The 129,808-nt window shown below is 43.9% G+C and overlaps 3 protein-coding genes across 11 annotated transcripts; 1 reads left to right on the top strand and 2 right to left on the bottom strand.

The window, feature by feature from the left end:
- Window positions 1-43,732: 43,732 nt before the first annotated feature.
- On the top strand, window positions 43,733-56,490 carry LOC120029975 (syntaxin-4-like). The gene is made up of 11 exons (XM_038975289.1): window positions 43,733-43,949; window positions 44,320-44,424; window positions 44,795-44,894; window positions 48,412-48,486; window positions 48,614-48,684; window positions 48,793-48,901; window positions 49,072-49,145; window positions 54,467-54,604; window positions 54,888-54,998; window positions 55,093-55,179; window positions 55,303-56,490. The coding sequence occupies exons 1-10, from the start codon at window positions 43,920-43,922 to the stop codon at window positions 55,168-55,170; spliced, it is 891 nt and encodes a 296-aa protein (XP_038831217.1). The 5' UTR covers window positions 43,733-43,919; the 3' UTR covers window positions 55,171-55,179; window positions 55,303-56,490.
- A 1,066-nt stretch (window positions 56,491-57,556) lies between these two features.
- Window positions 57,557-86,684, bottom strand: LOC120029698 (helicase SRCAP-like). Its single transcript, XM_038974964.1, has 34 exons — window positions 86,654-86,684; window positions 86,055-86,129; window positions 85,658-85,913; window positions 84,409-84,544; window positions 82,750-83,553; window positions 80,465-80,719; window positions 80,118-80,303; window positions 79,622-79,961; window positions 77,459-77,643; window positions 77,221-77,299; window positions 77,008-77,097; window positions 76,636-76,812; window positions 76,189-76,400; window positions 74,547-74,724; window positions 74,306-74,442; window positions 73,738-73,907; window positions 73,238-73,430; window positions 72,884-73,020; window positions 72,431-72,617; window positions 71,998-72,325; window positions 71,536-71,757; window positions 71,223-71,387; window positions 70,864-71,013; window positions 70,294-70,734; window positions 70,069-70,211; window positions 68,426-68,736; window positions 68,014-68,216; window positions 65,735-65,904; window positions 65,293-65,489; window positions 65,056-65,170; window positions 64,834-64,959; window positions 63,942-64,124; window positions 63,760-63,843; window positions 57,557-63,626 (listed from the first exon to the last, which is right to left on the bottom strand). The coding sequence occupies exons 1-34, from the start codon at window positions 86,682-86,684 to the stop codon at window positions 59,073-59,075; spliced, it is 11,220 nt and encodes a 3,739-aa protein (XP_038830892.1). The 3' UTR covers window positions 57,557-59,072.
- A 2,401-nt stretch (window positions 86,685-89,085) lies between these two features.
- Window positions 89,086-110,032, bottom strand: LOC120029453 (autism susceptibility gene 2 protein homolog). 9 transcript variants are annotated; one of them, XM_038974660.1, is made up of 18 exons: window positions 109,445-110,032; window positions 108,185-108,610; window positions 104,519-104,683; window positions 96,986-97,021; window positions 96,832-96,861; window positions 96,670-96,718; window positions 96,119-96,497; window positions 95,694-95,914; window positions 95,136-95,455; window positions 94,983-95,024; window positions 94,738-94,836; window positions 94,568-94,651; window positions 94,298-94,336; window positions 93,777-93,848; window positions 93,410-93,563; window positions 92,843-92,926; window positions 92,539-92,743; window positions 89,086-92,346 (listed from the first exon to the last, which is right to left on the bottom strand). In XM_038974660.1, exons 2-18 carry the CDS (start codon window positions 108,491-108,493, stop codon window positions 90,759-90,761), a joined length of 3,876 nt encoding a protein of 1,291 aa, XP_038830588.1. In that variant the 5' UTR covers window positions 108,494-108,610; window positions 109,445-110,032; the 3' UTR covers window positions 89,086-90,758. The 9 variants fall into 9 exon arrangements, with proteins under 9 accessions (XP_038830588.1, XP_038830590.1, XP_038830589.1 ...); XM_038974662.1 differs by having other exon boundaries at window positions 94,568-94,636; window positions 108,185-110,032; XM_038974661.1 differs by having other exon boundaries at window positions 94,738-94,824; window positions 108,185-110,032.
- Window positions 110,033-129,808: the final 19,776 nt, after the last annotated feature.

The following is a 129,808-nucleotide window of genomic DNA, read 5'->3' as shown; positions in this document are numbered from 1 at the left end:
CCGGTCTTCCTATCAGACACAGCTTGGATCCTCATTGAGGTGGGGGGAATACCTCAAGGAGGGACGACACAGCCGGACTGACTGGGAGGTTCAGAGGAATGTGCACTCTGATTGTAAAATAGTAATAGAAAAAGCACTGGAACAAAACGTCAGCTGTTTACTTGTGGTTGACGTGAGACGCAGAGGATGTCTTTACTATGGTACTATGGGTCTTTGACGATAGATGTACAATACAATATAACATAGACAAAACCACACACATAGGGTATACAAGCATATATGAAGTGAGTGACAGAGCCTAACAGTGAATGTTAAGTGACAAGAGAACCAACCAGCGTCAAGGTCACAATAAAGTAACAACAACTCCTTGTACTCTTTACTATAGGTATGTCTGTTAACCAAGGCACTTTTCTACAGGTATTCCTTTAAAAAAAAGGACAATATTGTGACAGGTGAGAGTGACGCCCACTGTGAAAGCCCTCCAGAGAAACAACCAGGCAACATTCTCAGGAAGGGAATCCAGCCTTACATTCTGTGATAATACAGCCGGCACAGAGTTATAATAGCCGCCGTCGTACATGACAGCCAAGACAATGGCCACTAACACAGGTAAGACACATAAATGGGATGTATTAAGACTTAAAAAAATATGTGTGTTCAGCTAAGCCAAAATGTCTGTGTAAGCCATCTCCTGTCGAGTGAAAAATATCTTTGCTACATCTTCTTGTGTGCAGATCTATAATATTTTGTGCATAGCTTTTTTCCCTCTCTCATATCACAGTCTGCAGGGACCAGCATCACTGTTACTCCCCTGATACAGGTGTTGGTATAACACACTACCCACATGGGTCACAAACACAGAGCTGTTATCCCATAATCCTACATATGGATACAACACATACCTACATTACTCACTGAAAAAAGCACATTGCCTCATCATGCATATACTAGAGCAGGAGACTGACACACACAAACCACAAGTGCAGCGAAATGTGCCATTATGTACAAAGAACACTCTTTCTGTACATGTGCACAAGCAAACAAGCATACGCACGCACGCACGCACGCACGCACGCACGCACGCACGCACGCACGCACGCACACACACACACACACGCACCCTTCCCCTGCACACAGATTCCTTTATCAGTCAGCAACCCACAAAGCCTGAAGTAGAAGAATACAGGCATAGAGGAATTCCTTGTTGCTGCTGCACAGACTTGCAGATGAAGAGAGAGAAGGTCCCTCCAGGCAATGTGGAGGTCCTCTGGGTTTACTTGTACCCGTTATACCACGAGCCCCGCAGACACACACAGTTCTAATGAAGCACAGCAGAACCAGTTAAACAGTAGGGATATTTATGGCACACGGTCTCTGCTGCACTGCTCTGGCTGCCTGCAAGGCCTCTCCCTCATTCCGACCCACATTCCATCCTATCACGCTGAAATATTCATCGTATCACTGCTGATCATGATTCCTTTCTGCCTCGACAATAGCATGGGAAAGCAGTGTGCATTGTTACTGTGGTTGTGTTTGAAATGGCACCCTATTCCCTATATATGGTTCCATAATGTTCTGGTCAAACATAGTGCACTTTATAGGGAATAGGTGCCATTTCGGGACACACACTGTGTCTTTTTCGGATCAGATCACAGATCACAGTGAATTCATGGTTATCTCATCATATCCTTGCTTTGTGTGATGGAACTGAGTGAGGAAGGGTCTTGATAACTATAGACTAGCCAAGTGTCACTCTTCCTCCACCATTGTAAAAAATAATACTCCTGCATCTTGTCTTGAGAAAGGTCACCAACGTACCAAAACATCAACAGTAAACACGCAGAGGTAATCGTGTGTGCAGGAGTCATCTTTTACAATGACCCTCTCTTAGAGTCCCTATAGGGGTCCTTAAATATGTGACTTCATAGATTTTGTTCCTTGTCATTCCCTCTTCCAGAGCGCCACAATATGCCATTAACAATCTGGAAAGGTCAGCCAGCTCATCAAAGAAATGACAATGGCTTCATGCCACGATTGATCATTTCCAATTACACCTTGGGATATCATTCAGTCACATAAACACAGAGCCAGTAGAGGGATTGGGTAAAGCCGCAATATATATATATACATATATATTTTTATTTTACCAGGGAAGACATATTGAGACCAAGGTCTATTTTTCAAATGCGCCCTGCACAATACAACACAAATATACACATTATACACAAAATATACATACACACTACCATTCAAAAATTTGAGGTCACTTAGAAATGAACTTGTTTTTTAAAGAAAAGCACATTTTTTTGCCCATTAGAATAACATCAAATTCATCAGAAATACAGTGTAGACATTGTTAATGTTGTAAATGACTATTGTAGCTGGAAACGGCAGATTTTTTATGGAATATCTACATAGGCGTTCAGAGGCCCATTATCAACAACCATCACTCCTGTGTTCCAATGGCACGTTGTGTTGGCTAATCCAAGTTTATCATTTTAAAAGACTAATTCATCATTAGAAACCCTTTTGCAATTATGTTAGCACAGCTGAAAACTGTTGTTCTGATTAAAGAAGCAATAAAACTGGTCTTCTTTAGACTAGTTGAGTATCTGGAGCATCGGCATTTGTGGGTTCGATTACAGGCTCAAAATGGCCAGAAACAAAGAACTTTCATCTGAAACTTGTCAGTCTATTCTTGTTCTGAGAAATGAAGGCTATTCCATGCGAGAAATTGCCAAGAAACTGAAGATCTCGTACAACGCTGTGTACTACTCCCTTCACAGAACAGCGCAAACTGTCTCTAACCAGAATAGAAAGAGGAGTGGGAGGCCCTGGTGCACAACTGAGCAAAAGGACAAGTACATTAGAGTGTCTAGTTTGAGAAACAGACGAGTCCTTAACTGGAAGCTTCATTAAATAGTACCTGCAAAACACCAGTTATAGTACCCGCAAAACACTCAACGTCAACAGTGAAGAGGCGACTCCGGGACGCTGGCCTTCTAGGCAGAGTTGGAAAGAAAAAGCCATATCTCAGACTGGCCAATAAAAATAAAATATTAAGACGGGCAAAAGAACACAGACACTGGACAGAGGTACTGGTACTATATGTGGCAGAGACTACAGACAATCATGGATTACGAAGCTAAAACCAGCCACGTCGTGGACACAGACGTCTTGCTCCCGGACAAGCTAAACACCTTCTTTGCCCGCTTTGAGGATAACACAGTGCCACCGACACAGCCCGCTCCTAACGACTGTGGGCTCTCTTTCTCCGTGGCCGACATTTAAGAGTGTTATCCCTCATAAGGCTTCCGGCCCAGACGGCATCCCTAGCCGCGTCCTCAGAGCATGCGCAGACCAGCTGGCTGGAGTGTTTACGGACATATTCAATTTCTCCCTATCCCAGTCTGCTGTCCCCACTTGCTTCAAGATGTCCACCATTGTTCCTGTACCCAAGAAAGCAAAGGTAACTGAACTAAATGACTATCAGCACTTACTTCTGTCATCATGAAGTGCTTTGAGGCTAGTTAAGGATCATATCACTTCTACCGTACCTGACACCCTAGACCAGTGGTCACCAACCGCTTGATCGCGATCGACTTGTCGATCTCCAAGGCATTTCTAGTCGATCGCCAAACATTTCTGTAAAAAAAACAATGATAAAGGCTTGTGTTCCTATGTTTTTTTATTAGTCTCGAACTGTTGGTGGTAGGTGCAGCCAATTTAGCTGCCCTGTGCGTCGAGTAGGCAAACTGTTGCCATGTCATGTGTCTGAAGGTACAAACTCTGCCTTCCTGGTGGGCCTGGAGAGGAAATCAAGTGCACTATGCCACCGGTGGCCAATCAGATTGCTCCGATGACCGAGTCTGCAGTAACTTAGCAGGCATAAAAGAAAGCTACGTCAAAATTGATGCTGTGAGATTTCAAAACGTTTAAAACCGCAACTAGAGAGAGACTGTCATGAATACAGCAAAGAGCTGCTGTTTTTATGAGTGAGTATATGTTGAAGTTCTTACTCAGCACTGTCAACACTTTGTCTTCAACACTTTTTTGAACCCATAAAATGCACGTTCTTCCTATTTCCACGCAGTGCTACAACAAGCAGTGCAGCAGTAATGAATGAGTAGGAAAGTGTATCTATAGGCGTGCCTTGTTATTATTATTAGCGTCTTGGGTCTTTTTTAATACCAAGGAATATTTCACTTTCTCTGTTCATAGGAGTAACAACATGAATTTGTGCATGAAGCAGAAATAATGCGGTGCGACTCGAGTTTCGCCATCGGCTGGAAGACGGTGTCCCTTTTTGGTCAGTGTCAGTGGAGGAAAGGGAGAGCGGAGGGATGTTGAGAGTCGGACCCTCAGTCTGCTGCTCTCTCCCTCCGCTGAGACTGACCATCAGATGCAGGCACCATCAGCCCAGTAAAATAAAAAGCAAATTATTTAAATGTAAGCTCACTCACCTGTGCCTCACAAGTAATACAACAATGGATCTATTACGGGTGTGATCATATAGCCTACCTCAAATTTTGAAATATAATTTAAAAAAATGTCCCGAACAACAATGCATTGGCAGGTAAATTCAAGCAAGCCAGTATGCGGTGATAATGTATTGGGCCTATAACTTACTGCACAAACCTCATTGCTACAGTACTGTTTTAAATTGGTTATTGTTGCATGTTAAGTCATGTTAATAAAAAATCAGAGCGGTAGATCTGGGCATGCATTTTGACTCAGAAAGTGATCTTGACTCAGAAAAGGTCGGTGACCACTGCCCTAGACCCACTTCCATTTGCTTACCGCCCCAATTGATCTACAGACGATGCAATCGCCATCGCACTGCACACTGCCCTATCCCATTCGGCCAAGAGAAATACCTACGTAAGAATGCTGTTAATTGACTAGAGCTCAGCCTTCTACACCATAGTACCCTCCAAGCTTATCATTAAGCTTGGGGCCCTGGGTCTGAACCCTGCCCTGTGCAACTGGGTCCTGGACGTCCTGACGGGCCGCCCCCAGGTGGTGAAGGTAGGAAACAACACCTCCACTTCACTGATCCTCAACACAAGGGCCCCACAAGGGTGCGTGATCAGCTCCCTCCTGTACTCCCTGTTCAACCATGACTTCGTGGCCACGCACGCCTCCAACTCAATCATCAAGTTTGATGACAACACAACATTAGTAGGCCTCATTACCAACAATGACAAGACAGCCTACAGGGAGGAGGTGAGGGCCCTGGAGGAGTGGTGCCTGGAAAATAACCTGACCCTCAACGTCAACAAAATGAAGGAGCTGATCGTGGACTTCAGGAAACAGCAGAGGGAGCACGCGCCTATCCACATCGACGGGACCGCAGTTAAGAAGGTGGAAAGCTTCAAGTTCCTCGGCGTACACATCACTGTCAATCTGAAATGGTCCACCCACACAGACAGTGTGGTGAAGGCTGAAGGAATTTGGCTTGGCCCTTAAGACCCTCACAAACTTTTACAGATGCACAATTGAGAGCATCCTGTCAGGCTGTATCACGGCCTGGCATGGCAACTCCACCACCCGCAACCACAGGGCTCTCCAGAGGGCCCAACGCATCACCAGGGGCTACTGCCTGCCCTCCAGGACACCTACAGCACCCGATGTCACAGGAAGGCCAAAACGATCATCAAGGATATCAACCACCCAAGCCACAGCCTGTTCACCAGGTGCACCAGTACAGGTGCATCAAAGCTGGGACCGAGAGACTGAAAACAGCTTCTATCTCAAGGCCATCAGACTGTTAAATAGCCATCACTAGACGGGTACCACCCGGTTACTCCACCCTGTACCTTAGAGGCTGCTGCCCTATATACATAGACATGTAATCACTGGCCACATTAATAATGGAACACTAGTCACTAATAATGTTTACATAGTGCTTTACTTATCTCATATGTATATACTGTATTCTATTCCACTGTATTTTAGTCAATGTCACTCCGACATTGCTCGTCCTAATATTTATATATTTTTAAATTCCATTCCTTTTACTTTTAGATTTGTGTATTGTTGTGAAATGGTAGGTACTAATACACTGTTGGAGCTAGGAACACAAGCATTCCGCTACACCCGCAATAACATCTGCTAAATATGTGTATGTGACCAATAAAATTTGATTTGATTTGAAAAAAAAGATGTGGGAGGACAACATTTTTTTCATGAGCATGACCTTATTTCTAGTATAACATATTAGAAGTAATTCATATTCCATTCACCTAATTCAATTTAACATCGATAGGTTTAGGCTACTATATGATACTCTAATTTTCCCTATACCCATCATGAGGTTGCTACAACCTAGCCTATGTACGAAAGTGTCACGCCCTGACCTGAGATATCTCTGTTTTCTTTATATTTTGGTTAGGTCAGGGTATGACTAGGGTGGATACGCTAGTTTTTGTATTGTCTAGGGGTTTTGTATTGTCTAGGGGTTTTGTATTGTCTAGGGGTTTTGTATTGTCTAGGGTTTTTGTATGCCTAGGGTTTTGTAGGTCTAGATATTTGGATGTTTATGGTGGCCTGATATGGTTCCCAATCAGAGGCAGCTGTTTATCGTTGTCTCTGATTGGGGATCATATTTAGGTAGCCATTTCCCTTTGGTGTTTGTGGGTTCTTATTCTATGTTTAGTTGCCTGTCTGCACTATTCATATAGCGTCACGTTTCGTTCGTTTTGTTGTTTTGTTAGTTTGTTCAGTGTTCTTTCTTTAATTAAAAGAAGAATGTATGCATACCACGCTGCACCTTGGTCTCCTTCATATGACGAATGTGACAGAAAGTTTAAAACGTAGGTGCACACAGGTCGAGAGAAATTTGAGGTGACAGACAGTGTCACATTCAATACATTCAATTGCACACTCTTGCCTGCATCTAGCTAATCTAGACTGTAATCATTAGTCCAACAGTTGCAAACAAGTTTCTATTGGACAAATTCAGATATGTTTATCCCCGTTTCGTTCTGTTTTGATTCCGTTTAAGAAACGTTTCTCAACCGAATCGGCGGAATGAATACACCCCTGATCACGCGTATAGTTCACAGTTCACTTTCATAGCAGCCACGTTGTATTCTTACTCGCATCTATGCGGCCTCTCCTTCTCACCTTTTCCCTTCATTTGTGGACATCAATGCACAACACATCAGCTGTATGTGATAGGCAAAAAAAACTTTCCAAGCCAAACCATATCATAGATTCTCCCTACATCGTTATCACCATATTAGCTAAAGTAACGTTATAACCTAGTCAACATAGCTAATAGAACTAACGCGTTAGCAAACACGCTACAATCATGCAGTAACGTTACAGTGTATAATGTATAGTCAGTAAGCAGTTTAGCAGTTACAACGGAGGGCCCAGATGGCAATACATTTGTAAAACCAAACGCTTACCTTGAATTGGAAGAGTTCCAGTGTTGAGTTGGATAGTCATAGCCAGCTAGCTAACATAGCATCCATCTCTTTGAGCAGGATGTTTGAGTAAGCTAAAGGCTGCCTTTGCTAGCTAAGTGAAACTGAAAGTGGAAAAAAAGACAAACTCTTTGTCTCTCTCACTTGCTTCTCCTTCATTGTTGAGGAAATGTATTTGTTAAAAACTGTTCAACTATTGTCTACTCACCACATCTTATGCACTGTAGTGCTAGCTAGCTGTAGCTCATGCTTTCAGTACTAGATTCATTCTCTGATCCTTTGATTGGGTGGACAACATGTCAGGTCATGCTGCAAGAGTTCTGATAGGTTGGAAGACGTCCTCCGGAAGTTGTCATAATTACTGTGTAAAGTCTATGGAAGCGGGTGAGAACCATGAGCCTCCTAGTTTTGTATTGAAGTCAATGTACCCAGAGGTGGATGGAAGCTAGCTGTCCTCAGGCAACACCATATTATTTGGTGACGTGAATATATTTACAATAGTTTAATCTAAAAAGGATAACTTTTTAATGTTTAACCATTTTTATTTTTATGAAATTCACTGAGGGGGATCTTCCTCCTCTGAGGAGCCTCCAATTATGGGTATAGGGAAAATTCGAGTAGCCTAAACCAATCGATGTTACATTGAGCTGGGTGAATGGAATATGAATGACCGTCATCCAATATGCTGTAATAGAAATAAGCCCATGCTCATAAAAAAATTATTATCCTCCCTCATCTTAAATGGCACCAACTGCCACAACTGCTGCCAGCATAGACAACAGTAAGACGACAACGCTTAGAAAGGATGGGAGGTATTAACTGAGCGGGGCTTGGTCTGTCTCTGAGTCAATATCTTAATGCAGTCTTGAAATATGAAGAGAGCGTCCAGGCTCTTAGGAGTGATTTCGTCAATCTCGGCATCAGACCAAATGTATTCTACTATACAAATGTATTCTACTGCCTCATCTTATCTACTGTTCTGGATGCGTAGCGGGTTTTCAAAATGTCAGCGGTGACTTCATGCGCATACTAAGGCTCTCCGAATGGGCACCAGATGCTTGGGCTGAAAGGCAGCCCTCGGGGCCCACGAGTGAAGCCCAGCAAATCCCTATCCTCTCATCTGTCTTCAAACACGTACACATTCTCTACAGCTCTGAAATGACAGACCAGGAGAGAGACGCTGGGAATACAGGATGTCTCACATGTCTTGGAGATGGCTTAGCAATTCAGCACAAATTGACCACCGATAGTGAGGATTGTTGTTACAGATGGTAACCAACAGGGGAATGATAACCAACAATAATAACATCTAATTTTGTGATGATAAGAAGGTAAGAGAAAGATTGTCTACTTCAAGGAAGGACATTCAAGCACAGGCATGACATTGTAAGCAGCAGGCTTCTCTGTCTCAGTTTTGTAAGCTGCAGTTAGACTGCATGAGACTTCATATGAGCAAGTATACATGGAGCACAATATACATAAATATGCAAGTAGCTATCACACAGTCACACATATACATACACAGGTTTTTTCTTTTTTCAAGATAAAAAGAGGCTTAGGTGATGGTCGTGGCAGGGGGCGTGACAGGGGACGCAGTTGGCTTGTCTGCACGACTGAATTTGAGAGAAAACTTTAGATGCTCCATCTTGGTGGTGTAGAGAAATTCCTGAATTTTTAAGCAAATTTCTTGTAATTCCACAAATTTCTCCATGGGGCTGCGAGAAATTTTTGAAGTTTAAAAGCGAATTAGCTGCAATTCTATGCTAATGCTGTGTTCTTTTGCTCAAACATAATAACAAAATCTATACTGCTAAATTAATTGTTTTTGGAATTTAAAATTTACCCTGACTGTCTAGCTTTTATTTTTGTGGATGTTAGTTTTCAAAGATTATTAAATAATATTTAGGTCCATTATCTTTTCTACATACTTTATATATTGTTTAAGATGTTTAAGATACCACTGAAAGCATTTTTCCATCCTGAAAATAGATAATAATAATATATATTTTTTTTTACACTGCTAAGGCGGCACGCCAAAGGATTTCAATGGCAGGAGAATCCCTGCACACACACACGCTTGACATAAACTCAGTGGCCATTTTATTAGGTACACCCATCTAGTACTGGGTCGTACCCCACTTTGCCTCCAGAACAACCTGAATTCTTTGGGGCATTGAACCTACAAGGTGCGGCGTTCAAACGTTGCTCAATTGGTATCAAGGGACCTAACGTGTGCCAAGAAAACATTCCCCACACCATTACACCACCGCTACCAGCCTGTACCGTTAACACCAGGCAGGATGGGGCCATGGACTCTGCCATCAGCAACAGGAACTGTGATTAGTCGAACCAGGCAATGTTTTTCCACTCCTCAATTGTCCAGTGTTGGTGATCGCGTGCCCACTGGAGCCACTTCTTCTTGCTTTTAGCTGATAGGCGTGGGACCCGGTGTGGTCGTCTGCTGCAATAGCACATTCGTGACAAGGACCGACGAGTTGTGCGTTCTGAGATGCTGTTCTGCACACCACTGTTGTACTGCGCCGTTATTTTCCTGTTTGTGGCCCACCTGTTAGCCTGCACGATTCTTGCCATTTTCCTTCGTCCTCTCTCATCAACGAGCTGTTTTTGCTCACAGGGCAGCCGCTGACTGGATGTTTTTTGTTTGTCGCACCATTCTCAGGAAACCCGAGATACTGTTGTGCGTGAAAAGCCCAGGAGGCCGGCCGTTTCTGAGATACTGGAACCGGCACGATTGGTACCGACGATCATACCACGCTCAAAGTTTCTTAGGTCACTCATTTTGCCCATTCTAACATTCAATCGAACATTAACTGAATAGCTCTATGCCTTTCTGCCTGCTTTATTTAGCAAGCCACGGCCATTTGTCTGTAGGAGCGTGGTGTACCTAATAAACTGAGGCTATATGGATGTGTCAATTATTTACAATATAATTGAAATATATACAGTTGAAGTCGGAAGTTTACATACACTTAGGTTGGAGTCATAAAAACACATTTTTCAACCACTCCACAAATTTCTTGTTAACAAACTATAGTTTTGGCAAGTCGGTTAGGACGTCTACTTTGTGGATGACACAAGTCATTTTTCCAACAATTGTTTACAGACAGATTATTTCACTTATAATTCACTGTATCACAATTCCAATGGGTCAGAATGTAAAATACACTAAGTTGACTGTGCCTTTAAACAGCTTGGAAAATTCCAGAAAATGATGTCATGGCTTTAGAAGCTTCTGATAGGCTAATTGACATCATTTGAGTCAATTGGAGATGTACCTGTGGATGTATTTCAGGGCCTACCTTCAAACTCAGTGCCTCTTTGCTTGACATCATGGGAAAATCAAAAGAAATCAGCCAGAAAATTGTAGACCTCCACAAGTCTGGTTCATCCTTGGGAGCAATTTCCAAACGTCTGAAGGTACCACTTTCATCTGTACAAACAATAGTATGCAAGTATAAACACCATGGGACCACGCAGCCATCATACCGCCCAGGAAGGAGACGCGTTCTGTCTCCTAGAGATTAACGTACTTTGGTGCGCAAAGGGAAAACCAATACCAGAACAACAGCAAAGGACCTTGTGAAGATGCTGGAGGAAGCAGGTACAAAAGCATCTATATCCACAGTAAAACGAGTCCTATATCAACATAACTCCGCAAGGAAGAAGCCACTGCTCCAAAACCGCCATAAAAAAAACAGACTACGGTTTGCAACTGCATATGGGGACAAAGATTGTACTTTTTGGAGAAATGTCCTCTGGTCTGATGAAACAAAAATAGAACTCTTCGGCCATAATGACCATCGTTATGTTTGGAAGAAAAAGGGGGAGGCTTGCAAACTGAAGAACACCATCCCAAACGTGAAGCACAGGGGTAGCAGCACCATGTTGTGGGGGTGCTTTGCTGCAGGAGGGACTGGTGCACTTCACAAAATAGATGGCGTCATGAGAAAGGAAAATTATGTGGATATATTGAAGATATCAGTCAGGAAGTTAAAGCTTGGTCGCAAATGTGTCTTCCAAATGGACAATGACCCCAAGCATACTTCCAAAGTTGTGGCAAAATGGCTTAAGGACAACAAAGTCAAGGTATTGGAGTGGCCATCACAAAGCCCTGACCTCAATCCTATAGAAAAGTTGTGGACAAAACTGAAAATGTGTCTGCGACCAAGGTGGCCGACAAACCTGACTCAGTTACACCAGCTCTGTCAGGAGGAATGGGCCAAAATTCACCCAATTTATTGTGGGGGTAACGGCAGCCTTCCTCCTCTTCGTCTGAAGAGGAGGTGTAGCAGGGATCGGACCAAGACGCAGCGTAGTTCGTGCTCAACATATTTAATTAAGACGATAAACGTGAACACTTACAAATACAAAATAACAACTCCGATACAGTCCTATCTGGTGCAGAGAAAACACAAAGACAGGAAACAACCACCCACAAACCCCAACACAAAACAAGCCACCTAAATATGATTCCCAATCAGAGACAACACAAAACACCTGCCTCTGATTGAGAACCATATTAGGCCAAACATAGAAACAGACAAACTAGACACACAACATAGAATGCCCACCCAGCTCACGTCCTGACCAACACTAAAGCAAGTAAAACACACAAGAACTATGGTCAGAACGTGACAGTGGGAAGTTTGTGGAAGGCTACCTGAAATGTTTGTCCCAAGTTAAACCATTTTAAGGCAATGCTACCAAATACTAATTGAGTGTATTTAAACTTCTGACCCACTGGGAATGTGATGAAAGAAATAAAAGCTGATATAAATCCTTCTCTCTACTATTATTCTGACATTTCACATTCTTAAAATAAAGTGGTGTTCCCAACTGACCTAAGACAGGGAATTTGTATGTCAGGAATTGTGAAAAACTGAGTTTAAATGTATTCGGCTAAGGTGTATGTAAACTTCCGACTTCAACTGTAGGTCTATGTAGCCTATACTGTATTTATCTTTTAAGACAATCATCTTTATATCCTTCGCTTGTTTGTAACAATTGCAAAGGCATTGTATTTGTAGTCAGATTCGTTATGAAGTTATCGGTCGTACAGAAAGACAGAAACATCTTGAGTTTGTGTTTAGCGGAGATCTTCTGTATATAAAGTGACATGGTAGGGCAAAAAAGCATCTCACGATGCACTTAGCTGTTCTATGAGTGGTCTGAGGCTGTCGTTAAATAACAAGCCTTTTTAAGTGCAACTTTAGTAATGATGGTTTTGGGAAAGAGGTTGGAGGTTTGACAATGCTCTTATGAAGGTTATAACGATGAACTTAGCCTTAAAATATTTTTGGGAAACTGGGCCCAGGTTTCTTCAGTGGGACTAGAATGTCTGCATCACAAACCAAGGAAAGGCCTATCCTTAAATACCCTTAAATATTGTACCTACAACAGATTGAGACACACCACACAGGATACCTGTTGACAAACACTGGTATCCTCAATACTGACGATGGATCAGTTCCTATGAGATATTATCACCTATTGCTAAAAATATTGAGGCGGCTTATTATAACACTTACCCTATAATAATGCACTAAATCAATATTTGGCACATTATGCACACATGTAGGCTACATAAATACTGTATATTGAGGCAGAAATATACACCACACGGCATACCTGTTGACAAACACTGGGACATCTATTACAGTGTCATGTACAGTACCAGTCAAAAGTTTGGACACACCTACTCAGTCAAGGCTTTTTCTTAATTTTTACTATTTTCTACATTGTAGAATAATAGTGAAGACATCAAAACAATGAAATAACACATATGGAGTCATGTAGTAACCAAAAAAGTGTTAAACAAATCAGAAAATAGGAGAGTTGCGCTGTGATTGGCTCAGTGTTCTGTCACTCATGGGGAAACTACGTCACCAGTCCCTAGTAAGGGTTGACATCGAAAATTCTAGCCCTCTGGGTCCTGCCATATAGTTACATTAGTAGTGCCCTTCCAAGAAGGCTCAAGGTCATTAGCCACAGATACAATGACGTCAAATCACGTTATATGTACAGTAGCTTTGATTGGACTGATCATGTCAACATCTTACTTTCAAAATCTTAGCTAGCAGTCATCATCATGAATCAAGTCGACAATCTACTGGCAAATCATTTTTAATCCTTGTCATATGAAGAAAAATAATGAAGATTAATTATAGATTAATTAATAATTGAGCACGTATCGGTGCTCATCGGCCATTAGACATAAACATTACACAACAAGTTGGAAATCGCAAATTCAACAATGAGTGGTTTGGAAGGAATCGCTAACTGCAAGCATTGCAACTGGGAAGTCGGGAATAAACAAACTCAGACTGGGAATATAAATTTTGAACAGTCATCCAACTCGGAATTATAAATCTTTCTCTTTCTTTGATGACATAATTTGCCCACGAAGGACCGCCGCGCCACCTTCCTGTTCAAGTGAGCACATTACAACAAGGTGAGTCCAAGAATGTATTATATGCTGCTGCATAAATGATGTAATATGCCAGTATATGTATACTGTAGCTAAGAAAGTAATACTAAGTGTATGTTGTGTTAGTTAGCAGTTAGTAGCCCATGTGCCTTCCTTTGTCAGCCATATCAGCTATGTTTTTTTTTTAAAAGGCAGTAAATTAGGCTGAATGAATTGTTTCGCTGCCAGACAAGGCTCCGCTGATAGCCAGGTGTAGTGGTGGTAAGGATTCACTCCATTGTGCTGAAAAGAAAGCTCTGCTGTTGGGACAGCTTTATGTAGGCCCTAACAGTTTGTGGGCTACGCTTGTCGGCGTTATAGTGCAATTAATGTATTGTTTAGTGTAGTGTTGTGTAGTGGCTTTGCTGGCATGCATCTAAACATTTTGGGGGGAGTTTGCCCCACCAAGATTTACATGCTAAAATCGCCACTCTGTGACAAAGATATCCACTGCTATAAAACCAGTGTGCACACAGGGGTAACGGCCTGTATCAATTTCCAACCAGCTAGCTATCCAGAGATCAATGAACCAGGGATTTAGCTGGCAGAGATCATCACTGCAATTAGTTATTCACACACACGCACACGCACACCAGGTTCGTCATTCATTCGAGCCACTCTATATTATGTCTCATTTGACGCTTTGTTGTTGGTATGTTCCTGTTTGTTAACCTAGGGTGCAAAGACATCCTTTAACCCGTGACCCTGTCTATCACAGAGCGGTAACAGGTGGCTTTGTTAGTGCAAGAGTTAGATCTCCCCTTCAACCTCGATCTACCTCTATCTGATCTGAAAATGTTCGCAGTGGGAGGCAACAAAGACCCAAACTCCTTGTAAAAAGCTGTTGAGCGGGGTAGAAGACGGCTTTTAGAGCTTGAAAGAAGCCAGAATCTGGGCTAACATTGCTCCTGTTGTGCGCTGGCTCATTATAGAGACATATCATGTCATATCACTCCATGAGCAACATCTTTATGTTTCATCAAAGACTTTAATCTCTGAGTTGCAGGGATGATTGGTGCTGTGCGATGCTTGCAGACAAACTTTTGGAGAGAGAGAAAGAGGGCAACTGAAGTCCATGAGCTAAAATAAGCTCCACTGCCTTGCTGCCTTGTCGGTGCAGGGAACATCAACAATTCACAAACACAGAGGGTGCCTTTGAGGGTTTAGCCAAGTCATGTCGCTCTCTCTCTGGTTACCTGTAAGAGCACACCCGTTTACTTGTGATACTGTAAAAGGATGTGGGTGTTGTCACTTGTCACGGGTGTGTAGGTGTGTGTGTGCCACGCCCACTCCTGAACTGTCTGTCTGGCTGTCAGTGTCACCCACTGCATTTTTCCTCCAACACAATACAAGAGGTGGCAGTTTCTTATACAGGAAAGTCATTAACATGGTGCACACAGTGTCACAGACAATACGTAACTTAGTTCTTTAGCCTTTTACTGCAGTCGGCTAAATCAGGGTCACACAAAGTGTTTCTTGGTAGTCTTAAACAAATCTACTTTGAAACAAAAGTATACACCTCACACACATGGTTATGGGTTTTTTAAAACGAAGATACCTGTATCATGTCAGATATAGTGTTGAAATGTATCAAATTTAGAGTTTGCATCCCAATATTGCACTTTAAATACATCACAAAAGACTGAAATATAACAAAACTGTTTGACATAGAAACATCAGATTTTTAATGTTGATTAATTATGAAATTATGAAAAATACTAATAACATTCCACCCATGAGGCCACTAGAGGGCGCATTGGTCATAAGACTGAAGCAAATGGCCTAAAGTATTGCTATAATATGAACAATTAATCATCCTGTCTTGTTGCAGGATTTAGTGTGGAGTTAGCCACCATGTTGATTTAAAGACACTAATTGGAAGTTCACTTTGTGTGGGGCAATATACAATGCTGATGAGGATGTATAAAAAAAAGGACAAAACAAGAGCAGTTATTTTAGTATTCGAACCAGTCTTATTAAAAAGTGGAGGGAAGAGAAAGAAAAGAAAAGCTGAGACAGTGGAGTCTGACAGGGTGCCGGTGGCCTAGTTTACAGTGTCTCCGCGTCCAATCTAATAGCATTACAATCCAAAAAAGAAAAGAGTCGATTAGCATTTATTTTTTAAAGGGCACTTAGCTCTGCTCGCGCAGCGCTGTCCAATTATGTTAGTTTATTATGAAGAAGTACTTTGTGTTGCAGAACTGAGCTCAGTTAGCGCATTAGCTATGATGCTGTTCTTTACAAGGTGTGTGAGGCCCCTGTCGGGAAGGGAAGTCTCTGGTTAATTTCAGGAAGAGCTAGCTCGTAACAATGTTTTCTATCTCTGCACAGCAAGACACAGCTAGCACAGTCACTCGCAGGCCTGGAAAGACACAGTCCAGTCCTGCACATTGCTCCCCTCAACGCAATTCCAGCATTATTTAAATCAAATTCTGCATTGATTTAAATGATTAAATTATGGAATATAAAATAGAGGTATTCCAAGGTCCATAACAGCCTATTTCACACTACTTTGTTGTTCAAATGATATCCTACATTAAAGAACATAATCTGTTGTGGTAGGAAAGATGATAACATCTGCTATCTAAAAATGATTTAAAAAATCAGAAGTATGCTCATAGATGATGATTTCCCCCAGCTGATACTGTCGATAATGTTGTTCAAATAGGCGAAATATCGCATGAATGCAACATTTTTACATCACTACTGAGGCCTCCTATGCGAATTAATCAACTGTTGCCATGGAATTCCTGTCCGGAAATGAGAGCGTGTGGTCTGGGGCCTATTAAAGTGATATTCGACAGCAAAACCTAGCGACTCATTGAAGGGGTTAATTAATGCTGCACTGAGGGGAGACATACGCTCCGGAGAGGGAGGCAGGAAATGAAGGGGAGGATTTCTTTCAGCCAACTGCTGTTTCCCTTCAGGCATCCTCAGACGATCCTTCTCTCTCTCTCTATTTCCCATCCCTCTCTATCTCGCTCTCCTCTATTGCCCATCCCTAGTGTCGTTTTGTTCTTAACTGACTTAATTTGTTCTTAACTGACTTGCCTAGTTAAATAAAGGTTAAATAAAATAAATCAAAATAAAAGTGTTGTGATACTGTAACTCCCACCAGAGAGCCAAGGCTTCATACCCCTTAGCCAGCCTTTTGTAGTGGACTCCCCTTCCCAGAATGCCACTTTTCACACTGATATCTTTACTCTCCCTCTCTCTCTCGCTCTCCCTCCCACTTTCTCTGCCTTTCTATCTCTCTCTCTCTCTCCCTCTCTCTCTACAGGCCACTATCAAGACAGTCATTCCAGCCGCAAGGGAACAGTTCAGTAGCCCTTACCTTTGAGGCACTCTACACTGGGTCACTGACTGGCAGCAATTTAACACTCAAGAGTGATGTTGGTCTGAGATAGCCATAAGTAAAAGGCCTAAAGGAAGCCACTTCCAAAATACTGCAACTACCAGGCAGTGTTTATACCTACCTCAGGGTTCTCAGAGATAAAGCAGCAGTGTTGAATATAGAATGTCAACAAAATAGAGACAGGTTGACATATCATGGTTTTGTAATAGCAATCTACTGTCTCTGCATAATTGCTATATTTAAGTAAAGTAATTTTGATTCTGCCGCACATCCACTCACTGTATTACACAACCACTCATGGCTGACCTGGGTCACACTACAGTTCAGCTCCTCAAAGGCTGTGCCAGTTCTAGGCCTATGCCAGTCCTGTGCCTGCTCCAGTCCTCCTCTCCTCTCCTCCATAGACCTACCCAGTACCCCACAGCTCACCCCTGGCCCCTGTCTCACCCAGCGGCTGGCATGGGTGACACCTGAGCCACTGAGGTTTGACTTGCCATTAAAGTTTAACAGGCAGGTATAGTAGTGTAGGTTACATGGTCGCTGTGGCCACACCCTCTGACAGATGGGTGAGGAGAGGAGGTTTGGCATCCTGATCCCATATGGATCAAGTGACCTGGGGGAGTTGATAAAGCAAACTCCAGTCAAAGGTAGGAAGAATGGTGTTAGAGGTTATTTAGACATCTATAATACACACACACACACACACACACACACACACACACACACACACACACACACACACACACACACACACACACACACACACACACACACACACACACACACACACACACACACACACACACACACAATCATACAATACGTACTAAATCTAGACACACGTAGACATACAGTTAGACATGTGCACACGCCTGCACCTCAATTAGGCAGATTTTTAATTTAACCTTTATTTAACTAGGCAAGTCAGTTAAAGAACAAATTCTTATTTACAATGACGGCCTAGGAACAGTGGGTTAAGTGCCTTGTTCAGGGGCAGAACGACAGATTTTTACCTTGTCTGCTCGGGGATTCGATGTAGCAACCTTTCGGTTACTGGCCCAACGCTCTAACCACCTGCTGCCCCTGATAGAAATCCTCATTATTTAGTTTAATGATTTTCAATTTGAGTGTCATTATTTCTATTTAGCCTACACTTTCTCGTTCTGAAACATGAGTGGGACGAGGGTGGCTTCGTGACAATGACCACAAAAGTATCCACTCACCGATTTGACAGCTCTAATGCAGTTACACCTCTGACACTACCAAAAAACTGTGTCGGCTATCGCGGGTTAATGCTCGGACTGATTCAATGTAGGCCTTACTTTATCCTTTATACAGGTGACCCAATTGTACAATAGATATCGGTGACTCCCCAGAAATGTCTGTAACCCCCACCTATGTAATAGTCTCAAAACAATCAGTCACAGTCACATTCAGTCACAGTCACAATCAGTCACAATGGTCACAATCAGTCACAGTCACAATGGTCACAATCAGTCACAGTCACAATGGTCACAATCAGTCACAGTCACAATGGTCCCCATTTTCAAAAGCGGAGTGGCTGCGGATCCGACTTCCCAGGACATCTCTTCCCAACAGCTAGAGGTCCGAAACTTCTGCGCATATGCGGGATTCTCTGCTCTACTCATTTGGCTGCCCAGAGAACTAGCTACGCTGGAGAATGGTCCTCGTTTAATAAAGTTAAATCAAAGCTGAATCAATGTCAGGGGCGGTTACCTCCGGATCCGTAGCCTCAGTCTTCAAAAAAAGCCCTGTAAAAGGAAAAATAAACCAATGACTATCTACCCAGGCAGCCAACTCCACTGGCCAATTTCCCTGTTTCTGAGAAGATTAGGCTCAGTGAATGTCACTCCACGGGGGGTATAGTGTGTCAGGGCAAAGGCCACCATTACAGCGAATGAAAAAACGACCTTGGAGGATGGATATGTGGAGGGAAAGGAGCATGAAATAAGAAGAATCTTGCCCATTAGAACGTGGGGAATGATTTGAGCGCTCCCTGAGAGGAGCATAAAGCTAATGTGAATATAATGAGGAGGGCCTCTCTCTCCTACATCAGCCTAATTTATAATTCCATCCATTATTCCTCACTGTTACACTGCTGGATTGGAGAGGGCGGGAGAAGGAGATTCTTTTGACCATGCAAGCACAATTGCTTTATGAGAATGTTTATGAACTGCAATGAGATAAGAACAGAGGGAGTAGACACTGTTGATTACTCATAAAACCTCATCAATGTAATTGCTTTGTTATTGCATTGTATTGAGTGTTATTTTTTTTGTTATAACACAAAGTTGAATAAAGACCCCTCCTTCTATATTCTGTAGCAATGTAATATTACCATAGTAATAACAATGCTTCTGCATTACATTAAGAACATAATGTAAAGCGTTACCTTCGACTAATCTAATAACAGAAGAGAGTGAAAACACTACTAGGAACCAGAGATCCCATTAATGCATTTGAAATGTTTATGTTCCCATTTGAATGAGGTGATGACGACAGGAGGACCATGATGTGATGTATTTTCTTTTGGACTTTGTCTGACAGCTTTGGCAGCAGTCGAAACTCCAGTATAGCGTATGTGAAAACTCTGAGTTAGATGTCAACGTACTGGAAAGAGCATGTGGTCACAGAGTGGGATTCATATTTACTCCCAATCCCAACAGGCAACAATTAGCCTAGCGTCTATTTTTACAACAGGTCATTTCCATGAAAAAGGACCCATGAGCACCAACATGTGAAGTTTATAGGAGCATATAAAATGTGGTGTCAAACGAAAGCTAAGAGTCTATATTTTGTGGAAATGAAGGCATAGATACGTTTTCCTACCATTTTCCATCCTGGAATAAGCAAAGGCTTTGATTTCTGGTCACACAGATGGAAAGGGGGTCTTAAAAAACATCTACTAGAAAAAGTATTCAAAGGTAAAGGCCCCTGCCAACTAATATCAACATTTATATTTAGTTTTGCATAAATGACTTGCCTTCTGTAGGTTTAAAAGTCAACTGCCCCTCAGAACCAACTTCTCTGGTTTAAAACGGCCTACAGGTAAGTGATATCGATATGAGTCAGAAACATTAATTTGAGTGTCAAAATTGACTACAAAGTGTAAATAGGATAACTTTGGTTATAAAATCAGTCTCGTCCAAAACTGAGTTTTGTTAGTGAGTTCGTATGGATTACTTACATGCCCATGTTTGCCAATGATGCCAAATTGACCAGAGACTACACGCCCCCAGCTGCCATGTGGACATTTGTCACCAAGTCTGCATATGGGTGCAACGCACACACATTTCGCTCAGCAAATAGGAGTGAGAATGGGCATCCATAAAGTTGGTGAAAACTTCCAATGCATTTCAACAATATTGCCAGATGGCCAGGAATGGATTATATCCAACACGTACAACATTATTTGATCATGCTAGCGAGGCTAGCTATGATACCACTGATGAGGTGGAAAGTTAAGTTCCTTGGCGTACACATCACTGACAACCTGAAATGGTCCACCCACACAGACAGGGTGGTGAAGAAGGCGCAACAACGCCTCTACAACCTCAGGAGGCTGAAGAAATTTGGCTTGTCACCTAAAACCCTCACAAACGTTTACAGATGAACAATTGAGAGCATCCTGTCAGGCTGTATCACCGCCTTGTACGGCAACTGCACCGCCCCACAACCGCAGGGCTCTCCAGAGGGTGGTGCGGTCTACACGACGCATCACAGGGGGCAAACTACCTGCCCTCCAGGACACCTACAGCACCCGATGTCACAGGAAGGCCAAAAAGATCCTCAAGGACAACAACCACCCGAGCCATTGCCTGTTCACACAGCTATCATCCAGCAGGCGAGGTCAGTACAGGTGCATCAAAGCTGGGACCGAGAGACTGAAAAACAGCTTCTATCTCAAGGCCATCAGACTGTTAAACAGCCATCACTAGCACAGAGAGGCTGCTGCCTACATACAGACTTGAAATCATTGATTGGCCACTTTAATAAATGGAACACTAGTCACTTTAATAATGGCACTTTAATAATGTTTACATATCTTGCATTACTCATCTCATGTGTATATACTGTATTCTATACTATCTATTGCATCTTAGTCTATGACGCTCTGTCATTGCTCATCCATATATTTATATTTATTCCATTCCATATTCCATTAGGTATTTGTTGTGGAATTGTTAGATATTACCTGTTAGATATTGCTGCACTGTCGGAACTAGAAGCACAAACATTTCGCTACACTTGCAATAACATCTACTAACCATGTGTATGTTACCAATACAATTTGATTTGATTTGATTAAAGGGGAATGATACTGGAGCAAGTGAAATACATCTAGCTAACGTGTAATGTGATGTAGCATGTCAGAGAAAGATGTGCATATCGCACTTTAGCTAGCTAGCTACCAATAGGCTAACTGCAACCTATGGCATTTATGTTCAATACAGAGCTGGCACTTAATTGGATACTAGCTTGCTAGATAATCATAGGATGTAGCCAGCTTGGAGATGCATTATTTTAGTATGAATAATCATTATTTTAATATGTTGGTAACCTGCTGTATATAATAATATAATGCCCTTGAAACCGGTGTTTGGATGATATTGGTACTTCGTCTTGGGCCTAACAACGCCCATGCCAATATATCCTCCAAACACCGGCTTCGAGCGTATTATCACTTAATTATATTTTATTTCATTCACAGGCTATGTACAGAATCTGGTGGATTTGTTGTTCAGTAGCGTTGTGGGAACCCCATATCAGGAGCTGTTACAGAAGGCCGAGGCAGGGGCTTGACTCCAGTCTCGCTTCAGATTAATGGAGGACACTTGAATCAGGTTGGCCACATTTGATCTGGTCAATGGTAAAAATACTATCTGTCCTGGAATTCAACAAACCACTACTGATAATGTAATCAGTGCTGTGTGTACAGTGCCTTCGGAAAGTATTCAGACCCTTTGACTATTTCCACATTTTGTTAGGTTACAGCCTTATTCTAAAATTGATTCAATTGTTTTTTCCCTCATCAATCTACACACAATACCCTATAATGACAAAGCAAAAACTGTTTTTAGAATTTTTTGCTAATTTATGAGAAACAAAAACTGAAATACCACATTTACATAAGCATTCAGACCCTTTACTCAGTACTTTGTTGAAGCACCTTTGGCAGCGATTATCGCCTCAAGTCTTCCTGGGTATGACGCTACAAGCTTGGCACACCTGTATTTTGGGAGTTTCTCCCATTCCCCTCTGCAGATCCTCTCAAGCTCTGTCAGGTTGGATGGGGAGCGTTGCTGCACAGCTATTTTCAGGTCTCTCCAAAGATGTTCGATCGGGTTCAAGTCCGGGCTCTTGCTGGGCCACTCAAGTACATTCAGAGACTTCTCCCGAAGCCACTCCTGCATTGTCTTGGATGTGTACTTAGGGTCGTTGTCCAGTTGGAAGGTGAACCTTCACCCCCAGTCTGAGGTCCTGAGGAGCTCTGGAGCAGGTTTTCATCAAGCATCTCTCTGTACTTTGCTCCATTCATCTTTGCCTCGATCCTGACTAGTCTCCCAGTCCATGCCGCTGAAAAACATCCCCACAGCATGATTCTGCCAACACCATGCTTCACCGTAGGGATGGTGCCAGGTTTCCTACAGATGTGACTGTCACGTTCTGACCATAGTTCTTTTGTATTTTCTTTGTTTTAGTGTGGTCAGGGCATGAGTTGGGTGGGTAATCTATGTTTTCTATTTCTGTGTTGGTTTTCTGTGTTTGGCCTGATATGGTTCTCAATCAGAGGCAGCTGTCAATCGTTGTCCCTGATTGGGAACCATATTTAGGTAGCCTGTTTTGTAGTGTGTTTTGTGGGTGATTGTTCCTGTTCGTGTGTTCCTGGTTTTTCTGTGTTCACTAGTTCGGGACTGTAGCTTCGTTGGTTTTCGTCAGTTTATTGTTTTTGTTCATTCTTGAAAAGTATTCTAATAAATATGGATACGTACCACGCTGCGCATTGGTCTTCCGATCCTTCCTACTACTCCTCGTCAGAGGAGGAAGACGAAAGCCGTTACAGTGACGCAGGGCATTCATGCCAAAGAGTTCAATCTTGGTTTCATCAGACCAGAGAATCTTGTTTCTCATGGTCTGAGAGTCTTTAAGTGTCTTTTGGCAAACTCCAAGTGGGCTGTCATGTGCCTTTTACTGAGGAGTGGCTTCCATCTGGCCACTTTACCATAAAGGCCTGATTGGTGGAGTGCTGCAGAGATGGTTGTCCTTCTGGAAGGTTCTCCCATCTCCACAGAGGAACTCTAGAGCTCTGTCAGAGTAACCATAGAGTTCTTGGTCACCTCCCTGACCAAGGCCCTTCTCCCCCGATTGCTCAGTTTGGCCGGGTGGCCAGCTCTAGGAAGAGTCTTGGTGGTTCCAAACTTCTTCCATTTAAGAATGATGGAGGCCACTGTGTTCTTGTTGACCTTTAATGCTGCAGAAATGTTTTATTATCCTTCCACAGATCTGTGCCTCGACACAATCCTGTCTCGGAGCTCTACGGACAATTCCTTCGACCTCATGGCTTGGTTTTTGTTCTGACATGCACTGTTAACTGTGGGACCTTAAATAGACAGGTGTGTGCCTTTCCAAATCATGTCCAACCAATCAAGTTGTAGAAACATCTCAAGGATGATCCATGGAAACAGGATGCAGCTGAGCTCAATTTCGAGTCTCATAGCAAAGGGTCTTAATACGCATCTAAATAAGTTATTTCTGTTTTGAATCTTTATAAATGTGCAAACATTTCTAAAAACCTGTTTTCGCTTAGTCATTATGGGGTATTGCATGTAGATTGCTGAGGATTTCTTTTCTTTTTAAAAATTCATTTTAGAATAAGGCTGTAAAAGTCAAGGGGTCTGAATACCTTCCAAAGGCACTGTATATGTGTGTCTTGTACGTGGTAAGGAGGTGCACCCTTCCTTCCACTGTGCCATTAGACTACTGCTGGGGCCGAGTGAGTAATGCCAACCAGTCAGTGCCATGCTGGCATGTGTCCCTTGTGAATTAGCTGCGAATCAGGATCTCTGATTAGCTATGTTCAACCGTGTATTTACTATTGGCTTCCATGACTATATGGTGACAGTCTTTCTCTCTCTCCCTCCCTCTGTGATATAGGAGCTGGGTCGGATATAGGAGTATTCTTTATATAAGCAGAACACTGCTTCTACAGTATTATGTGAAGTATGGTTTATTCTGTTACACTTGAAAGTTATCAAAACACTTTGTTATTTACATAAGCTCAGCAATTGGTGCATCACTGTTATCGTCACTCTTTTCATATTACTCTGTAGGCTAGTGACCGATGCAAAGCTACTTCCTGCAGGAAGCTTTGAATTGGTCAGTAGACTACAGAGTGGTGTGAGAAGAGTGCCATCCTCCTGCATCTCACATCTGCCTGTAGTTATTGAACTCTGCCTGCTGGACGATCTGACAGCGGACATAAGGAGAGAGGAGACAAGGCAAAACTAGCCAGTTATAGAATATTGTGTTGTAGGACAGCTGAGCCGACTCAAGACCGGGCATTCAACTTGGAGTTGTTACTGTTTCCACGGTAACATGTATTTACAGGGCGTGATGAAACGTTGAAACTAAGTTGCAAGCTGCTTTCGTAGCAAGGTGTTTAAAACGAGTGTCTTATGAAACATATATATATATATATATATATAGGAATATATATATTCCAGACACTGGCTCTTGCAATCTTGCCATAACTGATTTTAGAGAGAAATATCAGCTAGATCGGATGGCCAGCTTCAGCTATCACCAAGCTATGCTTGCTAGCTGCAGTCAGCTTGGTTAAGGTCAGCGCAGGCTTTAGCCTACACATAGAACTGAATTAGCTGACCATCTTGAGATGGCGAATCAGTTAGGAGGGGAGAAGTCCTCAACTTCAAAACTTTGTTCTCTCTATAGCAAAGCCAACTTAGCTTACCTCGCTGTACTCACTACTGGCCTTGTTAGTTTTGATTGAATGGCAAAGACACATCCACGAAACACCCACATCAAACCACACCCTCAAGACAACCCTTGTTTGCCATCAGTCATGGCCGCTAGCATTTCTTTTTAAAGCACAGCATCTTGTCATTCTGTTACCAAAAACATATATATCTTTAAGACATTTTCTAATTTCTCTTCCTCATGAGGAGGGAGGGTTATGAAAGTTCACAAAAGTAACAGGTAAAGGTAGACCTACACTAGTTATAGTTTTTCTACTAATAGCAATTTTATTTACAGTACCAGTCAAAAGTTTGATTCCATATTCGTTATTTCATAGTTTTGAGGTCTTCACTATTATTCTACAATGTAGACAAACCCTGGAATGAGTAGGTGTGTCCAAACTTTTGACTGGTACTGTATGAATTATTAAGTGATTAAAACATGTCACTCTGTTACCAAACATTTCTGCTGCATTGAAGACCCCCAACAACGTAGTAGCCTCCATCATTCTTAAATGGAAGAAGTTTGGAACCACCAAGACTGTTCCAAGAGCTGGCCGCCCGGCCAAACTGAGAAATCAGGGGAGAAGGGTCTTGGTCAGGGAGGTGACCAAGAACTCGATGGTCACTCTGACAGACCTCCAGAGTTCCTCTGCGGAGATGGGAGAACCTTCCAGAAGGACAACCATCTCTGCAGCACTCCACCAATCAGGCGGTGGTAGAGTGGCCAGACGGAAACCACACCTCAGTAATAGGCACATCACAGTCCGCTTGGAGTTCTCTAGTCTGATGAAACCAAGATGGAACTCTTTGGCCTGAATGCCGAGCGTCACGTCTGGAGGAAACCAGGCACCACTCCATCTCCTGGCCAATACCATCCCTACGGTGAAGCATGGTGGTGGCAGCTTCATGCTGTGGGACGTTTTTCTGAGGCAGGGACTGGGGGACTAGTCAGGATCAAGGGAAAGATGAACGGAGCAAAGTACAGAGAGATCCTTGATGAAAACCTGCTCCAGAGTGCTCAGGACCTCAGACTGGGGCGAAGGTTCACCTTCCAACAGGACAATGACCCAAAGCACACATCCAAGACAATATAGGAGTAGCTTCAGGACAAGTCTCTGAATGTCCTTAAGTGGCCCAGCCAGAGCCCGGACTTAAACCTGATCGAACATCTCTGGAGAGACCTGAAAATAGCTGTGCAGTGTCGCTCCCCATCCAACCTGACAGAGCTTGAGAAGATCTGCAGAGAAGAATGGGAGAAAGTCACTAAATACAGGTGTGCCAAGCTTGTAGCGTCATACCCAAGAACATTTGAAGTTGTAATCGCTGCCAAAGGTGGATGGGTCTGAATACTTATGTAAATGTGATATTTCCGTTTATTGTTTTTATAAATGTGCACAAATTTCTAAAAACCTGTTTTTGCTTTGTCATTATAGGGTATTGTGTGTAGATTGATCAGGAAAAAATATATTTAATACATTTTAGAATAAGGCTGTAACATAACAAAATGTGTAAAAAGTCAAGGGGTCTGAATACTTTCCGAATGCACTGTAAAACCCTCTGACTCTGAAACATTAGTATTTCGTCAGCTTGTACGAAAAGACGTTGTGTGTAGAGTAAGTTTTATGTTTATTTAAGAGTGTGTCCAGAGAGAAAGTCATGCAAGTTGGGATTTTAATCAGTTTTTGCAGGGCTCTATGCTGATTTTTCAACTTAGGCGCAAGTGTGCGCCTAAGTTGAAAAATGTAGGCCAGTACAAAGAAATTTAAGAGCACAATTAAAAATATTTGAGATATTAAAGCTATAATCCTTACTTTTCTAGGCACACTGCGGGTAAAATTGTCGAGTCCTGTTTTGTAATGTTGAAATCCCAGAGTTTGGCAGGGGAGAGAGGCGGGCATGCAGGAAAGGTGTGGAGGGTTGTGAGGCCACTCACTGGCACTGCCAGAGTAAGGAATCCCTGGCTCAGCTTCACTCAATCACCCGAGTTGCCCTGGTAATGGAAGGATGTCATAGAATTTACCATGCTACAATGCCCATTGGCCACCTCTCTGACTTACTCCACATCATTGGTTCCTTTCCCTCCCTGCCCCCACCCTCTTCCAGCTCCTATGACAGATCACTCTTTGAGGATTTGCTGCATCATTATGACAAGCTCTATCTGTCTTTGGTCTTTCACGGAGAAAGACATGGCATCTAATCAAAGTATGAGCCAAAATGACTAAAAAGGCAGCCATTTTGAGGCTATCATTTCTGTCTGTCATCGTTGATAAACACAGGCCAAACAGCTAGGAGAAACACACTGTTCCAGACCATTGGCTTCCTCCAGTCCACCTCCCATCCTCTGATTTAGAAGATGCTGTCATCGGGAAGAGCAAAGAATGGTCGGGTGTGGCGTCTGCATGGTCCTAAGGGGCTCCGACTCATATCCCTCAGCAGCGCCTGCATGTCTCCCAGCATCCCACTACAGTGGTTGCAGCAACGCTCAGCTGCAGACAGCAACGTCTCTGACCGAGAGCCTCCACAGGTTACAGAGAGAACAGAGCTGATGACGTCCCACAGGAACACACTCAGAAGCCCTTACAATCGAACTGTCTCAGATTATTTTTGACTGAGACTACCGTCTAAAATTGCCCTATGCCATTTCAGTAGTATAGGTACTGGTAAGGCCCTGAGTTTTCCCTGACCACGTGACCTGACCAAGAACAACTCATGGCGCTAACCCTAACTACAAGATCTCATTATGGACCACTTGTAAGTTGCAAGTCCTGTTTGATCACGATCAGCACAGAAAACAAGATCATTTCATCTCTCTGAGAGGCACATTTCTGAACCATATCTCGAGAGGCAATACCATCCCCCTATCTTCTCTTCCTTAATTTCTTTCACTTTCCCGGCATGCATATAACAGCTCTAAAAGGCTGTGGCTTGTTTTCTGTGAAGCAATCAGGATCCACAAAAAGGGTCGACTGCAGGGGAAACGGAGTGATGTCAGAGTGATATGTAAAAATGGAGAGAATGAGGGAGAGAGGAACATGGAGAGAGATGCACTTCTATGGTAACAGAATGACGCTGAGACTTAAAAAATGTATCATCTTCAAATGTATGCCAAACAAAAACCATTGATTGCAAAGTTAACAAACTCTATGCACAAGGACAACTTTCAACAATTTCCACAGAAAATTGTACAAAAACACATTAACACTGAAAAAAATATAAACGCGACATGCACCTTTCATTTTCTCATAATTACAGTGGAGCCCAGAGATGGGGCCCGTCTCTAATTGCTTGTAGGAATCTATTACTGCCCTATCACCATGATTAACGAGGATGTACCCATACACACTCATCGTGTGTGAAGAAGGTGATGATGGCAGCGCCTTTCAACACCCCGGTGAGGTGCAACACTTCACACTATAAAAGGTAACGTCACCTCTGTCAGCTCCCATTAACTGGTCCACTACTGAACCCCCTGTAGCAATACACCCCTCACTGCATCTTGTTTGACCTCAGAACTCACATTAGCAACCCCCTGCTAATGCCTAGGCTTTAGCTCAGAGTGTTAACACAATAGTGTGCAAACAACCCCGGTTTAAAAACCCAGTCTGTCATACCTAAATGATTGAATTTGGGCATGCACAACAACATTTTGTCATTGCATTAGGCATCTGAGACACTACAGAATACTGATTATGTTCCAAGTAAAGGGCTATCAATTCATAAGCCCTGAAAATGACCATGCATTCACTGCACTGTAGAATTAAGTCGAGTATTCATACAATGTTTGACAAATGGGGTTCATTCACTTTTAACTGAATGGTCCAGCAGTCAGGGAGGAGGAAAAACAGATTAACGTAATTTATGTTCACCCGCTTATGGAGTAATTTGTCCTAACCCGAAAACATGTAGAAAGACACTACATTAAGACCCAGCAGTTGGGTGGCGGTGGTCTTCAAACCAAGACCAAGTTAATGGTATGGAGGGTTGACAGGGTCAAGAAAACAATGCCTCTCATATGTATACAAGGACACAGTAGTGCTTGCCACATGGGGACATCCACGCAGTGGTAAAAGAAGTCCGGGATTGACAGCGAATTCCAGAGTGGATTTAGAATCCCTGGTGAATTCTATACCCTGACAGACACAGACAAGTGCCACATGCCTGCCCTTGTATCAGCATTGATGAAACGCTGAAACAAAGCTAAGAAAACACTCAAACTCCGAGATGAACCACAATCGTTGCCCCTGGTGAGACATTAACTGGTTTGATAGCACATGCACAGAGCATTGTCACAGACACATAGGCTTACTGCAGCGGTCACCAACCTTTTCAAGTCAAAGATCACATCCCAAGTCCAAATGTAAACCAAGATCTACCACTTGCAAATAATGATGACAAAACAAGGCCACAATGTAGTTCCACTTTGACATTCTTTTATTTTGTTACCTGTCAGTCACAAGCAAAGTTTTCATTTAATTACACAAATAGTATAATCGGAAGTAAGTGCAACTATGATTCAACATTTTATAACAGTCATATTACATTTTTCAATATTTCCACAGGCCTACTACTCATTAACCATTCATATATAACCTCAATAATCAGTCAATTACAGGCCTAAGCCAATCATGTACAGTTTCACTTTCCCTTTTTAAACATCATATTTCAAGACACTTCAAAATGACAATACTCAAGTAAGTGCAACTAGCACTCAAAATATTATGACAACACTCACATCACTCAATTGTTCAAAAATATTTTCACACAAATCACAGTCCCTACTACCATTCATTACCTCAATAATCAGTCAATTACAGGCCTAAGACAATCATGTACAGTACTGTCTCACTTTCCCTTTTTGAACAACACACAACACAGATCACATCCTTTTGTAAACAATACAGCCGACAACAGATTTCAAACAGGCAATACTCACTCACTCTGAATGCTGTGGATCAGTCCCCACACACACACATTCAATGTGACGGCTGTGATTGCACACTATCAGCAAGTGCTCTGTAGTCTGGCTCATAGTTCGACACAGCAAGTCTAACACTGTCTGTAAGATGTCTACTAGTTAGACAAGACCTGTTCTTTGACTTGATTATTTTCATCTGTGAAAAGGCCATCTCACAGAGATATGCTGATACAAAGTAGGCCTTCATCTTAAGTGCGCAGGATGAGCTGTCGGTTTGGTAAAAAAGCGACTGCCGTGGTTTCAATACAGACTTGAGCTAGTCAACGTTCTTTGAACGAAGAGTGCTCTTTAGCGGGTAGGTTTCTTTGAACTTGGGGTGAATGGTGTTGTGGTGCCGCTCCACGTTACCCCTTTTTGCGAGCGCTACAGCCTGGTGACAAATCAGGCAAATCCTTTTGTCCTTAACTACGGTGAACAGAAAATCGCGTTTCCATCCTTACATGAAAATGTCATCGTTTAGTTAGATTGCGTATCGTTAGCTTGATAGCTCGTGAGCGTTACAACAAGTGCCTGAGCTAGTTAAGGCAGGAGTCAGGGACATAATTTGTCAGATATTAAACCTAGAAACTGTATTTGATTGGCCAGATTTACCCCTCCCCCGCCCCTCCACCCCCATCACTACACACAGGGCTCACACATGGCGCATTTCATTTGAAATTACATTTATAAATAATAATAAATAAATTAAAACATTTAGACGTTTATGATTTTTTTTCTATGATTTTGAAAACTCCTCGCGATCGACTTTGAATGCTTCCAAGATTGACTTGTCGACCGCGATCAACGGGTTGGTGACTCCTGGCTTACTGTAAGTACAGCAGCTCGAGAGAGAAACTCTGGATCTGTCTTCAATGAGACTTCAGGGATCCTGGGGATTCCACATGCAATGTTTGGCAGCCATGTCCCATCATTCTCTTGCCTGTCTTGTGGGACACTGCATACCCTGAGGTAGCAGGCAGTGCCAATGTCACCTATCCTCATACAAGGCCTTGAACAGGGTTTACCATCCCCAGTATGGCACTCAAACCTCCACAGCCAAGGTCCAAAGAAAAGCCATACACACTGCCCTAAGTTACAAGTATAGTTTGTTGTTTGTCATTGAACAAACCCGTTCATCAATCAAATAATGGTTCCAGGCACGGTTATACATCATTCCAACTTTGTTTTGACATGGAAAACAGTAAAAGCACAAGATGGATACCCCAAAATAATGAAGACATTAGTGGCGTGCCTGCTTTTTTCCCTGATAATAACATGCAATTTACGCCAACGTCTTCAATCATCAGCCATAACAGGGCAGAATGACAGTCAGTCAGTAATGGTGATGCCAGAAATGCAATGTATGAAGGCAAATAATGCCCCTTGGGTCTGATAGTCGAAACAAATCCTAAAGTGAAAAAAAATACAATTTCTCACTGTTGCTGAGGATTAGGAACCCATTTTCTGACATCCTCATTTCCTGGAAAACAGGGAATGGGGATAACATAACAGTTTCCCCCCATTTCCTTTTGCTCTTTTATCAGTGCCCACATTCTTTCACTTCCGCTGCTGACCCAGCAGCATGGCCGAAAGTTCCAAAACGCAAATCTCTTTTTCACATTTTTGAAATGAAAACATCCTTTCTTAAAGAGATCCCGCCACTTCCCGCTAACATAACAGTTTAACCCAATCAAGACCTGACCACTCACAGAAAGTCCAATCAACACAAAAACTGTGAATGAGAAGATAAAAAAAAAAACAGCCAGAGGAATTAAAGCAGTTGTCTTTGTGACTTGCCTATTGTCTTCCTCACCACAGCCCAGACAGTCACACATTTTCACACAGACACATTTTTATACAACACCATTACATAGGACCACACTAAAATAGTACAACATATAATTGAAAAAGCCTTTGCGGTAATGCATCATCTTCCCCATAGCTTACTGAGTGAGCCAGGCAGCTGCCAAGGTCACAGAGACATCCCCATTTACAATGATGCCCAGCAGTCAGGAGCCCTGCTGGTGCCTCCACCCTCTAAATATGACTAATTGCCCCTACAGTTCTGCTTCTTAGGGTACAGGTTATAACTCATTACCGGGGTGTTACGCCTCAGTGGGCTAGTGCTCCATGCATCAGCTTCAGCTTTCAAAGTAGACAGGTACACACGCACACATGGAGACACACACACAGCTGGATATGACAACATGTTGATGCGGTCACTAGAGTGTGGTGATATAAACACACCACACCTGGCCGCACCCACAGGGCAGAGGCACACGCACGCGTTGACTCTCTTACAAAGATACTAAATGAGATCGCAACAGGTGTGCCTTGTTAAAAGTTAATTTGTGGAATTTCTTTCCTTCTTAATGCATTTGAGCGAATCAGTTGTGTTGTGACAAGGTAGGGGTGGTATACAGAAGATAGCCCTATTTGGTAAAAGACCAAGTCCATATTATGGCAAGAACAGCTCAAATAAGCAGAGAGAAATGACAGTCCATCATTACTTTAAGACATGGAGGTCAGTCAATCTGGAAAATTTCCATAACTTTGAACGTTTCTTCAAGTGCAGTCGCAAAAACCATCAAGAGCTATGATGAAACTGTCTCTCATGAGGACCGCCACAGGAAAGGAAGACCCAGAGTTACCTCTGCTGCAGAAATTGCAGCCCAAATAAATGCTTCAGAGTTCAAGTAACAGACACATCTCAACATCAACTGTTCAGAGGAGACAGCGTGAATTAGGCCTTCATGGTCGAATTGCTGCAAATAAACCACTACTAAAGGACACAAATAATAAGAAGAGACTTGCTTGGTACATGAAACACGAGCAATGAACATTAGGTCGGTGGAAATCTGTCCTTTGGTCTGGAGTCCAAATTTGAGATTTTTGGTTCCAACCGCAGTGTCTTTGTGAGACGCAGAGTAGATGAACGGATGGTCTCTGCATGTGTAGTTCCCACCGCAAAGCATGGAGGAGTATATATAATATATAATATATTATATATATATATAATATATTCGTTGGTTACTACATGATTCCATATGTGTTATTTAATCGTTTTGATGTCTTCACTATTATTCTACAATGTAGAAAATAGTCAAAATAAAGAAAAATCCTTGAATGAGTAAGTGTGTCCAAACTTTTGACTGGTACTGTAGCTCCAGATTGCATTCAATGGTCACAAAGGAATCCTCCCAAGGCTTTTTTAATTGTGACTCATCCTTTCTAAATGCCCAGATGATAGTGGTTGGAGAATATGGTCTAAGACTCCTCCTTAGTTCCAGTACTGACTTACAACCAGGTAGTCTAGCAGTTAAGCACGTTGGACCAGTAACCAAAACGTTGCAGGTTCAAATCCTATAGCCGGCAAGGTGGAAAACTCTGCTGTTCTGCCCTTGAACAAGACAGTTAACCCCCAACAACTATCACGTTTTACGGTATGACCCAAGTGCAGACAGTGTTGAATAAACAAATGTTTATTCGTTAAGCAGGGGCAGGCAAACGATAGGTCAAGGCAGGCAGGGGTCAATAATCCAGAGGGGGTGAAAGGCACCAGAACAGCAGGCGGGCTCAGGGTCGGGTCAGGCAGAGGTCGGTAATCCAGAGTAGAGGCAAAGGTACAGGACAGCAGGCAGGCTCAGAGTCAGGGCAGGCAGGAAAGGTCAGAACCAGGAAACTAGAAAACAGGGACTATATCAAAGACAGGAGCAAGGTAAACCGTTGGTAGGTTTGAATGAACAAAACTAACTCGCACAGACAGACAGAAAACACAGGTATAAGTACCTAGGGGATAATGGGGAAGATGGGCGACACCTGGAGGGGGGTAGAGACAAGCACAAGGACAGGTGAAACAGATCAGGGCGTGACAACAACAACTGCTCCCCGGGTACCGATGATGTTGATCAAGCCAGCCCCCCGCACAGAAGATGCATTTCGGTTGAATGCATTCAGTTGTGGAACTGACTAGGTATCCCTTTTCCCTTAAACTGCTTCCATCACAGTTTCCTATTACCTCTGCCTGCCAAGTCCACTCTGTTGAGAGGTTATACCTTTTGCATTGATCAGCGTCTGTATCAGTGTCTGACTAACTGACTCAGCGAAGCCTTAAAGAGCAAGTCAGCAGGCAATGCTATAAGGATGTTATGACATAGAATATCCTGTAGGTGTGCCAGCGTCATCCGTTAACATTATCTCAGACTCAGGCAAGAAAAACAAAGTGGTTGTAACATACTTTTACCACCGCAGGGCTGTGTTAGAGTCAACACTGACAATACGGAAGTCATTAACCTGAGAACGAAAACGAGTTCATCTGGTTGTGGTGCATACATCATTGTCTTTGTGTTTGATCTGACTAGCAGGTCCTGTTTGGCAATTTTGATTACCTGAAGAATAATGATTCGAGTCGAAACAAACACAACATTGATTGTGCATTGGGTTATGCATCAGTGACAGAGAAAAGCTCTTCAGTCATGCGACAAAGACACAATGTTGACATAACTTTGACTGTTATACTAAACAAAAACATAAAACACAGCATGCAACAATTTCAAAGATTTTACTGAGTTACAGTTCATATAATGAAATCCGTCAATTGAAATAAGTTCATTAGGCCCTAATCTATGGATTTCACATGACTGGATGGATTTCACATCTGTTGATCACAGATACCTTAAAAAAAAGTAGGTAGGGGCATGGATCAGAAAACCAGCCAGTATCTGGTGCGACCACCATCTGCCTCATGCAGAGTGACACATCTCCTTCTCATAGAGTTGACCAGGCTGTTGATTTTGGCCTGTGGATTGTTGTCCCACTTCTCTTCAATGGCTGTGCGAAGTTGCTGGAAATTGTTGGGAACTGGAACACGCTGTAATACACGTCAATCTAGAGCATCCCAAACATGCTCAATGGGTGACATTTCTGGTGAGTATGCAAACCATGGAAGAACTGGGACATTTTCAGCTTCCAGGAATTGTGTACAGATCCTTGCAACATGGGGCCGTGCATTATCATGCTGAAACATGAGGTAATGGCGGCGGATGAATGGCACGGCAATGGGCCTCAGGATCTCGTCTCTGTATTTCTGTGCATTCTAATTGCCATCGATAAAATGCAATTGTGTTCATTGACAGTAGCTTATGCCTGCCAATACCCTAATCCCACCGCCAACATGGGGCACTCCGTTCAGCAAACCACTAGTCCACACAACGCTATACACATGGTTTGCGGTTGTGAGGCCGGTTGGACGTACTGCCAAATTCTCTAAAACAACGTTGGAGGCGGCTTATGGTATAGAAATGACTAACAGGGATGTAAACAAATTTGTGCACACAATATTAGAGAAATAAGCTTTTTGTGTGCATGTACAATTTCAGATCATGAAACATGGGACCTACACCTTACATGTTGTGTTTATATTTTTGGTTAGTGTATTTACCGTATAAGGTATGGGTGGGTCCCATTCTCTCTTACTGTATCCCTGTCTTTCACAACCCAATTTGGCCTCACTAATACCACTACCCCAGAGACATAAAAACCACTAGTGCTCTTGGCTCTGCTGTTACCGTAGTAACAGAGACACACAGATCTTGGATTTCATTTCACTGAATAGGGGGTACATTCTTGCCCCCATAAATATTCAAATTAGGAGAAAACACCAGTTCAGACTATCTGACTTTGCAGGCCTTCTGTCAAGACATAGTAGACAGAACAGACAAATGACATGCAACCTGTGTCTACATTCTACAGTGAGCCGTATGTTTTCAACTGCTATGCAATTTCGACATGTATTTTCTATTGTTGGATAGCACTCTTGAACGTAATGAATAAATGCGGTTAATACCCAGGAATTTTGGTACAACATAGTTTCAACATCAATGACTCTTCCTTTGATTAGCGAATAGGCTATATGAGATTTTGTTTGGACTTTACCTTTAAATTGCATACGCTATGCATTATGCTATTCCATTACAGTAAAGCATTGAATAATTTGCTTTTGCGATGTCCAGGTGTCCAACATCAGTTTGGCATAGTACCCAAGCAGAGAATGCCTCGCATTCGCGTCGTGTCACATTCGCACACTCCCCGATTGTGCGCGCGAACCATGGTCAACCGCGCGACCACTGTTACATCAATTAAGGCCTTATAAAGAAAACTTCTAAAACCAGCAGTGGTGCATACAGATGTCATCTGCAACATCAAAATGCAAACTTCACGTAAGATTCAATCATTTTCGACCGAGAAGTCGGATGGAGCATATAAAGGCAGCCTTTTCTGCCTCATCGAAGTACGTCCAAGATTGCACAACTAAATGGGTATCTTAATAAATGTGCCCTTACCTGCCCACTGTTTGGTTGGCGAGCTGTCGCATTCTATTGAATTGCTTCTTCATCTTCTATTTTTCTGCGTTAACACCGATGGATAGAGCGACTCCACATATCTCATTGACAAACAGTCCGGTTCTCCAACGAGAATTACAAGACAGCCCACCTTTTAACAATCCGTTTTTATCATAGCCATAAGGAACGCATCGCAAATAAAGAGTAATAGGGGAGACAATTTCAACGCATTTTATGGTCCCTGTCACGCAGTCCACTGCTCAGAGATGCTGAACCAATTTCTCCGGGCAGAGTGACAGCTCACGACACGACACTGCGCACTAGCGCAGTATGGGGAATGTAGTTCCACCGACCAAACGTTGAGCCTACAAAGAGACCATCATGAATTCTACATGATACAGTGTTTAAAACAAGGTGTATACACTTTTTTTTTCAACCTGACAAAAGATCTAGCTAACACCCTTGTTCAGTTTAAAAGCAATTCCATTGCTCTATAGGTAGGTTACATTGAAAAACAAGAATTGAGTGGGCATTCACTGTTCGTATGGGCCAAGGTCTACTTGCAGACCCCAAGTACCAAAATGTACTTTTTAGCATTTCAGTATATACAATTTAATCTACTTACAATATTAGATGAAATATACATCTAATACAACATGTTAGATAATGTCTGAGGAACCTGGTTTGATACCTGGTCGGTCACACACAGACCCTGGCACATGTCCCTAAAATTTCCTTTTGTTGAACAATTTGGTTTGTTGATAGTACAATAAAGCAGTCAGATAGTATAACTAGTTTAGGTAGGCCTAGTGTGCAGAAAAAAAATATTCTGTGGTTTACTAAGGAAAACAGCATCATCTTGTGGCTATTAAAGCAGAATACCACACAGATTCTTTACTCGTTTAATTGGCATAATTAGTGCTTAGCATTGGCTGCAAAAGTCTGTGATAGCTTTTTACAGCAACACATACACTTTCTGTTCTCAAGGAAAAATATCCAAAGGAATATGCTGTCATCGAAGAGAGAAATGACTTTGGGTGCTATGCAGTTATTTATTATTAGGCTACCATATCTGGGAACTTCCCAAGTATATGCATTGTAATGCAAAACATTACTACACTGAGAACATGCGTTTAAAGTGAAACAACACAGCATTTGTTTATTAAATTAATGAGAGTATCATACCTATACAAGGCATGTTGGGTTTTCTTACCCTAGATATCTTGATGTTGGTTTTGATTTAATCTGATCTGATGGGTGCATGCGTGCTTAGTCCCCTCCAGTACTCCCTGTTCACCCACGACTGCGTGGCCACGCACGACTCCAACACCATCATTAAGTTTGCCTACGACACGTCAGTGGTAAGCCTGATCACCGACGACGATGAGACAGCCTATAGGAAGGAGGTCAGAGACCTGGCAGTGTGGTGTCAGGACAACAACCTCTCCCTCAACGTGAGCAAGACAAAGGAGCTGTTCGTGGACTACAGGAAAAGGAGGGCCAAGCACACCTCCATTTACATCAACGAGACTGTAGTCGAGTGGGTCAAGAGTTTCAGATCTAATTGATTTATAAAGCCCTTTTTACATCAGTAGATGTCACAAAGTGCTTATACAGAAACTCAGACTAAAACCCAAAAGAGAAAGCAGATGTAGAAGCATGGTGGCTAGGAAAAACTACCTAGAAAGGCAGGAACCTAGGAAGAAACCTAGAGAGGAACCAGGCTCTGAGGGGTGGCCAGTCCTCTTCTGGCTGTGCCGGGTGGAGATTAAAAGAGTACATGGCCATTTAGACCAGATTGTTCTTCAAGTTCCTTGGTGTCCACATCACTAGGGACCTATCATGGTCCAAACACACCAACACAGTCGTAAAGAGGGCATGACAACAACGCCTATTCCCCCTCAGGAGGCTGAAAAGATTTAGCATAGGACCTCAGATCCTCAAAAAGTTCTACAGCTACACCATCGAGAGCATCCTGACTGGTTGCATCACCACTTGGTATGGGAACTGCTCGTCATCCGACTGCAAGGCGCTACAGAGGGTAGTGCGTACGGCCCAGTACAGAGCTTCCTACAATCCAGGACTTCTATACGAGGCAGCGTCAGAGGAACGCCCTAAAAATTCTCAAAGACTCCAGCCACCCAAGTCATAGACTGTTCTCTCTGCTACCGCACGCCACGGCAAGCACTAACGGAGCGCCAAGTCTGGGACCAAAAAGCTCCTTAACAGCTTCTACCCCCAAGCCATAAGACTGCTGAACAGTTAATGAAATGGCTACCAAGACTATTTGCATTGACCCCCTTATTTATTTTTGTATTTATCTCTTGCACAAGCTCAATGTACATTCACTGGATTCTAACCACACACACATACATACTACACACACACACATGCATATTGACCCCCCCCCCCCCACACACTCACATTCCTTCACACTCTTCACATATGCTGCTGCTACTCTCTGTTTACTATCTATGCATAGTCACTTTAGCCAAATACATTTCAACTCAGTTTTTCACAATTCCTGACATTTAATCCTAGTAAAAATTACCTGTCTTAGGTCAGTTAGGATCACCACTTTATTTTAAGAATGTGAAATGTCAGAATAATAGTATGATTTATTTCAGCTTTTGTTTCTTTCATCACATTCCCAGTGTGTCAGAAGTTTACATACACTCAATTAGTATTTGGTAGCATTGCCTTTCAATTGCTTAACTTGGTTCAAACGTTTCAGGTAGCTTCCCCAAGTTTCCCACAATAAGTTGGGTGAATTTTGGCCCATTCCTCCTGACGTAACTGAGTCAGGTTTGTAGGCCTCCTTGCTCACACACACGCATTTTCAGTTCTGCCCACAAATGTTCTATAGGGTTGAGCTCAGGGCTTTGTGATGGCCACTCCAATACTTTGACTTTGTTGTCCTTAAGCCATTTTGCCACAACTTTGGAAGTATGCTTGGGGTCATTATCCATTTGGAAGACCCATTTGCAACCAAGCTTTAACTTCCTGACTGACTGACTGACTAGTCTTGAGATTTTGCTTCAATATATCCACATAATTTTCCATCCACATAATTTTCCATCCTCATGATGACATCTATTTTGTGAAGTGCACCAGTCCCTCCTGCAGCAAAGCACCCCCACAACATGATGCTGCCACCCCCGTGCTTCACGGTTGGGATGATGTTCTTCGGCTTGCAATCCTCCCCCTTTTTCCTCTAAACATAACGATGGTCATTATGGACAAACAGTTCTATTTTTGTTTCATCAGACCAGAGGACATTTCTCCAAAAAGCACGATCTTTGTCCCCATGTGCAGTTGCAAACCGTAGTCTGGCTTTTTTATGGCAGTTTTGGAGCAGTGGCTTCTTCCTTGCTGAGCAGCCTTTCAGGTTATGTCGATATAGGACTCGTTTTACTGTGGATATAGATACTTTTGTACCGGTTTCCTCCAGCATCTTCTCAAGGTCCTTTGCTGTTGTTCTGGGATTGATTTGCACTTTTCGCACCAAAGTATGTTCATCTCTAGGAGACAGAACGCGTCTCCTTCCTGAGCGGTATGACGGCTGCGTGGTCCCATGGTGTTTATACTTGCGTACTATTGTTTGTACAGATCAACGTGGTACCTTCAGGCGTTTGGAAATTGCTCTCAAGGATGAACCAGAATTGTGGAGGTCTTTTTGGCTGATTTCTTTTGATTTTCCCATGATGTCAAGCAAAGAGGCACGGAGTTTGAAGGTAGGCCTTGAAATACATCCACAGGTACCCCTCCAATTGACTCAAATTATGTAAATTAGCCTATCAGAAGCTTCTAAAGCCATGACATCATTTTCTGGAATTTCTCAAGCTGTTTAAAGGCACAGTCAACTTAGTGTGTGTATACTTCTGACACACTGGAATTGTGATACAGTGAATTATAAGTGAAATAATCTGTCTGTAAACAATTGTTGGAAAAATTACTTGTGTCATGCACAAAGTAGATGTCCTAACCGACTTGCCAAAACTATAGTTTGTTAACAAGAAATTTGTGGAGTGGTTAAAAAACTAGTTTTAATGACTCCAACCTAAGTGTATGTAAACTTCCGACTTCAACTGTATATAGCATCCGTATTGTTATTTTATTGTGCTGCTATTTTACCTTTAGTTTATTTAGCTAACTTTTTTTACACATTAAGGTTGTGTTCAGCACATGTGACAAATGACATTTGATTTGACGTGGATGATCAGTGTCTTGTATCTATCCTTGCATTGAAAAATGATTGGGTTGTTTTCCCTTCTGCTAGGCTCAAGAGCTTTTATAGAGCGCACAACTTCCGATCCCCTCCGTTTGTGGATCTGGAGGCCTCTTCATAGATTTACCAGGCTCAAATAAATACAGTTTAGCACAAAGGCATTTCACTTGCTGTAAAGTCCGGAATGTGTTCCGAAGGACAGATTCCAGGTGAGGCCATTTTGAAAGATTGAAGTATCTGAAATTGATTTTGGGCTGCATGTTAGTCATGTTACAAACAGTAGGTAATGGACTTTCAGATTTTGTTGTGGGGTACAACAATTAACCCATTTAATCCCGAATTTTAGTAAGCCTTTGAAATAATCAAATCAATATTTTTTTTAACATTTTCATGGAAAAGTAGGTGAAAAAGTGTGTTTTATGGTCGGTCACAATTGTGACCGGTGGGATAATGTGATGTATACTGAATTAACATATTTCTCCTATGCAGTCATGAAAATTCTTATATATCCCAGCCCAGTTATTAACACATTTAAAACTCTGTCACTGGCAGTCCCCAGCATTGCTACTAGAATGCCCCATCACATTCTAGTGTGACTATTTTACATATCAAAAACCCCTATACAACACCGATATGAATACTGAGAGCAAAGACAAAAAAAAAAAAAACATCAACGTTTGTAACATTGTTACTTTAGTGCAACATGTATTGAAACATCAATATTGTAACTTTATTGTAACATTTGAACTTGTACTTTAGTGCAATATTCATTGTAACATTGTCATTGTGACATTTTAGTGCAACATTCAATAACAACTGTATAGCAGTCGTGTCATTCATTCACATTGAACATAAAGGTAACATTTAGGATAGAGGTAGCCTGTGGAACATGCATTCAAGTAGAAGCCTACAAAAATATATATATATATTATACACACAATACATACATTATAAAAGGTAGGCTTCAGAACCAAGTGCACGATTAGTTTGTGCATCACTATTTTGAACTGCAATCAGTCAGACCTACTGTCATACAGTATGTCTTGAATCAATTGATCCTCTTTTCCAAAAACATTTCAATCATTTTGATTGTCTTCTTCCATTTTTGTCGACTTTTCTTTTCTTCCTAGAGTCCGTTGTACTGCTTCTCCTCACCCTTTATTGACTTTTCAATTAGTCTTTTATTGGCTTTTTCAGACCTTTTTCATTCGGTCTTATCTCCTTTTCTACTGTCTGTGGTATATCTTGAAGCACTCAATGTGCAGTGGCGCTTTGCATTTCTCACATGCATAGGTAGTGCATTTGTCACAATGACAACATCTATGGAACCGGTGCATCGTGATGATTGGCCAGTGAGAAGCTATCTTGATATCAGTCATATCAGTCATATCTTGCCTGATCTTCAACAGTAGCAGCAGTAGAGATCTCCTTCCGTGGCTCAGTGGTTTCATGCCAAACTTTTGCATAAGAGACTGTGCCACTATCCATGAGAAGGTGAGCAGGTTGATGGTCCCTCCCATAACATCTCTGTAAAATAAATGGCTGTTTACAAGTGCACTGTTGAGAGACCATGAAAAGATGGGCCACCACCACTTCTTAGACCTTATGGAGATATGGTATCTTGAAACCTGTAGGTTGTGAAGTTCAACACCACCCATTTGCTCATTTTATCGGTTGATGCATTTTGGTTGTGGGACTTTGTCAAAAGGCACATTGCTCCTTGTTCATCTCTTGACAGAGGTCTCACTGTATTTCTCCTCCATGTTTGTTGCCACTGTGACAATGTTATTGTCTTTCTAACGGACAAGCAACCTGTCTCCTTGGGTCAGAACCTCAGAGGTTTCCCGGAGTAACTTCATGAAGTCCTTCTGTGGCTTGAATTGGACATCAAACAGACGATTTTGCCTCATCATTCCAGAGCTCCCATATCCTCTTTTTGTCATTTCATCGAGGAGTGCAAGCGAAGTGAAGAGGTTGTCATGAAGGAACTTGCAACCTTGAAGCACCTGAGATTGCTCTGCAACACCAAGAACGACACTGGGTCCATAACCCAACCCAGTCTCAGGAAGGAGAATGTAGGGTGGTGAGGGTAGGTCATAATCACTGATAACGTTGTTCCTGTCATGATCAGCTTGCATAGGTTCAGCATATACATTCAACAGCCTGGCTGGCAAATTACCTGTCTCCCCCTCATAGTCCATATCTGACCCATCGCTATCACAATCTCTGAGGGATAACTGCAATGTTGCACGCCTTGTCTGAGCAACATATCCAGAACTTGACTCAAAGTGAAAGACAGAGTAGAAAGAACAGAGTAGACAGTTAGTTAGAACAAGAACAATGTATGTGTATCAGTATGTGTATACCTAGATGCACTGTGTTATCCTGCCTGTCACTATTGTTGCCGTCAACATGTTTACTCATTCTATGACCACACTGAACAAAGTTGAGTAATTGCAAATGCATATATAAATACTAGACACCTTAAAGATGATGTGTACCAAAAATCTTTGTCCTATCATTATGTTAACATACTTTACTAACCTTTTTTTGGGGAGCTTTGATGCAGCCATCATCGTCTCATGGTGCAACCAGGAAGTAAACAGCTCTGGTCATGTGAAAATTGACCAAATTTACAAACATGTGGCACTGCACATATTTCATTGAGACCCTTTATTATTTCAATATTTGCTAGAAATGCATTGATATATCATTCAGTAAAAATTTTAGAGGCTTATAACTAGAAACGTTTTTTACGGTCACTATTGTGACTGATGGGATTAAATAGGTTAAAATTAAGCGCAACTGAATTATAAATATGATCATGTTTACAGCAGTGGCTTGTTTGAAAGTTTAAAAAATCCACGCATGCGCCGTCAATTACCTATATTAAACTACAGTACGATAGGTGGCGTGTGTTCTTATGTGGACTGTTTTTCTCTGAAATACTAGCTGAAGAGAAAGTAGCAGGAAATATGTTTTATATCTGTGGTAGCAGTTTACTTGTTGAATGACAAACTTTTTTGTGTTTTATTGCTCATTTGATTAAACAAATATTTACCTTGATATAGGATATCGTAATAATATCTTCGTTAATACATTGCATTTGGACTGAGAGGAAATGCGGGACCGAACTAAGGAACTTGGAAATGTGAGTGTAAAAAGAAAAACAGACTAGCTAATTTATACTAACCAATATCAATGAATATAGACGTGTATGCATGGTCAAATGCAGAATTTGTAGCTATTTCATAGGGTATCCAATGTATTCTTTATATATTTTAGCTATTAGTGCTAGCTACATTGATTTAAATTGGCGAACCTGGCTAGTTTTTTGTAAACCTCGGATATCTAGCTAAGTTAGCATAGTTAAGATAGTCTAGAACCAAGGATGGGCCAGTGGCTAAAAGTGTATTGAAAGTTCAATGCCGCACTCAATATGGGTTGCATGTTGGATTTACCTGTTAATGACGTGATGATTGTGTCCATTCTTTCCCTATTCTCTCTTCCTCACACACCAGACCGCAGAGGCGTCAGACGAGGAGGAAGAGGGCAGGGCCCTTATGGTCAAACCGGGGATTTCTACAGTGAAGGAAGAGAAGGAGAATGATGCTTTTTTCAAGAAGGTGAAATCATGCAAATGAATTCAAGAGTTGAGACATCTGTTTGCATTTTTATGGTGACTTGATGTCAGTTTCAATGTTATGCTACTCTGCAGTACTTTTATCTTGGCTTGTGGATGCCAAACACAGGAACAGTTTGTTGTGCCAACATAAACTATCATTCTAATGTGATCTGCCTGAAATAATGTCAAGTCAAAATCAGTAGCTTTTCTGTATGCCCAATGTACATGTTATGTGAATACAGTCAGCTCGTCAGTGACACACAGGGTGATGCGGAATTTGTCTCCTGGTCTTTTCTTTAGTGCCACTAAAAAAACTAGTTCACAGTTTAGCTTCTATTACATTTACCAGCCTGTTTATCCCTTCTCATCAGGTCCAAGAGATTCGAGGGGTAATGGAGATGCTTAAAAAGGTGGTCTCTGACCTTGAGAACAAACAGAAGACAGTGTTGGGTGTGGCACTGCCAGAGGACGGTCAGTAGAGCAACACTAACACACTAACATTAGTGATAATATGCTGTATGTAAATGTATGGCATGGTGGTAATGTATGTAGGAGTTATTATATGATATGCATAGAATATTGCATTTCCACAGTTACAGAATGACACTGAGACTCAGATCTTTTTACTTTAAATGTATACCAAACAAAAAACATTGTTTGCAAAGTTAAACAAACCATACAACTCAATGCACAAGGACTACTTTGAACTATTTCCCCTGGGAATTTAACAAAAACATATTTACTTGTTTGGTAACAGGTAGATCTGTGATGGAAACAGGAAGTTTTGGTGCAGTTTTATAAATGGCAACAGGTTATTTGTCCGTTCGACAAATGGATCTTTTTGTGTTGGTAAAATGAATTATGCGAGAAATGGCAGAAACTCCTTATGTGCAAAAATGGATATAATAACCATCCTATTGAAGTAAAATTGGAGTCACGTGATATGGTGCATGGTTCACCCACTATGACTTGGGAAAGCATGCAATTTATTAGGCTACAGGTGAAATAAATGATGATGAAATTCACAGAGTGGTGAAAGTGCACTGTGATTAGCTTGATGCTCTTTTCCAATAAATATTGAGGGTCTTATTCTGGTGACATGGTGATTTGATGCTTGACTGCCGTTTCAACAAAAATAATCTCATGTAGACTAACCTACCCGCACTGTATCTGCGAGCTGGCTAGAGCGCACGCGGCAAGACCGGAGTAGGCATATTTGCTTTTTGTGACACAACTATCGGTAGAATTGAAAATGTGATGGAAATACATTGAACTTTAGATTTTTATTCGGTACATGAAAACTTAAGTGAAAATGTACATTTTGTGTGTGCTATGTCATCACATACAGATTTTTATCCGCAACAAGTCAGTTTGGTGGAAACGCACCATTGGTGGGGAAATGCGCATATTTTATTTATGCTGATTTTAGAATATTCGCATGACAATCTGTCGCCAATTGGATAGAAACCTAGCTACTTTTAGAAAAAAGTTTGGTCCAAATCAGATGTTAGGTACTACTATATTTATTTAATATTATATGAATCCTATAAATTAAAATAGCCAATTTGGGTGCAATCAATTAGCTTAATTTAGCTTAAATTCAAATTATATTTCAATAAAATATTGTTGCAGGAATGCTAATCTTATCTGTTTTCTAACTACAGAAATGATATCAGAACAATCTGAGATGGTGGGTGTCATGGCTTGCTGAAATGACATGGAACAACCCTACCGAATGGCGCAGCGATCTAAGGCACTGCATCTCAGCGCTAGAAACGTCACTACAGACCCTGGTTCGATCCCGGGCTGTATCACAACCGGACGTAATTGGGAGTCCCATAGGGTGGCGCACAATTGGCCCAGCGTCGTCCAGGTTAGGGGATGGTTTGGCCGGGGTAGGCCGTCATTGTAAAATAAGAATTTGTTCGTAACTGACTTGCCTAGTTAAATAAAATAAAATACTATGAATTCTCATTGTAGCTAATTCAGTTGCAGTCATTGTTACAGATTTTTTTGGTCGATTTGGTAACAGAATGACACGTTTTTAATAACTTAATAAATCATAAACCAAATTCTTATCAGTTAAAACATTTTATGCAACGGGTGGTTTGAAATTCCCATTGTTAGTCTATCCTGCCCATGATATACTAAACAATATACACATGGCCACATTCATAAAAAGTGCCATCATTTGTCATTACCTAGCAACACACTACTATTACTTTTACAGATCCACTGTCTCATTTGCTCAGTCATGCAATTTAGAAACTTGATCTCCACTGTAAAAAGCATGATTCAGCATCATTTGTATGGATACACAAAGAAATGTAAATAAATTAACAAGTAAAACGAAACGCAACTAGTTTGCAGTCTTTCCAGCCGACATGCTGACCAGACCGGACACGAGCGTTGCAAAATAAATTTAGAAATCTATATTATTCAATTATTGCACCCACACTGCTCCAACAAGCGTTTGTGTTGCCACGGGCTGAAATAGAACTCCTTTCTATTTCTGATGCAGATCACACTGAAAGTCCCGCATCTCCCATCTCCTCATTGGTTTATAGAAGCAGGTACCCACGTGCCATCTCCTCATTGGTTATACCCACGTGGGTGATTGAAAGACTAAATGCTTTGCCGGTTGTCGTGGTAAAAGTGTAGATGCCAATCACCATATAAATTAAAATATGGAAAAGCCTGGAAGGAGGAGAGATGACTAGAAACTATTCGGTTGGCCGTTTTATGTGTGGATTAATTGTCGGAGTAGAAGACCTTGTGCATTTCAGGTAAAATAACAACTTAATGTTTATATCCCAGGACAAATTAGCTAGCAAGCTAACTAGCTAAATTGCCATACATGTTTAATGCTTTTCGACCTGTCCCCAAATTAATGTCATTGGTTCAGAGTTTGTTTTGATATTTTAACCTGCGTGTCGTGATCGCGTTTGGTGTAGGGGGACAAAATACATTTATGCACGATGGCGCACGCGTGCAGCCGGTTTGGGTTCCGCAGTCTGAAGTGATTGTGTTAGCTGTGTTGGCTAGCTAGCAACGGTAAGAGCCTCCATAGCAACCATTTTTGTTTGCCATAGCAACCTCCAAAGTTCTGGAACTATCAACCAGCACTTGGGTAGATTTGCGTTACATGGCAGTCAATACGAATCGAACTAACGACCAGAGAATGCCGCTAATTGCACTTTACAAGCAGTGTTAGTGAATGTAACCTCACGTTTTGTTGCAAAATGTATGGTTTGGGAAAGAATCTTGTTTGTTCATGCTGGTAAACTGTTGTATAACAGCAGACATACACTTGAGTAGCTTTGCCTCCCGATAAAAAATGTCATAAAACATGGCCTCATGTATTACTGCTTATAACTAATTGGTAGGTGTACCTTTTTACTTCTGTGAACTTTAATTTAATTAGAAAATATATCAAAGATCGATGGGTTTTTTGGTAATGGAAAGACAAGACACTAGGCAATATTTCTTAAACCTACAGAAGGCAGATCAGTTTGCAAAACTAAATATAAATGTTGATATTAGTTGGTAGGGGACTTCAACATTATTGTGCTTCTAATACCTTCTAAGACTTTCTCTGCTAAGACCCCTTTTCCATCTGTTTGACCAGAAATCAAAGCCTTTGCTTATTCAGCATTTTTAGGATGGGAAAATGATTGAAATATGTAGAAATGCATTAACTCAGAAATTTCTCAGAAATATAGAATCTTACCTTTCATTTTACACCAAATTTGATCTGCCACTATGAGCTTCAAATGCAATTGAACACTGGACCTCCATGTCTTGTCAGAAGGGACACATTGTACTAAAAAGTATCTCTGTTTGAAGGGCATTTTTCCTTTTTGGTGATAAAGCAGTTGTTGCTAAGCGTACTATTAGGTACCATTATTCCCTACAGGCTGAGGGATTAGTTACTCTGCCTGTTGACAGTAAATAAAAGGTGAGGTCGTAACGTTTCTTTGTCGTTCAGGTATGAAAAGGGAACTCCAAACCCTTCGGGAAGAAATCAAAACAATGGCAATGCAGATCCAGAAAAAACTGAACAGTGAGTATTCTAAACTGAAATTATATGGTGAGCTATTGACTAATGATCACAGGTGATTCGGTGCCCTCAGTGGATATACCTGAATACAAAAATATCCAACCGATTGTTATTTATTTATTTTTTACAGCCATTGAACCCAAAAAAGGAGATGATGATGGGAAATACGTTCCCATAAACCTAAGGATGCAGAGAGCACAAGTGAGGCTTCTATATAATGAATAAAATCTTGATTGTAATCCCATATACAGTAGGCTGACATTAATTTAACACTTCTTCCATCTCTCTGCCTCCTCTCTCTTTCTCTAGCATGGTGTCTTGTCTCGAGAGTTTGTGGAGTTGATGGGCCACTGTAACATCATCCAGGCTTCCTACAGAGATCGCAACGTGGAGAGGATACAGAGGCAGCTCAGAATCAGTAAGTCTGAATGTCATCTGTTACTGTTATCATACTGCTGATCAGAAAGGGATTTCAACACCATGGATTTTTATCTTCTGAATTCAAGACTACAATGTTCATCTACAATGGTGATTTCATGTGAAAAGGAAATATACCCAAAAGCAGCAACTGTTGTTATATCCCTCCAGCGGGCACCAATGTTACAGATGAGGAGTTGGACGGTATGCTTGAAAGTGGACAGACTGATGTTTTTACACAGAATGTGAGTATGACTGACTGACTTAAACTAACCACAATTCATGATTCATGATGAAACCACCTGCTGGCAATCCCACAACATTATTCTCTTTTTTTTGTTGGGTGATTTTCTGTTAACTATGACTTTTCAGGCTCTGTGTTTTTCTGATCTAGCAGAATGACAAAAAAAACATCGAAATTGCATTGTCTAGTTAAGCTCTTTCGTGTTAGGTTTGGGACAAAGACAAATGCATATACAGTGCCTTCAGAAAGTATTCAACCCCCTTTGTGTTTTTCCACATGTTACAGCTTGAATTTAAAATGGATTAAATTGAGATTTTGTATCACTGATATACACACAATTCCCCATAATGCCAGTGGAATTTTATTATTAGAAAAGTTTACAAATGAATCATTTTTTAAAACTGAAACGTCCTAAGTCAATAAGTATTCAGCCCCTTTGTTATGACAAGCTTAAATAATTTCAAGTGAAAATGTGCTTAACAAGTCACATAATAAGTTGCATGGACTTTTGAATGACTTGCCCATCTCTGTACCCTACACTTACAATTATCTGTAAGTTCACTCAGACACTGAATAATAACCCTTTGAGAATGGGGAAGTTATTAATTACGCTTTGGATAGTGATGAGAAGTTTGGCTGTTTTTACTGACTCGGATATTTTCAACTTGTTCAGTCAAAAGAACAAATCTTTAGACTGGTTATGTTCATTTGAGTCAGTATTGCCCAGAGCATGCAGAACCCCCTACTGGCAAACAATGGAACTGAAAACGTGAGTCTACAACCCTCTCGTTCACCATGGGGAGCTTATTGGTGCTGTCATTTGTGACAGACTTGTAAACGTGTGCTTTAAACAATGTAGCCTACATTTGTTTGATTGCTAGGCATACAAATAAGATGCATTGATACGTTTGTAACGAGGTCTAGTTGTGGCTGTAACCGGACGAGATTGTGAACGACTCTTGGCAGAATGCATTGCTTGACCTCCGTCCGTGAAGGTGATGAGCACAATGTCGTTCGCAAACTGCAGCCCTCCCCAAACTATTTATTCTAGAGGTTGAGTTTGTTGAGAAAAGGCTATGTATGTTTTGGTTCTACAAAGCTGTGTCCGTCGTAATATTCAATAATCAATTAATTGCGATCATTCTTGCACCATGTGATCAGTTATCAGTTTTAAACATGTATTTTTCTTCTCTATGCTCATGATCTATTCTGCTATACCAAGTGTTAGGTCCTGACAAACTAACGGACAACTAGTCAAAGCCCAAACCAAGTTTATTCATCCACCGAGTCAAACAGCTGAAAAGATAAAGACATGTTTACACAAGCACATACAGTACCAGTCAAACGTTTGGACACACCTACTCATTCAAGGGTTTTTATTTTTACTATTTTCTACGTTGTATAATTATAGGGAAGACATCAAAACTATAAAATAACACATGGAATCATGTAGTAACCAAAAAAGTGTTAAATGAATCAAAATATATTTTATATTCTTCAAAGTATCCACCCTTTGCCTTGATGACAGCTTTGCACACACTTTTCGGCTGCTTTTCCTTCACTCTGCAGTCCAACTCATCCCAAACCATCTCAATTGGGTTACGGTCGGGTGATTGTGGAGGCCATGTAATCTGATGCAGCACTCTATCACTCTTTGGTCAAATAGCCCTTACACAGCCTGGAGGTGTGTTTTGGGTCATTGCCCTGTTGAAAAACAAATGATAGTCCCATGTGCAAACTGGATGGGATGGTGTATTGCTGCAGAATGCTGTGATAGCCATGCTGGTTAAGTGTGCCTTGAATTCTAAATAAATCACAGATAGTGTCACCAGCAAAGCACCATCACACCTCCTCCTTCATGGTGAGAACCACACATGCAGAGATCATCTGTTCACCTACTCTGCGTCTCACAAAGACACGGCAGTTGGAACCAAAAATCTCAGAAGGACAGATTTCCACTGGTCTGATGTCCATTGCTCGTGTTTCTTGGCCCAAGCAAGTCTCTTCTTCTTATTGGTGTCCTTTTTGTAGTGGTTTCTTTGCAGCAATTCAACCATGAAAGCCTGATTTCACACAGTGTCCTCTGAAAAGTTGACATGTGTCTGTTACTTGAACTCTGTGAAGCATTTATTTGGGCTGCAATTTCTGAGGCTGGTAACTCTAATGAACTTATCCTCTGCAGCAGATGTAACTCTGGGTCTTCCTTTCCTGTGGCGGTCCTCATGAGAACCAGTTTCATCATAGCGCTTGATGGTTTTTGCGACTGCACTTGAAGAAACTTTCAAAGTTCTTGACATTTTCCGGATTGATTGACCTTCAGGTCTTAAAGTACTGATGGACTGTAATTTCTCTTTGCTTATTTGAGCTGTTCTTGCCATAATATGGACTGGGTCTTTTACCAAATAGGGCTATCTTCTGTATACCACCCCTACCTTATCACAACACAACTGATGAGCTCAAAGGCATTAAGAAGGAAAGAAATTCCACAAATGAACTTTTTAACAAGACACAGCTGTTAATTGAAATGCATTCCAGGTGACTACCTCATGAAGCTGGTTGAGAGGATGACAGCTTTGCACACTCTTGGCATTAAGGCAAAGGGTGGCTAAGAATCTCAAATATAAAATATATTTTAATTTAACACTTTTTTGGTTACTACATGATTCCATATGTGTTATTTAATAGTTTTGATGTCTTCACTATTATTCTACAATGTAGAAAATAGTAAAAAATAAAGAAAAACCCTTGAATGAGTAGCTGTGTCCAAACTTTTGACTGGTACTGTATATTTATACCCTCCTTCTAGGCTGTCTCTTCCTTGCACATTTAGACAGCCAATACATTTTTGTTGCTCGGCAGGAACTCGTGACGACTGTTCGTTCTCACTTCATCTGACCTGACCTCGTCCAAATTCCTCCCTAACTCACGGCTGTCCTACTTTATCTGTGACTGAAACCAAACCGTTGCCCTTCTCTCTATAGGATACATGAGATTTAACAATAACATGTTCTGACAGAATGTAATCTTTCTGCACTACCCTTTCTCACTCAGTAGATTTCCATACACTCAGTTATAATATGGTAACATGAATAAGGATATTTCAAGTTAGAAGTTAGAATCCAACACAAGTAAAAGAGCAGTAATGGCTCATAGAGTGGAACTCAGAAAAATGGCTTTATAGTTTAATTGTCCAGCCAAATGAGTTGTAGTCAGATCACTAGAGATGTGGTTATCTGTTGTCTTAACATGAGGACATTTTTATTCATATTGACCTTGACCTCTGACCCTAGATGGAAGTTACTGCCTTCTTGCTTGGTATACCCACTGGAATACACTGGTTTCCATAGTTTATTTTAATTTTATTGCACGCGACTGTCTGTTTCATATAGTTTGATACTTGTATCAGTAAAAAACAATCAATAATACCAAGGTAAACCATAAAAGCTGCAGCCCAAAGCTCAGTGAACTTTTTCCAGTTACTGCTTTTTGTCCCTGGTTTCACTGCTACTTTTTCCAGTTACTGCTTTTTGTCCCTGGTTTCACTGCTACTTTTTCCAGTTACTGCTTTTTGTCCCTGGTTTCACTGCCACTTTTTCCAGTTACTGCAGAAATGAGCCCCATTTTCTTACCACAGTGGAGGCAGGATATTTGTCCACCTGATAAAGCATGTATTTAATGTATCAAAAATGTCAAATTTTTGACCAAATGTGTAGTTACTGCTCTTTTGCTTGGTAGGGAAGTATTTCCCTGCGTGCTTATGACAGACAGTTGGTGGTCGGCGCATGTCTCTGGAGCTGCTGAGCCGGAGGAGCGTGTATTAATCCTGCTGTTGGACTCGTTGCGGCCAGCAATAGTAAGTTAGGTCAAACATCCATCTAAAATGAACAAATCACTCAGAAAAACGAATCATGACTCGAGTCAGTGAAGAGTCGTTCAAAAAGAACGAATCGTTAGCGAACTGCACATCACTAATAGTGTATCAATACACCCAGACTCTACAAATATACAGGCATACTTCCTAACTTAGTTGCTAGAGAGGAAGGAAACTGCTTAGGGATTTCACCATGAGGCCAACAGTGATTTATTTATTTTTTATTTTTAGGAGTAAACAGGATGGATCAACAACATTGTAGTTACTCTACAATATTAACCTAAATGACAATGAAAAGAAGGAATCCTGTACAGAATACAAATATTCAAAAACATTCATTCTGTTTGCAATAAAGAACTTAAGTAATATTGCAAAAAATGTGGCAAAGAAACAAAACAAAGCTTTTGTCTTTTATACATTTGCTAGGGGCAAATCCAACACAACACGGTCTACCACTCTTCATATTTTCATGCATGGTAATGGCTGCATGATGTTAGAGGTGTAATTGTCATCGATAAGGACTGTAGTTTTTCAGGATAAAAATAAAATGAATAGAGCTAAGCACAGGCAAAATCCTAGTGGACAACCTGATTGTCTACTTTCCAACAGAGACTGGGAGACAAATTCACCTTTCAGCAGGACAATAACCTAAAACAGACGGACAACTATACATACACTGGACTCGAGTTGCTTACCAAGACTGCATTGAATGTTTCTGAGTGGCCTAGTTAAAGTTTTGACTTCAATTGGCTTGAAAATATATGGCAAGACTTGAAAATGGCTGTCTAGCAATGATCAACAACCAACTTGACAGAGCGTAAAAAATGATTTTTTAAAAAGACTAATATTGTACGGTCCAGGTGTGCAAAGCTTTGAGACTAACCCAAAAAGACTCACAGCTGTAATTGCTGCCAAAGGTGATTCTAACATGTACTGACTCAGGGGTTGAATACTCATCTACTCAAGATATATTATTGTTTTCTTCCACTGAACAGAGTTTTGTGTAAATCTTTGACAAAAAAAATGACCGATCAATCCGACTTCGTAACAACACAATGTGTGAAAAAGTCAAGGGGGTTGAATACTTTCTGAAGGCACTACATGCTCCTGGAGTAAAATTATGACATTTGTTTTAAGACACTCTTGTTTGCTTGCATTGGACTACAGGTTTGGATTTGGTAAGCCCTCATTGCAATGCCTGTGTCTGGGGACATTCTTAGAAATCTGTATAGTCACCATAGTTGTGAAAGAGAACCCCATAGATTGAACCCTTTGGCCACCCCTGCTTTAGTGTGACTACAGCTGTTTCAGTTCAAGCGTAGGTGATGTTCTCTTGACTAGATGTGTTACGTTTTATGAGCAGTTAACTAGACACTTGTCATATCATTTCTCAGACATTTTGTCAGGCTCTAAAGAACCTGATTGTAACATTTACTCTCTCCCTCCTGTAGATCCTGATCGACGCTAAAGCCACTAAGCAGGCGCTGAATGAGATTGAGTCCCGGCATGACGAGATCCTTAAACTGGAAAGGAGCATTAGGGACCTGCATGACATGTTCCAGTACCTGGCCATGGAGGTGGAGGCTCAGGTAAGACTGTCACACCCCAGGAGGACAAACTGGAGCCCTATTACCTTTTCTTACCCAAGTGTGCACTTGTTAACTCCCTGTCAAAGGTTTAAAAGCTTTGGATTGGTGCAAGCATGGGCAGAATCCATTTTTCAAATTCTATTTCCCACACCAGTACAAGTGCACACACTTTGGGGAGAAAGGTGAAATGGGCTTTGGAGACTTGTTCCTGAGAAAGTTGGTTGGCAAAATACCTTTTAGTGAAGTGTTTGCTGAATTGACAAACTGTTGTTCTATTATGCAGGGGGAGATGGTCAACCACATTGAAGCCAACATCATCAATTCAACTAACTATGTGGAAAAGGCAGTGGCAGACACTGCGAAAGCTGTCACCTACCAAAACAGAGCACGCAAGGTAGGAGTTAATTTTAAGGTTGTTGTGCCAATTATTGGACAGGTTAGCTAATGAACATTGATACTACCTTTTCTATCGCTCTCTTCCTCTACAGAAGAAGATATGGATTGCGTTATGCTGTGCCATTCTCCTCCTCATTTTAGCCATCTCATTGGCTATCACCTTCTCCTGAGATCCTGATGTGAGTACTCTTGTAGTTAGCCAAAATGGCCATATTTAAACATAAATTTACTGCAAATACAAAACTATGAACTATTTATTGATTAGGTCAATGTATTCAATCAACTTATTTTGTACTTTTTAGAAATTCTTCCTTGCAGTGTCATCTTCCTCTAACCCACTTCTGCCCTGGGACCTTGAAAAGAAGAGAAGTCCTGTCTTATTGATATCACTGACCTCTTAACTATCGATACCCTGGCACAGACCGGGAGGCACACATACACAAACAGCCATTGTCTCTCATGCTCATACGTTAACTGCCCCACTTTCAGCAAAAAGCAATGCTGAAGTTGTTTTTGGCTCTCTCTGTGGTGCCCTTTTCTTCAATGGCACCCTAAATGAAAATGTGTGGACAACTTGTTACTTACTCAACTTGTTGGACCCCTACGTGTCCCCAAGGAAGAATGCAGTATTTGAACCGACACTGACAAGGTGCTGATCAGATTTGCTCAGGAAAACTAAAGTGCTAAAGTGATTCTTATTGTATTAGTCTTGTATTAGTACAAAGTGAAAGAAAACATTTTAAGCACTTAGGGCTTCTTGTTTTTAAATGCAGATCTAGAATAATATAATTGTATATTGCCAATTTATTATTTGGTGAGTAATTAAGACGTGCAGTTATCAAATTTGAAAGGTGTCTGAAATGGGTTCCATGTGACCCTTGTATATAGAGATCTTTTATAAAGAATTGGCACTTGAGATTTCTCTCCCATTAGGAGAATGTTGTCTAAGCACTGCCTCAAATGGCCCACTGCCTCCATGTTGTCCTATTCACTTCAGTATTTATTTATACTTTTAATATTATGGAAGCTGCTATGTTTAGTCTTGCCACAGTAATAGGAACCCTTATAGTTATGGTGCCTTTTTTCCTAATTAACATTTTCTTGTGTTTGCGGACATCTAAGGGCTCTGTCTGAGATCATGGAGTAGCTCACTACCTTATTTTAAAGAAGGGATGGAATCTGTGCTCTAATTATTCAATGCTCTTCTGCTTCAAGAACTCATTAACCATTTTATATCAATTTTTTTTCAAACCGTAAAGAGATCAGCCATGGTACTTTACCCTAGCCTTAATTCTCTGTGCTGACTAGCTCCTCCCTATGAAGTGACTAGAGGAGCTAAATACTTGTACAGTATTTGGCGAAGGGAGAAACGGGATGCGAGTGAGCAGTGAAGTACATTATGTGGCTGTTGAATTTTGTATCAAATGTTCAGCAATTTAAACAAATTAAATGGGTTTAACTGTTGCCCAGATTAAAGTTCGCAGAGAATGGTTTGTCTCTGTGCCTTTTTTTTCTGCTACTGCTGCATATTCCCTGAGGGAAACAGTCCTCAGAAATATTGCAGGAGGGACATCTTGCGCATTTAAAATGTAACACTTTCTAGTACTGTATATGTTCTCAATAGCCATCAGATTGATGTACTGAAGACATGGTGGCTACATAAGCAAATCCCTGACAGGCAAAGATTTGTTACACTGAACAAAAATATAAATTCAACATATAAAGTGTTGGTCCCATTACTGAAACAAAAAAATCCCAGAAATTTTCCATAACCACAAAAGCTTCTTAAATTGTGCACAATTTGTTTATACATCCCTCCTTTGCCAAGATAATTCATCCACCTGACAGGTGTGCATTTCAAGAAGCTAATTAAACAGCATGTTCAATTTAAGGTGCACCTTGTGCCGGGGCCAATTAAAGGCCACTCTAAAATGTACAGTTTTGTCACAACACGATGTCTCAAGTTGAGGGAGCGTGCAATTGGCATGCTGACAGCAGGAATGTCCACCAGATAATTCAAAGTTAATTTCCGTACGCTAAACTGCTTCCGTTGTTTTAGATAATTTGGCAGTACGTCCAACTGGCCTCACATCCGGCTTCTTCACCTGCAGGATCGTGTGTGGGTACTTCTGTCTGTAATAAAGCCCTTGTGGGGAAAAAACTCATTCTGATTGGCTGGGCCTGGCTCCTCAGTGGGTGGGCCTGGCTGCCAAGTGAGCACGCCTTTGCCCGCCGAGGCCCACCCATGGCTGCAACCCTGCAGTCATGTGAAATAAATTCATGGATTTCAATTGACTGATTTCCTTATGAGCTGTAACTCAGAAAAATCTTTGCAGGTTGCAATTACATTTTTGTTCAATACACATTTGCCCCATATGCCTACATTCCAACCAGCAATATTAATCTTACAACAAATCCTGCATGACACCTAATGAGATGTGTATAATACAAGCACCGTGCACAAACACATTTCCACTTTAGTCATTTAGCAGATGCTGTTTTCCATAAATTAGTCAGTTGATTCAACTAAGGTAGGTAAGACATCCAAACACCCAATACATTTTTGGTCTTTTTATTCAACTCAGTCTTTTAATCTTTCAAGTAAAACGATGTGGAATTACAAGGGAACAGAGGAATGTAACAAATGAAAGACATCAAGATAACAAAATAAGACCATTACCATATTCCACCCATTCACTCAAAACAGCACCCTGCCCAAAAATAGCTTTTCCAAATGCAAGTCCTCAAAGTAAATTGACAATATATAGAGCCACCTGGAACTGTACCAGTGTTTTATTCACATGTTTTGTCCAAGTACTTACATGAAAGAGGAGCAATGACAATAGTAAAAAATAATTATATAGAATTTGATAGCACTGATGCATAGGGTGATTTACAGGTGTTTTTTTTTTATTTTTATACTAATGACAACACCCCAACGTCAGGTACTTGACAAGGCAAACTGGGATTCTCCGTCCACCTGCTCGGCCTAATAGGCACTCATTTTATTCACAAGGATTCAATACCCTTTTAGATCAACTTCATGACGTTGACCATAATGTCTGACTGACTTTGGAAAGGTGAGGAGAATTAAATCAAAGTTCTGCTCCTGTTTCTGCATTGCCAGTAAGCAAAATAAGTACTATCTTCAAGAAAGACAGACATATTTAGAGCTTGAGATATGCATTGTGTGAGGTAACAGGAACATAGTAGTATTTTGATTGAAATGTATGTAAAAAATAAAATAAAAAAAATACTACACAACGATGCACTCAAATTATGCTGAGGACAACATGTCTGATGTGCAAATAAAAAATGCAGGCTGGATTTAAAAAGATGGGCAGAAAATCACAAGATAGGGAGGCCCAAGCAAAGACCAACTCCAGCATAGTGCAGCAAAGATCACATTTACAGATCTGCTCTCTTCCCATTTCCCTGGAAGAAGCCATAAAATACCCATCACTTATCAACTGACTGGAAACAGAACAGTTGACAATATGTCCAGAACCCAACTGTCTAAAACCTTCATCTTACGATACAACTGTCACTCACAAGCTTATTTTGAATCAATAACCCTGGCAGCGAATAAACTCTGTATATAGGGCACAATTTAAACCTCTCTCGGACACATATCTCTTAGTATTCCAGTCTTTTTAAATGTTTTACAGTACATAGTGTGAACTAACAATTTACTCACTCGCAACAAAGTCCCCGCAGCCCGCAGTCAAGCCACTGTCTGTATGAAGTGACACCTTCAGGACTACCAACACCTCACCTCTGGAATGGCACTACCATGGTGCCACCTTTCTCTTTGCAGACAGTCTGGCATCCCTGAGCCTTTCCCCCAGTTGATGATGGCTGAACTGGAGAGGAGACCAGCTTTAATGTGGGTTGGGGGGGGGAGAGGGGCCCAAGAGGGAGAGAGGTCACTGACCTGCACAACACTCATTGTTCTGCTCTGGTCTGTCAGTGTAGACAAAGCAGCAACTTTAGAGGTCATTTCCCCTCTGTTACAACCTACCCCTCTATTTTTCCAGTCAGAATCCCTCACTCCTCATCTCTAGTCCTCCCATCATGTCTTGCTGTGTTGGGCAGAGGAGGAGCGGGTGTTAGCGGCTGGTGTGCGGGCCTGAGCCGCTGCCATAGCCGCCACGCTGCGCAGCACCCTGTCCGGGGTGCCCTCTCCCGAGCCGGCGTTCCCTTCCTGGGAAAGCCTCTCCCGCTTCTGGGCGTGCCTCTCCTTTCTTTCCTTCCGGGTCTCCCTCCCCCGGCCCTCTCCTTCCTTCCTGTGGCTGCGCCTCCTGCCCCTCTCGGTGCTGCGTTCACGTTCACTGCCGGAGGAGGGTGCTCGTGAGTAGTTGCGCCTGGGCCCGGTGCTCTGGGAGCTGAGGCTACTGCTGCTGCTCTGGCTCCTGCTGCTGCCGCCACCATCGCTACTCATGCTGCTGCATGCACTGTGGCCCCTGGACGAGCGCGTCTCCCGCTCACTCTCCTCCTTTCCCTCGGAGGGCTTCTTCTTTTCCTTCTCCTCCTTTTTGCTCCCCCTCTTGCTGTTCGTCTCCAAGGCCGGGACGAGGGGACCAGGGCACTGGCGGGTGGAGCGTGCGGCGGTGCGGCTTGACTGGTTTGGGGTTGTCTTGCTGCTTCCTACTTTGTTGTTGCAGTTGGTTTGCGGAGTGGCTGGTGCACTTTTAGATTTGGACTTCTGGTTCTTATCAGAGGAAGCAGGAGAAGTGGCATTCTGCCCACTGGTCTTAGCCGCAGGGTCTTTCCTGCTGCCAGGGGTGTCGATTCTGCCTCGCATGGCAAGGAGTTTGGCTGCAGCGTTCAGGGCTGAACACCTCTTCCCTAGGACCTCTGGCTGGCTAGGGCTAGAGGGCACACTGTTGGACTGGGGTTTTCTCTCTGGGGTGGGCTGAGGAACAGAGGATTTCCGGGTGACTCTCACAGAGGATGTCTGGCTGCCAGACTCATCAGTACCGGTGTTGTTGGACACAGTCCTGCCCACACGTTCAGAGCTCCTGGCGGGTCTTCCAATCCGCCCGTTGCTCTCTCCATCCCCCTCGGTCTCCTGTCGGCTCTGGGCTGAGCGGGTGAGGAGGCGCTCCTTCCTGGTTTCAGAGGTGTCAGAGTCTGAAGAGGAGGACCTGGACTGCCTCCTCTGAGTAGCATTGGTGAAATCTTTCTCTGTCTTTCCCTCTCCCTTCTCTGGGTCAGAGCAAACCTCCCCTCGCATCCTCTTGGCAGGTGCCCTCTTCTCTGCACCCTTCTTGTGTTGGGCTGACCGTGTGGGAGTGGATGTGGAACACACTGAGGAGGGAGAGGAGGAGCGCACAGACTCCTGACTGCTCCCGCGACTGAGAGGCCTCTTCTTGCTGGTGGCTCTGTCGTCGCCGACGCTCTCCTCTACCTTCTGTTTATCAGTTGCTTCTGGCCGAGGAGCCACTGGGGCCTCTGGGACAGTGTCTTTGGCTTCAGGAGAATTCTCCACTTTCCTCTTTTTCGGTTGAGAGTCACTAATCTCCTCTTCTCCATCCTCTTCTACCTCCATGTCTGTTATCTTCTCTGAGTCTCTGTTATGGGCAGTCTCCACTGGAGCAGGCTCCAAAGCCTGGTTCTCGGTGGCAGCCACAGCAGTGGAGATGCTGGATGTAACAGGATTTTGGGCTAGGGGGGGTACTTGTGTTGAACTTGGAGTGGATATCTGGGTGTGGATTTTGGTGGTGGGTACTTGGGAAGGGGTGGGGTTTGGTGTTGTGGTAGTGGCTGCAGTAACAGTGGTGACCGTTCTGGTTGTGGCTGCTGCGGGGATGGTGTTGGGAATTGGAACAGAGGTTGTGGTGTACGCGGTAGGGACCGGTGTGTGGGTTGGTTTGACGGTTGTGGTAGGATCTGGTGTAGCAGTTGATGTGATGGTTGGTGTGGAGGTGATTTTGGTAGAAGTTGTTATGGAGGTTGTGGCAGGAGCTGCTGTAACGGTGGTGACAGTTCTGGTTGGGGCTGCTGCGGGGATGGTGTTGGGAATTGGAACAGAGGCTGTGGTGATCGCGGTAGGGACCGGTGTGTGGGTTGGTTTGACATGTGTGACAGTTGTGGTAGGGTCTGGTGTAGCAGTTGACGTGATGGTTGGCGTAGGGCCTGGTGTGGGGGTTGTGGTGGTGATTTTGGTAGAAGTTGGTATGGAGGTTGTGGCAGGAGCTGCTGTGGCGGCTGTGGTTGGGGCTGGTGTAACGGTGGTGACAATTCTGGGTGGGGCTGGTGTGGAAATTGTGGTTAGATTTGCGATTGAGGTTGTGGTGGGTTTACTAAGTGTTGGTAGATTGGTTGTGACAACTGCGGTAGGGACCGGAGTAAGGGTTGGTTTGACATGTGTGAATGTTGGTGTGGGGGTGCTGGTTGGAGTAGAGGCTGATGTGGCAATTTTGGGGATTTGGGCTGGAGTAGGGATAGTGATTTGGGCGAGGGGAGGAGTGGAAATCTTGTTGGGGGTAGGGGTGAAGATTTGTGTGGTAGTTGTTGTGGAGATTGATGGAGAAGTGGAGACTGGCGGTGAAGTGGTGACTCTAGGTCTTGAAGTGAGGAATTGGGCCAGTGTTGAGGTGAGGACTGCGGTTGGAATTCGGATGGGACCAGAGGTTGACCTTGAGGCATGACCAAAGGTCATCCTCGATGTGGATATTGTGTGTGAGCTTGGGGTGGAAACTGTGGGTGAGCTGGAGGCAGGAACAGAGGTTGAGTTTAAGGCGGGGACTGTGGGTGAGCTTGTGGAGGGGACTGCAACTGGAACAGAGGTGGAAATGGAAGATGAGCTTGAGGCAGGGACATCGGTTGAGTTTGAGGTGGAGACAGAGATTGGAATTGAGGTGGGAACTTGAGTTCGGCTTGGCGCAGGAATAGCAGTTGTGGTAAGGACTTGAGCTGGGCTTGACGCAAGGATAGCAGTTGGGGTTGTGGTAGGGAACTCGGTCTTAGTGTCTGCTTTTAATGTTGCGGTGGAGTCCTCAGCTTTGGTAGACGGAGAGGCTTGGCTGGTGCAGACAGCAGAGGTGGCCACAGTTTGAGGCTTAGTGGGGGCAGACGGGGCTAGTGGCTCTGTGTCCGCAGCAGCAGTGTCAGACAGGGTACCAGCTTGGCTGGTGGTGCTGGCAGTGGGGGCGTTTGAGTTCTTTCCTGCACCCACTGCATTCGTTACAGTAGTCAAGTTCTTACGGGGACGACCTCTCTTCCGTTTTGGGGAGAAGGGGGGCCTCCCCTCCTCACTTGGTAACTTAGGGTGGGGAGGGGATAGATGCTCTGGCTGGGGTTCCACCACCCTGAGGGGAGTCTTGGGTGGTCGGCCCCTCTTTCGTTTCAACGGCGGGGTCGAGTTAGCAACATTAGTGCCCGAGGAAGCGTTGCCTTCTTTTCCTGGCTGAGTGTCCATTTTCCTGTGGTAGTTCCCTCCTCTCCCTCGGCCCAGACCCTGCTCTCCTAACTGGGCCGCCACGCGAGACTCACTCTCAAGCCGCCGCCGCACCGGCAGGTTCCTCAGCACCGGCATGTCAGGGGAGTGGTGAGGTGGGGAGTAAGGAGGGTAGTTTCTGGCAGGATGGGTGTGTCTTAAAGGGTCCTCTGGGAGGTTGGTGATCTTTGAGGAGTATTTTGAGGCAGTCCCTTTCTCTTTCTCTTTGGGGGACTGGTTGGTTTTGTCAGGGGCCTGGGATGTAGCGTCTCTGCTTGGCACGTCTGAGCCTCGGCCCGACTCTGCGTGCTCCGTCTCCTCTGATGAGCCTCCTCCCGTTCCGGTGCCTCTCCTCCTCTTCCTGGGCTCCTTGTCCTCCACCACTGTCACCAGGCGACCAGGGAGCTTCCGCAGGACCTTGGCCGACGGGGAATGTTCCGGGAGGCCTAGCAGGACCTCCCCGTCGGCTGACTGGCGCTTGCGTGGCGACCGGGAGAGAGAGCACACCAAGGGGGGAGACAGGGACTTCTGGTCCCTGCTGTCATAATCCCTGGTCTGGGCAGAGTATGACTGGTGGTCCACCGGACACATGGAATCTGAGGAGACACACACTCCCTGCTCCCTCCTGGGTGACTCGGTGTCTGACTCCCCTGGTTGTGTCAGTGGTTTCCCAGCTGGAGGACTGATGGCAGTGGAAGGCACTGAACTGGAGTGGGACTGGGTCCGGAGAAGTGGCGCTGCCGACCCGGATATGAGACTGGAGTCTCTAGGAGAGGCCGGGGTTGTCGCTGCAGGTTTGGCAGATTCCTGGAGCCTTGATGAGGTGGTGTGGGCCCTTGGGTGCTCTGTGCGAGCCGGGGTGGTGGTGTCTTTGTTCCCCCCTCGTCCTCTCAGAGCAGAGCGGAGTCTTTCAGGCACTTCTCTTGGGGTGGTGGTTGGGGTGTCGGGCTCTGGCGAAGTGGGCGGTGGGGAGGCCGTGGTCCCTCGGAGCCTGCCGCTGGTCCTGGTGGAGGGGGCGCCTTTCTCTTTGTGTTTGCGTGGGCGGCGGCCCGACCCGGGAGTCGAGGGCTCCTCTGCTGGCTGTGATGAGAAGTCCTCGTCGTCGTTGTCTGAGGAGCCTGCTTGCAGCTTCAGGCCCTCCTCCTTTGCCTGGTCAAGCCCCTTCCTGGCAGCCTCCACCTGCTCCTGTAAACACAGAGTAGAGAGAAGGGCAGTTGCTAGTGCTTTTTATTTTAACTCAAGTATGTAATAGGGTGAACCAATTAAACATGGACACATGTCAAGCTCTCTTAAATGCACTGAGAAATAGCAATCTTACCTCGGCTTGCTTTAATTCCTCCTTGCACACATCCTCCAGTGAATCCTCTAGGAAGTTCATAGCATAGCGTTCTATAGGAGTTAGCTGAGACATGGGGGAAAAAGACAGGCGGTCAGATTTGCTCCACATCGTCAAATAACAGATAGGATAGGGCAAAAACAGGGATATTGAGCAACAATCACCTGCTCCACAAGAGCCGCTATCTCCTGCTCGGCCTTGGAGAGCTCCTCTTCTTCTGGGTCCCTCCCTTCACCAGCCTCGTCCAATGGGATGGCCTCGTTGAACTCTGCCAGTTCAGCTACCTGCTCTGCTTTGGCTTGGGAGGCGGCCACTATGTCCTCCTCATCCTCGGCACGACACAGGGCCTGTGGCAGAGAGAGAAAATTAGTTTATGGGAACAGTGACCCTACTGTCAATTCTTACCCCTAGTCCCTTACCTTGGTCCTCCGATCATACCCCTCTAATGGGGGCTAGCCCCACTTTTTTTTCTATAGCTATTGTTGCAACCTTTGACATAAAGACACGTCGGATGGAATTTGCAACCGACAGATTGGTGTTCTCTATGACAAATTTAACAATAGCTATTGTTGCAACCTTTGACATAAAGACACGTCGGATGGAATTTGCAACCGACAGATCGGTGTTCTCTATGACAAATTTAACAATAGCTATTGTTGCAACCTTTGACATAAAGACACGTCGGATGGAATTTGCAACCGACAGATCGGTGTTCTCTATGACAAATTTGACATTCTCATCCGTCAATTCTGTGATTTTCACGATTGGCTGGTTAGCATGGAGTAAGACTGGAGTAAGATTGATGTTTGCTGACTTAAATAACACAATCATTTGATCTCTAATAATCAAGTTTATTCATTATATTTTTAAAGCTTGTTTGTATGGAGTCAGTAATGATCCAAACACTCAGGTGCTAGTCTCTGGGTCTCTTCCAGACTCCTGCTGCTGTATGTTGTGGTATAAACAGGCGTCTATGGTCTGAGAGACACCTGCTCTGAACACACCAGTAAATCTCCTATACATCCTGTTATTGCCAGTGTGTTGGTTGTGACTGACCTGCTCCAGGATGGTGGTGCTCTGTTTGTTGACAGTCTCCTCTTCCTCAGGCTGGGGCACAGAGAGCTCCACGATCATCTCCTTCTTCTCCCCCTCCGTCACATCAAATAGTTCCCTGATGGTTTGCTGAGAGGAGAGAGAGAGGAGCGTAGTTCGTTTTTGAACTGCCCTCAAGTCAGAGCGAATGGACGACGTCAAAGAGTAGTGTCAGTGGAGACTTACCTGTCTGAAGAAAGCAGTGGTGAAGTTGCCTCCTTCGATCGCCATGTCTCCCAGCATCCTCTTCTGGTTGGCCTTCTTCAGGATGTTCTCCTCCACCGTGCGCTCACTGATCAGCCTGGAAGGGGGTGGGGGGGAGAATAGTCACACCAGACGTTCAACACATTGTCATACCTTCGGAGTCCGCAGACAGCTCATGCGGTTTCTGGAGACTTTCAGTGGAGGGTTTCAACTGGGCACCTGTAGATGTGGACGTCGCGGGTCTGTCCGATGCGGTGGCAGCGGTCCTGGGCCTGGGCGTCCATGGTGGGGTTCCAGTCACTGTCGTAGAACACCACCGTGTCGGCGCCCGTGAGGTTCACCCCCACGCCACCGCTACGCGTGGACAGGATGAAGCAGAAGATGCGGCGGTCCGCGTTGAAGCGATCCATCAGGGACTGAGAGGGAGAGAAAGATGTATGATGGACACAGGAGAAAACAAATGTTTCTTGTTTTCAACCGACAGTCAGCATCCTTTAGCAGTTTCAGAACAGTGTTGAACTCCGGGTCAATTTCATTCAACTCAAGAAACCAAATAGCCGGAAAATTCCTTTGAAATGGAATCGACGCCAACTGACTGAGTTGCTGAAGACCAAGACAACAACAGAATCCCATAGAGCTCAGGAGTCACAGCGCCACTCACCTGTCTCTGCTCGACACGGGTGCTGCCGTCCAGGCGAAGGTAGATGTGCCCATGATAGCCAAGGAACTGCTCCAGCACGTCCAGCATGCGGGTCATCTGGGTGAAGATGAGCACGCGGTGTTGGCCCTCCTTCAGCCGTCGCAGCAGAGTGTGGAGTGTCTGCAGCTTACCTGCACACACACACCACAGTGTTATTGCTCAAAGGCTGTATTGAGTTAAAAGCACTTTTTTTCCTCAGACAAATGCCACAATGTCTTCAACTGAAAGACACGCTGCTCTGGGGAACTGAACCCAGAGACACAGAACCTGAGCCTGACCCAGTGAACCCAGAGAGACTGTGTCCCGTTCCGCATTCGAAGTAACAACACTTCTAGTTAACACAGTGGCTTTTCGTGTCATGGTGTGTGCAAACACACAGCCAAACTGATGGGAGGTGTCAGAGTTCAAATTCCTCAACGAATGCCAAGTTAAAACAAGACAAGTTTCCTAAAAGACTCTGCATGGTCAATCCAATGTCTGCAATGGCCGGACCGCATTTGCTGCAATGCGGCCCCCGCAGAAGTCAGAGCATTCATATATCTTGCGATTCAGCGAGCTTTCATACGCATCCAATAAATTGGTCTGCACCGCACCACTCGTAGTTACTCAGTGCTAGTTACTCAACAACTTCTAAATGTTACGCAGCGACTAGTCCAACATACTGAACAAAAATATTTAAAGCAACAATTTCTAAGATTTTAACTGAGTTAAAGGAAAATCAGTCATTAGGCCCTAATCTATGGATTTGACATGACTGGGCAGGGGTGCAGCCATGGGTGGGCCTGGGAGGGCATAGGCCATAGGCCCCCCTCAGACAATCCCACAAGTGAAAGAGACAGGTGTGGAGGTCCTGGGCTGGCATGGTTACAGCTCTGGTGGATATTCCTGCAGTCAGCGTGCCAATTGCACGCTCCGCAAAAACTTTAAACATCTGTGGCAATGTGTTGTGTGACAAAACTGCACATTTTAAAGTGGCCTTTTATTGTCCCCGGCACAAGGTGCATCTGTGTAATGATCATGCTGTTTAATTAGCTTCTTGATATGCCATACCTGTCAGGTGGATGGATTATCTTGGCAAAGGAGAAATGCTCACTCACAGGGATATAAACAAATTTGTGCACAAAATTTGAAAGAAAAAAGCTTTTGTGCGTGTGGAAATTTCAGGGATTTTTTAATTTATTTCAGCTCATGAAACATGGGACCAATACTTCACAGTTATAATGTTTTCCAGTGTATATCCAAATCGGATTTTAGTAACCACCTTGTGGGCTTGTGACTATACATCAAATCAGCATGACAGACTTAAGAAATGTCCACTTTGTTTGATCAGATTTGTTGAACGTGCACCAATCCAGTGTCTTTCTACCCCACGGTCTGCATTCCATCGACCTTTTTACCACATCTATCCCCATTATCTCCCAATCTCTTTCCAGGAGGTCAAACTCATTTTCCTGTCTTGGAGATCCCAACACGAGGTATCATAAAGACATTTTTATTTGTGAACTTGTTCTGATAGCCTTTCGTCAAAGTTCTCCATGTTTGTTGTCAAGAAAGTGAGTTCGTGTTTACACAGGATGTACCGGCCCCAACTATTGTTCTAAGCTGACCTATGGAATTGTTTTAAGATGGATCATTTAGCCATTTGATTTAGAATTTTAAGACCCCTTTAGGTATCCACAAAAAAATTGAAAACAATTATTTGCCCTTTACTACAATAACCCATAGAAAAACACATTCATAAATGGCAAAAAAAAGACAGTAAAAAAAATGTCATAAGGAATAAGGTTTTGAAGTGTATGTCCGATATCTAGTAGATATGAGAAAGCTCAGGAAATATATAAATAATATTTTGTAACACATTTTGAACCCCTTTAGGGTAGGCACAAAACGACCTCCACACTTCCATACATTTTTTAAGCCGGTAACAGTTAACTTTAGACAAGTCCCGTGACAATTATGGGGGGGGGTCATAGAGCATTACGGAAAACACCATCGAGTTCCACAGTGGGATCACATTAGTTAGTAAACCAAACGGTTCGGATGCGTCAAAACACACGTTGGCACATCAACGGTACCGACTTCAGACGAGTCCCCTTGCACTTGAGAGTCTCCCCTTTCCATAGAGTGGTCATTTTTTAACTCTTATATTTTTTAGATTGACGCACTGGTGTGTCAATCGAGTCTAGGGTGTTAAGTCCTATAGAACAAACAAGTGTGATGTCTGAGGAGTGGGGACTCACCGCAGTCGTACTGGATCAGCCTCAGGTCAGGGAAGTGGGTCCTCATGTTGCACTGGATGCGGTGCAGACTGCGTGTGAGCGGGGCCACCTGGGAGGAGAGCAGCGAGGTGAACACGGCCTGCTTGTGGCTCAGAGATGGAGGGGGGTGGCAGCTGTGCATGGTGATGGTCGGAGCCTCCACCGGTGGGATCACAAACGTAAACCTGGAGGAGTAGAAAAATCAGGTAGGCATCACAAGAAAGATAAACAGAAAGTCTTTGAAAACAGACACACCGGATTTAACTAATGAAGGGCTTGGTCATTAGTAAAAAAATATATTAAAAAAATAAACTGGTGTTAGTGAAGGGCTAGAACAAAAATCTAGACTGTCTCATGGTTCCAGACAGTGGAAAGCAGCAGCCAGTTTTGTTACCTTTCTATCACATCTTTGAGCAGCTGCAGCCTGTCCTCAGTGGTGTGGATGGCCTCCCTCAGGGCGCGGCTTTGGTCCCAGTAGTCCACGGTGCTGTGGGACTGGGCGAATAAGCAGGCGGTGTGGCCCGAGCGGCCCCACTGACCCAGGGCCCTGGGGGCCGGCGCAGGGCAGGAGCCCGGGAGGAAGGTGAGGAAGTCCAGCACCTCATGGCCGTACACGGGCTTGGCGCTGCAGTGCAGGTCATTGATCCGGATGATTTGGGCCAGGCGGCTGTCTCGCTGCTTCTTGCGGCTGTCTGCCAGCCATGACTGACGGGGAGAAAAGGGACAGTTTGTCAGTTGATAAGACGGCAACAATTAAATAGGCGCTCCAGAGGACTGAAAACAACCGTGTTCATTTTATTTAACCGCCTGTTTTGGACTCAACGTGTCAATGTACGGATCATGCATGAATAATAAACCATCTGCAGTCCTCTCCCAGCGGCAAAAGGCACAGAATCGTTATATTTTCACTTGGCATGATTTAGTGCATGAGAGACACGCTCGTTCATGTCATGTAGTGAGTGCGCGCACTGAAATTAGTGGGATTGCCTTGTTACATGCACTTAACATTAGTTATTTTGATCACAGCAAAAACACATTGATCAAATCCATGCAACATAATAATAAAACATTTAAAATTCGATCTATTAGGCCTCGGTAGTAGTTTAATTTCTCTTTCAATAGGCTACATTTATCTGGAAACCAAGCAGAAAATGATGTGCGCTATTGATGGTAATGTAGCCAGACAAATACATTAGAAGGCAATTGTCAAACTAATCAGAAACACTATGCATCTCCTAAATGCTGTCGCTGGTGTATTTTGTTTGAATTTTGGAATATATTACGGGAATCACAGGCACGAATACAACTCTCGAGAAATGTATACTGCAAATTTCACCTGCTTTAAAAATAAATAAAGTGCCTTTCTGTTTTATCAACCATCCATCCAAATCAAATAATTCCATGCCATCTGTCCTTATAAACATGCAGACAGGTATTCCATGATATGTAACAATCCAACACTGCAGTTGATTTCCAGCGATCATAATTTATCACGTACGCAAATGCAATATATAAATTATTACATGACTTTCAAGGAGTAGGACATTTGATGCAAACATAAGTAGGCTATAACTTTTTCCATAGTATACAATTACATCCTCACAATTGCTTTCTTGCCATACTAGTCTGTACAACAAGGAATTAGCCACAACCAAACTTTGAGGGACATTGGGCGAGTTAGTTTTACATGGCCCGGTGCTGGCACTGGGCCATGCAAAACTAACTCGCCCAATGTTGATTGGCAGGTGGAATGATGTCCAATGAGGTTGCAAGGTTAACGTGGGAGGTGGGATCAGATCGGCACAGCATTGTCAAAAAATATACAAAAAAGTTATGAAGTCTCTTTAAAGGAACATGACAGGAGTCAGTTTAAGAGTTATGCTGTGGACTGATGACTGACATAACACAAAAAGGTACTACTGTGGGATATGCTAGAAAATATGACAACCTCATTACTTCCTACATGGTGATTTAAACAAGTAGCAAGGGAAAAAAAGAGATATGTAAAAAAATAAAAGCAGATGTAGTGGAAGGTACCATGTAGAAGGGGGAGCGAGGATGTGGGCGAGGTTGTGCCCGAGGTCGAGGGGGGACAAATCCACCAACATGGGACCCTGATTTAGGAACGGCTGATTTAGTGTTGCTGCTCTCCTCACGCGTTGACAAAGAATTCAGACGAGCTAGAGAGGAGAAGTGACTTGTTCAATACAGGGATTGTAAATACAGAAACAGTTTTCAAATGATTTGCATTCATCAACTCACCTTTCTGTTCTGTGCTGGTTTCGGCTGGCCCTTTTACTACCTTCAGCACTGGGCGAGGGGGCTCAGGCTGACTGGGGGCTGGGGTAGGATTTTGAAGTGGGGCAGGAGTAGGGGTTCGAGGAGGGGCTGGGATAGGGGTTCGAGGAGGGGCTGGGGTAGGGATACGAGGAGGGGCTGGGGTAGAGGTTCTAATTGTGACCGACGTAGGGGTTCTAGGTGGGGCCAGGGTGTATTGAGCAGTGACGGGTCCAGGGTGGCAATGTGCAAGGGGGGATCTCAGAGCAATGTTGGTATTGGCATGGTGGTGTATGGAGGGTGACGCCTGGGGGGCTACGCGGGGAGAAGGGGGCACTGCCAGGGTGGGTACACCTCCTCCTTCCTTGCTTGACTGGCGTACCACGATCTTCACAATCCCAGAGCTGGTCACCATGGAGGAGGGCACTGGAGAGGAAAGACGAGTAAGAACATGACCATCTATGAACCGCTTAAACAACGAGTCCAGGGTGAAAGACAGCTAACCAGAGAAGATCAGATCAGGGACCGTAGTCTTGAAGGGGGACGCTGCTGTACCTTGAGAAGCGTTGAGAGGAAGCTGGATTTCCGAGGGTGCGGGAGAGGGGGTGGCAGCATGGGTGTTGGCTGAACTGAACACTGCTACCTGGGCTGGCTGGCTGATGAGGTGGTGCTGTCCTCCGCTGGTCACCAGATGCATGAAGTTACCTGCGGAGCCCACATTAAGAACCCATTTAGACACTCCTGTCAGCGCAGTATAGGATAGATACCGTACCACTACATTTAATAGAACACCAAGATGGCTGCCTATATCAACACATTCTAGAGTTATGACATGGGCCACTCAGAGCAGTATATATATATATATATATATACTGCTCTATGATACTTTAGTTACTGTTAGGATCTGAGTGGACCTTGTACTGGGCGTGGAGGGGCCACAGGGACCTGGTGGAGCTGGGTTCCAGACAGGGTGAGCTTGTTGCCCTGCAGCTGGAAGGTAACAGGCTTACTGCCCTGGCACGACGACACAGGACGCCCAGCCAACGAGGCCAGGTGGGCGATACTCACTACCTCCCCAGCTGAGATGGAGAAAGAGAGTCATTAAATAAATGTTGACGTGACATTTCACCAAAAAGGTAATTCAGTGCATTTTCAGTTTGTTCTTATGCACTCTTCACGCACATTGGTTGCCCGATAAGAGTGTTTGAGAGAATGGCAGGTACTCACAGGGAAGTCGGGCCTGCATGTCTGGGCTGAGCAGAACCCGTTGGGTCATGACGTTGCTGGAAGGAGGGGTGGAATGGGTGGCGGGGTTGCAGGAGGCGGTGGGCGAGCGCACAGCCAGGACTGGCATTGGGGAGCCAGACCTCACGACAGTTCCCACTGCACAGGGGCCGCTGGGGTGCACAGGCGGGCGTGAAGGGGCAGTGGGTGCCACTGAATACACCGCTGAGGGTTCATGGAAACAAGGGAAGAGAAGACAGGATGACTTTAGATCTGGCTTGTGTAGAATACAATAGTTTGTCTGGCTGTGTAGAAGTTTCCACAAGAAACGTTGAACGGAATGCATGTTAAAATCGGACCGTAAGAAAAAAGAAAAAACACTTGGGTCATGTTGATCTTTTCCATGTCAAATCAGCAACTATTCATGTATTATTTCCATCTAAATCCATGCTATTTAGTACTAACCTTGTTGGACTAGAGGTGAAGGGGTGAGGGTTGGGGTCACATCCTGGATGAGACGGGGCCTTGGGGCCTGAGCAGCAGGGGTGACCGGGCAGGTGAGCCGAGGGTTGTTCACCATCAGCACCGTGCAACCATCAGCCTTAGGTAAGGGCTGGAACATCCTGTTGACCTTCATACGGACAGGTTTGGGGCGGGGAGGAGGGTCGGGGGACTCCATGATCTCCTGGATCAGCTGGCCGCTGACCTTCCGGCGGGGCAGAAACACGTCGGCCTTGTACCTGGACACGCTGCCCTCTAGACCCACCAGGTCAAACAAAGACAGGTCACCGCGCTGAGGGACAGAGGAGTGGAGGGGTTCGGTTATGGAGGTTTAAATACGTATAAAATGCATTTTGTATGCATCTAAATGTTTATGTGCGTACACACACACGCTAACCTTGAATGGGGAGATCTCCAGGGCTCTCTGTACCAGGGAGGCCGTGTGGAAGACGATGGGCTTGGTGATGAAGGGGGAGTGGATGGGCCGCGGGTCAAACAGGTTGGGGTGGTTACACACTTTACGGAGCTGCATCAAGATGTTGATCACAGACATGAAGTGACCGTTGGCCAGCGTTTCCCGGGTGCTAAGAGAGAGAGCGATAGAAAGGTAGAGAAATACAGTGAAATGACAAAAAAAAAAAAAGGATTCCTATACAATGCTAACTAGTAGATGATCTAAGCAACAGTAGCTGTTTAAATTACAACATCATAGATGTAAAAACATTCTGGGAAATGTTAGAAATAGGACTATACAGGTCATTAGCTAATTACTTGCAGATTTTCAAACCAATGAGCTCTCCTGCAATGCATTAATTTGCTTCCAGTAACACCCTTGTCTATAGATACTTACGAGGCCTGTGCCATGAAGTCATCGTAGAGGAAGCGCTGTCTCTTGGACAGACGGCAGCGCACCACATGCTCATATTTCTTAGGCATCTGCTTTTCCACATCCACCTTGATTCTCCTCAACAGAAACGGCCTGAGCACCTGGAAGGGAAAAACAAAAAGTGGTGATATGTCGGGTTAGGGAACAGAATGTCTTTCAAAACATCTAAAACAGACAACAAACATCTAAAACAGTTCATGGTAATAAATAGTATATTCTTATTTAACAGATAATCTGGACCCTCCTAAATATTCAGACCAATCCACACCCCCTTGACCAACTGCGTGTTCCTCCATCTACAGCAGCCTGAGTTCTTACCTTATGTAACCTCTTGACCAGGCCCTCATTGTACTCCTGGCTGCCCTCGATCATGCCGGTGAGGGGGTTGGAGAACCACTCCTTAAACTCTCGGTGAGACTGAAAGACGTGGGGCATGAGGAAGTGCATCAGGGACCACAGCTCCATCAGGCTGTTCTGCAGAGGGGTGCCCGTCAAGAGCAGGCGCCTCTGACTGGGGCCAGGAGAAAAAAAAACATAGAAAGACGTTATAATGACCAGAGGTTGTGAGGACTAAAGATTTTTTATATTCTACTGGACGAAGAACTTTCAGCTTTTGTTGTCATAATTTTGACTGATATTGGTAAAGGAAGAATGCAGAGAAATGGAAGCACTTGTCTGAAGGTTTTTAGAAAATGCTATAAGAATCCTTTGTGTTATTATTATTATTTATTCATTCATAAATTAGGATTATGATGTTCAATGGCAACAGTTATACTGGCCATCTATAACCATCTCCTCCCTCCTCCCTTAGTGCAGACCTGTTGAAGTTGAGCAGGCTCTGCCAGCGCTGGGACTTGAAGTTCTTGATGTTCTGGGCCTCGTCCAGGATGAGGTAGCGCCAGGACTTGCGACGGAAGGCCTGGTGGTCCTGCAGCACCAGCTTGTAGGAGGTGATGCACACGTGGAAGGCGTTGGGCTTGGTCCAACCCTGAAAAAAAGAGGACGTTTTTATTAGCTTATCGAAAGGGTCTGGCACTTGAATTGATCCATTTCAGTGGGCCAGGGCTTTTATCCACTTCAGTATGCAAGGCTGACTTTTTGTTCAGTTGGAATGAGACAGGGAGCACCAGAAAGGAGATGAGGCAGCGTCAGTGAAGATTATTTTGGAACCCGCAAGGGAAAAGGAAAAGAGGTTGCCAAAGAAATACCTGGAGGTGGGAGTTTAACGCAGACAATTAGAAAAATCGTCAACGGGTGAAACAAAATGGAGAGGACTGCCCAGAACAGAGTGCGCTGGAGAGGGGTCATCGTGAGGAAATAGGCCCGAGTTAGTAAGTGCCAGTGAAGATTTGTATCCATTTACGAGGGGATTTGGTGATTGTTTACCTGTCTCTTGAGTTTCCTCTCCTTCTGACTGCCGTAATAAGTGAGGATTTTGAATCCAGGACACCAGCGCTTCAGCTCCATCTCCCAATTCAGCATCACACTGGTTGGCACGATAATAAGATGGGGCCCCCAGTTACCTGAACAACCAACTTGATTTAGTATCCGATATATAGGTTGTGTACATCTCTTCTATTGTCCTGGTAAAATGTTGAAACAGTGTATGAATGACTCAATGTCTTACCCTTCTCACAGGCGAGGTGAGCTAGCAAGGCGATCGTCTGGATGGTCTTCCCCAGGCCCATCTCGTCAGCCAGGATGCCGTTGAGCTTCTTCTCGTACATGGTGACCAGCCAGTCCAGGCCGATGTGCTGGTACTCACGCAGCTGGCCCACCAGCAAGAACGGAATGGGAGTCTTAACCTATTGACGAAGAACAAACAATAAAGCAAAAACAGGTTTTTAGAAATGTTAGCAAAAGTATAAAAAAACAACTTAAATATCACATTTACATAAGTATTCAGACCCTTTACTCAGCACCTTTGGCAGCGATTACAGCCTTGAGTCTTCTTGGGTTTGACGCTACATTCTTCTCTGCAGATCCTCTCAAAGCTCTGTCAGGTTGGATGGAGAACATCGCTGCACAGCTATTTTCAGGTCTCTCCAGAGATGTTAGATCGGGTTCAAGTCCGGGCTCTGGCTCAGCCACTCAAGGATATTCAGAGACTTGTCCCAAAGCCACTCCTATGTTATCTTGGCTTTATGCTTAGGGTCGTTGTCCTGTTGGAAGGTGAACCTTCACCCTAGTCTGAGGTCCTGAGATCTCTGGAGCAGGTTTTCATCAAGGACCGCTCTGTACTTCGCTCCGTTCATCTTTCCTTCGATCCTGACTAGTCTCCCAGTCCCTCCCGCTGAAAAACATCTTCACAGCATGATGCTGCCACGCACCATGCTTCACCGTAGGGATGGTGCGAGCTTTCCTCCAGACATGACGCTTGGCATTCAGGCCAAAGAGTTTAATCTTGGTTTCATCTGACATCTTGTTTCTCATGGTCTGAGAGTCCTTTAGGTGCCTTTTGGTAAACTCCAAGAGGGCTGTCATGTGCCTTTTACTGAGGAGTGGCTTCCGTCTGGCTACTCTACCATAAAGGCCTGATTGGTGCAGTGCTGCAGAGATGGTTGTCCTTTTGGAAGGTTCTCCCATCTCCACAGAGGAACTCGGGTTCTTGGTCACCTCCCTGACCAAGGCCCTTCTCCCCTGATTGCTCAGTTTGGCTAAGCGGCCAGCTCTAGGAAGAGTCTTGGTGGTTCCAAACGTCTTCCATTTAAGAATGATGGAGGCCACTATGTTCTTTTTGCTACCCTTACCCAGATCTGTGCCTCGACACAATCCTGTCTCGGAGCTCTACAGATAATTCCTTCGACCTCATGGCTTGGTTTTTGCTCCGACATGCACTGTCATCTGTGTGCCTTTCCAAGTCATGTCCAATCAATTGAATTTACCAATCATGTTGTAGAAACATCTCAAAGATGATCAATGGAAACAGGATGCACCTGAGCTCAATTTTGAGTGTCATAGAAAAGGATCTGAATACTTATATAAATAAGGTACTTCTGTTTAGAATGTTATATTAATTTGCACAAATGTTTTATATGGAATCAACTCCATATTAACGCCCATGATTTTGGAATGAGATGTTCGACAAGCAGGTGTCCACATACTTTTGGTCATGTAGTGTATTTTACTATTGGAGGACAGGCTTATTGTAACGGCTAGAACGGAATGAATGGAACAATACTAACCTTTCCCTTAAGTCAACTACAAACTAATAGCAAAGGATCCTTGTTTGATCATCTGGCCAGTGTTGTAGGGCATGGGTTACCCACCTTGGTTGTGGCAAGGGTGTAGCCTTTGGGTTGCAGGCTCTCTGCAGTAGCAGCAATGTGGCTGATCTCCTTCTTGGGCCGCGGGCCGGTTGGGAGAGGGGGACTGTGGTCCCCCTCCTTCAGCAGGATCTCCATTCCCTCGTCGCACTCGTCTTCATCACTGTCCTCTTCATCATTGTCAATGACCTCTTCCTCATCACTGTCCTCATTATCTGGTGAGTGATAGGTGAGAAGAGGGGTAATGCAGTGAGCATGGTATAAAATCAGGACAAATGCACTAGCTTGACAGTCAAATCCATAAGGTAAAAGCCCTTGGAAAAAAGTAGGTTTTTGGTTTGTAGGTCCATCTACAGTATCAATTCAATCTGAAAGCTCAGTGTGAAGCTTCGTAGAGTTTTCGCTAGGTTAGAGAGCAAAGATGTTCTATTTTGTTACAGTGGGCAGTACCTGAGGTGGTGATGTTGCTTTCCACATCATTTTCGTCTTCCTCGCTCTCCTCTTCCTCGTCTACAGAATTTTCAGACTCCTCGGAGCTGGCAGGAGAGGCGGATGCCGAGGGCTCCTCGAAATCAGAGGCATACGCTCCTTTGTACTTCTCCAGCAGCTCCTCCACAGTCATGTCACCTGGGAGAGGAATTGGAAGAAAATGAAGTTTAGAATGGTCTTGAATAATGGACGTCATGGCAACAGATAGGAATAGAAAAGTGACTTGTGGAGCTTGAAATGACAATAGCTTAAAAACAACTAGACAGCACATTGGACTCAACATCTGTGCAGCAGATACAGCTGTTGTACTATTTTAGTAATGTGGGAGGTTACCTTCTTTGGCCAAGTCATCCAGCTCGCCTGCGTGATCTGCTTCCCCCTCCACCACCTCTTGGGCTGCGATGGTGTCCTCCTCATCTTCAGCTGAGCACCACAGACAGGGACAAATAATTACACAATACTCACAGCCAAGTCAATATATTGACAAGTGAGCTATTTTACATGCATATAACATTCACTGCAATTGGATAATAAGGCCTCACTTACCATCCTCTTCGTTGGCTGTGAACTCTGCGTCTTCGTCCACTGTTGTGGACAAATTGTCTGAGCACTCTTCTTCCGAGTCCTGTGGAAGGAACAAAGTCAGCCTCCACCAAATAACATTTTAAAGTATGAACAATTAGGTTAATGTGCACCAGCTTATACAAAGGAAGGGCATGGGAGTGCAGTATGCGTGTGTTTGAGTGAGGGGCTCTGCCCAGTCTCCTGTGTCAGTGGTACCCACCTGTGAAAGGGGCTGTTTGAGGGTGCTGAGCAGCTCTGCCAGGGACATGGTCCCCTCCTGTCTCAGCAGCTCAATCTCCCTCCTCTGGGTCTCAGGGTCATTGCCATCCTGTTCCTCCTCCACGTCGATGGTCTCCTCATCATCATCCTCCTCCTCACCACCACACGGAGGCTCAAAGTCTCTGTCTGCAGGCGGAACGAAGGAAGAGAGGAACGTTAAACCTTGTCTCCAATTGGCCAGTCTGTTAAGGCACCTGGGCTAGAAACTGTGCAGGACACTGCATCATGCTTATTTGAACAGCATTGAACAGTCTACAATCTCTGGCAAAGCTTCGCTTCCATTATGCTAACTAGTAAGTCACATCTGATGACTGGAATGTCACTGCACTTCAGAGATGCAATAATTGCATCGTTTCTAGTCAGAAATTGAAGGCAGGAGATGACTGTCCTTTTGCCTTCGGCAATTCCACCATAACGGAATTACACTGAGAATCAGTTTTGCACTTTAACCCATAAGAGTCTAAACCCTGTCTAAACCGGGGTGGGTTCTACTGAGCTACAGTGCTGTGAAAAAGTATTTGCCCCCTTTATAAATTGCTCTACTTCTGCATATTTTTTTTATTTTTTATACTGAACGTTATCAGATCTTCAACCAAAACCTAATATTAGATAAAGGGCAACCAGAGTGAACAAATAACACAACAATTACATACTTATTTAATGTATTTAATAAACAATGTTACGCAACACCATATGCCCGTGTGAAAAAGTAATTGCTCCCTTACACTCAATAACTGGTGATGACACCTTTAGCTGCAATGACTCCAACCAAACGCTTCCTGTAGTTGTTGATCAGCCTCTCATGTCGCTGTGGAGGAATTTTTGCCCACTCTTCCATGCAGAATTGCTTTAACTTAGCGACATTTGGGAGTTTTCAAGCATGATCTGCTCGTTTCAAGTCCTGCCACAACATCTCAATTGGGATTAGGTCTGGACCAAAACTTCAAATTTGTTGCTTTTTAACCATTTTAATGTGGACTTGATTGTGTATTTTGGATCATTGTCAAACAGAGCTTGAGAAGATCTCCTGAGAAGAATGGGAGAAACTCCCCAAATACAGGTGTGCCAGGCTTGTAGCGTCATACCCAAGAAGACTCAAGGCTGTAATCGCTGCCTAAGGTGCTTCAACAAAGTACTGAGTAAAGGGTCTGAAGACTTATGTAAATGTGATATTTCAGTTGTTTTTTTATACTTTTGCAAACATTTCTAAAAACCTGTTTTTGCTTTGTAATTATGTGGTATTGTGTGTAGATTGATGAGGGATCAATTTTAGAATAAGGTAACAAAATTTGGAAAATTCAAGGGGTCTGAATACTTTCCGAATGCACTGTACATGTTCGTGAGTCGCATATTTCTACAGTGGGGTCATATTAGTGTGTAGCCCAAACTGTTCGGACGCTACAGACAGAAGTTGGCAGATCGGCTGTACCGACTTCAGACGAGGCCCACGACGCTTGTGGGGGTCGTAGAGCAAAACGGATCTCTAGCTTAAAACGGACAGATTTTTTTTTAAATGGGGATTTTATTTTACCGCTAATTAGATTTCCGCGGTGGCGGGGGTTGCTGGACTGGCGTCACTGAGTCTGACAGTTGCTAATGGAAACTAAACAGAGGCACACTGAAGAGTACTAGTGTACACCTTAGCAACTGAATCTTACAGAAGATGCTTTGGGTCAACAATAGCAATTCATTGCATTTTAAAACAGTGCTTTTCACAAAGTCTCAAAGCAACACATCCGTCACCAACGTGTAGCACCAACAGGTGACACGCAGAAGGCATTTTGCACCAGGATGCACAACACACATCAGCTGAAGTAAGAGCAGTGGCTACAACAACCTCCTTATGTTGTAAATTATTCAGGCTCTCTAGTTATACCAGTGGAGGCTGAAGAGGGGAGGACGGCTCATAATAATGTCCGGAATTTAGTTAGTTGATTGGTATCAAACACATGGTTTTCATGCGTTTGATACCATTCCATTCACTCCATTCCAGCCATTATTATGAGCCGTCCTCCCCTCAGCAGCCTCCACTGGTATAACTAGAGAGCCTGAATGGTGGCAATCTGGATACTCAAGAAACAATTAGCAAAGAAACAGTTCTCACCATCTTCATCCACAACAAGTGGAAGAGAATTTCTGGGTGGTGAGGGTGCAGGTTCACTGTTCCCAGCCGGTGCCGTTTCCAGGGCCTGACTGAGGAGGTCAGAGTATTTCTCTGTCTGGCCCACGATGAAGTCCAGCTGGAGGTCCAGAGCCTTCTTCCTCTTCTCCTCTAACCGGGACTGCTGCTTGTACTGCACCACCTTCTCAACACTGCTCCAGAAGGCCCGGACCTCCTTGGCTATGTTGGAGGCGACTCGTCTGATTTTGGCGTGCTCGTCCCTCTTGGCCTTCTCCTCCTTCTGCCGCAGCTCCTCGTGATGTCGCATCACCATCCGCACCACCTGGAGAAACATGCATATGTAATTGAGTTCTTTTGAACTTGTTGGACCTAACCTGAAATCATGGCAGTGGTTAAGCAAACAATAGGTAATACCAATCTCTCTGCAATATGGATGCCAAGTGGTGTAAAATAAAAGTGATATAAGAGGGTTTCTTACCTTCCTGGCGACCCCTCTCTTCCACCTCCTCTCCTGGGCAAAGTCGGCCGAGAGCCACTGCATCTCCTCACACAGGTAGTCCCAGTGAACTTTGGGCCGGACCGGCTCCGTCAGGCGGGTCAGTCGCTTCATAGACCAAAAGCCTTCCCTCCTCAACGCTACGGTCCTGCCCTCTATCTCCGCCTCCTACAACACATAGTTCACATCCGGAATTATAGAAATAAAGAAACTCAAATTGTTCCAATCTAGACAGTTGATTAAATGAAAAACTATTCACAGTTGACAATTTGGAACAAAGGTCAGAAGGATGAGCAGGAGACGTGGTCCAAATCAGAACGCTGACTCACGTGTTTGGCTAGTTCAGCCATGTCTGCGCGACGCTCCATGCGGGGTCGATGGGGAGTGACAGGGTCCGATGGGGAGGAGCCTCCTGGGCCCATAAAGGGAGGAGAGAGGAACCTGCCCTGGGCACCTCGGAGTATGAGGGGAGTAGTGCTGGGAGTCCAGTCAATGAAGGATGATAGGCCAGGAGAGGGGTATGAAGTGGATGAGGAGGCGGGTGACCAATTTTGTGTGACCCTGTCTGCTATCCACTGGCGTACCTGGAAACGGAGGGAAAGGCGGCGAGAAGGAAATGAGGACTTTTGAGCAGGACCATAACAAGATTGTTCCTACTGGAACAGAGGCAAACATGCATAGAGATCACAGCTAAATCTGTCTCAAACATGTTGTATATCAAGCTATCAACAAATCTCTTTGATACCGTAGGCTATACCTCAAGAAATCACATGCTGCATTGAAAACAAAACAAAAAAAAGTTTACTATTCTGTAGCCTACACCCATACAGACTTTGCAGTGTACACAACCTGCTATCTCATGTAATCATTCAGTGATCAGCGAGCATTCTGCAAGTGTGATCTATCGGAGCGTCTGACACCCACCGCTTACCTTTGAGAAAATGGCCTTTCTTTCTGGCCTGCTCTTTCTCTGCTCATGCTGGAAAACATACATGGCTTAAAACGTGGCCAACTTAATCACTAAAGCAGAACACTGCATATGAAATATCACTGCATGAAACAAATGGAGAAACCATTTTGAGAACTGTGAATGAAATGCTATAATTGGAAAACAGTGAAAACATGCTGAAAGCGTTTTCCTGGCATACGCCAAACCCAGGTTCGTCTGTCGGACTGCCAGATGGTGAAGCATGATTAATCACTCCAGAGAACACATTTCCACTGCTCCAGAGCCCAATGATGGCGAACTTTAAACCACTCCAACTGACGCTTGGCATTGCACATGGTGATCTTAGGCTTGTGTGCGGCTGCTCGGCCATGGAAACCCATTTCATGAAGCTCCCGACAAACAGTTATCGTGTGACGTTGCTTCCAGAGCAACCGAGGACAGAACATTTTTCAGCACTCGGCGGCCCCGTTCTGTCAACTTGTATGGCCTACCACTTCGCGGCTCAGCCGGTTACTCCTAGACGTTTCCACTTCACAATAAAAGCACCTTTACCGGGGCAGCTCTAGCAGGGCAGAATTTGACAAACTGACTTGTTGGAAAGGTGGGATTCACTAATTTGAAGGGGTGTCCACATACTTTTGTATATATAGTGGATATTGCAGCACCGACTCAGCCAGCTACATTTAATTAACCATAGCCATCAAGCTCCAAATTCTTCAAAACTGAAAAGGGAGTTTATGTTCCCTCTGCTACTGCACAGCAAGCAGTACCAGTATTAGCTCCAAAAGGCTCCTTAACAGCTTCGACCTACAAGCCATAACACTGCTGAACAGTTCTTCAAATGGCTACCCGGACTATTTGCATTGACCACCCCCCTTTTTTTTTTTTTACGTTGCTGCTACTCGCTGCTTAGATACTGCAAAGACACTTTAACCCTACCTACATGTACAGTACCAGTCAAAAGTTTAGACACCTTTTGGAACGCCGAGAGTGTGCAAAGCTGTCATCAAGGCAAAGGGTGGCTACTTTGAAGAATCTAAAATATTTTGATTTGTTTAACACTTTTTGGGTTACTACATGATTCCATGTGTGTTATTTCATAGTTGTGATGTCTGTAAAAAAAAATAAAGTTAAAATAAAGCAAAAACCATGAATGAGTAGGTGTGTCCAAACTTTTGGCTGGTACTGTACATATTACCTCGACTAACCTGTACCCCGCACATTGACTCGGTACCGGTACCCCCTGTATGTAGCCTCGTTATTGTTATTGTGTTGATTTATGTATTTATTTGACTTAAAACTGCATTGCTGGTTAAGGGCTTGTAAGTAAGCATTTCACGGTAAGTTTACCTGTTGTATTCGGCACATGTGACAAATAAAATTAAAATGTGATTTATATATCTCTATTTCAGTTTTTGCTGAATTGAATATCACAAAATTGCATTTAAACACATTATGCCTTCATTATAAGTATAATAAACAACTATTCGCACAGTAGCAAAATGTTTATTGTATGCTGCTTAAGAAAACTGTCAGAGCAATCATTAGCCCATCTTTCATGCCAAAAGAATGGTCTCTGTTGATACGTAGCAATATAATCACTGATTTGGCAGCACATCTGAAGAAAACAGCTAAGCCTACACAGAAAGCCATTTTGGGGCATACCTTGCTCACTGCTGGGCTGGGGTTGACCATGCTCCTGCGGCTAGGCTGGGCCTTCACTGCCAGGTCAGCCTCATCACTGCTCTCCTCCGTAGGGCTGCTGAGCCCCGGGCCCTTCACACCGGCTAGCCGTGGCCGGATGACAGGCGGTGGTCCGGACTGGCTCCCACCCCTGGAGGAACTGGAGAGTTTACGCCTCGTCACATTGCCTGATGTTGAGGGCAATTTGGGGGCAGAGAGGGGCTTGGAAGATGCATTGATGATGTTCAGAGGGTTTAGGGTTTGAGACACAGTCACTGCTTTGCCCGTGGATGTTTTGATTGGAGCTAAGGCCTCTTTGTCAGATTTGCATGGTGTGGGAGTAGATGGAGGGGTCATACGGGACTGGGATGGGGTGTTGGTAGCGGGAATAGCAGGAGGTGCTGCTGTGGGTTCTCTCTTGACAGAGGGCTCTGTCTGGTCTCTATGACTGCTTACAGGCACAGGCTCCGGCAAAGGCACAGCGACTGACACAGCTTTCGGAAGGCACTCTAATACAGGTGCTGTGTCTGAGCCACAGCTGAAGCTGCTAGTGCTAGCCTGCGTCAGGCTGCTGCTCTGCTGCCTAGATACCCCCAACAATAAGGAGGGAGGATGTTTGAGGAGAGGGGTGTCCCCACGCTTTAGTAGGAGGAGTTTTGGGTCGATGATGCCAGAAGAGAGCGTGGACCGGGAAGCCTCTGGGTTGGCCTCGGTTGCTGTCACATTAACGGTACGATAAACATCCTGCTGGGTCTCCACTGGGGTTTCTGTCAGTGTTGGACAGGGCTGTGGATATTTGGTCCCTTCATGAGAAGAAACACAGGGCTTGGGTTCTGTAGTATTTTGTAAGGTGGCTCCTGGTACCTTTTTTAGAGGACAATTCTGCTTTCTACCCTCTGGCAAGTGTATGGTAATTGGGGACGAGAGGACCTCAATACTGTGTTGACTGTTTGACTGTACAACAACCCCCTCTGTTAATTCTTCCATTGGGGAGACAAGAGAAGATGTACTGGCCATTGCTCTCACTTCCGTTTCCCCTGGCAGCGTTTGTGTGTCACTCAGACATGTGGCTGGGGAAATGCTCACCCCTCTATTGTCTGAGACAGCTGTGCTGGTCTCCAGACAAGGTAATGCAGCTTGTGTACAGGTGTCCGTCTGTCCATCTGGAGTATCTGATACTGTGACAGTTTGGACTACACAAACCTCACTTGAATCTTCCAACACAGTATTGTCAATTTCAGTAGTTGTGGGCTCAAAATTCTGCCCTTCATCAGTCATCTCTACATCTTGTGTGGAGAGACTAGGGGTAAAGTCATTTTGATGCTGGATAATGACTTGATCATTGTCATTACTCGCTTGAGGGTGAGATAGCAGGTGTATTTCTCGTCCCTCACTGGCTGTACAATTCTCAGAGTGTTCCATGAGTGGGGTGAATAAGTTTACTTCGTAGCTTGGGGAGAGGGACGGTCTCTCTCCAACAACTTCTATCGCAATCTCCTCCTCCACAAAGCTATACATCTCAAATTCTCCTGCAGCCAGTGGGTCCATTTCGATATCCGAATGGGTCCCTTCAATAAACGACTTTGGTTCTCTGTCAGAATACTCAGAGTTGAATTCAATAACAGCAGTATCTTCACTGACAAGATGTTCTTCCAGGAAGACACACTGATCCACCTGCACCTCCTCAGGCAACTCCAGGCTGGTCTCTCCTCCATGCATCACAGCTCCTTGAGCATCAGCTGACAGCACGAGCTCAGAGACCAGTGGAGTCTCCATCCTGGTTTTGTGGTCAGGATTAGACATCTGAACTTCAATAGATTGTTCTGTCTGCATTAATTCTATTTCTGTACTGGGGAGGTGGTGTATAGGAGGGGTTGTTGCTGTTGTCTCCTGTAGAAAAGAGCTTTGTGACCGGATTGTAAAGTTGGGTGAGTGCTTGGCCGTTTCAGTCTCCTTTGCCCTGTTAGTCTCAATCCGTTCTTCTGTTGGGAGAGGGGGATTTGTCTGGATATCGCGCTCACTCTCCTGTCTGTCAGTTGTGTAGTCTGGGGTGGAATTACCACTGCCAGGGGGCGTGTAGGGGACAAGACCAGAGTATGTTTCTCTTGACTGTGGGGTCCCGGATATGTCAGTTGGTGGGTCTGGGAGTAGCGTTTGTGAACTCCCAAGTGTGACATGTCTACTCTCAGACGGTTCTGTAGATCTCTCAGATTCTTGTGGTCCCTGATCCACCGCATTAGCTCCCTGTATCTCTTCTTGGTCGTAATTTGAGTTCTGCGTGATTTTAGGTTCTGTGGAGATGTCTGTTTGTTTCTTCTTACTGTTGTCAGTGATGAGCACTGGGGGGATAGGCTGCTCAGAATTTGGGAGAATGCCTGCTTGCTCTTGGACTTCAGACAGAGGTATGTCGCTGGCCTGATTTGCCTGAGTCGGCGGAGTTGTTTGAGGCTGCTCCATCCCTCTGTCTTCGTTGTGGTCTGGGACTGTATCTTTATTTGGGCCGAGGGGACGTGGCGACACTGTTGAGCAGGATTTAGAGGGAAGGTGTCTAGCTGGGTGTTCTCTGCCAAGTTCCTCGATTCCAGTCTCTTGTTTATATTCCAATTTCTCTGGGAGAGGCTGGCCCCTTTCTGTCCCACTGACGACCACCAGTCCACCTGCAACTCTCTGATGCAGAGCCTGGTCCTGGCCTGGTCCAGCAGCACTCCACTCTGTACCGCTCGTTTGTCTGTCTGTGTGGCTGCTGTTATCAGTTTGTGACACATAATGCGAATATTGCGCTGTTCCGTCTGTCTGTGTGTCAGAGAGTCTGTCTGAATGGGACTTTGTAGAGAGACTAGGGTCCTTGGGGTGCAACGGCCCCAATCTTCCTCCACCACCACTATCTGACATTGCCCCTCTTTCAAGGCTGTCCTTAGTGTTGTCGTTGGGGTGGGTCTCTGTGGGTGTGTTATTTTCACTGACGCGTCCGTGTCTTTCAGGGTGTGACGTGGTCGTGTTATCCAGTGGTGGGAGAGGCGCAGCGGCCACATTTTGCGCAGCCTGGGGGTTGTCACCCAGCACATCCACAGCCGGAGGGGTGCGCTGCTGCACCGCCTCCTCCCCAGAGCTTCCTCCCTCTGTGCTGCTCCGGCTACACACTGCACCTGGAAGCAGTGAGAGGATGTAGTTCAGTTGACGGATAGAAGTACAGTACATGCATTTATAGACAAATATTTCAATAAGTATCCAGCAAAGAACAATTTGTCAAACTAGTCAATGTCTCTGGTTAAGGAAGAACTTATCACCTGTCTGCGGTGTGGGACACAGCGCTTCCGTGCTTTCCACTTCCAGGATGCTGATTAAGGTCCCGTCCACATATTCTGAATAAAAAGACAAGTGGTAAGTAAAATGATCAATGCCGCTGTTCTCTGGACTATAATACAATTTTCAATTCCATAGAATCATAGAACCACAAATTATTGTTCTACTCTGGTCCATGTGTGTTTCTCTGAAGAGTTCTTCGATTCATAGGGATTGGTTTAAATGCAGAAGACACATTTCAGTTGAATGCATTCAGTTGTGCAACTGGCTAGGCATCCCCTTTATCTGAAGAGTTCCAAAACTGCACAATACTGGCCAATGAATGAGGATGGCAACATTGTTACACTGTACACTATTCATGAATCAAACATTGTATTATATGGGGAGGTGAGGTGTTTGAGGCATAGTTCACAACACAACATTTTCCAACAGACTTTTGCATATGTGTTTCGATTTAGCGACTACTTGCTAGCAAATGCAATATATTTTTTACTTGGAATCAAATATTTAATACAATCTCTAGAATGACTTAATAAAAAAACAAAAACAACTTTGTTAGGTTTATACAATTGTAACCCCTGACCTTTTCCCTGATATGTGGCATTATCAAACATATTGCTACACGCACAAATTGACGCACGGGCCTCCAGCCATTCAAATCAACAGTATTACACTGTTGCAAATGCAATTTATTGTAGTTTATAATAATCTGGACATGGCATGTGCAGCGGGAACATGTAGGTGTTCCTGTAGCAACGTGACACTCGTGCGCTCAATGTTTTCGTGCGCTCTTCAGATTGTATCGTTTCAATAACTGTTGATTTAGCTAGTTAGGTACTATTGTTGTTAGTTGGCTAACTACATGGCTAGCATGTTTGCTAGTTGACTAGCTACCTATACAGCTTGCCTTTATATCTAGATGAGCGTTGTTGGCCCCAATACTTTCAACTTGGCGCGCACGCGCCCCATCCCACCCGAAGTTATGTAATGGTCTGGGTCTTTATAAATGCATTTCTGATTCGCTTGAAGCGAAAAAGGGGTTTAAAAAGTCGAATTAAAACCCGCTTCCCAACAATTACCTGTGACGTCATTGCACGGGGTCAAATAACCACAACTACTAAACATTGAAATCATACATTTAGCTATATAGTCAGTCAATATAAATGATTTACCTCATTAAAATACTGACAAAATAAATTGTTGCTGCAATGTTTCTCGCTAAAATGTAGCAGTGATTACGAGGGGGATAAAGGGGGGTTCGAGTGATCCCACACAGGCACACTTAGTTATGAATTAAAAGATGTCCTCCAGTTGTTTTATTTTTTTTTAAACTTTTCCTGTTGAGAAGTGATATCCCAAGTAGACTTAGTGTAAATCCATTTTATACTGATTCCAATATGGTCAACGTGATTACACTCAAACAAATTCGCCTGAATATAAATTGCCATTGTTCATTTTGTATCGTCTTATTCTGTGGAGAGCTAACGTTAGTGGCAGCCTTGCTAGTACAGATAGTTTTAGCTAAATCTTTTCGCGCCGCAGCTAAATTGGCTGGCATTAGGCAAATTCCATGCTACAGTTTGGCCATGATGCTAAGAAGTACATGTTCTGGCTGCAGGTAAAGTCTAACGTTACAGGGAAGGTAAACAAGCCAAATAATTTGCAACTTTATAATTGCGCCGTCATTGACACCTGTGTTTTAATCTGTGTTGTAGTGGAGTATGCAGGCAAGGAAAACTTTCGTAACCCTCAATTTTCTAAATATATTTGTCAGAATTAACTGAATGCTGTGTCCCGCCGCGAACAAGCCCCCCTGGTGCCCCCTACTACTTCCTCCATGCCCCCCCTTCTCATGGCCGCCATCTTAAATTCCCACCTACCTGAAATTTCCGACCAGTTTTCTTTTACAAAATTCTTGTTGATGGAGTCGTCATCCGGATAAAATCGTACTCAATCCGTGATGATAGTATTCCAAACTGTCTCTCGGTACCCAACGAGGTAGGAGTAGGTCCGTGGGAAGAAGTTATAATACGGACTGAAAGAGAGCGGGTTCGGCTCGCCGAATCTAGTGGTTGCGGGGAGGAGACTTTTAGACGCAGCGAAATGGTGGAGAACCACTGCTGACAAAGTGCCGAAGAAAGTATTATCTCGCGAGAAGTTGAACGGCGCGCCGCTGCAATTTTTGGGATAAGTAAGACAGTGCATTCATTGCTTTAGTTCAAATTATAGCAAATCCCATGATAATTTGGGGAAATGTTTTATGTTACCATTATCTGGTTAGATTTTATTTTTATTCAATTAAATGTACTCCACTAGGATTTCATTCATTTACCTGGTTATGGCAAATGTTTCTTTCCATAGAAAAGCTTACAATTGCCCTACTCCTGCACCTATTTGTGGTTTCTACTTAACCCAAGTGGACTCAATATGCAAAAAAAATACCTTTCAATAGCACACTAAATCCAAATATCATACTAGATAATAAAGCGTTAATTGTGAAACAGGTGTCAATGAGTACTACACCATTGTCATATCAGTATCCCTGACAGGGCAAATTAATTACCATTACTTTTTCAATGGTCACAGAACAGTTTAGCTATTGTAAAAGGGTCATTGTATAGAGGGATCAGGATGTTGCAATTGAACTAGGTGGTTGCCCACCATTCACTACTTAAAGTGTTAATGCTGGGACGGCACAAAGTCCTGCTCTCCAAGGTCAGAGTTGGAGATCCACACTGTATGCGCTCTCCAAATTAACATTGTCTGGAAAGCATGAAGAATAACAATATGACCACGTCTAAGTATATGTGGTCAGGGGGCAGCAAACTAGGTTGCTAGTTTGAATCCCCGAGCTGACAAGGTAAAAATCTGCCGTTCTGCCCCTGAACAAGGCAGTTAAGAACAAATTCTTATTTACAGTGACGGCTTAGGAACAGTGGGTTAACTGACTTGCTTTGTTAAATAAAATAAGTGGATGAACTCTTTTAGGCACCAGAACAAACAAGACCCACACAATCAAGTAACCAACAATTCATTTAATAATTCATCTTTGTGGTCTCTAGAAGGGGTTTGAAAGGTATAAAATGGTCTTAAAATAATCGACCCAAATGTATTTTCCTCCTCTCAGTCCAGTCATGTGTAGTACGCACAAGTCTACGAATTATGTTCTCAATCGTCCAGTAGATGTCCCATTCTTCCACGTACATAATTTATCTGTTCATGGAACATCCCTGTGAAATTGACTTGCCGGCAGGCGTTCATAGTCCAAAATGTGATGCGACACAAACACAAAGCTCCCTCTCAGTGTATTCATCATGTATTCAAAGATCTGATCCATGAAGAGGCCAGAGGTTTTTATGGTTGCGTCTTACTCACGTTCACAAGCATTTCCTTTCTCAGTCATACAAAAACTTTTACTGCCTGATCTGGAACAACTTTAATTTGTTAATAACAGGGGAGTGCATTCGTGATACCTGAAAACACTGACAAATAACATAAAAAACAGTGAATATATTTATTATCATTATAGAAGATAATGTTAACAATAATAATAATAATAATTACAAAGGCAATTTCACTAGACTACTGGTCCTGCTCATAATGTCGAGTCAGAAAGGTGAATGGGAAAGTTTCAGTTTTAGACATTGTCCACCGTGGCCGCACAGTTCATAACATCATTCTTTTAAATACAAGAGCTGGAACAAAGGTTCATAGAGCACAGAGGAGTGGTGAAGTTGAGGGGAGCGGGTCATTTTTTGGGAGGAGCGGAGAACCGAAGTACAGAAGCGTATGGTTCTTTATCGATTTAGAATCTTCAGAAGTTTCATCGGTAATCTACAGTCTTTTCACAATAACAGAGGACACAAAAAAAGAAAACCATAGAAATATACTACTAGGGCCAGGACGATACCAGTGTCATGATACTCGTTAGTATCGTGGCAAGAAAACAAAACACGAAGCGGATTAAACTTCTTTAGACAAATAGCCCTAAATGTTGGAAACAAATATTGTTGTTATCCAGAGTAAAAAAATTATCTCCAAGCTATAGCACACAATATTTTACACATGGCAGGTTTTTAACAGACCAAAGAGTTTGGTCTGCTGTGTGTTTTAATTTTGGCCATGGAAAAATATGTTGCCCCTTGGTATCGTCCCAGCGCTATGTTCTACCATAATTCTTCAGCTCTCATCCAGAAAACAGCCCAACATGAGGGATTTATAGATCATTACTTAGAACGAGAGGATGAACCATTCACATGTACAAAATATGCACATCTCTCTAGGAGTTCATCTTACCCAACCTGAAAAAGCTTGCGTCAAACCTGATCATATTCAATTGGAAAAGCCTCTGCCTCTTCATACAGCTATCATTATTGTATATATCTCTCATATGGAAAAAACAAACCTTAAAATAATAAAACACCAGGATGTACCTTAAAATTGCACTGATAGAACCATTGTGGATAAATGTACTGAGTCACCCTGACAAATCTCTGTATCCCTTCCCTTCACCGCCTTCGACCCAATCAACCAGCAATACCATTTGGGGGTGTTGAGACCGTGATTGGTCTAGAGCCTGAGTAAGCTGTGTGTAGTAGTTCCTAAAAGGTGTTCCATCTTACAGGAAACAGTGAGAGCAGCACAGTAATCCTGACATTTCCCTACTACTCCTCCGGTGTGTTCCTGTACTATCTGGACTCGCCTTCTTTGTGAGAGCTGTACAGTGCCAAGTCCCCCGGCCCACCCAGTCTACGGGTCGGGGTGGAAGACCTGCTTGTCACAGATGGAATGAGCGGAGGGGGGGCGCCTACGGACAGTGCCCCCACCAGCCCAGCAGGGGTCTTGGCCAGGATGCCATTAGGCACGTGGTGAGTGTGGAGAGGCCCCAGGCGGGAGTAGAGGCCGGGGTGGTGGGGCGAGGAGTTGGAGGCTCCAGGCTGATGGAGATGTGAGTGGGAGAGCATCCCGGCATGCAGCTGCTCCAGGTGGGCTGCGTGAGAACCCGGTGGGTGGTGGGAGCCCGAGAGGTGCGGGTGAGCGTGCATCCCGAAGTAGCGTGCCCTTTCAAAGTCTTCCCTTAGGATCTGGGCGCGCTGCTGCTCATCTATTAGGCCGCCACCTGGGGGCCCCAGCTGGGGAGGGCGGTCAAAGTGGTGGGCCATCAGGCCAAACTCCTGGCGGACCGAGGAGGTAGAGGTAGGAGGGTGGTGGTGAGGGTTGTTGGCAGCCACAGCTGCTGCCAAGGCTGCCGCCCTCTCGGCCTCCAGGAAGCGCTGGGCGTGCTGGGCCTGGAGCAGCCGGGCAAGGTGGGGGTCGGAGCGCAGCGCCAGGTGGGGGTCCGAACGCAGGGCCATGGCCTCTCGGCGTTGCTGCTGCTGCTGTTGTTGGGCAGCCAGCTCCCTCCATGGGTCCCATTGGAAGCTGTGGGGGTGCTGGCCGTGCCCCTGGGGTGGGCCATGGGGGTGTGTGGAGAACCTCTCCCCCCCTGGACCCACTACTATCCCCCCACCCCCTTGTGTGCTCCCCAGGTAGGCCTCAATGGCGGCCTGCGCTCTGGAGCGCTCCAGGAGGGAGAGGTGATGGTGAGGGTTGTGCGGGGTGGGAGGAGGTAGGGGCGTGGAAGTCAGAGAGAGAGAAGAGGGGGTGGCGGAGCGATGGTGGTGAGGGCGGCTGTTGGGCCTGTCGTAGTTGTGGCTGGGGGGCAGAGGCGGCGGCAAGGAGATTGGCACGAGCTCTGGTTCCTCCTTCCTTTCCTCCTTGACCTTGACTGGGGGAAAGAGGGGGGGAGGCTTGGGCACCGGGGTGTTGGTTCGGTCAGGCTTCTTGCCCTGGGACAGAGAGGTGACCGTGGCTGAGGAACAGGATGAGGCATGGGGGCCTCCCTCTCTCTGTGATGAGTGAGAGGGTTCGCTGTGGAGGCCGTGCAGCGCTGCGGGCTGCTGACGGGGGTACAGATCCAAGGGGGAGGGGGCGCCGGGTCCAGAGGGCGGGGGAGTCGTCAGCACAGAGGAAGAGGAGGAGCGAGGTCTGTCTCTGTCTATTGTAGCTGCTGAGGATGAAGGGCCTAGAGGAGGTGGCCTGGAGGAGACTGAGAGGAGCAGTCTTTTGTCTCCATCTCTGCGTGTCAGATCCTCAGTGAGACCGCCGGGGCCTCCCAGAGGGCCCCCGTGCCCGTTGATGTGGGAGACAGGGGTGCTGCTGCGGTGCTGCTGGAGAGTGAGGGCCGGGGCCACTGGAGACATCCGCACAGGTTGACGACCATATAGCATATTGTCTCTGAAAAAAGATAAGAGGATGGTTGGGGAGAGGTATGCAAATTCAGCACTCAAATCAATTCCAGTATTGAATTTGTTAAGAGTAACATGAACTGAATCAGACAGAAAAATATTATAGAAAGATAAGTCAGAGTTCAAAAAGCATATTTAGGAACTAAGTCGATAAACTATAGTCGAGGCTGTTGTGTCTCACCTGTCTTTCTCATCTTTGATGTGAATAATGTCTCTCCTCTCCATGTCCTTCCCCGTGTCCCGCTCGTCCCTCTTCTCAGCCCCCTTGGCCCAACTGGGGCCAGCCAAGGGGGGAGGCCCACCGTGCAGTCGGTTCCAGGGGTCATGAGGGTTGGGTAAGCCCCCGACGGCAGGAGGCTCCTTGTGGCCAAACACCGAGCTGTTAGCTGGATACAGAATAAAGTTAGTCATTTTAGTGGAGAGTAAGGACAAAGGAGTAAAGACAAACTATGCTTCTTTTTTGAGGAAGAGAAATGGTGACTCACCCAGCGTAGGGCTGCCCAGTCCCCCGAAGGCACCAGAGCCCAGGGCTCCGAGAGGGGTGAACGGAGGTGAGCGGCCGTACGGATCTGCAACACATAAGCATATAAACATCAGGACTGATGCGGACAAGCCTTACAGCATTAGACCTCTAGTAGTGAATATTGCCAGTGTTCAGACTCACTGGGGCCTATTAGAGTCACATGCTGAAGAGTTTGTACGCTTTAAATTTAATATCTAGGCTAATAAGGTGTTTTAGTGACCTGTGAGTAGGCAAATCAGTTCCTTGAGTGGGTGAATCAAAATAAGAAATGTTTACTGAGGGTGCAAGTGGTACAGATGCGCCCTTTGAAGCAGTCGAGAGCGCAGTTGGAGTGAGGAAAGAGGTGGGGCGTTGATGGGGGGGGACAAAAGGAGACTAAAAATTATAAATAATTTACTATTTGCAATGTCAAGGAATCTTTCCTCTGTGCCTGAGGTCTTTAAAAAGCCCATAGTATTATACTTATGGTGAATACAATTGCAGCACCTTTTCTTCAAACATTATCTTGCTACACAAAACAAGCACCCACCAGTGGCTGTAAAGAGGCTGGTAGGTCGGTTAAGGTCATGGGCAGAGGGGAGGCCACCACCAAGGGGCCCCAGTGTGCCCAGGCCCCCGGCGCCCGGAAGACGAGCCAGCATCTCGTTACGGAAGTCCAGCTTGTGCGGATCAGCCTGCATCAGCTGAGAGAGGACAGTGGTCAGTCAATGCAATGACCATAGCTTTTTCAATAAACATGGACAACTTGACCAGTATTATTTTTTGGGATGAGTTGATCACATCCGATAATGTTTGAGATGCTTCAGTGGTCAAATTAAATCAGAAATACTTTCTACTTATTTGATAAGAATCACAATTGATAGGATCAGATTGAATTGTAGTAAAAAAAATCCCACCTTCACTTTCTTCTGATGTCTCAGAATCATCCACGCCACACGTACATGCATAGCACACCACTTCCCTGGTTTCTGTGTAGACAAAAACACATTATTGACTCGGTGACCCTGTTTTGCTTGCAGTAAGACTCAAGGCCTTTGCACACCGAGTCAGATGCGATGGTGTTAATGTCTGCCATATGAAATGTTCATCAACATTAGAATTGTGGGGGGGTACAATTTAGTAAGGCAAGCGTCAGTAATAAACAATATATTATGGGTCGGTTTATTTTTCCTGGACGAATAAAACTTTTTTAACTTCTGATTCTGAGATGAGTAATGATGGAAAGTTGCAGGGAGTTTCACAGTAGGTGTGCCAAAAGTTGGAAGAAATCAGACACGGTGTGCAAGGGCGTTTAGTCAAATAGTTTTAAAATGTAGCAGTCATGACCAAAAGTGAGTAAGAAAAAAAGCGGTACAGTATCATAATACTTTCAAAAATGAAGTATTCAAGTGATGATGAAGCATCTGGCTTTGCTTACATTACTGACTTTCAACGATGTCCCAAATGGATCAGTTAGCTAAACAAAAAAAAAGAATAGTAAACCATGTTTGTTAAGATTTTAAACTCTTTTTACTATTTGTTATTCACACTTTCCTGCACTGACTACTAGGCCCAAGTCTTTGCACATAATGCTTTTAGAGGCATGTGCATTGTCCATCGATCCCAGCTCAATCCTAGACTACAAGCTTCAGTTGTAACCATAGTCATCATATATTCCAAAAAGGTCATTTTATACTGCGCATCTTACCCTGGGGTCTTTGGGCTGCAGGTGGTGAGGCACAACCCCCAGTCGAGCTGTCATCTCAGGACTTGTTCCCTGGGGGACAAGGGGCTGCATCAAAACACAGCAAACAGTTTGTCATCCAGACACTACATGACATATCATCCATTGACTTATGTAGCTAAAGCTCCACTCACCTTAGGCTGAAAGGCTCCTTGCAGAGAGCTGAAGGGCCCATTGGGAGGAAGCACGGGCTGGATGCCTGGCACTGGGGGAGGAGGGTACTGTGGGAAGAACTAAATCAGCCACACACACAAGCAGAGGCTGGTTAAAACTACACACCCCAGACCCCATTCTGCCTAAGTCCTACCACATTCATCTCAACAACCACCACAGCAATGTATAACCAAACCAATTCTGGAGCATGTAAACGTAAACTCACAGTGTTTCTGTAGAGCCCCTCCATCTTGCCATATTTCTCAAACTAAAAGACAAAACACAAAAAGCGGTTAATGACAAATTCACAACACTGGCATTTCAAAGCAGAAGCTGCTCTATGAAACCCAATTTCACAGGGTAGAATGTAATCGCTTACCAGGTGCTGAGGCGGTGGTGCGGAGGGGGTGGGATGCAGGAAGGGGGTGAAGTGCTGGTGCGTATGTGTGTGCTGGTGCTGGTGATTGTGCTGGTGGAACTGGAAGGCCAGGGGCTGAATTCCGGGCTGGGCCTGGGAGGAGCGGCCTGAGGAGCCCGAGCTGGGGCTGGCCCCCGATGGGCCACCGGGAGTAGAGAGGCCTGGCCCGCCACCGTTGAGCTCAGCCCCAGGTACGCTGCGGCGGCCCTCGCGATCCTGCGAGGCCAGGAAGTGAGAGTTCAGGCCCTGGCGCAGCAGGTCCTGGCGCAGCAGGTCCTGGTCTGCAGTAGTGGGACAGATGGAGAGGAATGGAGCATATATTTTAAATAGGTGGATATGGAGCCCAAATAACTAATTTTACAACACTGTAACAGTAGTCTGTCCAAGAACCCAAATGAAGCTAGCAGTAGACCTGATTGGTAAATAAAAACGCACAGATTTGCAATTATGGTTGAAGATCTGACTAAGGCTGTGAAAAAAGGTGAATAGCAATACACATTGGTGCCAACTGTACAGTACCTGCTCCTGAGTGGGAAGTGAGGAGAGGAGGTGGAGGGGGAAGCCCAGGGGAGGGGGTGAACATGGCACCAGAGCCAGCACGTGAAGGGGGGCGCAGAGATACTGATGACGCTGGACCTCTGATTAGGGACATCGACATACTGGAAGAGGGAGTTGGGGGTCGCATAGACAACGAGGAAGAAGCAGCAGAAGAGGATGGGGGCTTGACTGATGTACTGTTCCTAAAGAGAGAGAGAAGTTGACTAGAAAATATAAATTTCCTTAAGAAAATGTGTGCTTACGTCAGCAGTCTTGATTTTAATTTTTTCCCTTTATTTAACCAGGCAAGTCAAAAAAAGTTGTCAGTTGTTTTATAAAAGTGGAAAAAGTAGTATTTTTACTGCAGTAGTAATGCTGACTATTAGGCAGATCTGGCAGTGACTGACCTGTTGTTGATGCCCATGCTGTAGATGGATGGGTGTCGCCCGGGGAAGGTGAGGAAGGACTTGTGTTTGGAGTGCGGCGGGCTGGGGTTGTGGTGGGCGCTGTGGCGAAGGCCATCGCTGCTGCCGTTGAGCTGTCCGGGCCGTGCGACCATGGCCGGGGAGAGGGACGGCAGGCAGGAGAAGGAGGGTGAGGTAGACAGGGGCTCGGGGTAAGGCGGCTCCAGACTCCTCTCCTGGCTGCGCTCCAGGCCAGAGACGCGCGGGGTGACCGCCAGCCGGGAGAGGCCACAGCGGCCTGGCAGTGGAAGTGTAGGGCAGCCTTTGCCCATAGAGGCCATGCTCACAGGGATAGGTTCCAAAACTACAGGCCGAGAAAGAACTGCACTTAAACAAAAACGTGAAGAAAAAAAAACTGTTCTAAGAAAGGACACAGCATATTTTGAAATAAGTGTATACTGGGATAAAAAAAAGAAAAAAGAAACGCCAAATGACGAGAGCATATTTATAAAGCAAAGGCATACAGATATGGGAAGAGGAGAACTGCATTTTACCTTTCCTGGTGCTGACAATGAATATTGGCCCCATGTCACTGTCGGAGGCCTAGGGGATGAGATGAGGAAAACACAAATAAATCTAAACCCAATAATAAGCAGGAAAAACACTGCTCTCCCAACAATCATAATTGTATGCGGTTTGATGCAAACAGTACCCACCTTATCTGCTGACTCGCTCTCTGTGTCACACTAAAATAACATAAAAAGCAACATTTAGGTGTGCCACAACATTCATAAACTACAATTATAGGACGCAGCTGTATTCTATGGTCATCTTATGTATTGTAATCGATAGAAGTATAAAGAAACTTACGATGTAGCCAGTCTCCAAGAAGAGGATGCCCCCACCCTAAAAAAATTATAACAGTTAATATGTAAGATTGGTGGTATTCACCTTCAACACACAGTGCCTTGCAAAAGTATTGGAGGCCGCATTTATTGTAGCTGGGGACTTTTATTTAAGGAAATCAGAGGAAATTGCAACCGAAACTAATCAATGCATCTCCTATGGTACATGCGCAACACGGACTATGGATCATTGGTACTCTCCCAATCAGAATCTATGCTTTAAGATTGTTTTGATCACATGGACTGGGAAATGTTCCTGGTGGCCTCTGAGAACAGTATCAACGTATACACTCACTCTGTGAATAGGTTCGTCAGGAAGTGCATAGAGGATGTTGTTCCCACTGATGATTAGAACTTATCCAAACCAAAAAACCATTTACCCAAAACTGAAAGCACGAACCACCGCATTTAACCATGGCAAGGTGATTGGGACCATGGACGTGTACAAACAGACCAGTTACGACCTCCGTAAGGCAATCGGAGGCGAAAACGACAGTACAGGGACAAAGTGGAGACACAATTCAACAGCTCAGACACGAGATGTATGTGGCAGGGACTACAGCCAATCACAAATTATAAAGGGAAAGCCAGCCACGACGCCTTGCTCCAGGATGAACTAAAGACCTTCGCCTGTTTCGAACCAAATTTTGAGCCGCCGACACGGGCTCCAGGCGATCACGAGACTGTGTGCTCTCGTTCTTCGTGGCCGACGTGAGTAAGTAATTTAAGCGTGTTAACCCTCGAAAGGCTGCCAGCCAAGACGGCATCCCAAGTCGCGTTCTCAGAGCATGTGCAGACCAGCTGGCTGGAGTGTTTACAGACATACTCAAATCTCTCCATATCCCAGTCTGTTGTCCCAACTTGCTTCATGATGTCCACCCTTGCTTTCCTGGGTACAGGAACAAAGGTAATTTAACTAAATTACTATTGCCCCAAAGCACAAACTTCTGTCATCATGAAGTGCTTTGAGAGGCTAGTTAAGAACCATACCACCTCTAACTTGACATCCTATTCCCACGGGGGGACCAGGATGAATATGTATGATCTTTCCAATTTGTAAGTCGCTCTGGATAAGAGCGTCTGCTAAATGACTTAAATGTAAATGTAAAATCCTAGACCCACTACAATTAGCATATCGCCCCAACAGATCCACGGACGACGCCATTGCACTGCCCTATCCCACCTGGACAAGATAAATACCTATGTAAGAATGCTGTTCATTGACTACAGCTGACTTAAACACCAGTGCCCTCCAAGCTCATCACTAAGCTCAGGGCCCTGGGTCTGTACCCCTCCCTGTGCAACTGGGTCCTGGAAGCTTCAATCTCACCACTAGTCACCACTAGCCAGCCTCCACCCGGTACCCTTCCCTGAACCTTAGAGACTGCTGCCCTATGTACATAGTAGGGATGCACAATATAAAAAATATGAAAAAAAATTGGTTTACATATCGGAATCAGCCGATATTAGCTAAAAATGCCAACATCGTATTGGCCCGATGTCTAGTTTAACGCTGATGCGCAAAACCGATGTCAAAGCTGACGTGCATACCTATATAACGTAGGTACACGACGTAATGACGCCACGTAAAATGTTGCGCTACACAGCATTCCTAACCTAGCCCACAATGTCTGCTGTGTGGATCAAGCAGTCAACAAGTTGAGCAGTCATTTGAAAGAGTAAGAACATTTAAGCGAGACAAATCAAAAGGCAAAATCCATTAACGCCAAGATAATGGAATTCATTGCCCTTGACAATCAACCGTTCTCTGTTGTGGGTGATGATGGCTTTCGCAACTGGTCGAGCACCAGTACACACTACCAAGTGCGCTATTTTTCAGATGTTTCCCTACCGGAGTTAGAGTAATGGTGTCACTGCTATTACCTTCAACGACATACTACGAAACACCGTTTGGGTCTTCGCGTGTCAAAAAAGATACGTCAAATAACACTATTTGACACGTTAAATACGCTTTTAATTTGAAATGTCAAATAACAGTTCTATTATAGGATGTTGTGTTCTGAATTTGCACGTACAAGCTAAGCGCCACCACTACTATCAGTAGCACTGTCAAAGCTGTACAAAAAAAGTCTGCAAACACCGGCCACGAACGATGCGTTTACAACACCGCGTTGATAATAAAGCATTATTTGTTTGACCGCAACTTCTGGGGTAGCTAGTTAGCTTTAGCTTGGTACCTAGCTAACACCAATTTAACCAGCCTGAAAACAACGACCAGTAGAAACTGCAGTCATTTTCATTATTCTTAGCAATGATTTAGGAATCCTTGTGAGTAAATATTAGCTAGGTAGCCACTTGTTGTTCACCTATTGAAATTGAACTTCAGTTCATGAAAATAAATAGCTAGCCAGCTACTTAACCCGGTTGCCCAAAGCTAACGTTATATGCCGTCAGCTAGCTTAATCTGGCTAGTGAGGCTCGACCGGACTGGGTTATGTGTTGTGAAGCTAGCCACAATAAGGATTAGGCACAATAGTGGAATTTGCAGTTTGCCTTCAAAATAAAAGTACCTATTTGAAAGTGATGCAGAAGGTTACAATTGGTGGAATCATGCCATATTTAGACTAGATAATGTTAATCAAGGTTGGAATGTGAAGCATTGATATGGGGTATCAGTCTACTCGGTGACACCCACAGAACACAACCGTGAAGCGTTTACGAAAATATTAGCGTTGTAGCTCTTATCAGGGGACTGTGACATCTCCTCCCCAGTCAGCCTATTGTGTGTATTGACATTCATATTGCACTGTACAGCTTCACCTAAGGATTGGGAATCAATGAAATGGGGTATCAGTCTACTCAATACTAGAGGTCGAACGATTATTCGGCATGGCCGATTAATTAGGGCCGATTTCAAGTTTTCATAATCGGTAATCGGCCTTTTTGGATGCCAATTATGGGCGATTACATTGCAATCCACGAGGAGACTGCGTTGCAGGCTGACCACCTGTTACGCGAGTGCAGCATCAAAAGGACCTGTGGCTGCAAGGAGACAAGTATTAAACTTATCTTAGAAAAAACAATCACATAATCACTAGTTAACGACACATGGTTGATGATGTTAACTAGCTTGTCCTGCATATAATCAATGCGGTGCCTGTTAATTTATCATCAAATCACAGCCTACTTCAACTTCGCCAAACGGGTGATGATTTAACAAAAGCGGATTCGTGAAAAAAGCACAATCGTTGCACAAATGTAGCTAACCATAAACATCAATGCCTTTCTTAAAATCAATACACAAAAGTATATATATTTTTTTTTAACCTGCATATTTAGTTAAAAGAAATGCATGTTAGCAGGCAATATTAACTAGAGAAAGTCACTTCTCTTGCGTTCAGTGCAAGCAGAGTCAGGGTACATGCAGCAGTTTGGGCCGCCTGGATCGTTGAGAACATAATTTCTTCCTAACAAAGACCGTAATTAATTTGCCACCCGTTCGATAAAATACGGAACAGTTTCATATTTCACTGAAAGAATAAACGTTTTGTTTTCGAAATGATAGTTTCTGGATTTTACCATATAAATTACCAAAGGCTCGTATTTCTGTGTGTTTATTATATTATAATTAAGTCTATGGTTTGATATTTGATAGAGCAGTCTGACTGAGCAGTGGTAGGCAGCATCAGGCTTGTAAGCATTCATTCACACAGCACTTTACTGCATTTGGCAGCAGCTCTTAACAATGCTTGAAGCACAGCGATGTTTATGACTTCAAGCCTATCAACTCCCGAGATTAGGCTGGCAATACTAAAGTGCCTATATGAACATCTAATAGTCAAAGGTATATGAAATATAAATGGCATAGAGAAATAGTCGACGCGTCATAATGCCTATATTAACTATTAACTATTAATTAAGGCGAATACCATCTCCGGCTTTGATTTTATTTGATACATGTCACAATATCATCGTAAAGTATGTTTTTTCAATATAGTTTTAATAGATTATTGAAATTTTTTCGGGACGTTAGGCGTGTTGCGTTGTCTGTGTTTGTTGACGATGGGGAGCTTCGCGCCACTCTGCCAGTGTGCAAGCTAATTCAAGAGGGAAAAACGATGTTCTAAATCCAAACAACGACTGTTCTGGACAAAGGACCCCTTGTCCAACATTCTGATGGAAGATCACCAAAAGTAAGAAACATTTTATGATGCTATTTCATATATCTGTCGAACTGTATACTAGTAGTTTTGCGCCCCGGTTTTGGCCACTCTCTCGCTATAACATAAGCCTTTATGCTCTAATGAAGATATTTTTAGAAATCTAACACTGCGATTGCATTAAGAACTAATGGATCTATCATTTCCTATACAACATGTATTTTTTTGTAATGTTTATGAATAGCTATTTGGTCAGAATAGGTGAGAGTCTAATAGAAATATCTGCACATTCTGGGAAAAAGAAGCTACATTAGCATAATGGATAACCACTGGTTTCAGCTCTAAATATGCACATTTTCGAACAAAACATAAGTGTATGTATAACCTGATGTTATAGGACTGTCATCTGAGGAAGGTTTATGAAGGTTAGTGAAAATTGATATCTTTTGCTGGTTTATTCGCTAACGCTAACGTGCCTATTGCTATCGCTAACGTGCCTTGATGAATGAATGCGGTTGTGTGTAGGCTATTGTAGTAAGCTAATATAATGCTATATTGTGTTTTCGCTGTAAAACACTTAAAATCTGAAATATTGGCTGGATTCACAAGATGCTTGTCTTTCATTTGCTGTACACGATGCATTTTTCAGAAATGTTTTATGATGAGTATTTAGGTATTCCACGTTGGTCTATATAATTACTCTGGCTGCTTCGGTGCTATTTTTGACGGTAGCTGTGATGGTAGCTGCAATGTAAAACTGATTTATACCTCAAATATGCACATTTTTCGAACAAAACATAGATTTATTGAATAACATGTTATAAGACTGTCATCTGATGAAGTTGTTTCTTGGTTAGTTTGGTTGGTTCTTGGTTAGTTAGGTTGGCTTTGTGCATGCTACCTGTGCTGTGAAAAATGTCTGTCCTTCTTTGTATTTGGTGGTGAGCTAACATAAATATACGTGCTGTTTTCGCTGTAAAAAATGTTTTAAAAATCGGACATGTTGACTGGATTCACAAGATGTGTATCTTTCATTTGCTGTATTGGACTTGTTAATGTGTGAAAGTTAAATATTTCTAAAAAATATTTTTTGAATTTCACGCTCTGCCTTTTCAGTGGAATGTGGGAGGAGTTCCGCTAGCGGAACGCTGGGGCTAGACAGGTTAACTGGGAATATTGAAGACTCATGTTAAAAGGAACCACCAGATATCATATGTTCTCATGTTCTGAGCAAGGAACTTAAACGTTAGCCTTTTTTACATGGCACATATTGCACTTTTACTTTCGTCTCCAACACTGCGTTTTTGCATTATTTGAGACCAAATTGATTTTATTTCTGTATTATATTAGTTAAAATAAAAGTGTTCATTCAGTATTGTTGGTAATGTCATTATTACATATAATTAAAATTGTCCAATTAATCAGTATCTGCTTTTTTGGTCCTCCAATAATCGGGATCGGTGTTGAAAAATCATAAAATCAGTCGACCTCTACTCAATATACCCAAGATTTTTTTCCCAACGTCCTCCTCAGAGTTATCAGACTCCAAAACATCCACACAGTATTATTTTCCTCAGGAATAGTGTTCATTACACATAGGTTGACAATACATGTGGTTCAAATCACAGTTGTTTCAGAGTCACGCAATAAGAGCTACGATGCTAATGTTCTCTGGGTGTCACAGAGTAGACTAATACCCCATGTCATTGATCCACAATCCATAGGTAAGGCTGTACAGTGAAATAAGTATGCCCCCAAAGCCATTCTAAAGCATAATACATCTAGTGTGATTTCAACAGATGTCAAATTAACAAATTGTCTTTTGTTGATTTTATATAACATTCCAACCACGTTTAGCATGATCTATTCAATTATTATGGCATAATTCTACTATTTGTATTCATTTGCATCACTGTCAATGACCTACTTTTTTATTTTGAAGGCTAACCGCAAAGTCCACTATTGTGGCTAATCCTTACTGTGGCTAGCTTCACAGATGGGTCCGACCACCATTAATCAAATAAGAACTGTCTTATAAATTAGGGTTATTTTAGATGACACCTAGCTATATAGTTAGCTAGCTAACTAACTATAGCTACTGAAACAGATTGTCGTTTTGCTATGTTTTTGGGGAAGAACATTGTTTGCATCCATGAGCTAGCTAGCTTTTTTTATGACCAGCACTGTAGGTGCGCGAGACAACTTCACCAGCATCATAGCATACATATTGATGACTCATTGTGACATATGAAATACGAGTGATAGTGTAATCAATGTGTTATAACTACGTAAAAAATGTATGAACACGTTAAATTATTATGTGACGTGCAATCATATTCAGGTCCTGATTGGTCGACAAACTTATTTAACACGTCAAATAGTGTTATTTGACGTGTATCTTTTTTGACACGCAAAGACCCAAACATCGTTCCATAGAAATCCTGGTTGAGAATGAAACGACTGAACAAATGAACAATGAAACAGCACAGCAAGTAAGTGAAAGTAATAGGTTTTGATTATATTTTACTGGTAATGGGGACATATGTAAATGCCAAAAAAATAACTTTTTGGTCAGTGTGGTGTGTGTAACCTTTATTTAACTAGGCAAGTCCTATAAGAAGAAATTCTTATTGACAATGACGGCCTACTCCAGACAAACCCGGACGAGGCTGGGCCAATTGTGCCCCGCCCTATGGGACTCCAAATCACAGCCGGATGTGATACAGCCTTGATTCGAACCAGGGACTGTAGTGACGCCTCTTGCACTGAGATGTGTGTGTTAACTATTTAACTGTACTAGAATGCTTAACAGGCACCTAAAATTTTAAATATCGGTATCGTTTTTTCTGGCAAGGAAAATATTGGTTATCGGTCAAAAAAGTCATATCGGTGCATCACTAATTTCAGTACTAAAATAGTTAACACCCTTGAATTTCCAAATTATACTTGCTGTGTAGGCTAACGGTCACTAGGTTGGGATGCACACCACATGAAAATCTGGTGTCAAAGAGCAGTACTCTAGATATAGCTTACCCAGCGACATGGTATTTAGCAACTTGAAATTATCCTCATGTCTGTCTGACCTCGAGTTAATAAATCCCCATCGACTCATCACAAGCTCAGCCAACAGGGTGCTAAAAAGATGTCACTAGTAAGTTTTACTCTTCAACAACAGGTGTGTGTAGCCAGCTAGTGCTCTCACTAGGCCATTACAAGTTTATGACTTCACAGTCTGAATATTTGAGCTCGGCCAGCTAGTTCCCACAAACAAGACCAACAGGATCCAGACCAGACATGGTCTGCTTTTCAATAAGCTACTTTCAAACCCAAATGTGAGATGACAACTACATATAACATCTCATGCGGCACACCTTTACCTCAATCTTTCTCCTCTTCCAACAGCTGCGGGAAAGGCTAGGTGGGGCCCCTTCCTCGGGCTCTGAGGGGGGCCTTTTACCATTCTCCTCCGGGCCCCTCTTCCTCTTGCTCCCCCTTCCCATGAGCATGGCGGCACGCTGGGTAGGCTTCATGGAGCAGTCCATCTGGAGAGAAGATGCATCCCAGTGTTAAACAAGCAGTACAAAACTATTTGGTTCACTGAAACGTTGACAGTGTGTTGATTGGCTCCCTATTATTTCCCAAAATTTCCCACACAGGTTCTCTGCCCATGTTCTGCCTTGACAACCGCCAAGGACATTCCTACCACTGAAATTGGCCAAAAAAACAAATGAGGAAGCCTTGACTGAGAAATGTTTCGGGGGAAATGAATAGCAGTCAGTGATGCCTGAACTGGTAAGGGAACCTACAGATGACTCAATAAGTTCCTGTTACAATGACATTGCATGTTTTAGAAACTCCACTTTGAAGGATCTGTTGACATATGGGTCAGTGTATGGATACTGGATTGGTGCCATTGAACTCCTCAGAGCATGCTATATCAAATTCTAATCCTGAAATTCTGGATTGTGTGGCGTTTCAAGTCAACAAGAATTGTTGGTCTAATGACGAGCAGATTAATAAACATAGGCTATTTGTAATCGACACCGGGTGCTTGGTACACAAATAATTAAGGTTGTTAAGAAACGCATCATAGAAGATCATTGTGTCTGATTTCTTTCATTGTGGTTGTTGATCGGATTGCTTCACCTAAGTGTACAAGGTGTAAATGAACTGTGAATTTTTGGAAACTCAATCCACAAATGATTCACACCTGGAGGTGTGAGGAGATAACCAAAATAGTTCCAAGGTGGGACTTGTCCTTTTAAGCCTCTACAGTCTAAGCCCTGTCTAGGCTACAGTGCAATTGGAAAGTATTCAGACCCCTTGACTTGTTGCACATTTTGTTACGTTACAGCCTTATTCTAATGTGGATTTCCCGCAATCTACTCACTATACCCCATAACGACAAAGCAAAAACAGGTGGAGACATTTTTGCCAATGTATAAAAATTAACAAAATAACACAATTATTCAGACCCTTTATTCAGTACTTTGTTGAAGCACCTTTGGCAGCGATTACAGCCTCGTGTCTTCTTGGGTATGTCGCTACAAGCTTGGGGAGTTTCTCCTGTTCTCTGCAGATCCTCTCAAGCTCTGTCAAAGTCCAAGCTCTGGCTGGGCCACTCAAGGACATTCAGAGACTTGTCCCGAAGCCACTCCTGCATAGTCTTGCCTGTGTGCTTAGGGTTGTTGTCCTGTTGGAAGGTGAACCTTCGCCTCAGTCTGATGTCCTGAGCGCTCTGTAGCAGGTTTTCATCAAGGACCTCTATACTTTGTGCCGTTCATCTTTCCCTGGACCCTGACTGGTCTCACAGTCCCTGCCGCTGAAAAACATTCCCACAGCATGCTGCTGCCACCACGCTTCACTGTAGGGGTGGTATTGGCCAGGTGATGAGCAGTACCTGGCTTCCTCCAGACGTGACGCTTGGCATTCAGGCCGAAGAGTTTAATCTTGGTTCCATCAGACAAGAGAATCTGGTTTCTCATGGTCTGAGAGTCTTTAGCTGCCTTTTGGCAAATTCCAAACGGGCTGTCATGTGCATTTTACTGAGGAGTGGCTTCCATCTGGCCACTCTACCATAAAGGCCTGATTGGTGGAGTGCTGCAGAGATGGTTATCCTTCTGGAAGGTTCTCCCATCTCCACAGAAGAACTCTGTCAGAGTGACCATTAGGTTCTTGGTCACCTCCCTGACCAAGGCCTTTCTCCCCCGATTGCTCAGTTTGGCTAGGCGGCCAGCTCTAGGAAGAGTCTTGGTGGTTCAAGGATGATCAATGGAAACAGGATGCACCTGAGCTCAATTTCGAGTCTCATAGCAAAGGGTCTGAATACATTTGCAAAAATGTCCCAAAAAACTGTTTTTAAATTTGTCATTATGGTATTGTGTGTAGATGGATGAAAAAAAAATACATTCATCAATTTTAGAATAAGGATGTAACGTAACAACGTGTGAAAAAAGTAAACGGATCTGAATGCACTATATATGGAATTATTTTAAGGTCATACCAAGGATCATTTAGCTATGATAATTTGAATTTAGCCTTACTATTGCAAGCTATGACATGACGTGGAAAAGTACATTTTAATATGTGGCAAGAGAAAAGATAATTCACCCTTATTAAACTTGCCAGATCATTTGCACAAGGGGGTATGGTATATGGCCAATATACCACGGTTAAAGGCTGTTCTTAAGCATGATGCAATGCTGAGTGCCTGGATACAGCCCTTAGCAGTGGTATATTGGCCATATACTGCAAACCCCGCGGGTGCCTTATTGCTATTCTAAACTGGTTACCAATGTAATTACAACAGTAAAAGTAATGTTTTGTCACGCACGTTGTATATGGTCTGATATACCACAGCTTTCACCCAATCAGCATTCAGTGCTCGAACTACCCAGGTATTTTGACTGCTCTAATTACGTTGTAAACAGTTTATAAATAGTAATAAGGCACCCCCGGGGTTTGTAGTATATGGCCAATATACCACGGCTAAGGGCTGTACCCAGGCACTCAGCATTGCGCCAAACAGCCCTTAGCCGTAGTATATTGGCCTTATACCACACATATTTTATTGGTAAAATAGTTCTCCTTTGTGCATGAGCATAACTATAGATATATCCGACAGGAGAGTTTGAGTTTTGAAAGTTGGACAGAGGATCTCAATCTCTGAGCAAGAAAAACTTGGATGAACATAAAAAAAATGAATGTTAGGCTATTTTCTGGCAATTGTGCTGTTATTATGTACCAAATGTTAAGACTACAATAAGCAATTGGATGAACTGCTATTAGCCCATACAAACACATTGAATAACAGATTCACTACATGGACAAACAGATATTTTTTAACTTTTTATTCTAAAAGGAAGTTTGTTCTGAAGTGTCCTATATCTGAGAGAAGATCAGAAAAGTATTCTTAAAAAATTTGACCCCTTATTTTTGGCAGTAAATAATCTCCATATATACTTCCATTCATTTTTTTTCAACTGGTAAAGGGACCTTCAGATGAGTCTTGTGAGTGTCATAGAGCAAAACAACCAACATGTAGGTTGCCAGTAGCCCAAACTGTTCGGAAGCTACAGACAGAAGTTGACAGATCGGCTGTACCGACTTCAGATGAGTCCCAACTTGCTTGAACGTCATCGGGTTTGTGAGTCTCATCTTTCCATAGAGGGATCATGATAGGTTTCGTGACAACGATTTTCGGGATGTCTCATGGTCTGACAAACACACTACTTCTGCCAACCTTCACCACAGATGTGGAAGTGAAACATCGGCAGATGCGGTTGATTGAGATTGCATCCAATGCAAAAAAACATCTTTAGCTTAAACTGACAGATTTTAATTGTAGTTTTTATTATGCTAATTAGATGTATGCAGGGCCACATAAATCGACTCTGGGGATTTAAAGTAAAGAGATTGAGGGAGGACAATTCACATCTGTGGAGACCATTGACAAATGTTATTTAGATACAGTTGAAGTCCATCATATCTGAGTATTGTGGTAGGGTAGGATTGTGCTCACATAAGGAAATACACAGACTTACCTCCAGGGCCTCAAAGCTGTTGAAGCTGGCAATTGAGAAGCCATCGATGATGTCCTCCTCACAGTACACCGACTCGCGCTTCCTCCGTCGAGGAGGCCTGTGTCTGGGGCCGGCGAACCCGGGTCGACATTCTCTACCTCCAGGACCGAGTACAGATCCTGGCCCGCAAAGCTCCTTTTCCGAGCACGAGGAGGGCGATGTGGCCCGCTGCTCAGCAAGGTCTACTCTTCTCCTGCGCCGCTCTCTGTCTCGTTGAGAACGGGAGCGTCGGCTCTGTCTGAACCCATTGCTTTGACTCGGACCTTCCATGTCAAAACAAACAGCACCAGTCCCAGTTTGACCTAAGGCACTTTTAAAAATCCGTCCCAGTCGAAGGCACTTTCCTTAGCCAAAAGTAAACCACCACACAGGCCCACACCGGAGCCCCTGTTTAAAATGGCGTTAAAAGTAACGTTAGTCTATTTAACTAGTGTCTTTTGCGGACAGGATGGCATCTGTGCCTTTCTCTCGGCTAAATTTGACTGTCATGTCAATGCACTAAGATGAAATCTGTATTTCCAGAATTGGTGGTATTAGCTAGTGTGTTCAGCAGAAGTATATCCAAGTTAAGCTGTCAAGACATGGCTAATTCGCAGTCTCAAAGAAGGCTAGCTGGCAAGCCAACAACCAAATATGCGTATGTAAATAAAAAGGACTAACGCTAGTTGGCTGTCTAACTTAACTTGCTAGTTGTTATTAACTAAAAACGCCTATTTTATACGAATGTTACGTTTACTGAGGTACTGCTACAATGTAAATACACACCCATCTCGTTCTAATTACAATTTCGGCACGAGCTGACAAATTAGCTAACCTAGTTAAATCGCACAAACTAGCCAAATCGCACATTAGCCAATGATAACTAGCTAACGAACGATAACGTTAGCTACCTGCCACTGCCAAATCACCAGAGCAAGATCATTTGTTGCCAATTTAAAGCATCTATATAACTAGCTCATTTAGTGCATCCACAAGTATTCCAAGCATTTTAGTTAAACAGTTTGATTAACTGTTTTTGTAGCCAACTTTAGCCATACATAAGAATTACGTTATTAACTTGGTAGTTGCTACCTAGCTAACGTTAAATGTATTCAAGTGCTTTATTATGCTAGTATTAGCTAGCTAGTTAAATAATTATCTAGCCAGTTTATTGCAAACGCAAAGTAGCTAATTATCACGGAGTAGGCAACGTTATAGTAAATAAAAACATTATTTAAATACCTTCCGAAGTATTGATTAGCACAAAATCCACAACTAGCTGTTACCCTGGAGCTGACAGTAAAGCGAACATTTTCTCCAGCCTGACGATGGGCCCAATACGAATGGTTGAATTATCAAAGAAAGACGTAGCTAGCTAGCCGTAGTTGGGTAGCGAGCTATTTGAGATACCTAGCTAATGTACAAACAATACTTTTTTTTAAACTAAATCTGACGTTATATGGTGACTGTTTAGTCACCCACTATTCGTGTGTTATCGATGTCTCTCCCTACACTAATTTGTTTTTGCTCCACAACCATTAAAAACTAAATTATTCAAGGCCCTACTGAAGCCGCAGTCTTGAGTTCCATTAACGAGGGTATCGACCAAGCCCCTGGCAGGACAACTCCTTCAGCGGCCCACAGTGTAATCCACTTGTGTCCGGGGAAGTTGAATTATTTGCCGATATTTCCGGTTGAACCAAATATATCGTAACCAGTCTTCAAGTACAAACAAAATAGAGAATCGTTCTAACGACCTTTCATTTGGAAACAAATAAGAAATTTGAAGATCTGTGAGACAACCCTTGTCAATGTGCATTGTGCGCTTCAGCGAGTCCTCGCCTATCAGGGTCAGGGTTGCCAGGTCAAGCTAAAATCTCTAGACCAATGACTGCTTAAAACCTACACCAAAATGCCTGGAAACTAGCCTAAAAAAAATCCCTGTAAGAGAGTTGCTGCCATATTTATACAATTTGTTTTCTCCGATAACGTTATCGAGCCAATTAAGAAGGAATATCATAGTAACTTGAAATTACCTTAGAAGCAAAATTCGAGTTTCCTCAAAATAATAACTATTGCAAGCTATGACATGACGTAAAAAAGTCATTTTAATATGTGGCAAGAGAAAAGATAATTCACCCTTATTGAACTTGCCAGATCATTTGCATACGGGGTAAATAAATCCCCTTTGCGCATGTCCATAACTACAGATAAATCCGACTGGAGAGTTTGAGTTTTGAAAGTTGGACAGAGGATCTCGAAATCTCTGAGCAAGAAAAACTTTGATGAACATAAAAAACGAATGTAATGCTATTTTCTGGCAATTGTGCTGTTATTATGTGCCAACTGTTAAGACTACAAATGGCCCATTTGCGAGATTGATTTATCATTTCAATGGACATAGGCTACAGACAAAAATCTGGGTTTATGATTATCTAAGCAAACCATGGAAAAATGTAATTATAAAGACAGGTAGCCAATAGCCTCTGATAGGCCTAGATCTCATGTCAGATAGTCTACAGTAGCCTAGACAAGATGTAGGCAAGATGTGAACTGAACGATTTAGCAGCTTGCTTAGTTCAAATTAACAGACTCATTTATTCAACATGGATAGCGAGGCGATTAAGAGGTAAGAAGTGCTTGTGTTTCCCAATAGCCTGCTGGTATAGGCTGAGGATGGGGTCATAATTTCAATCACTGAATTCAATATTAATAATATGTATATGAACTGAATATGCTTGTCAACAACAGCTAGTGTTTATTTTTTTGAATTTTTTTCACCTGTAGCCTAATCTGACACCTATTACCTTCAATCTAATGTGTTCTAACAACTGGTTGGCAATTGCGATAGAGCATTTCCAATATAATTAACTAAAGATGTCCATTAATAATTGCATAATAACGCAAACCTACAACAACATTAAACTGAAGTTATAGGCTCTTTATTAAAATGGTTTGCCAGCTCCACATAGGCTACACAAGTGGCATAAATTGATTTGCAATGACTCCAGTGATATCGTAATTTAAACATATTTATTGTATCAAATTGTAGCCCACAATGGCATATACATTAATAGGCTACTTGATGGCCAACAGAGGCAAATGTGTAATTCTTCACATTTAGCCTCACGTCAGTTTCATTGAGGACTATTCCCCATAAAAAGAACCTCGCGAGGGAGTTCCATAACTTCCATTTCAAATTTTACTCGGCGTCCCCCGAGACACAAGAACTAAGCATGCATAAAGCCCTTCCCTTGATACTGTTCTTTAAGCAGTCAACATTAGAATACAGTTTAAACCACCTCTATAGGGGGTGATATGTGCCAGAATTAAGCCTCGGCAACCGCCTACCATTGAATGTCTGACTGACATGACATGATACAAACACCTTACTAATGTCTGCTTGACGCCTGCGTGTTAATAAACCTAGGCAGCAGTTCCACCGCGTGGCTAACCTCTGTGTGATGCCTGCGTGTTAATGAAAGTCATAAGGTTTATAGTTTATATTTATATTGATTAAATCTCAACCATAAATGTTAGAAATGTACAGTTTTTCTCGTGCAAGCCGGCATTCCGATGTAGCCACCCTAAGGTATAGTGTAGCCTACGGCTTGTGTATTTCATGTTATCGCTAATGGCCTAGAAAAGATTATGTCCAATCTATAGGTAATCTGTCATTCCCTCAACAACTCATGGGATGGTATGTTATCTTATCTCGCTGTATACAGATCTAAATATTGTTAGCCAATCACAGACGGTGTGGTTACCAGTTCCCAGTATCAGACAACCAATAAGAGTTGTGTCCGTGGCTTTCAGTCGAATAGAGGAGTTCAAAGGCTTTCCCAGGTGGTCTGTGCAAACCATTCCTTGGGAGGTTCCTACCTCAATGTCACGCCCTGACCTTAGAGATCCTTTTTATGTCTCTATTTTTGGTTTGGTCAGGGCGTGAGTTGGGGTGGGCATTCTATGTTGTGTGTTCTATGTTTTCCTTTTCTGTGTGTTTGGCCGGGTGTGGTTCTCAATCAGAGGCAGCTGTCTATCGTTGTCTCTGATTGAGAACCATACTTAGGAAGTCTTTTCCCACCTGTGGTTTGTGGGTAGTTGTTTTCTGTTTTGTGTTATTGCACCAGACAGAACTGTTTCGTTTCATTCACTCTTTGTTGTTTTTGTTGTTTCAGTTTTCAGGTTATTTTATTAAATTACAATGAACACTTACCACGCTGCATTTTGGTCACCTTCTTTCCAGGACGATCGTTACACTCAATCAAGTATACGTGTAAAATGGTTAAGTTTACTGTTAGTTAAGGGTTATAGTTTAGGGTTCAGGTTAGGGACCTCCTAAGGAATCCGGATACGCACAGTATTTGACAGCTCAGCGGTGACAGACATTTTTTTTTTTTATTACAAGCGGCAGATGCGATTTTCGAGAGTGTCTGCCCCAGATAGTTTCCTTAGAGACAATGAAAATAATTACCAAGATGTCTTTGATCCGATTGAGGAGTAAATAGGCTATATTTAAGTTGTGATATAGTTAGGAAATATTTAGGCCTACTGTGTTGATAAGGCAAATTTGGTTTATTTGAAAATAATAAATTTTTGCTGATAACGAGTTGAAAGCACATAGGCGATATTATTTACTGTGTCGAGTAGGCTATTGTACAATAATAACATAATTTGATGTGTTTGTATTATTTATTTAATGGATTCATGGAAAATATATACACGTGGTGCAATAGGATATCCATATTTTAAATTGTAATACACTACCCCTACATGCCATTGTACTATAGGATATATACATATTTTACATTGTAATACACTACCCCTACATGTCATGGTGTGCTGGAGCTATGGATATATTTTTCCACTGTCACTAAGCCTAGACATTCACACTCAAACTGAATTAAATGGGGGATGCATAAGTACTTTTCACTGAAGAAGAGAAACGAGGTACAACATACAACTTTGATCGAAGACCTAAAATCATGCCTGACAAGACCAATGAAATCATAACGGGATCCTAATATAGTCTTGATAAATGGGTAGCCTATTCTACAATTATGTGACTGAATGTGCTAGTATTATTTATCTTATTGATGAATGAAATTGGATGGGTACGCTACTTCATTCATTGATTACGGTATTGTAAAAGGTAGATACAGGATTAGCCTATAGTCTACAATAATAATGTCATTGAATGTGCTATAGTATAACGTATTTCATTGATGAATGAAATTGTAAATGGGGATGGTAGGCCACTTCATTCAGTGAATATCTCTGGGAGTATGTTAATGAAGGTTTTTGAGCTGTACTATGGCAATGTCTAACTCAGTTCTAAATCTTTATTTTGGTCAAGAAGGGATGAGCCAGAGAAACCAATCATCACCGCAGCTGTTCTACCACCACCCACACTGCTCTCCCTCCACAAGCAAACACATCCTCTTCTCCTGTTCAACTAATTTGCCGCCACACTGAAAAGGACTGTACATACATACCCCTGTGCCCATCTCATTGAAACATGATCCATCCAATGCCTCAGCTGCATGCCTAAAATGTGAGAAATGTAAACAAGATGCTACAGTTGTGTGTGTGTGGATGGAGTTCCAAGAAAAGACATGAGAAGATAGCAAAGGAGATAATGAGAGTTAGACCATACAGTATGAAAATAAAGACCCCTTGGGATCTAAAATGAGTGTGGGTAGCCCTCGTGTCTCCTTTTTGTCCATTTGAGGATACTACAGTCACCCCTAGTGGAGGTTCTTGGAACACTGCTATTTAAGTCTGAGTAGAGGTTTATGAAAACCTTCGAAGGAGGTGGTGCTATGTTGCGTGTTATCTTGAATACCAGGCAGATGTTTGAGTACAGAATGAAATGGTGTAAACTTAACAGGCTAAACTTGTTGAGTACACTCTGAAAAAGGGGTTCCAACAGGGTTCTTTTGCTGTCAGCAAAGGAGAACACTTTTTGGTTCCAGGTAGAAGTATTTTTGGTTCCATGTAGAACCCTCTGTGGAACCTTTGTCACAGAAGGGTTTCTACCTGGAACAAAAAGGGTTGTCCTATGGGGAGAGCGGAATAATATTTTTAGGTCGTAGATAACACCTTTTTTTCTGAACTGTAGGCCTATATTGCAGTGGTGGTTCTGTGGTTTTCTGTAAAAAATAAATGCAACAGGCCCTGTGCGCTCCTCTGGAGGATGCAGCAAGATAGCGAATCATTGCATCACCTACTCAGTATGACTATAATGAACATATCTAACTTGCACCGTTATGCAATTATTAAGAGACTAAATACAAATAGCTAATCCTGGCAACCAATGTTCTAGCATTAATTAATTGAGGCAAGCAGATCAGAGATGTCAAGGTGTTACCCAAGAATATGCTACAGTATGTGTATAGGGTAAATAACTACCAATAGACCTAAATGATAAGCATTTAGTCAATCAAATAATTACTCTGTAAAACGAGGAATGCAATTACTCTATTTAACTAATAGGATTAAAGAATTGACACTTGTAATAATGGAACTGTGAGGTGGGAAGCATGTGCAGGTGTCACGTTCCTGACCTGTTTTCTGTTGTTTTGTATGTGTTTAGTTGGTCAGGACATGAGCTGGGTGGGAATTCTATGTTGTGTGTCTAGTTTGTCTGTTTCTATGTCCAGCCTAATATGGTTCTCAATCAGAGACAGATGGTAATCGTTGTCCCTGATTGAGAATCATATATAGGAGGCTTGTTTTGTGTTGGGATTTTGTGGGTGTTTGTTTCCTGTCTCTGTGATTGTCTGCACCAGATAGGTCTGTCGGTTTTTGCACATTTGTTATTTTGTATTGTTGTTTGTAGTGTTTTACTTGTTCTTTATTAAACATGTTTAACACTAGCCGCGCTGCACTTTGGTCCTCTCCTTCACCCCTGGAAGAAAACCGTTACAGCAGGTGAAACATTTAATAAAACAAAACCAGTAACGAGACAATTCCATAAGGCTACACGCCGGTACACAAGACCAATACCAACTGGTGAGAAAACATAAGGGAGTGACATATAAAGGGGAGGAAATTCTGAAGGTGATGATGAAGGTAACATGTATGCAGTTCTGTCCTTGAGCTGTTCTTGTCTAATGATGTTCTTTCTGTATTATGTCATTCTGTATTATGTTTCATGTTTTGTGTGGACCCCAGGAAGTGTAGCTGCTGCTTTCGCAATAGCTAATGGGGATCCTAATAAAATACCAAAGAAGTCCAGGTGTGAATCATAATGATTAACAGGTGCGTGTCATTTTTTTATTTTATTATTTCACCTTTTATTTAACCAGGTAGGCCAGTTGAGAACAAGTTCTCAATTACAACTGTGACCTGGCCAAGTTAAAGCAAAGCAGTGTGACAAAAACAACAGAGTTACACATAAGCAAACATACAGTCAATAACACAATAGAAAAATCTATGTACAGTGTGTGCAAATGTAGAAGAGTAGGGAGGTAAGGCAATAAATAGGCCATAGAGGTGAAATAATTACAATTTAGCATTAACAAGAGTGATAGATGTGCAGATGATAATGTGCAAGTAGAGATACTGGGGTGCAAAAGAGCAAGATGATAAGTAACAATATGGGGATGTGGTAGTTGGGTGTGCTATTTACAGATTGGCTGTGTGCAGGTAGTGATCGATAAGCTGCTCTGACAGCTGATGCTTAAAGTTAGAGGGAGATGTAAGACTCCAGCTTCAGTGATTTTTGCAATTCGTTCCAGTGATTAGCAGCAGAGAACTGGAAGGACAGGCGGCCAAAGAAAGTGTTGGCTTTGGGGCTGACCAGTGAAATATAACTGCTGGAGCGCGTGCTATGGGTGGGTGTTGCTATGGTGACCAGTGAGCTGAGATAAGGCAGGGCTTTACCTAGCATAGACTTATAGATGACCTGGAGCCAGTGGGTTTGGCGACGAATATGTAGTGAGGGCCAGCCAACAAGAGCATACAAGTCACAGTGGTGGGTAGTATATGGGGCTTTGGTGACAAAACGGACAGCACTGATAGATTACATCCAGTTTGCTTAGTAGTGTGTTGGAGGCTATTTTGAAAATGACATCGCCGAAGTCAAGGATAGGTAGGATAGTCAGTTTTACGAGGGTATGTTTGGCAGCAAGCGTGAAGGAGGCTTCGTTGCGAACTAGGAAGCCGATTCTAGATTTAATTTTGGATTGGAGACGCTTAATGCAAGTCTGGAAGGAGAGTTTACAGTCTAACCAGACACCTAGGTATTTGTAGTTGTCCACATATTCTAAGTCAGAACCGTCCAGAGTAGTGATGCTAGTCGGGCGGGAGGGTGCGGGCAGCAAATCGGTTGAAGAGCATGCACTTAGTTTTACTAGCGTTTAAAAGCAGTTGGAGGCCACGGAAGGAGTGTTGTATGGCATTGAAGCTCGTTTGGAGGTTTGATAAACAGTGTCCAGAGAAGGGCCAGATGTATACAGAATGGTGTCGTCTGCGTAGAGGTGAATCAGAGAATCACCAGCAGCAAGAGCGACATCATTGATATATACAGAGAAAAGAGTCGGCCCGAGAATTGAACCCTGTGGCACCTCCATAGACTGCCAGAGGTCCGGACAACAGGCCCTCAAATTCAACACACTGAACTCTCTGAGAAGTAGTTGGTGAAGCAGGCGAGGCAGTCATTTGAGAAACCAAGGCTGTCGAGTCTGCCAATAAGAATGTGGTGATTGACAGAGTTGAAAACCTTGGCCAGGTCGATGAAGACGGCTGCACAGTACTGTCTTTTATCGATGGCGGTTATGATATCGTTTAGGACCTTGAGCGTGGCTGAGGTGCACCCATGACCAGCTCGGAAACCAGATTGCATAGTGTAGAAGGTACGGTGGGATTCGAAATGGTCGGTGATGTGTTTGTTAACGTGGCTTTCGAAGATTTTAGAAAGGCAGAGCAGGATGGATATAGGTCTGCAACAGTTTGGGTCCAGAGTGTTTCCCCCTTTGAAGAGGGGGATGACCGTGGCAGCTTTCCATTCTTTGGGGATCTCAGACGATACGAAAGAGAGATTGAATAGGCTAGCAATAGGGGTTGTAACAATTTCAGCGGATAATTTTAGAAAGAGATGGTCCAGATTATCTAGCCCAGCTGATTTGTAGGCATCCAGATTTTGCAGCTCTTTCAGAACATCAGCTGTCTGGATTTGGGTGAAGGAGAAGAGGGGGAGGGGGGCTTGGGCTAGTTGCTGCAGGGGGTGCTGAGATGTTGGCCAGGGTAGGGGTAGCCAGGTGGAAAGCATGGCCTGCCGTAGAAAAAATGCTTATTGAAATTATCATAGATTTAAATCGGCGGTGACAGTGTTTCCTATCCTCAGTGCAGTGGGCAGTTGGGAGGAGGTGCTCTTATTCTCCATGGGCTTTACAGTGTCCCAAAACTTTTTGGAATTAGTGCTACAGGATGCAAATTTGTTTGAAAAAGCTAGCCTTAGCTTTCCTAACTGACTAAGTGTATTAGTTCCTGACTTCCCTGAAAAGTTGCATATCGCGGGGGTATTCGATGCTAATGCAGAACGCCACAGGATGTTTTTGTGCTGGTCAAGGGCAGTCAAGTTTGAATGGGGCATGCTTAAATAAGATGGTGAGGAAAGCACTTTTAAAGAATAACCAGGCGTCTTCTACTGACGGAATAAGGTCAATATCCTTCCAGGATACCCGGGCCAGGTCGATTAGAAAGGCCTGCTCGCTGAAGTGTTTTAGGGAGCGTTTGACAGTGATGAGGGGTGGTCGTTTGACCACGGACCCATTACGCACGCAGGCAATGAGGCAGGGATCGCTGAGATCCTGGTTGAAGACAGAGGTGTATTTAGAGGGCAAGTTGGTCAGGCTGATATCTATGAGGATGCCCGTGTTTACGGATTTAGGGTTGTACCTTGTAGGTTCCTTGATAATTTGTGTGAGATTGAGGGCATCTAGTTTAGTTTGTAGGATAGCCGGGGTGTTAAGCATGTCCCAGTCTAGGTCACCTAACAGTACGAACTCTGAAGATAGATGGGGGGCAATCAATTCACATATGGTGTCCAGGGCACAGCTGGGGGCTGAAGGGGGTCTATAACAAGCGGCAACTGTGAGAGACTTGTTTCTGGAAAGGTGGATTTTTAAAAGTAGAAGTTTGAATTGTTCGGGCACAGACCTGGATAGTATGACAGAACTCTGCAGGCTATCTACGCCCCCTTTGCCAGTTCTATCTTGTCAGGAAATGTTATAGTTAGGGATGGAAATCTCAGGATTTTTGGTGTCCTTCCTAAGCCAGGATTCAGACATGGCTAGGACATCCGGGTTGGCGGAGTGTGCTAAAAAAGTGAATAAAACAAACTTAGGGAGGAGGCTTCTAATGTTAACATGCATGAAACCAAGGCTTTTATGGTTACAGAAGTCAACAAATGAGAGCGCCTGGGGAATGGGAGTGGAGCTAGGGGCTGCAGGGCCTGGGTTAACCTCTACATCACCAGAGGAAAAGAGGAGGAGTAGGATAAGGGTACGGCTAAAGGCTATAAGAACTGGTAGTCTAGTGCGTTCAAAACAGATAGTAAGAAGAGCAGATTTCTGAGTGTAGAAGAATAGATTCAAGGCATACAGACAAGGGTGTGGTAGGATGTGAGTACAGTGGAGGTGAATCTAGGCATCGAGTGACGATGAGAGGTTTTGTCTCTCGAGGCACCATTTAAGCCAGGTGAGGTCACCACATGTGTGGGGGTTGGAACAAAGGGGCTAGCTAAGGCATATTGAGCAGGGCTGGATGATCTACAGTGGAATAAGACAATCACTAACCAAAACAGCAATAGACAAGGCATATTGACATTAGGGAGAGGTGTGTCATGGGGGACAGTATCAGCTAGGGGACCAGAAACCACCGGCCTGAGAAGGGAGACATGAAAAGAGGGTGAGATGTGATAGTGACTGGATAGTTGTAACCTGTACGTCACCTCGTTGACCCTCTGGAGATCCTTGAACAGCCCCACAATCCAGGGGCTCAGTTTATTGCAGGGCAGGCGGAGTGGGAGGTTCCCGGTAGAGAGCCAGATGCAGTCCACAGGATGGAACACAGGGGTCTCACTGCGGTGGCGGTCTGCCTGTTCCTTCTGACGATGGACGGCGCGCTGGAATCTCACGTGCGCGTCGCTCCACACCTCCTCGCGCCCGAACCACTCATCTACCGCAGGGGCCGCCGTCTGAACCGGGGTCCACGGGGAAAGGGCCGGCTGGAAACCCAAAATACACTGGAAGGGGGTCAACCCAGTGGAGGAGTGACGTAGGAAGTTCTGGACGTACTCTGCGCAGAGAAGGAATCGAGCCCACTCACCCTGCCAATCCTGACAGTGACTCCTCAGGAACCTCCCCAGTTCCTGGTTCATCCTCTCCACCTGCCCGTTGGACTGAGGCCGATACCCAGAAGTGAGGCTGACCATGACCCTGAGCTTCTCCAAGAACGCCCTCCAAGCCCGTGATGTGAATTGGTCGGAGACGATGTCCTACGGAAGGCCATAATGCCGGAAGACCTACTGGAAACGTGCCTCATCAACCTGGAGAGTAGTGGGGAGACCAGGAAGAGGGATTAAGCGACATGACTTGTAAAATCTATCCACTACCACCAGAATGGTGGTGAAACCATCAGAGGGGGTAAGATCGGTTACAAAGTCAATGGATAGATGTGACTAAGGTCGCTGAAGCACGAGAAGCGGCAGGAGCTTCCCTGCTGGAGCATTCCGGGGGGACTTGGTTTGAGCACATACTGAACAGGAGTTGACATACCGAATGACATCTAGCACCAAGGTGGGCCACCACTTCTCAGCGATGGAGTGGATAGTGCGAGAAATACCTGGATGTCCAATGATGACAGCTGTGTGCCCAGGTCAGCAGCCGATCCTGGGGAATTATCCCTGTGGGAACGTAGATGTGCTCAGGAGGACAATTCCAGGGTGCAGGCTCCCTCTCTAGAGCCTGGCGGATGTTCACATCTACGTCCCAATTCACTGGACACACGACTCAGGAGGATGGGATTATGGGTGCCCTCTGGACAGGAACCTCTCCCGAATCGTAGATACCGGAAAGAGCATCTTCCTTGATGTTTTTAGAACCTGTGCAATAGGTCAGCGTGAAGTCAAACCTGGTGAAGAAAAGTGCCCACCTGGCTTGGCGTGGATTCAGTCTCCTCGCTGTCTGTATGTACTCTAGGTTCCAATGGTCAGTGAGGATGACAAATGGTACCTTTGCGCCCTCCAGCCAGCATCTCCACTCATCTAATGCCAAATTCACGGTCAGGAGCTCCTGATCGCCGACATCGTAATTCTTCTCTGCGGAGGACAGTTTTTTGGAGAAAAAAAGGGTACAATTTCAATGGGTTACCCTGTCATTGTGACAAAACTGCCCCCACACCGACCTCAGATGCATCTACCTCAACCACAAAAGGTAACGTGGGATCTGGGTGTTTTAGCAAGGAGGCGGAGGTAAGACACCCCTTGAGGAGACGAAAGGCCTCGTCGGCTGCTGGAGACAACACCAACCTACGAGGCCCACTTTTTTTTTTTTTTTTACTCAGTTTATTAAGTTTTACACACACAAGACAACACAAAGCTATATAAATAATATACTCAACTAGAAAAAATACAAATAATACTTTCTTTTTTTTTAAATAGATACCATACCTTAGACAAGTTAAACACACCAGGCAGAAGGCTACAAAGGTTAAAGGGCAATCTATAGTACAGGGACAGAGCAAACACCTCACCATTGTTCCTGTAAACAGTCAAGGGATAGGGGTGGAGATATGCAACCACTCACAGACAGTCATGGCCACAGACCGACCATCCACTGGACCAAAAATAAAAAGTTTACAATGCTTTAAAATAAAAAAATGAATAATAATCATTTTATGTAGTGAACAAAATTTTAAAATAAAAAATATTTAAAAAATAAACTGGGAAAAACAAGCTCACATTTTAGTCTCTGACCGGGCAAGATGAACAAGGCATCCGTAGGTCACAATCAATAAGCACATCAACCTTAATGCCCCCCCCAGAAAAAACACAAAGAAATGCTCATCCAACCCTTAAGTCACAGGTGGGGTCAAATACAACTTATTTTTGTTTTAATATGAATGCCATCAGAGGATGGACTGTTTAAAGTAAGACCAGAATGGAGCCCAAGCCTCATTAAACAGTTTGGGGTTCCCACGTGTATTGAATTTAAAAAAAAATCTAGTTTCAGAGAGCACAACACATCTCTCACCCAATATTTATAAGATGGGGGAGCTGCCATCTTCCCGTTCTGTAGTATTAGCCGTCTAGCTAAAAGAGTTGTATAAGCAACAGTGTCCAACTGGATTCTTGACAGGGGGGTACCTATGGGCAGTACTCTAAAAAGGGCTGTAAGGGGAGACGGATCTATAACAGTGTCATATATATCAGAGAAACAGTTAAATATTAATTCCCAGAAACCTGACAGTTTATGACAGCCCCAAAACATATGCAACAGTGTGGCTGGTTCCATGTTACATCTGACACAGGTAGGATCAAAATCAGAGAATATTCTTCCAAGTTTGGCCCCGGACCAGTGGATACAGTGAACCAGTGAATTGAATGAGGCTGTGTCTAGTGCTAGAAGAAGACGAATGCACCCTGTGCAGCACAGATTCCCAGGTGTCTTCCCTAAGTTCCTCCCCCAAATCCTTTTCCCACCGCGTCTTTAAAGGCACCAAAGAAGGGTTCTGTAAGTCATGAATGATTGCATATACATCTGAAATTGCGCCCCTAGGAAGCTTGTTCAGCTCAAAGATGCTCTCTATAGCTGTATTCGCAGGCCTATGGGAAAATTCAGGTGTGTTAGCTCTGACAAAGTTCCTACTCTGGAGATAGCGGAAAAAGTGGGATTAGGGGAGGTTGAACTTTTCCTGTAGCTGAGCAAAAGAGGCAAATGTATCATCAAAGAATAATTGGGCTAGTGAGGAGAGGCCTAGTGAGTGCCAGATGGCAAAAGCCCCATCATTCAAAGATGGAGGAAATAAAATGTTCTGATTGATTGGGCCTGATAGAGAAAAGCCTCGGAGGCCAAAGGCTAAACGGAACTGATTCCAAATTTTAAGAGACTGCTTTACAATTGGGTTGACACACCTTTTGCCTAGGGACACTGGGAGAGACGAGCACAACACAGAAGAAAGTGCAGCAGGTTTACACGATTCAGACTCCATCTGAACCCAGACTGGTCTAGGGCCAGTAGGATCAGTCTGCAGCCAGTACAGAAGGGCTCTGAAATTTGCAGCCCAATAGTATGTCTGAAAATTTGGTAGAGCTAAACCCCCCAATGCTTTAGGCTTCTGTAAATGTTTTCTACCAATCCGTCGTACCTTGCCATCCCAAATAAAATACATGAATGTTTGATCCAGTGAATTAAAAAAAGATTGGAATAAAAATGGGTAAACATTGAAATAAATATACAAATTTGGGCAACACATTCATTTTAATGACATTAATCCTTCCGATAAGAGAAAGAGGTAGCGAATTCCAAAAAGTAAAAGATAGTTTCAAACTGTCTGCTAGAGCAACAAAGTTTTCCTGAAACAAATTTGAATATTTCCTTGTCACTTTAACTCCCAAGTAGGTGAATTGATTCCAGACAATCCTAAACTGAAAACTTGTAAAAGAGCACTTTAAAGCAGCATTATTTACAGGAAAAAGCTCACTCTTGCCTAGATTCAGCTTGTACCCTGAGATTGATCCAAACTTTTTAAGAACAGATAAGGCACGTGGCAATGAAGTACAGTGGGGCAAAAAAGTATTTAGTCAGCCACCAATTGTGCAAGTTCTCCCACTTAAAAAGATGAGAGGCCTGTAATTTTCATCATAGGTACACTTCAACTATGACAGACAAAATGAGAAGAAAAAAAATCCAGAAAATCACATTGTAGGATTTTTAATTAATTTATTTGCAAATTATGGTGGAAAATAAGTATTTGGTCAATAACAAAAGTTTCTCAATACTTTGGCCCATTCCTCCATGGGCCAAAGTCATGCTTTTGGCCTTATGTTTCGTCGACATGCTGACATTTGAAAGCAAAGTAGTCTTGGTTTTTACGGAAAGGGATCACCAAACTAATATTTGAAAATAAATACGGTTCTGCTGCAAAATTCACAAACTTTAAGAATACCGCGGGAGCAAACGGAAAACATGTCAGTCGCACATGGCGTCCCTCCAATTCCCCCCGAGGCCCACTCTTGAGGGGGGTGAGAGGAGCGGTGATGGTGCTGAAGTTCTTGATGAAGCGGTGGTAAAAGTTGGCAAACCCCAGAAACCATTGTAACCCCTTGATGGTGGTTGGGACTGGCCATGACCTTACCGCATCTATCTTCTTGTCCTCCATCCTCACTCCCTGCGGGCTGATTTGGTAACCCAAGAAGGATTCAGCCCTCTGGTGGAATTGGCACTTCTCTGCCTTGACGACCAGGTGATTGACCAAGAGGCGTTCCCGGACTGCTCGAACATGGGCAATGTGATCTTTCAGGTTGGTTGAGAAGATCCAGATGTCATCGATGTATACAATCACCTGCCTTCCGAGCATGTCCCTGAACACCTCGTTGATGAATTTCTGGAACACTAACGGTGCATTGGCTAAGCCAAAGGGCATAACCAAATACTCGTAGTGACCAGACATCGTGCTGAACGCAATCTTCCACTCATCTCTCTCCCGGATGCGGATGAGATTGTAGGCACTAAACAGGTCCAGTTTGGTGAAGAACTGCTCTATGGCTGACGGCACCAACGGGTGAGGGTACAGATACTTCTTGGTGATGTCATTGGGTCCTTGGTAATCGATACATGGGCGCAATCCTCCCTCCTTCTTGACCACAAAGAAGAAACCAGCCGACGCAGGGGACATGGACGTGCAGATGAAATCCTGTTGGAGCACCTCTTGAATGTAATCCTCCATGTCCTGGGTCTCAGCCACGGACAGAGGGTAGATGCAGCACCGGAAAGCAGGTTGATGGCACAGTCCCAAGGGCGATGAGGAGGGAGACAAGTAGGGCGGGTCTTGGAGAATACCTCCTTTAGGTCCTGGTATTCCTCCGGAATGTTGGGCTGAAGAGCAACCATAGGACTCTCAACTGACTTGGAACCACAGGGGACAGGGAAGCAGGTCTTCCGGCATTCAGGTGACCAGTCTGATTTTCATCCTCGACCATGAGATGATAGGGTTATGGCGTTGGAGCCAAGGGAGGCCAAGGATGATTTTGTGACCTGGTGCACTTGTGATGAAGAAAGAGATGCTTTCCTGGTGATTGGACTCCACGGTTAGGGTGAGTGGTTGAGTGTTGGTCCCAGATCCTAATGGCTGACAGTCGAGTCTTTTAAGGGTCTGAACCATAAAGTTTCCTGCGGCGCCGTAATCCACTAAAGCTGCATACACAGTACATGAGGGACAGTCAGCCGGAGTGATGGACACCAAAAATAGTCTAGGTAGCAAGAGCTGAATCTGGAATACTCACTCCTGGTCCAGGGGAGGGAACATCACGTGACCGTCCCTGTGCTCTAGTGGATCCCGGATTCTGAAGTACCGGACACCACTGGAGCTTGTGCCATCCTTGTACAGACATAGCCACAGCTGTATCCATCTGCGTCGTTCTGCCGCGGAAAGGCATGTGACCCCTACCTCCACGGGTTCAGGCTCTGATCCCGAGTACTCGCCGAAGGAGGGAGAGAAGCGATGAGAATTCTGACGCTCCTGGAGAAGGTTATCCAGACGGATAGCCATCTCAATGAGTGCATCCAGGGTGAGCTTGTAGTTCCGACAGGCCAGTTCCATCCTCCTCACACTTTCCTCTTCTAAATAGCGTGCGAAGCGCCGGCTCATTCCATCCACTGGAGCTGCTACTGTCCAGAAGGTGAGCGCATACTCAGCAGCCGTCTGATTCCCCTGCTGTAGCTGAAGCAGAAGCTTCAGACACCCGTAGTCCATACCAATTCCCGCCCGGTCAGCAGAGAAATAATCGTGGCAACCTTAGACCTCTCGGTGGTGGGGGCTCCCAACTAGTGTGAAAAATAGAGTGAGCACTGAAGGAGGAAGCCACGGCATTTGGAGGGTGTACCATCATATTTATCCAGGAGAGATAGATGTGCATCGTTGACCTGAGCGGGTTGCTGAATGGGCCGTTGCGCTGGCTCACTGGGTAGACTGGCTCTAGAGTATCCTCTGATGCTGGACTGCAACGTCTCTCGGGGTGTTAGAGACGCTGCAGACTATGGAGAACCACTTCCATGGCCGTCCCCAGTTGAGCCAGCTGGTCATGGTGTTGACATAAAAGGTACCATTGTTCGTTGACCGTCAGATATTTCTGACTTTCCTGCAGCTTCCATGGTTTGAGTTGGTATTCTGTAATAATGGAGCTGTGAGTCAGGAAGCAGGTGCAGGTGAAACATTTAATAAAACAAAACCAGTAACGAGACAATTCCATAAGGCTACACAAGAACAATACCAACTGGTGAGAAAACATACAGGAGTGTCATAAAAAGGGGAGGAAATGAATTTAATGAAGTTGTAACGGCTGTTTTCCTCCTCTTCTGAAGAGGAGGTGTAGGGATCGGACCAAAATGCAGCGTAGGTGGAATACATGATGAATTTATTAAAGCAAAGACGAACACGAAAAACACTTGGAAAATTACAAAACAAAAAACGACGTAGACCGACCTGAACATATGAACTTACATAAACACGAAGAACGCACGAACAGGTACAGACTAGCACAAACGATACAGTCCCGTGTGGTAACAAACACTGACACGGAAGACAATCACCCACAAACAAACAGTGAGAACAGCCTACCTTAATATGGTTCTCAATCAGAGGAAACGTCAAACACCTGCCCCTAATTGAGAACCATATCAGGCAACACATTGAACCCAACAGAACACATAACATAGACTACCCACCCAGCTCACGCCCTGACCATACTAAACAAATACAAAAACAATGGAAAACAGGTCAGGAACGTGACAGAAGTCCAGGTGTGAATCATGATTAACGGCTGCTCGTCATGATGAGTGCCAGGTGTGTGTAATGATGAATCCCAGGACCGGTGGTAAGTATTCTGGCGAAGTCGTACGCCGGAGGGGAGGAGAAGATGTGACAACACTCAAACAATTACAGTGTACATGAAATACATTATAGCGTTACACAGAGTATGACTATCGCCAATAGGCTAAAACAACGTGGTCACACGTGTCTTCAGTTCAGAATAGTCTAAGAGATAACACGATGTGCGTCTGATACACACAGGAGCTTGGTAGCAAGTTCTCAAAGTATGACAATTTCACTGTCCTTTTAACCAAATTCAAGCAGAAACTCACACCCAATCTGAATGAACATTTATTTGTACTTTGCTAGTTAAAACATAAGACAGGAACACACAGCCAGATTCGAATCTAATCAACTCAATGTCAATTGTAGCAGTGCATCCTTGTGTCGCTCCCTCTGAACTATCCGCTGCCCGACGAACAAAATAACACTCCCTATAACAATAAATCCATAGCACTTAAAGTACAATAACGACACCGACCAGAGGGACGATCCCGAGGACGAGGAGCACGCCGGTCCGGGCGGCAAAGGTGGAAATCACGGATGATGTTGGGATCCAGAATGTCCTCCATCGGAACCCAACACTGCTCCTCTGGGCCATACCCCTCCCAATACACCAGATACTGGAGCCGACCCCCACAACGTCAGGAGTCCAGTAGGGATCTGACGGCATAGGCCGGACTCCCCTCGATATCCGGGGGGGTGGAAGGGTGTCGCTGGGGACAGCATCAGCTAGGGGACCCACCAGCCTGAGAAGGTAGACATGAAAAGAAGATGATACAGTAGTCACTGGGAAGCTGTAACCTGTACGTCACCACGTTGACCCGCCGGAGAACCTTGATTGGCCCCACATACCGGGGGCCCAGTTTCTTGCAGGGCAGGCGGAGTGGGAGGTTCCTGGTAGAGAGCCAGACACAATCCCCGGGGTGGAACACAGGGGTCGCACTGCGGTGGCGGTCTGCCTGCTCCTTTTGACGGAGTCTCACGTGAGCCTCGTCCACACTGCTTCTGCTCGCCTGGAACCACTCATCAAGGCTGCTGGGCTCCAGTGGTGGAAAAAGTACTCAATTGTCATACTTGAGTAAAAGTAAAGATACTGTCATGTTGTATAAATTGGAGACAGGTGCAGGAATACATACTAGGGGGTTTTAATACGCCACCCAACAACATTCCATGGAAAGGTGTGGGGGACAAAGCCCAAAACAAACACGTATACAAAACACAGGGATGTAACCCAAACAAAAGAGCGAGGTTAAACCTCTAATAAATACACAGGACAAGACCCGTAATAACAAGTGCACAATACACGCAGCACAAAAGCCGAAACAAAGCACAGGTACTCACAAGACCAACAGACATGGGAACAATAACCGACCAAGACAATGGTGAACAAAGAGCACAATTACTAATCAGGGGGAATGGGAACCAGGTGTGCATAATGAGACAGTTCAGTGACGCCCAGAGGCTGGTGACGTAGACCTCCGGAACTGGTGCATGGAATGAGCAGCAGTACCGAGGGAATCCGTGACTGTACCCCCACCCAGACCGACACCAGCCTCAGGGACGACCACAGGGATGTGGTGCGGGTCAGTTGCAGCTGCTGAAGCTGCGGCAGCGGACGGGCCATTCCCGCTGTCTCCATTTTGGGTCGGTGACGTAGACCTCCAGAACTGGTGCACGGAATGAGCAGCAGTACCGGGGGAATCTGTGTTAGATACCTTAAAGTATTTGGTTTTAAATAAACTTAAGTATCAAAAGCAAATGGAATTGATAAAATGTACTTAAGTTTCAAAAGTATAAATCATTTCAAATTCCTTATATTAAGCAAACCAGACGGCACAATGTTTGTATTTTTTTTTTTATTGGCGGATAGCCAGAGGCACACACAGACATAATTTATAAAGAAAGCAATTGTATTTAGTGAGTCCGCCAGATCAGAGGCAGTAGGGATGTTCTCTTGATAAGTGTGTGAATTGGACAATTTTCCTGACAAAATGTAACAAGTACTTTTTGATGTCAGGGAAAATGTATGTAGTAAAAAGTAAATTATTTTATTTCGTAATGTAGTGAATTAAAAGTAAGTTACCAAAAATGTTAATAGTAAAGTAAAGTACAGATACCGCCAAAAACGACTTAAGTAAAAATACTTTAAAGTACTACTTAAGTACTTTATACCACTGCTGGCTGGGCTCCACACCAACCTAAGGGGCCCACCGTTAATGATAGAGGTGAGAGGAGCGGCGACGGAGCTGAAGTTCCTGATGAAACGGCGGTAGAAGTTAGAAAACCTCAAAAACCGTTGTAGCCCCTTGATGGTGGTTGGGACTGGCCATGACCTGACCGCATCTACCTTCTTGTCGTCCATCCTCACTCCCTGCAGACTGATTTGGTAGCCTAAGAAGGAGACAGCCTTCTAATGAAATTGGCACTTCTCAGTCTTGACGAACAGCTGGTTAGCCAGGAGGCGTTCCAGGATTGCTCGAACGTGAGTGAGTGATGTGATCCTCCAGGGTAGCCGAGTAGAACAGGATGTCATCAATATACACGACCACCTGGCATCCGAGCATGTCCCCGAACACCTCATTCACGAATGCCTGGAACACTGACGGAGCATTGGCTAAGGCAAAGGGCACCAGCAAGTACTCATAGTGGCCAGACATAGTGCTAAACGCAGGAGAAGTGGACGTGCGGATGAAACCTTGTAGGGGCGCCTTTTGGATGTAATCCTCCATGGTCTGGGTCTCAGCCACCGACAGAGGGTAGATGCGTCTGCGCGGAGGCGCTGAACATGCAAGCAGGTCGATGGCACAGTCCCAGGGGCAATGAGGAGGAACACAGGTGGCGCAGAACTTGGAGAATACCTCCCGCAGATCCTGGTATACCTCTGGGATGTTGGGCTGAAGGGCAACCACAGGACTCTCAATCGACGTGGAACCACAGGGGATGGGGAAGCAGGTCCTCTGGCATTCCGGTAACTAGTCTGACTCTCATCCTCGACCATGAAATGGTGAGTTTATGGCGTTGAAGCCAAGGGAGGCTGAGGTTGATCTTGTGAACTGGTAATGAAGGGTATGTTCTCCTGATGAATGGACTCCACGGGGAGGGTGAGGGGTTGGGTGATGTGTTTAATGGTTCCAGATCCTAGTGGCCAACTATCGAGGGTTTGAACCAGGAAAGGAGAGCATTTATGAGATGTTAAGAGAAGAGGCAAGGGTCTGGTCATTAAAGTTCCCTGCGGGACCGGAATCCACTAATGCTGTAGACACAGTATATGAGGGACAGTCAACTAGTGTGATGGACACCAACGAGAGTTAGCAGAGAGTGATGAAGATGGAATACTCACTCCTGCCCTAGGAGGTGGAAGATCACGTGACCGTACCTCTGCTCTTGTGCATCCGGGATTAGGAAGTGCCGGACACTGCTGGAGCTGGTGCCCTCCTTGACCACAATACAGACAGAGCCCCAGCTGTCGCCGCCCCGCCACGGGAGGAGTGTGACCCCTACCTCCAT

The sequence above is a fragment of the Salvelinus namaycush genome, chromosome 35 (assembly GCF_016432855.1).
Source record: "Salvelinus namaycush isolate Seneca chromosome 35, SaNama_1.0, whole genome shotgun sequence".
Lineage (NCBI taxonomy): Eukaryota > Metazoa > Chordata > Actinopteri > Salmoniformes > Salmonidae > Salvelinus > Salvelinus namaycush.
This window is presented reverse-complemented; position numbering and strand designations above follow the sequence as displayed.

Coding starts and splice junctions, on each gene's coding strand:
- LOC120029698 (XM_038974964.1), bottom strand. CDS start 86,684: ATGTTTGATAATGCCACATATCAGGGAAAAG. Junction 71,388..71,535: donor CATGCAGGCCCGACTTCCCT/GTGAGTACCTGC, acceptor TCTCCATCTCAG/CTGGGGAGGTAGTGAGTATC. Junction 70,212..70,293: donor AACCAGCACAGAACAGAAAG/GTGAGTTGATGA, acceptor TCTCCTCTCTAG/CTCGTCTGAATTCTTTGTCA.
- LOC120029975 (XM_038975289.1), top strand. CDS start 43,920: ATGCGGGACCGAACTAAGGAACTTGGAAAT. Junction 48,487..48,613: donor GATCCAGAAAAAACTGAACA/GTGAGTATTCTA, acceptor TATTTTTTACAG/CCATTGAACCCAAAAAAGGA. Junction 54,605..54,887: donor CCATGGAGGTGGAGGCTCAG/GTAAGACTGTCA, acceptor TCTATTATGCAG/GGGGAGATGGTCAACCACAT.
- LOC120029453 (XM_038974660.1), bottom strand. CDS start 108,493: ATGGAAGGTCCGAGTCAAAGCAATGGGTTCAGACAGAGCCGACGCTCC. Junction 95,915..96,118: donor AGCATGGGCATCAACAACAG/GTCAGTCACTGC, acceptor CTCTCTCTTTAG/GAACAGTACATCAGTCAAGC. Junction 92,347..92,538: donor ATCAAAGATGAGAAAGACAG/GTGAGACACAAC, acceptor ATCTTTTTTCAG/AGACAATATGCTATATGGTC.